The sequence below is a fragment of the Zootoca vivipara genome, chromosome 7 (assembly GCF_963506605.1).
Source record: "Zootoca vivipara chromosome 7, rZooViv1.1, whole genome shotgun sequence".
Lineage (NCBI taxonomy): Eukaryota > Metazoa > Chordata > Lepidosauria > Squamata > Lacertidae > Zootoca > Zootoca vivipara.
This window is the reverse complement of record NC_083282.1, coordinates 61,195,127-61,339,305: the sequence shown is the minus strand read 5'-3', so window position 1 is coordinate 61,339,305 and position 144,179 is coordinate 61,195,127. Positions and strand designations below refer to the sequence as shown.

At 44.3% G+C, this 144,179-nt stretch overlaps 1 protein-coding gene across 1 annotated transcript; it reads right to left on the bottom strand.

Annotated features, from left to right (window-relative positions):
* Positions 1–45,908: 45,908 nt before the first annotated feature.
* On the bottom strand, positions 45,909–142,804 carry TAFA3 (TAFA chemokine like family member 3). Its single transcript, XM_035122882.2, has 6 exons — positions 142,540–142,804; positions 112,093–112,181; positions 111,363–111,478; positions 65,503–65,652; positions 56,570–56,694; positions 45,909–47,924 (listed from the first exon to the last, which is right to left on the bottom strand). The coding sequence occupies exons 3-6, from the start codon at positions 111,475–111,477 to the stop codon at positions 47,913–47,915; spliced, it is 402 nt and encodes a 133-aa protein (XP_034978773.1). The 5' UTR covers position 111,478; positions 112,093–112,181; positions 142,540–142,804; the 3' UTR covers positions 45,909–47,912.
* Positions 142,805–144,179: the final 1,375 nt, after the last annotated feature.

Genomic DNA, 144,179 nt, shown 5'->3' with positions numbered 1-144,179 from the left:
TGCAACCTAACCTCAAGCACCCAGAGTTCACAACCATCCCAGGAGTCTCTTTGAAATGGGGTGTTGTGCTGGGTGAGATAATGGGTTCTGGCATGTGCAATGCCCAGTATTGTTTACTATGGCTATTACGAGACCAGTTATTCATTTCCTGGGGACTTTTGCAGCAAAAATGTTTATTTGCTGAGACAATGGGCTGAAGAACAATCTTCAGGCTCTTGATATAGGATGAAAGCTCTGTTTTAATTTTTCTCCCAGCTTTGACTTTGTGGGCAATGCACTGACCCTAAATATCTACTCCTCCAAATGATTATCCAATAACCCACTTCTGCCACAGATGAACACCCTACCCTCAGATGATTGCCAGCTCACAATTTAATTTCAGAGCGGTTAACATTAAAGCATTTTCATCTTCCTTTACAAGGAAGTTCATCATTTTCTAAAAAGCTAAGTTCATTTAGTCACCAGAGAGAGAAGGACAAATGTTTGACAAATATTTTCAAGATTCAGGTAGGTAGCCGTGTTGGTCTGACTCAGTCGATATAGATAGATAGATAGATAGATAGATAGATAGATAGATAGATGATAGATAGATAGATAGATAGATAGATAGATAGATAGATAGATTAGATAGATAGATAGACAGATAGTAGGTGCTACTGGACAATTTTTAAAAATATTTTCAAGTGCTTCATAAATTGAGACTATAGGTCAGGGGTCTCCAGCACAGCACCCAAGTGTGACCACCAATATCTTTATGGCATGTGCAAAACATTTCAACAAATATTCCATCAAAAATCCAGAATGTTCCTTCTGCTCAGTTCCTATTTGCAGCAGTTCAGTCTCTCCTACATGGCCCCAAAGCAGCTATTTTGTGACTAGCATACCTGGCAGCCTCTCAACATTTCAAATGTGCTCACTGGCTCCAAATGGTTGGCAATCCCTGTTGTACACTATCATACCAAATCTGTAGACTTTCGTTTTACGTGTAATCCCTGGAATGTAATCCCCATGTAAATTGGAAATATTCCAGTTTGAATCTCACACATTCTTCTGTTGTTTTCTAGTGATGATGAAGTAACTCAAAATGGAGTCCAAAATTAAATTTCAACTTATTAAACACACTACACCCAAAGTAGGCCTGAATTCTTCTCAAGTATGGGCCTGATTTGGGAGCTTGATGCTAGAGCAAAAATCTTCCCTGCTACCAAGCCCCCTGGCAGTCCTCCCTACTGCCCCTGAGCAGGGCCAGCTCTAGGTATAGTCCCGGTGGCGTGGGGCGCTGCACGACGAAGCTGCGCGGAAGCCATGTTGCGCGCTGCAAGGACGGGGGCGCCGGAGTGATCTCTGCGCCTCAGCGCCAGGGCGCCAGACCTGCTCGAGACTGCCCTGCCCCTGAGTAGCATTAGCTCATGTCCTTCTTTGTAAAACAAAACAAAAACAAGTTTCAACTCTACGGTCAGCTGTGACTGATACTTATGTTTCAGTGAGTCTTTCTGGATTTTGTTATGGTTCTGTAGGATTTATGCATCTGCAGTCCAGCATCTGTTGCTTGTACATTTACCCTGTGTTCCACCACTGTAGTTTGTGGAACAGTATCCATGTCCGTTTCTTCCTTCACAGATGGATGCAACTGGTTGGTATCAAATGGTGCAGGTCCCTATGTCTGGTACAGATTGGCAATCCAGAATCAGCTGGAGGTGTTCTTTTTAAGAGAGTGACCTTAGGGAGTCATCAGTATGGTTGCTATGTTTGCTGCTTTGCTACTACATGCCATCCCACATTACGGAGGACAGCCCTCTTATTTGAAGGCATCCTTTATTTGAAGGGCAGTCTGGTCAAAGAACCGCAAGAAGGGTGAACAGCCACCTTGAGATTGCCCAGCAACAGATAATACATTGACAGCAAAGTTAGATGGCATGTACAGAGGCGTAGGAAGGTCAGGTGGTACCCGGTGTGGACAATTTCTTGTCACCCCCCCCCCCAAACATTGATTTGTTATTATTTTGCCTGCAAAAATACGTTATTTCATATTTTCTTACAAAGGTATGTGGATTCTGGGCCTCTGATAACAAGGAGGCGACTGTGGACAGATACTTAAATCTACAGGATGGATTGTGTTTTGGCTCCACTGAATTGAAATTTCAGCCTTCACGACAAATGAAAATGGCCAAGTAAACAGTTTCGTGGAGGAGGGTCAAGATATTAACTGATATGCATAAAATTTAAGATATAGCTATATAATCCCTAGTATAGTAAGAAAAGACCTTTGGAGGAGGCTTTTTTTTATATAAAAAAAAAGCTTTTTTATGAACCGCCCTAGTAGGGCAGTAATTGTTCCTTTTTGACACCCCCCTCCAGGATGGAACCCTGCCACCACCACCCCTTCCTATGCCCCTGGGCATGTAGGTGAGATGTATAGTAATCATTTCTAAACTTGCAACTACTGTAGCCATATAAATAAGCATTTGCAAAATTCATGCAGATCTGTGTTCCCTTTATCCTCTCTAGTGGTGATCCAGTTCCCCCCTTTTTTGGCAATGTGTAAATGACCCTTGTGAGCATTTGGAAGGAGTTTAGAGACACAGCAGCTCATTTGGTGCTCAGCTCATTTGGTGCCCTGTTAAACCAATACTCTGGCAACGTGCTAGAGGGGTGGCAAGTTTTGATACAGCACCTCTTTTATAAATATTTCTGCTTGGTTTTGTACAAGGTTTTGCATGCATCTAAGTCACAATACTCTTGACCTCACTATGCAGCCAAATGTAACAACATTGTTCTATTGAAAAGCATCTCTGCTTTATTGCACTGCAACTGATGACAGCTATCTTCAAAAGCACCGTTCCCAAACCACCGCCTCCATTTCACCCCTGTGTTGTTTTGCAAAATGCATGGTATAATAATATCATCACCATCACATTACAAGCTTTCCCATCTTCCTGCCCACTTAACTGGCTGCCAATTGCAGAAGTAGGGAAACTTCCCAAAGTGATAACATGCCATCACACTTCAGACCACACTGTTTGCATTATGAAATTACCAGGGAAAAGGGGAGGAGGTGCAAGGCAGCCACACTTTTGGTGGCAGCCACACACACCATGGCCATAAGATCTGGTTTGAGGCTACATGAGTTTGAAAGGACAAGATGCATCAACTGGGATCCAGTACGATGATCAGATAGTTCTGAGTTTTCAGCGCAGCAGTCTTCAATATCCCAGGAAGCTGCTTGTTAGTTATGGCTATGAAAGAAAGTTGATGTTTCACTTTCAGCTCTGGTAATTAACCCAGTGTTCTTTTCAAACAAAATATCACAGCCTTTAATTATTTTCCTCCCTTGCTAACCGTTTGCAAATATCATCCATTACCTAAACATGACATCACTTGCCTTCCGTGAGCCACTCAAATCATATTCAGTGTCACTCGGTGACAGGCGAATGGTAAAACTGCATTATTCAAATTGCATATCAGTCACAAAAATTGAAGAGTAATTTGTCAAAGTCACAGCCAGGCTCAATAACCATTTGGCGACGACTAAGTAATTAATCAATAATGCATTCTCACCTTTTCATTTCCCTAGATTGCAGGCACTGCTGCATTGAAATAACAGAATGAGATGTTTGATGTCTGCTGGGTTGGCAGCTCACATTTGCAGGAGACTTTTAGCACTGCTTGCAACCAGGAATGGGGTGCTGTTGGAAAGCAGTCAGTAATTTTGTCTTTACTCATTACAATTCTTTATGGAGGTGTGGAGTCAGGTAGGTAGCTGTGTTGGTCTGATGCAGTTGAAATAAATTAAAAAAATTAAAAAATTGTCCAGTAGCACCTTAGAGACGAACTAAGTTTCTGGGTATAAGCTTCTTCAGAAGAAGTGTGCATGCACACGAAAGCTTATACCCAGAACAAACTTAGTTGATCTTTAAGGTGCTACTGGACAATTTTTTAATTTATTTCTTTATGGAGGTGGACATTCAATGGCTTTTATTTTTAAAGAAACATTCTATTTTATTCTGTCCAAACTAGCAAATGTATAAAGATCTCAATTCTGTCATGGTGGGGGGGGGGATTTGGTTCGCTTCATATGTTAATGCAAACCTACCTAGTTCAGATTCCCAAAACAATATGTGGATCGAAATACAGCAGTCCTTCAAAATTTACACGTTTTTGAATTGTGCAATGCTGTTCTCCAGTCACAATGTGTGTGCATAAATGCATATATTAGGGGAAAGTGTGCGTAAAAATGAAGAGATTGGTGAAAATGCATTATAGGGGCCTCTAATCACTATTAATTAGGAAAGGTTGCTTGCAAAAAATATGTGTTTGAGGCAAAATTGGACAAAAAATGTATATATTAGAACAAATGCACACTAATATGCTAATTTATTTTCATGAGCGTTTTTTATTTTATAAATTCCATTCTGATATATAAACTTAAAGATTAGAACAATGAGAAACAAAGACAACTCACAGCTTTGTCTATCTATAAATTTTAAGTTTTTAGATGCAGAATAATGCTACGGCAAAATATATGCTTGGAGCAGGCAGGTTTGGGATCTAGACTGCAACGTACAGGATTTGCAATTAATGTAGTTGGAAAATTTTCAAAATGTGAATGCTATTGTGATAAATATGATTCTCTCCTTGCAATATTGGTTCAGCCCTTGTGAACATCATATTTGTAACCTTTCTTCTAGATTTAGGAGATTCTGTGTCTAAGCTTAAACCTTGAGACCAGCCAATTTTCATTCTGTTTTGTGTAGTTTTCCCTACAAAAAGTTACCAGGTTCAGCTAGACTGGTAAAGAAAATGTGATTTATATGTGTTGTATATGCGACATAACATTGTGCCACCAGATGGGGATGTGGAGTCCCATTTTGCTCTACCTGTTTTCCCTATTTAAATTTACAACACTCTAAACTGAAACGCTTCTTTGATGTGTCAAGATCCAGTACTAATCGAAAGCTTTTTGCATGTTCTCTGTGGACAGCTGAATACTAATTATTTAAACCAGCAAAAGATAATTAAATCTAATGAATCTCGATTCTGCCCAGGTTATAGCTCTACTAAGGCATTAATCTTACTAATTACTTAATTTTACTAACACACTCTTCAGTGAGTTCAACAATGCATGTAGTAAATCTAGCACTGAGGAATGAATGTATCACAATTGATTTTGAGTTTAAAAGCCCTTCTGAACTGCAAATCTCACCATTTTATTAATCAAATTATCACTTTTAGGGCATTTGAAATAAAACTCCTCGCAGTCTCAAAGGCAAAATAGTATTTATTACCCTAGTGGGTGATTCTACTCCAGAGACATTAGAAAAGAAAATGATTGAATTGAAATTGCCATCCTAGTCACTAAAGAACTGTGTAGATAACTGGGAGAACTCTGAGGTTAAATCATAGCTTCATCAGTATATTTCTAAGCCTCCCTCTTTTTTATATACAACAAATGGTCTGGTTATTTTTTTCCCCACTTTAGTTGCGCTAGAGCTCTTCCAGACATTGATAATGTGGGAGCACTGGGGAAGCATTGCAGAACAAACTAAACCGCTAATGCACTATTTTTGTGTTAAGAGCACATTGCAGAATACAACTGGAATAAAACACCTGTCCTGAAGAGTCAGATTCTTACTAGACACTATCCCCTGTTAGATGTTCAGTGAAGGTATATGCAAGGGGAAACTGGATCACACCATGTCACCATAGCATAAGTTGCAGAATTTTCCTTTGCCAGTGGACAAAGGCTCGGGGATTTGCAGGCACCAATGACCAGTTGGTTAGCAACACTGGCAAACCATGCTTCCTTTGCCCAGAAGAAAATACTGCTACCAGTATTGACCCAATAGAAATAATTGTTCAGGTACCTTCAGTGAGCAAACACTGATGGAATCTTGTGAGAAAATTGCACAGGGTTAAAGTCTAAATAGGATAACTTCCAAATGCTAATGTCTTTCCTCAGGCATGCTTATGGTATACAGTGTACCGTGAAAGAGTGCTGAAATGGAGTCCTTATTCTGTAATTCTAAGATCAAATCCTTACTGATAGTGCCTGCTTGAAGAAGAGTTTGAAACATATTGGCATTCCATATCTCCATTAATCTTCACTCCCTAGTAACGTCTACCCTAATACGTTGCCTTAATCGGATGGAAAATTAGCACCTGAATAAAGTCCCAATGAAAGTAGGGGTTGATGATTTATTACCAAACTCAACTTTCTGTAACTTCTCTAGGTCTCTGGATTTATCAAATTCCTTATAGACAAGCAGAAAACATCCGTGCCTATTTTTGTTTGACAGTGTGCATTGGGTGAAACACACCCTCCGCCAATGATTCATGAAGGTGAAACTAAAGCTTTGTGCAAGAACATCTAGCCATCTGGATTTGGTGAAGAGAAGTACTTAGTCAAGAGAGCATCCTCCAGTGAGCTCATCCTTGCATCCTTTCCTTCGTCACTCAGAGAAACATCTGATCCACAGCCCCATAATGTCCTTTTGGGTTGGTTTTTATGAAGATGCATGTCCCTAGCAGGGCCTTCCACATGCTGCTTGGCTTGGTTCCTTCTGCTGCTCCTGAAGCAGAGTGATTTTGTACAAAGAGATTAATCTCTTAAAGAGGATAAGGGGGAATAGGCAAGTAGCTGCATATGAAGATCAGTCGTGTGAATTGCAGCATCAAGAGCAGCCATTTCCTTCTTCCCTAGGAATTTTGCAACAGTAAAACAAAAATCCATCATTCATTTATGCTAATTGGGCTCCCAGGTTGCTTGGCAGATTCTCCGTTTCTGAGGAGCGTTTGTTTTCCATTTGTCTCTGAATAAAGGTTCAGATTGATCCAACTTGTTCTGGGACTGTTGGTAGAAGTGGGATTTGCTACTTTATGCTACGAAGATGCCTTAGGCATCTTAAGAACATAAGAAGAGTGTAAGGAGTCCATTGGCCCATCTAGTCCAGCATCCTGTTCTCACAGTGGCCAACCAGATGCAGTAGCGTAGCAAGGGGGGAGGTGGGGGCAGGTCGCCCTGGGTGCCACCCTGGAGGGGGGTGACACTTGGTGCCCCCCACTGGGAAACATTTTTTTTCCTGTTGCATGAGATTTTTCAACTATTCTTATATGTTCTTTCAATGCTGATTTCATATCTGAAGTCGGTTTTGTTCTGTAAGCTCTAGGTTGTTTTTTTGCAATTCATGTTTTTCACTTTTCACCAGAGCCAGAGCCGCGTGGAGGGGGGGGGCAAAAAAAATTCCACACCGGGTACCACCTGGGCTTGCTGCGCCTCTGAACAGATGTCTATGGGAAGCCTACAAGCAGGATTTGAGCACAAGAGCACTCTCCCCTCCTGTGGTCTCCTGCAACTCCACCTCTGCAGATATTCATGCTATATGCACAACGGGGTAGGGCTTGTGTTGAACTATAGTGTCCGTTTCATACCCCCCATTCTACCAGATGCAAAGGTGGTTAGATGCCAGAGACTGGCAGGGCTCCAAAAAGTGTGTGGCAGAGGCTGCGGGGCCAGAGGCTGATCCAGTGGAAGTGAGCGATTTATGCTGTTTTGTGCTTCCTGCAAGACAGGAGCCAGGGATGGGGAAAGGAAGTCTGAGTAGTTGGAATTGGGGGAGGAGTTGCAGGACGCAGGGCAAGAATGTAGGAGAAGTTGCCAGTTGTTTGCATGTAGCCCATGCACGGGGCTGTGGGATGTGGTCCCTTATGACCACAGTTTCCAAATATATCTATGAGCCCCAAAAGGTTGATGTGTTTTATCTCATAAAGAAAGGAAATGACAGGGCACATTGCATCCAAACATGTTCCCTCTGGAAACATTGTAACATCTGCAAATGTTCACTTCAAAAATCTGCTTACCAAAAACATTAATGGGGTAGGGAAATAACTCCTGAAGGACTGTTCAGAACTACACCAAGCCAATAAAAGACTTGCTTTCCTCAGTAAGTCCAAGATTGGAAAGAAAAAATGGCACCTGTTGAGCTAACAACTTGGGAGACAGACAGACAGACCCCAGATGGGCGGGGTATGAATTGTTGTTGTTGTTGTTGTTGTTGTTGTTGTTGTAATGGAGTATATAAAAATTCCACATTTCAAACTGATCCAATACAAATTACCTCAGGTGCAGCAAGATAAAAGTACAGCAAATTGTCATTTTAACCCCTTTAAAATCATTTTTTAATGCTATATAGCAGGCACCCCCAAACTGCAGCCCTCCAGATGTTTTGGCCTACAACTCTCATGATCCCTAGCTAGCAGGACCAGTGGTCAGAGATGATGGGAATTGTAGTCCAAAACATCTGGAGGGCCGAAGTTTGGGGATGCCTGCTACCTTGTTTTGCTGAAAATAAGACGTAGCCATAAAATAAGACATAGCAGGATTTTTAAGCATTCAATGAATATAAGCCATACCCCGGAAATAAGACATAGTGATAGGCACAGCAGCAATGCCGGCGGGAGGAGGAGTAGGAAAAAAAATAAGACATCCCCTGAAAATAAGCCATAGTGTTTTTGTTTCTTTGTTTGTTTGTTTGTTGTTTTTTGAGAAAAAAATAAATATAAGACTGAGTCTTATTTTCGGAGAAACATGGTATATAGCATGTTGGGGCTTATAATGGCAGAACTTTTTTCTTTTATTGCTCTGCTTAACTAAGGGACACTTCTGTGTCCCTTAAATAAATAAATAAAAATATTTGCACTCATTACAAAATGTGCGACCCATACCATTGCCTCTGGGCCATCAAAGCTTTATGTATGCAGCAAAAATTTCTGAGCATTCAGGCCTTTTTGTACGGTAGTTAGTTATTGCCAGCATTTTCATATCCTACATTTCATTCTTGTTTTTTTTTACAGAATACTGAAATGCCATCTGACTTTGTCCCATGGTACTGAAATGTATAATAATTTTACTGATCCATATGCATACCCACTCAGCCTTGCAACTCAGGCAACTATTTCTAAAGTCACAGAATGTTGCATAGAAGTGTGCATCCATAACATTTATTATTGTTATGAATGGAAGACAATTTCAGCCCGTTTATTAACCGTAGGATGAGATTCCCAGGATATTTAAATAATTGATTGTCTTAGACATTTCACACTAATACAAATGCATCAACAAGTATTTAATTGGATCACTGCTTGATCCCAGCACTGTGCTATGCATCATGTTCCTTGTAAATCAATTTCATATTTTATTATGTATATTTTATATTTCTAAGAAAATATCCTGGCAGCTACTTATGCAAAGCATTCATGCTATGTTGTGTGACTGCTTCCTCTTCTATAACAGTGCTAATTTGTATATGTTAATTTATTCAAGGCTACTTAATCCTGTACACATTTACCTCATTGAACCTAATGTGCACTGAAGCTCAACCTAGCCAGATTTATTTTTTAAAAAGTCTTAATGCTTAAATATTAATTGTGCTATTCTATTCTATGTCATCTACTCAGACTTAAAAATTAATGTAATTTTGTCCATTTCAAAGCATTTATAGACCACTTAATATTTCAAAAAATCTTAGCAAGGTATCATCTGAAAAACAGAATATATCATTTCATTACAACAAAAACACAACCTAAAATCAGTAAAACCGCAATATAAAAACAAATAAAAGCAAATTGCTTTTCTTTTGTCAACAATGCTTATTACGGGGGTTGGCAAACATGTTTTCTCTCAAGGGCTGAATAATAATAATAATAATAATAATAATAATAATAATAATAATAATAATTAAAAGCCTCCCTAAACAGGGCTGCCTTCAGATGTCTTCTAAAAATCTGGTAGCTGTTTTCCTTTTTGACATCTGATGGGAGGGCATTCCACAGGGCAGGGGCCACCACCGAGAAGGCCCTCTGCCTGGTTCCCTGCAACTTGGCTTCTCGCAATGAGGGAACCGCCAGAAGGCCCTCGGAGCTGGACCTCAGTGTCCGGGCAGAACGATGGGGGTGGAGACGCTCCTTAGGTATACCTACCGTGCGGGTAATATTTTGGATGCCACTTGCCAATGACCCCTTTTCCCTCTCTTCCAATCATCCTCCCAACTTTTTTCCTCCTTGTCACCCACATGAAATTAGGCCAAGGTCCACATATGGGTGGTGGTGGTGACAAGTACCATTTTTTGTGTGTATAACACGCCCCCATGTATAAGATGCCCCCTACTTCTGGAGACTCCAAATTAAGAAAATGGGGGGAGATTGCCAAGATTTGTTAAACTTTTTTGGGGAGGATTGCCCAGAGTTGTTGAGATTGGGGGCGGGGGTATGCAGAAAATCACTCACACTAATAATCGCACGCTTAGTGGAAGCCAACTTGCCACGGCGACAGCCAATCCGAAGCAGCCCTTGCCACAGACGCCATTCGCCCACCCAATCGCTGCTGACAGGCTCCTGCTCGCAGCTGCAACCAATCACATGTTCCCCCTATGCACTATCCGTGTATAAGACCTCCCCCCTCCCATTTTTAATATTATGATCAAGTAAAAAAAAAGCCTTGTCTTATACACAGAAAAATATGGCAAAGTATGGTATTTTGATTTATTTTGTCAGGGCAGCAGAAATTCTACAAATGTTTAGGGGTGGAGGAAAGCAGCAGAACGACAGTCATGTTTCCAGTTAGCAAGCACTTATTAAGGTTATTTAACTTTATTCATATTCAAGCCAACTTAATAATATTATTTTCGGGCTCATCCAGACTTCCTTTCATGCTGGTTTTTTAGGCACAGGTCTGCTCTTTACAGCTCAATGCCCAAATGTGTTTTTTATTATTGTTGTCCCGACGCTTTCCTCACAAAAACTCACTCTTTACTGCTAATTTAGAGGCAACAGCAATCCACGCAAAAACCAAATTGCTGTTTCTACTCTTGTTAAAGAGTAGATTTTCCTGGGGAAGGCAGTGGGCCCAAAATAAAGTGCTCAGACAAGGAACTCTAATGCGTTTCTAGAAAGCATGGTGCAAAAGCATGGTGTGGATGAACCCTTCATTTCAGATGACACCCATGGAAACTATAAAAGTTTTATTGCATTTTACAGAGCGTGAAATTAATCTCTTGATCTGCTCTCTGGACAGCCAACCCAATGAGATGTACCTTTTTATTAAACGGGGATGTGGCCGTTCTATGACAAGTGTGGGGAGCCTGTGCCCTGCTTCCAAGATGTTGTTGGGCTCCAATTCCTGTCAACCCCAGTGAGCATGACAAATAATTAGGGATTCTGGGAGTTGTAGTCCAGCAACATCTAGGGTCACCAGTTTTCAAGCCTTCCCCAAGCCTTCCCCAAGCTGATGCTCTGCAGGTGCTCTTGGAATACAACTCCCATTATCTCTGACTGCTGGGAACTGGAATCCAACAACACCTGGAGAACACCAGGTTGGTGATGGCTGCTCTCTCTTACCTAATTTATGCTCCATGTTAAAAGAAGGAGCACTGGCTTACATAGTCTGAATGTACCTTTGATCCAGATTTCTCTCTCAAGAGTGAAACAAAAAAATCTGCAGTCTCCAGCAGCATGGGAGATGCTGTGGCTCTCTCCATAATGGCAGTCCATCACATCCATGCCTGTCTTCTCACATAAATACTGCTATCACTGTGTCTAGACAGACTAAGGAAATTGTAGACACAGAGAAGTAGGGCAGGAGTTGTGAGAAAGCAATCAATTGCAGATCCTAGAGTTTGGAGTTATTTTTTGCTAGTTTAAAGAAAGCATAGCTGGGCAGGTTATAATTATAGAGACAACACTTGGGTTGGTTTCTTTGTCTCCCCCCCTCCCGTTCCTATCTATTTATGGCTTTAAAACTGTGTCTGCATAGAAGGTTGGTCTATTAAGGCTCTCTGATTCTTTGCAAACCAAAGAAGTTGGACTGCAACCAACTTCTACAGGCTGGAAAATAATGCTTCTTAGCCTTGAGGGGGGCTCCGTGGATGCCACATAAGTCGTCAATGGACACACGAGGGCCCAGATACACCCCAATGGCAACCCATGGACAAGATTACATTTTCAGTGGTAACTTTGGCAAAAAAAAAAAAGCTCTAGAAAATTATACATACATACATACCCTGCCCATCTGACTGGTTTTCCCCAGCCACTGTGGGTGGATCACAACAGAATGTTAAAAACACGATAAAACATCAAACATTACAAAATTTCCCCAAACAGAGATGCCTTCAGATGTCTTCTAAAAGTCAGATAGTTGTTTATTTCCTTGACATCTGATGGGAGGGCGTTCCACAGGGTAGGCGCCATCACTGAGAAGGCCCTCTGCCTGGTTCCCTGTAACCTCACTTCTGTAGTGAGGGAACCACCAGGAGGCCCTTTGAGCTGGACCTCAGTGTCCGGGCTGAAAGATGGGGGTGGAGACGCTCCAGGTCAGCACCAACACTTTGAATTGTGCTCAGAAACGTACTGGGAGCCCAATGTAGGTTTTTCAGGACCGGTGTTATATGGTCTCACCAGCCACTCCCAGTCACCAGTCTAGCTGCCGCATTCTGGATTAGTTGTAATTTCTGGGTCACCTTCAAAGGTAGCCCCATGTAGAGTACAGGGGCGTAGGAAGATAGGGGCGGTGGGGGCGGCGTGCCCCAAGTGACATGGTCCCAGGGGCGCCATCGCCGCTGGCCGCCCCACCCCAAAACACGCACCCCGCCCCTGCGCACGGCGGCCCTGCCCCAAAACGCACGCCCTGCCCCAAAACACGACACTACATCACTGCGCACGATGTGCCCCGCCCCCAAAATGTGTGTCGCGCCCCGCCCTGCCTCCAGAATGCGCGCCACGTCACTGGGGGCAGCGCGCCTGCTCTCCGCCTCTGGTGGCGGAGCATGAAGCTCCGCCGCTGGTAGAGTGCATTACAGTAGTGCAAGCAGGTGATAACTAGAGCATGCACCACTCTGGTGAGACAGTCTGTGGCAGGTAGGGTCTCAGCCTGCATATCAGATGGTGCTGGTAGACAGCCGCTCTGGACACAGAACTGATCTGCGTGTTGTGTGACTCTGTTAAGGTATTGGAATGTTTAAATAATAATGGACAGCTGTGAGTCCAAAAGGACTCCCAAGATGTGCACCTGGTCACCCCATTTAGGACCAGGGAATCCTCCATACCTGCCCACCCCCTGTCCTCCCCAAACAGTACTTCTGTCTTGTCAGGATTCAACCTCAATCTGTTAGCTGCCATCCATCCTCCAACTGCCTCCAGACACTCACACAGGACAGGCACCACCTTCACTGGTTCTGATTTAAAAGAGATACTGATTAACATTCCAAGGTTTCTGGCCATTCTGACCTGAAGGAACATTTCAAATACTGCAGTCATTGACCTCTGAGTTTCATTGGTATGCACATCTTTATGTGCTAAAATCATGAAGCCAATTCCATTGCCATATGCTTTACTGTTAACATGTCTTTGGGTGGGTTCTTTGCCAGCCCACTCCTCCCCCCCCCCGGCAGACTCCACTAAGCAGTATAACTGCCTAGTGCAAAGTATATGGATCTACACCACCTGGGTGCAGCCTCCATTAATTATGTAGGATGAGATTCACATGTAATGAAAGAGGCTAAGGTTGGATGCTATAATCAAATTAAGTAATTCAGAAGAAACTGGTCCCACTTGAATAAGCGTGGAGGGCTGTTAGATTGCAAGAGAGGTCAAAATATAATGAAAAAGAAAAGGATGTTGATCATACAAAGCAGTGGTGAACTTCTGGTTGGGAAAATACTGTGGAGGGGCTGGCTTGTAAGTGTGGCATTAGTGATCCTAGTTTTGCTTAGGTCTGCTTTAGACATTACTGGAGTGGATTAGCTATCACCGAAACAAGAAACCATAGGGGCATTGCACATAGGAAGCTGTTTATGTAAAATTACACCCACTTGCATTAGGTGATTTTAGGTCAGGAAACATTTCCCTCCATTCAAAAAGTATCCATTATCTGATTACTATTTGAATCACAGCTTTATACAAATATGGCTTCCAACATTGATCTCACCCCCTGATGATAGTCCCCAAATGTCACTACAGCCTGAATTTGGAAAGATGCTCTATCTACACTGGGTTCATTTTGGTAAACAATGTTCTAAATTAGGATTCCTGGTATATTATTATTATTATTATTATTATTATTATTATTATTATTATTATTATTTGAACATTCCAATACCTTAACAGAAGGCAATGGGTGGAAGAGGCATTCCTACAACTCCTGTCACTGCTCCTGCTGTGTTGCTCAACCACCTCCTAGTCTGCCTCCTGAAATTCAATGGAGCCTGCCAGGTAAAGTGTTGGAGAAATGGGATCTGTGTTTGATAGATCACTTCTTATGTTTGTCACTGTGTACTATGGTGTCCAACCAGAACTGCCAGAAGCTGCCACATAACTGGTACGTTTTCTATAGTTAACTTGGAAGTGTTAGATGGGAACATGAAACCCAAATCTCCTAATGCTTTGTGACTTTCCCGGTGTTTGAGCTTCTTGTAGTCTGATGTGACCTCTTTGAGATTAGAAAAGTTACATGACTTCAGCCAGGGCCATCTTAAGGCCATCGGGCGCCCTGGTGCAGGGGTCCCTCGGGTGCCCCCCACACTCTTAAAAAAAGGGAAAACTCTTACCTGGCGTGCCGGGCGGCGGGAGCCTCACGGCGGCCCCCGCACCTCACAGCAGGGCTGCGCTGTGCCGGAGGCTGCCTGCCTGTCCGATGCTGCCGGATTGAGTGGGGGGGGCGCCGCTGCTCTGCACGGCCTTCCTCCCTTCTCCCAGCAGAGTGGGGTGCCTGGGCAGGCCGGGCCACGGTGGGTTCCTTCCCGCCAACAGGGCACTGTGTTTCATTGGTAGAGGTGCTGTCATGTGGCATCACCTCTACCAATGAAACGCAGCGCTGGGGTGAGGGATGACCCTGGCGCTGCAGAGTGGAACAGGGTCCTAGAGCCCCTGTTCCGCTCGCTTCCCTCCCTGCTCTCGCGGCGCGGCTGGTGGAGGGAAAAGGGAGGCCGCCGCGGAGCTCCCCCACTTGCTGGGGCGCCCCTCAGCGCCCCCTGATCGCCCAGGCGCCGTGGTGCATTGTGCCACTAGAGTCAATGGGCGAGCCGGGCCTGACTTCAGCCATAGTTTGCCCAGTTCCATACACACCTGTTTAAGATGTGAATTTAACACCAGAAGCAGCCCTAATACATTGTGAGGTATGTATTATCCTGGAGTTCTACGAAAAGGTTTCTTGAACCATTCTTGTAGCTCAAGCTGGGCACTGAGATTTTTAGCTTTGAGTTCAAGTCCATTTCCCTTGAAACAAGACACTGTGGTCCCATTTCCTAGCTAATATCTTTGGCAAAAAAAAGCAAGAGAGAGAGAGAGAGAGAGAGCACAAAGGGCAGAACAAGAGCTGGCTGCTTTCTGAGCCAATTCTATTTACTGATTGGATCAAGGATTAAAGTAGATGTTCATTTTTATAAAGTGATTTCTAACCTTGTTTTCCTGCTACTTTGAATGGGGCAAGGAAAAAAGCCATCGGTTTGTGCAAGGCACACAATTTAATTTGTACATTTCCAGCCTGTTATTAATCTCCTGATTTATAGCAGCCATTTGATTTCTGCAGCATTGTTTCGTAATAAAGGCATTATCAAGAGCCAGAAGTCACTCATCCAGTGCTCATCTGCTGTGGATTACTTCCCCATTTTGTACTTAATTAATGGGTCGTATAAATAAAGCTGAAGACTTGGGAGTCATTGTCTTCTTGGGTCTGGGGAAAAGACCAGGGCTAAGAGACAAGCAGCAAAAAAGGGGCATTTAGGGCAGAAATGAGAGAGTTCCCTGGTCTAATGGCTACAGATTCCTTTTCTGGCCTTGAGCACTGCACTTCATCTCTACGCTTCAATTTCTGTACCCCAAGGACATAATGGGAATAGCTACTCAAGTGGAATCTGAGATAGGATGCATTAAACATTCTGAGATGAGATACTGTGGAATGGCAGGCCGGAGCCCAATAATATTCTTCCATCAACTCAGGCAATGACACATGCATCCAGAGTAATTTGGATTTTCCAATCCCCGGGTGTCAGAGACACAACTAGCAACTGGAGGTTTCATAATGGTGACAATACTATGCCAAGATTACCAGGTTTTTTGTTTTGTTTTGTCATTACCAATCTGAAATGTTAAAAGGCACTTCCAGTCTGGTATTGGTGCCCAGGCTTCTTCTGAAATGCTTTAGAATACATATCCCAGCTGAGTGGCACAGGCACAGACTGACTAGGGCACACTCATATTTAGGGAAACCTTCTAATCTTAATTTATAAATAATAATACCAATAACATTACTGTTTTTTTCATCCATGAACTGCTTTCCATAAGGCACAGGGGTGTGTGTGTGTGTGTGTGTGTGTGTGTGTGTGTGTGTGTGTGTAATAGTCTTGCTTCTACACTACCCTGATAAGAATGCTGAAGGTCAACCTAAATTTATATAAAATCAAGCTACACGCTGGATTTGATCTTTGGTGCAGGTATAGATGTGATCATGTCCTCAATTGTGGAAGTGCCATGGTCTGATCACTACACTCTGAAAGCCAAGATTGACTTCTCGCCCCTCCCCCGCTTGGGTGGCGAGCCTATTTGGGCTCGCCCGCATAGGCTGATGGATCCTGACGGATTCCGTCAGGCCTTGCGGATTCCGTCAGGCCTTGCGGGACCCTGCTCTCCCTGGCGGCTCACTAGATGAGCTGGTCGAGAACTGGAATAACCGGCACTTGGCAGCCATCGATGAGATCACACCTAAGCGCCCACTGCAACCCCGTCGAAACCAAGCTTCGGAAAATGAAGCGGGACCTCAGACGGCTAGAGCGAGTATGGCGGCGTGCTCACGACGGAGCCTCAAGAACATCTTATAGGAAACTTATGAAAGCCTATGAGATGGCGGTGAAAGCTGCAAAGAAGTCTTACTTCTCAGCTTCCATTGCATCCACTAGCTCTCGCCCAGCACAACTTTTTAGAATAATTAGGTCTCTAAGAACCCTAGAGGAACAGCCAAATTTAAATACGAATTTGACCCATAGCTGTGAGGCATTTGTGAGCTTTTTTGCGGAGAAAGTCTTAATACTCCGCCGTGACCTCCCTGCCAATTTGGACACAATAACAGAACTGGAGGCCCCCCCTCGACTGTCTTCGAGTCCAGTATTGGACCAATTCGATCAGATACTCCCTGCTGATGTAGACAGATTCCTCCAAGCTGGAAGACCCACCACTTGCTCCCTTGACCCGTGCCCGTCCTGGCTGATTAGATCATCAACTTGTCCCTTGGCACAGGGACTTTCCCAGAGGAGTTGAAGGAAGCAGTGGTGCGTCCGCTCTTAAAGAAAACATTTCTAGATCCTTTAGATCTATCCAATTATCGCCCGGTTTCGAATCTTCCATACCTGGGTAAGATAATTGAGAGAGCGGTTGCCGAACAGCTTGGTAGGTTTCTGGATGAAAAATCGGCTCTAGATCCATTTCAGTCCGGCTTTCGCCCTGGTCATGGGACCGAGAAAGCTCTGGTCGCCTTAACAGATTATCTCTGTAGACAGCTGGATCGAGGTGGGTCGGGACTGCTGATTCTTTTAGATTTGTCAGCAGCCTTTGATATGGTCGATCACGAACTTTTAGACCACCGCCTTGCCGACGTGGGGATTCAGGGCACAGTCCAACAATGGCTGCGTTCCTTCATCTCAGGTCGGGGACAGAGGGTGGCGCTAGGGAGGGAGTTGTCGCCACTGCACTCCTTGGTGTGTGGAGTCCCGCAAGACGCAGTCCTTTCCCCGATGCTTTTTTAATCTTTATGCGCCCCCTTGCCCAGATTGTCTGGAGTTTTGGGCTGGGTTGTCATCGATATGCTGATGACACCCAGATCTATCTGTTGATGGACGGCCGCCCTGCCTCGGCCCCGGACACACTGACCAGGTGCTTGGAAGCACGTGGGAGCCGACTGAAGCTAAATCCTTCGAAGGCAGAGGTCCTCTGGCTGGGTCGGGATGACATGGAGTTGGGGGGGGGGCAATTCCCATCTCTTGCAGGGGCTCAATTAGTGCCAGCGCCTTCTGTCAAGAGTTTGGGTGTAACCTTCGACACCTCCCTCTCCATGGAGGCGCAGGTTGCAGCCACAGCAAAGGTGGCATTTTTCCATCTCTGCCGTATCAAGCAGTTGGTCCCATACCTCTCTCGCCCTGATCTCGCCACAGTGATCCATGTGACAGTCACTTCCAGGCTTGATTATTGTAACTCGATCTTCGCGGGGCTGCCCTTGAAGCTGACCCAGAAACTCCAGCGGTCGCAGAATGCTGCGGCGAGGCTCCTCACAGGGTCCCGGCCACGGGATCACATTCATCCAGTGCTTTACCAGCTGCACTGGCTCCCGGTGGAGTACAGGATCAGGTTTAAGGTGCTGGTTTTGACCTTTAAAGCCCTATGCGGCTTGGGACCCTCGTACCTACGGGACCGCCTCTCCTGGTATGCCCCGCGGAGGACCTTAAGGTCCACAAACAACAATATTCTGGAGATCCCGAGCTAGATTGGCCTCTACTAGGGCCAGGGCCTTTTCAGTATTGGCCCCAATGTGGTGGAATGCTCTTTCACAGGAGACCAGGGCCCTGCGGGATTTGTCATCTTTCCGCAGGGCCTGCAAGACAGAGCTGTTCCGCCTGGCCTTTGGGTTGGACTTAGTCTGACCCCTGTGTTTTCCTCCCTCATGGCTTGGATTTATGGACTACTTAAAATGAGGCTGCATTTTAAATTATTATACTGTATTTTAATCTGTATTTTAATTAATTTCTTTTTATGTTTTATTGTAATTTTATTGGTGTGAGTCGCCCTGAGCCCAGTTTTGACTGGGGAGGGCGGGGTATAAATAAAAATTTGTTATTATTATTACATAAAATGAATATAAGCCATAGAAGTGGGGTTCGCTTGCTATATACTTTCCTTTTCCCTAGTAAACGCTCATTAAGTTTGCCTTACGTTTTTTGCCTTTGCAGCAGCTGACAATGTGCAGAGTGCAGTGGGAGCCTTCCATAAGTGAACCATACTAGACTATTTTGCAGGATATTGATCAGCATGGTGAGGGCGATGATAGGTGTAGTCTCTCCTCTTCCTAGTGGGCATGCCTTCTGGCTAACGATGCTGGAGGTGCAGAACTGCCTGAGGGGGAGATAAGGGAGCGAAGAGGTGTGTGATGAAAGGCAATCCATACAAGATGCAAACTATTTTGAGCACTCTCTAACAGCTGGAGTGCCTTTGCTCTCCCTCGCAGGGGTATCGCCCATTAGCAAAAGTGCTGGAGTCGTCCCAGATTACTTTCAACCACCAGAATATTTCACAGGATGCTGAAATCATCAGTATCCAATTTGGATTTCATTTAGAGAGAGTGTGGCAGGCAAACATCAGCGGGGAAACCTTTGCTTAATGGGCATTAAAAGACAAAAGAATAGGGAGCTGTTCGGATTTCACCTGAGGCAAAATTGCTAGGATTCCCCCACCCCCACCCCCAATTCCTTTTCTCCTTCTAAGAGCAAAACATTTCTCATGTTACCTTATATTGGGGCTGGTGTGAGGTGTGAGGTGTGTGTGTGTTTGTATACAAATATACAAGGAGTGTTGTACCTTAGCCAAAGCAATAAGAGGCAGAGCCAACTAATTCTACTTTTGACCTTGTGCTTCCTGCTGAGGATGCTCCCTGGGTCCTCCCACCCTATCCAACAATCTATAAGAACTTCTCTTTATGTATATATATATTTAAAACCTACTTAGTAGGTGCAAAGATAAATGTACTTTCACGCATAGTATAGTTCAAAGTTCAAGTCAGCAATACGACTTACATATCAGTCAGGATGTCAAATTGACTGGCAACAATTGTTCAGAGAACAGGTGATTTATTTTTGCCTCCATCTAATTTAATTTTATAAATAAAGACCACTTTCACAATACCACTGATTTTCCAAGCCACTAATAAAGAAATATTTCTCCCTTTCTGCTTTACTTAAAATAATCCATACCTTTCTTGCCAGCTCCATCAGTAGCATTCCAAAGCCATCCTAAATATCTTTGCAGAAGCTTACAGAAAGCATGGCCTATCTCTCAACATCCAAAAAAACCAAAGTGCTGCACCAACAAGCACAAAAAAAAAACCCTCTGCAGTGCCACAAATCCAACTCAATGGTGTAACATTAGAAAGTGTTGATCACTTCTCCTACCTGGGCAGTTATCTTTCCACAAGGGCCGACATTGATGTCAAAATATCGCCTGAGCTCTGAGAGTGCAGCTTTCTCATGACTGAAGTGCTGAGTGTTTGAGGACCAAGACATCCACAGGGAAACCAAAATGCTTTCTTTACAAAGCTTTTGTACTACCAACCTTACTGTATGCTTGTGGAGCATGGAGCACTTATAAACACCATCTCCAACTCCTTGAAAGATTCCATCAACGGTGTCTCCCCCAAAAAATTACTCATTGCTTGGGAAAACAGGCAAACTAATGCCAGTGTACTGGAAGAAGCAAAGATCACCAAGTAATGATTTCTCAACATCAACTTCGTTGGACTGGTCATGTTATTTGGATGCCTGATTATCGTCCTCCAAAGCAACTACTCTATTCTGAACTTTAAAATGGAAAGCGTAATGCTGGTGGTCAACAAAAGAGGTTTAAAGACTCTCTCAAGGCAAATCTTTAAAAAAATGCAGTATAAACACTGACAACTGGGAAACACTAGCCTGCGAGTGCTCCAATTGGAGAACAGTCTTCACCAAAGGTGTCATGGACTCTGAAGATGCTCAAACTCAGAATGAAAGGAAGAAATGTGCTAAGAGGAAGGCATGTTTGGCAAAGCCTCACCATGATCAACTCCCACCCGGAAGCCTATGTTCCCACTGTGAAAGGACATGTGGATCCAGAATCGGCCTCCACAGTCACTTATGGACTCACTGTTAAGACCATGTTCATGGAAGACAATCTTACTTGCTACGAGTGATCGCCAAAGAAAGAAAGAAGAAGGCATTTAAAGCACATCACTTACCCCGAAGAATCCTAAGAACTGTAGTTTACCTCTCAGCTAGCTACAATTCCCAGTACACTTAACAAACTACAGTTCCCAGGATTCTCTGCAGGATATACCAGTAAAGTTATTTAAATTTATGGTATTTTACTCCAGAAACAGGGAGGAAATCAGCGTGACTGAGACATTGTTTGTCCACAGTGCAGCAGTGTGGCTAGAACATGTGAGAAAAGGCAGGAGGGTAGGAGTGTTAATTGGCATAGGGAGGATGCCAGAAGATTGTACAGTGGAATGATGCCTGCAGCAAGTTACCACCCCTTGCAATGTCTTTTATTGCACATTAAGTGTGAGCATGAATATTTCATTCACTCTGTTCCATGAGAACATCTTCACTGATGTGCACGTTAATAAAACATGAGACCATGTTTTGGCACCTCCTTGGCTGTCCCCTGAACAGGCCCCATCACAGTTTCATTAAGCAGAACAAACACTCTGGGTTCAGATCCTTATAGCATTGTTCTAATGGAGTCACATAGCATATACTTTAGCACCAAGATGTGTTCCTAGGAGCTTTTGGGTTTCTGGAATAGTAAAACAAGTATAGTCATTGATAAAGACTCAAAGCATGTACCCCCAAAAGTGAGGAGATGAGGTGTCTATTCCTGGAACCGCTGGAAAATTGTCTCCTTCCCACAGTAATGGTCAAAAACAGACTGAAGTGGGGGAAGCAAGCATTTGAAAAACCACAGGGTGATGGTGCATTAATAGACCTCTGTTGTTGTTGTTGTTGTTGTTGTTGTTGTTGTTGTTGTTAAATTTATATACCACCCTTCATCTGAAGATAACAGGGAGTTTAAAAATATAAAAACACAAACATACATACCATAACAAACAATAGCAATAACAGTCCCTCACAGTTTAAGATGCCATAGATTATTTAATTAGCCAAAGGCTAATGTTAGGTTATAAGCTACCTAAGGTTTGCTAATATGACCAGCAATATGCAAAGTTGCTATACTGTAGTTGCTAGACTGAAACAGTAAGTTTTAGATCTATAGTTAGAGGAGCCCAGTTGGCGGCAGCGGCGGAGGGAGGAGCAGCCCAATTTCAGGCTGCTTGCCCCTCCCCTCCGCTATGGCTCCAGCGGCAGAGGCATCCCTCCGCTCGAGGGACCCCGCTGCCGTCCAGTGCCTTCGCTCCAAAAGATGCACAGACATTTTCCCTTCCTTTTTAGGAGGGAAAAAGTGCGCCTTATGGAGCGAAAAATACGAAAAAAGAATAAGTCCTCTCTGCTGAGCAGTAGCAGCAGCAGCAGTCCTTATAAAACAGGCACACCCAACCTTCGGCCTTCCAGATGTTTTGGACTACAATTCCCATTATCCCTGACAACTGGTCCTGTTACCTAGGGATCATGGGAGTTGTAGGCCAAAACATCTGGCGGGCTGCAGGTTGGGGATGCCTGTTGCAAAACCTGTCAGGCTCTGCCCTAGGCCAGGTGGAGAGAGGCAGAACTTCAGGCTCTCAGCGGGGTGGTCCCAAGGTTTCTTCCTAACAAAGGCAGGTCACTGGGAAAAGCTTACACTAATGCCCCAACATATTTAAAGCTTTTTTACAGTCTCCAGTCCACAATTCATAGTAGTAGGTAGGAGAAGCATTTTGCCTGAGTATTTCAGAAACGATTGTCAGTACCATTAAATTGTTCACCTCCCCCACCACAATACAAAGCAATACCCGGTCCTTAGCTAAATCTGTACTATCTGTGATAGATACTAGTGATTTATAAAGCAGGAAAAACCCTGAAACTGGCTACACCATTTCACCTAATTTTTCCTCCCATTTCAATTTTACACCTTTCAGCATAATGCTGGGTGGTTAATTACGTTTCCATCTTATTTCTTAGATAATGTTCCTCTTGTTCATTGTTTCTTACCTGCTTGACGGGTTTTTTTCCATTTTACCTTTCATTTCACCTCCTAACACAGCTCTAAATTTAGTTGGCTGGCAATTTGAGGATATTTTATACATGATGCCTTTATTATTATGAAATAAAATGAAATCCTTGCCTTTTAATTCACTTACTAATAATTCTCTATCAAGGAATTTTAATACAAAAAATTAAAAAATCTAACCACCCTTCTCCAGAAACTAATTGAGCTACGTATAATTATAGCACCCCAGGAGATGATAATGTACCTTAATAGTGACAGTCCTGCACCTAAAAGGCCTTTAAATCTCCTGTGCCTAAAAACAGTGCTTTTTTCTGGGGGGGGGGGGCGTCACAGGGGTATGCATACCCCTAAACATTTTGTGAATCTAAGTTTGGCCTCATTGAGGGGCAGTGTTTCAATATGAGTAGGAAAATAAGAGTACAGTGGTACCTTGGTTCTCAAACTTAATCCGTTCCAGAAGTCTGTTCCAAAACCAAAGTGTTGCGTGTTCAGACCCAGAGACCTCCCCCCTAAATAAATTCACACATGACTCAAATTTTGGTTTGGTTTTTGGCAGAATTTAGGCCACAACTTTATTGATTACAGAAAGTGAGTGGTTGCATAGGCTCTGGTTCGACTAGCTCCCTGCACCCTTGCAGGTAGCACTGACCTGGATAGGCGGAAAGCCAGGAACAGGCTATGTCCGCCACCCAGATGTCCCACTGGACTCAGGCACGGGCATAATCCCCTCACAGGGTTGACCAAACCATTTGAGTCCCTGGATTCCTTTAACGGAATACCCTTCACATAGGGATGGTGAGAGCATTCTCCCATCCCTATCACCTAAACAAGTGCCTATCCGCCACACGAGTACTCACGCTTGCCACCAACCACTTACACCTGTAACCAATCCCTTAACGGTCAGCCAGAAATCATTCCCAATCACAGACAGATGAACCCTATCAAGCCTGTAAAGGGACGCATCATGGAAGGTAATGCCCGGGTGACGGCTCACCGTCCCTGCCCAAGGCCAGAACCTTCTTTGCCACTGCCCTCTGGATGCGCCTCCTGGCCCTCTTGGTGGCAGCTGGGCATCGTCTTCCTCGCCACACACGTTGCTGCAACAGCTGTGACCAGAAAATTTTGAGGAAAAGCTGCCTTCAACTCTTCCAAGTCCTCCTGATACCACCAGCCTTTGTGTCTTGGAGTGTTCAGGTCTGCAGCAGGAAGCTGCCTCTCTGTGTGATTTAGATTGTGCCAGTTTCCAAATTGCATGGATAGCCTATATATCAGGCACATCCAACTCCCAAAAGACTGCGATCTACTCATAGTATAAAAAGAGCGGCTGTGATCTACGCATTGTCATTGCCAGGAGTTGTTGAGCTGCTTTTTTTAGGGGAGACTTTTGCGGGGGTGGACTAAAGATGGATCACAAAGGCGATCACTAACTTGATATCACGATCAACCTGTTGGACATGCCTGCTATATATGATATGATATGATATGATATGATATATGATATGATATGATATGATATGATATGATATGATGATATGATATGATATGATATGATATGATATGATATGATATGATATGATATGATATATATATATATATATATATATATATATATATATATATATATATGAAGTAGACGAAGCTTGCCACTTCAGATCTTTTCCTTCCAACTCCTAGAATCATAGAATCATAGAGTTGGAAGAGACCACAAGGGCCATCCAGTCCAACCCCCTGCCAAGCAGGAAACACCATCAAAGCATTCTTGACATATGCCTGTCAAGCCTCTGCTTAAAGACCTCCAAAGAAGGAGACTCCAGCACACTCCTTGGTAGCAAATTCCACTGCCGAACAGCTCTTACTGTCAGGAAGTTCTTCCTAATGTTTAGGTGTGTGTGTGTGTGTGTGTGTGTTGAGTGAGCTATTCGGAAACTATTCTGTTTTTAATTTGGGGGAAATAGTATTATTATGCATTTTTATGAGAGATTCTTTTCTTTATGAGAAAGTAGGAAAGGGCATGGCAATGGGATAAGCCATTGGCTTCCTCTGGTCTTGAGGCAGCAGCTTCTGCTTCCTGAAAGTTTTGAAATTAGCACAAGAGCTGGCGATTTTCTGTATTTATATGTATTACCTTGGTGGCAGAGAGGAAGATGCAAGGTCAGCAGTTACTGCTGACACCAAAGGGCTGTTGCATTGCTAAAGAACCGTAGGAAGTGAAAAATGAGCATCAGAGGTGGCTGTAATGTGAACAATAAAATGGTTTTATAACACCAAAGTTGTCTCCTGAAGAAAAGATCCTTGGAATTATAAACAGGTTAACCACAGTGCATAATCAGGCAGCGGTTTGGGCCACTAAAGGAAGGCAATACTACACATGAGCTGGGACTGATATCAATAAATATTCATAATGCTAGAGTGTTCAGAACCACCAGTCAGAAACAGAAACATGGCTCCGTCAGATTACACACAGTGCAAATTCACCTGTAAAGGCAAGGATCTTGCCCTGGTTAAGCTGGCATCGAGAATAAGGAAAAGATAACAGCAACAATCCTCAATTAATGTAATAAGCATCATTTCAAAGTGTGGATTTTTTAAAAACAAATGCCTCCCGCAAAAGGGTCTCTAATGTCAAAAGCATGGCTGTAAACTAATTGCTTACAGTTGTAAGCAATTTACCTGGGAGTAAGCTTAATGGTGATTACGGTAACTCTGAGTAGATATTAATAGAATTGCAGTCCATATCACTTAAGTCAGAAAAGTATAAAAAATATTCTTGAAAATTAAAAAATTATATATGTAGATCATATTATGAGCATCAAAATTCTGTAACATTAGAAGTTTAAAAGTAGATCAATGTCATGAAAATAGGCATTCCTGCTATATGTACATTTTTAAAACACAAAAAGCCAGTACTGAGATTGTCTCTTAATCTCTCTCCCTCCCTCTCCCTCTCCCTCTCCCTCTCCCTCTCCCTCTCTCTCTCTCTCTCTGTGTGTGTGTGTGTGAGAGAGAGAGAGAGAGAGATCGTGAACATCAGAAATTAGAAAATCATAAACAGCTGTACAGTGTGAAAACGTAAAAAAAAAAAAAAGTTGACGATTATAATAGTAAGGCTAAGCCAAAACATGACATCGTTCAAACCACTGTCAGGATAACTATTCATTGTGAGTGTTGTAAGCCAAAAATGGCTTATCTTCTGAGTTACGCCAATAAAACTCAGATACAGAGGAGTTAGGAGTCCATTGTTGTTTATTGCAAAGCAATAGGTTACAGTCGAATCCTTTCACAAAACTGCAACCCTGCCCAAGGGTCCAAGCAGGGGTATTTATAACATTTTAAACAAAGGATTTCAATTTTAACCAATCATGTACATCATTACCTCATTTCATGTTTAATACACATGCGCAATAAGCATTGCTAACTAAACTTTGATTCTCACAGTGATCTGTTACATTGTGTTAGTATGTATGTTGGGAACCTGTGTTACGTGTAGCCATTTGTACCATGTATCAACTTATATCCTAGTTTATGAGCTGTATCTTTGTGATTGACGTATTAGCTGTCCTTCTGTCCCAGTGGGGGACGGCATCTTGCCAAATCATCAGAGAAGTTACTAGAGAAGTTACCATAACTTCTCTAGTAGAAGCATATTCAAGGATTTATAGGGGTTCACGTTATCACATTCATTATGGCAATAATAATAATAATAATAATAATAATAATAATAATAATAATAATTTTATTTATACCCCGCCCTTCCCAGTCAAGACCGGGCTCAGGGCAGCTAACAACAAGAATATCAAAGCAAACATAAAATAAACAATTCAATTAAAATACAGATTAAATACAATGTTAAAATTCAATTTTAAAATTAGGAATCTACAAATGGAACCTCATTTAAATATAGGATAAAACCTTAGGGGAGGGTAACACCGGGGTCAGACTGAGTCAGTCCAAAGGCCAAGTGGAATAGGTCTGTCTTGCAGGCCCTACAAAAAGATGACAACTCCCGCTGGGCCCTAGTCTCCTGAGAGAGAGCGTTCCACCAGGTCGGGGCTAGTACTGAGAAGGCCCTAGTCCTGGTCGAGGCTAGTCTAATCACCTTGTGACTCTGGATCTCCAGTATGTTATTATTTGTGGACCTTAATGTCCTCTGCGGGGCATACTGGCATAGGCGGTCCCATAGGTACAAGGGTCCTAAGCCGCATAAGGCTTTAAAGGTCAAAACCAGCACCTTAAACCTGACCCTGTACTCCACCAGGAGCCAGTGCAGCTGGTAAAGCACTGGATGAATGTGATCCCGCGGCAAAGACCCCGTAATGATTGTGTGTCGTGTCACACTTGGATTTGGCATTGTACTATCATCATGTAGTCCAAGTTGACTGACTGCATGGCAGTCTGGAATCATCTTGATTGCTGATGAGCTGGGACTGCATCAGGAAGAAATCCCTCTCAAGAAAAATGGAGCCAAAGCTACTCTATTTGCAAACATTGGTTAAGCAAGGGAAACATAGGAGGCTGCCACTGGTCCATCTATATTCAATATTCTCTACACAAACTGACAGCAACTTTTCAGGGCAAGGAGGACTCTTTTCCAGCAGTGAAGCTAGCAGGTCCTGTCCTATCTTCCCAATTCATGATTATGATCATATGAACCTCATAGAGCTAATGTATTTCCCCCCCACTTATTTGGGTTTCCAACCAAGGCAGAAATTCAGTAGGAATAAAATTTTACACACATAGGAACCTTATGTAAGAATTGGTCAGAATTAGAAAATGGGAAGGAAAAGGCCATTAGACCTTCCCTAATCAGGTTTAAAAATCAGGTTTAAAAATCAAAATTTAAAATGTAGTTTTCCGATCCCCAGAAGGCAGAAAGCAGCAGCCAGAGAAGAGATGGCTAATTCTAAGAAGCAATCCCCTCCACAACATGGTGGATAGGCTGATGTTTGCAGAGGGTTTGTTGTTTGGGCTGTACCACATATTTCTGAGTTCCTCAGGTTTTATCATGACTCTTCTAAAAGCACCTTTCTGGGGAATGTCTGACACTCAGATTAACCCACAATGTGGCAGTGGAAGGCCTGGCTAAGAAATAATGACAGGCGCCTTGCCAGTTGTCACTCGAACAGAAAAAGTCAGCACTGACCTACTGAGAAGAATTAATTAGAACTCCCAAATCCATTAGCACATCCTCAAAGGGCAGAACAGGGAGCAAGTTAAGAAGTTCAAAAGTGGGGGCATGTACGGGGAGCTTAAAAGGATTGCATAGGTTGATTTTTCAGGCACTGAGGTGGAAATGTAGCACCGAATCAGACAGACATAAAATGCCAACTGTTTCAGGACCCAGCAAGATATATATATTTAATCTTATCAGAAAAGATGACTGACTAAATGACAGTCTCTTCTCCTTCATGTGAAAGCATGAAAGAAACTTCAGCGTTAGCAGTGAACGTGCAGTATAATATGGGACACAGTGTTCTGTCTCGCAGGGAACTGCAATGTAGGTCTGCCATGTTCCCATCACAACAAAGCACCTAAATGGTTTAGTTGTATTGTTTTATCACTGATGTGTTTACCATCCTGGGCTCCTTTAGGGGAAGGGAGGTGGTGGAAATATTTGTTTTGGTCCAGATTCAACTAAATTGTTGTGCTGGCTATAGCTACCCTCTCTACCCACCCGTGCACCCCCTGTGCATCCCCCCCAGCAGCACATGGGGGAGGAGGGGAGATATTGTTCCATCAGGCAAGCAGGAATGCTTTACTGACAAAGCAATCTTCTTACCACCACTCTTAACTTCACCCTTAATAAGGAGCTATTTCTAAAGAGCTTCATCTTGCCCTATTACTGTTGTATTCCTCCCACCTGCTTTTCTTCATGCATCACCCAAAAGAGAGAGAACAGAACAACAGAGGCATACCCCACAAGTGTCCCATAAAAAACTGGGACATCCTCTTTTTTTACTGAGAGAACACGGCGGCAATTTTGGTTGCCACGATCTCGTGCAGTTTCATGGCACAATGTTTCCCCTGTGAAAAGTGCTTTTTTCAGGGCTACGATCTTGTGCAGCACCCCCAAACACACATTTTTTTGGGCCCCATGCCCCCAAAAGCACCTTTTTTGGGTGGGGAGAAACAGCAAAACAAAATTGTGCAAAGATCACAGCAACCAAAATGGCCACCACTCTCTTGCAATAAAAAATGGGAAGATGGTGTCCAGGAAGATGGTGTCTTAGGTTTTGGAGGGCATGCAGAGGGGACATAGATCCTCATAAAATCTGCATAGACCTGGTGGTCTCATGCTGGCTATAATCAAGGCATTGGTGGATGGCTACAGATTTGCCTAGAGGCAGTGCCAGGAGAACATAAACTTTCAGAGTGTGCTGCCTGCATGGGAACATAGGAAGCTGCAGCAACACAGAATCATGCTGTTAGTCCATCGAGCTCAGTACTGTGTACACTGATGATGGGGAGTGGATCCCTGGGATCTCAAGCAGGAATCACTCCCAGCCCTACCTGGGAGATGCTGAGGATGGAACATTCTGCACGCAAAGCAGATGCTCCATGCCACTCAGAATTTACTCTTTCTGATTCTAAACTGAGGAAAATGGGGATTGGGTTGCAGGGGGAAAACAGCTGGTGGGGATTTGTCTTTGAGCCAGATGCCCCTGGAAGCTGATAAGCAGGACACTGTCTGTAGTGGGTGCCTAGCAACTGGTATCTGGAAGAGATGGCAAAAGTCACCAGATATCTCCCCTGCCTTCCTTGTGCAAATGGAAGAGTAACGTAGGATTCAAGCCAATGCCTTTAGCACAACTTTTTTTTATTTGTACTATAGTCGTTTTAGGATGCCACCCCAGACAATTCAGAAAAATGACAACTAACCCAAGGGGAAGGAAAAGTCTACAAACTTTAATACCAGCCTCTTTTGTCACAACTGTCTTAGCACCACTTTGGGCACATCTGCAGAGGTATGTGCTCAGTTTTAGAAGTGACTAATCAATTGTTTTCCCAGTAGAAAAAAAGGAGCTGTTTGTTTGCATTTGAAGATAAAGGAACAAAAGCAGAAACTGTGGAAGAGGTAGCAGAGTGGAACACATGGCAGGCAGAAGCCGCCTGTGGAGGAACCCTTTGATTGCCGAAAAGGCATTCTGAGCTTATTCACTGCCTAATCTTCAAATAAATGGCTATGCTTTAGGGGCATGAAAAATCCACAAAAGAAAAACAAAAAGCTCTGTGTCTTTGCTCACCATTCTCACCTGCCTCCTTTGATGATGCAGTAAAAGTGATGAGAACTTTATAACATTTTTTTTATAACATTTACTAAGGGCAGGGAATTCTTTCCACTCTGTCATCACCCTAAACGGCCTCAGCCCAGTATACCTGAAAGAACATCTCTACCACCATCATTCAGCCCAGACACTGAGGGCCAGGACTGAGGGCCTTCTGGTGGTTCCCCCGCTGTGAGGGAACTAGGCAGAGGGCCTTCTTGGTAGTGGCGCCTGCCCTGTGGAACGCCCTCCCATCAGATGTCAAGGAAATAAACAACTATCTGACTTTTAGAAGGCAGCTGAAGGCAGCTCTGTTTAGGGAATTTTTTTATGTTTGATGTTTTATCGTATATTAAATATTCTGTTGTGAGCCATGGGATAATAATGATTTGTCCAAGTTATTCAGGTTCATATGAGAGAGGTTCAGCCCTTTTTTTCTTTTTGGCCAAAAGACAACAGACACCAACTAAATCCTTCCATTTGTGCAAGAATTTCTGTTTGTGCAACAGGAATTTCTCACATCTCCTCTCCTAGCATGTGTACTGTACCTTCTTCAAATCTGTTTCCGCAGGTTGGGGGAACCACCAGAACTGATTTATCGGGCTGGCATGGGGCGGGGGTTGAGACGTCCCATTGCACAAGAGGGAATCCTTGTGCTCATGGGAGATGTTACTTAGCATTCCTTTGAATTCAACCCTCAGACTTTAAATAATAATAAAAAAAACAAATATTTTTCATGGAAAAATCCAAACCTCAGCCAGCTAATCCTACTGATTGCTACATTAGAATCATAAAATCATAGAATCATAGAGTTGGAAGAGACCGCAAGGGCCATCCAGTCCAACCCCCTGCCAAGCAGGAAACACCATCAAAGCATTTCTGACATATGGCTGTCAAGCCTCCGCTTAAAGACCTCCAAAGAAGGAGACTCCACCACACTCCTTGGCAGCAAATTCCACTACCGAACAGCTCTTACTGTCAGGAAGTTCTTCCTAATGTTTAGGTGGAATCTTCTTTCTTGTAGCTTGAATCCATTGCTCCGTGTCCGCTTCTCTGGAGCAGCAGAAAACAACCTTTCACCCTCTTCTATATGACATCCTTTTATATATTTGAACATGGCTATCATATCACCCCTTAATCTTCTCTTCTCCAGGCTAAACATATCCAGCTTCCTAAGCCATTCCTCATAAGGCATTGTTTCCAGGCCTTTGACCATTTTGGTTGCCCTCCTCTGGACACGTTCCAGCTTGTCAGTATCCTTCTTGAACTGTGGTGCCCAGAACTGGACACAGTACTTCAGGTGAGGTCTGACCAGAGCAGAATACAGTGGTACTATTACTTCCCTTGATCTAGATGCTATACTCCTATTGATGCAGCCCAGAATTGCATTGGCTTTTTTAGCTGCTGCATCACACTGTTGACTCATGTCAAGTTTGTGGTCTACCAAGACTCCTAGATCCTTTTCACATGTACTGCTCTCAAGCCAGGTGTCACCCATCCTGTATTTGTGCCTTTCAATTTTTTTGCCCAAGTGTAGTACTTTACATTTCTCCTGTTAAAATTCATCTTGTTTGCTTTGGCCCAGTTGTCTAATCTGTTAAGGTCATTTTGAAGTGTGATCCGTCCTCTGGGGTATTAGCCACCCCTCCCAATTTGGTGTCATCTGCAAACTTGCTCAGGATGCCCTCAAGCCCATCATCCAAGTCATTGATAAAGATGTTGAATAAGACTGGGCCCAAGACAGAACCCTGTGGCACCCCACTAGTCACTTCTCTCCAGGATGAAGAGGAGCCATTGATGAGCACCCTTTGGGTTCGGTCAGTCAGCCAGTTACAAATCCACTGAATGGTAGCATTGTCTAGCCCGCATTTTTTCCAGCTTCTTTACAAGAATATCATGGGGCACCATGTCAAAGGCCTTGCTGAAATAAAGATAGGCTATATCCACAGCATTCCCTTCATCTACCAGGCTTGTAATTCTGTCAAAAAATGAGATCAGAAACCCATGCTGACTTTTAGTGATCACAGCGTTCCTTTCTAGGTGCTCACAGACCGTTTGCTTAATGATCTGCTCTGGCATCTTTCCTGGTATTGATGTCAGGCTGACTGGGCGGTAATTGTTTGGGTCCTCTCTTTTCCCCTTTTTGAAAATAGGGACAACATTTGCCCTCCTCCAGTCTGCTGGGACTTTGCCTGTTCTCCAGGAATTCTCAAAGATTACTGCCAGTGGTTCTGAAATCACCTCTGCCAGTTCTTTTAATACTCTTGGATGTAGTTCATCTGGTCCTGGAGACTTGAATACATCTAAACTAGCCAAGTATTATTGTACTACCTCCTTACTTGTTCGGGGCTGTGTTTCCCCTGCTGAACCATCTGCTCCATATTCTTCAGGTCAGGCATTGTTTTCTTTTTTGGAGAAGACTGAGGCAAAGAAGGTATTGAGGAGTTCTGCCCTTTCTCTGTCCCCTGTTCGCATTTCACCATCTTCTTCTCTAAGTGACCCCACTGTTTCCTTGTTCTTCCTTTTGCTACGGACAAACCCATAAAAGCCATTTTTGTTGCTTTTAACCTCTCTAGCAAGCCTGAGTTCATTCTGTGCTTTAGCTTTTCTGACTTTGTCTCTACAAGTGCTGGCTATTTGTTTGAATTCCTCTCTGGTGGTTTCCCCCCTTTTCCATTTTTTGTACATATCCCTTTTAAATCTTAACTCAGTTAAAAGTTCTTTAGATAGCCACCCTGGCTTCTTTAGGCACCTTTCATGTTTCTGCCTCATTGGTATTGCCTGACGTTGTGCGTATAATATCTCCCTTTTAACAGACTCCCAACCATCATGAACTCCCTTCCCTTTCAGTATTTCTGTCCCTGGGATTTCACCCAGTGTTTCCCTAAGTTTTCTGAAGTCGGCTTTCTTAAAGTCTAGAATTTGAGTCTTAGTATCCTTGGTTGCTCCTTTCCGCTGTAGTATAAACTCCAGAAGAGCATGGTCACTCCCACCTAATGATCCTGCCACTTCTAGCTCACTAACCAGGTCATCACTATTGGTTAGGATCAGATCTAGGCTGATCCTCTTGTTGCTTCTCCCAGTTTCTGGACAGTGAAGTTGTCTGCAAGGCCAGTGAGGAATCTGTTCGACCTTATGCTCTTGGCTGAGTTTGACATCCAACAAATAGTGATATGTCGTGCTTGTTTATAGCTTTCTTTATCTTGCCTCAAAATCACAATGTCTTCGGCCTCTATAATAACAGAAATGAAAACTGAAGTATTAAACCAATGGGTCCACCAATGGGTTATTCTGTTGGGATATGTAAAAGGTACAATATTCCCAGATGGCAGAGTAGTAGTGATACATATAATTATAGTTATAAATGGGAGATAAACCTAACATCTATCAATATTTGGCTTTAAAGATTATAATATATGATCAGGCCTACAAGCATAATTAGTGTTAGAGGGGGATATAGAAAACAATCAATTTATAGAGAAATGGAAAGTTTTTAATTCATTCTTGGAATAATGAAGTTTAGGATTCAGTTCATTCCTACTCCTAAACCTAACTGAGCCTGTGATCGTTTATCTGTCATTTCTTTCAGTTTTATTCAATTTATTCATCACTTTGCCTCCCACGTTTACAATATTTTTTTCATCCTTTCTGTTGAAATGAGCAGTCTGGCCATTCCGCCCCCCTTCTAGTTTATATATATCGTTTTTGTTTGTCCATGAATGAAAACAAAGAAACAAAATCGGGGGTACGGGTGAGGAAGAGAAATATTTGTCGTGGCGTGGAAAATTCAGAAATCCAGTCAATCAACCCTATTGATTGCCATGATAGTAGTCTGTCAAGGCTGTTTGTGGTTAAGAAGCATGCTGCTGTTCCCATTTGAGTACCGTTGAAGCAGTCATTCGTTGAATAAAGATTAACCCCCATCTGCTCTTGTTTTCATCGCTGAGCACACTTCGAAATTCTACACCCACTCTTGGCTGCTCCATAGCCAGCCCCAGAGAACAAACACTGAGCTACAGCAGCACATCCAGACCCTATTGGTACCAGAGGGGTTTACGGTCTACCTTCAATGCCTTCTGCTTCATAGCTACCAAGGCTGTGATGTTATGACTGATTCGTTTTGTTAGATGTAGGAAAAGCCTTTCTGGCTGGCTAGCTGTAAAAAGTTGGTTTCCTTCTGAAAAATGCAAGAGCTCTGGAATTTTTTTTAAAAAAATCTAAGGGTAGGTTAAATTTGTTAAACATTCCTTTGAAGACCAGTGAGTTCTTTTTCACCCGTATATCCTGGCCAACCATTTGTCCACACACTCACCATTTTCCTATTTGCATTTCTGGTTACAAATCAACTGTCTAAAGTACCTGGCTGCTATTCTTTAAAATGAGGAGCTGTGATTGGCTCAGTTGTTTTTAGATCTAAATCCAGAGTCAAATATATTGGGGGAGAGGGGAAAGGCCTTCTCGATCCCTAATTTTCTACTTCCACAATACAAGGGACGTTTCTGGAATGAGACACACACACAGAAAAAAAACCCAGACACAACACTTAATTAGCCTGGATCTTTGTCAGGGAAGAATATGTCGTGACAAGAAATTGTTCTTGGACAATAGAATAAAGTATGTGTGGTAGACCATCATCCAAGGGTGCAAAAAGTAAAAGATTTTATATATATCCTATATTTAAGAAAATCTTGCATACACACACTTCTTTGAGTTTGCACTCTTTTCTTTGGTGAAGTTACACATTTTCAATATTAGGCTATGATTTACTACTGATTTATCTGTTGTCTCTCAGGAGGCATGCGGTTCCTTTCTGCTTTGGCAAGAGTCAGTGGGAGGGTGGCATGGTCACCAGAGTTGGTAGCAATGGGCCAGTGAATGTGTAAATAGTGTAGTGTGACCTGACTAGTCTATAGGTACTGCTGGCTGTGGAACCCAAATGTGTTACAATGCAGGATTTGGGGAAGAAGGGACAGAGATAACGAGTGGAGAGAGGGAAGGAAGTAGAAGCTAGGAAGAAACAGCTCCTCCAGAATTATTGAGCATACATCTCAATGCGCTTGCACAAAGCTCGGACCCTCCAAGTGTCTCTATTTTCCAGGGACGTCCATGATTTAGAGAAGCCAACCCGGTTTCTGACTCAATCCCAGAATGTCCTCCTCCTCCTCCTCCTCCTCCTCCTCCTCCTTCTTCTTTGAATTTATATACCGCCCTATACCCGGAGGTCTCAGGGCGGTTCACAGAACAAAATCAAAATATAAAACCACAAAATATATAATCAAAATAAAAATGACAACCCAATAATTCCCCCCCAAAACCCCCACAATTTTAAAAGGGCATACAATGTCAATCAAATCAACCAAAGGTCTGGTTCAAAAGGAACGTCATTCTGCTTTATTCATTATCCTGCAGTGTTTCCCCAGCGTTTCGACATCACTGCAGTCTGGAGGAGCTCCTCCTTCCCCCAGACACTTGTGGTATCAAAAGTTACAGAATTTCAGCAGGAAGCTACAGGACATGCACTGCTTGGAAACAAAGCAGCATGTTTGCCCTGAATGTTTTGCAGACACAAACATTATTGAAAGTGGGGTCCCATATAACTGTTCTGATACCATCATGAGCACAAATAAGCATGAAAACACAATAAAAGGAGCATCTGGAGCGGTCATGTCTTAAGTCTTTATTGAGCACTCACTCTGATTTGTTTGCATGGAGGTTACTGTATTTGCATATATTGTTGTACACTGCCTTGATGTTTTAATATGAGTGGGTGGTATGTAAATATTGTTATGGGTAAAATAAATACTAGCATTTGCCATAATTTATTTGAGTGGTTAATCACTTGCTTATCCCACACTTTTCAGTGCATTTCCCCATCACTTTCCAAAGCTAAAAAAAAAAATCAGGCTTGTTTTTTGTTTTGTTTTTTAAGGTGTGGGTCTGTTGCGACAGAGGACTTCAATCAGAAAAGGCTTGCCTGCAACTGCTTCCCAACTGGTGCATCACTGCTGCTTATGGAAAGGAAGAAGAGGAGCAATGCAGAAGGGAGGTTCATATGGTACAAATGCACTGGCAGGCCCAAACCAGCACCCTTGCCAGTGTGTTTGCCCAGCTCATATTTCTCTACTGCCTCCCCTCTTCCCTTCTCCCTCCCGTTAAGCAACAGCAACTCCCCTGATGCGAACATAGCAGCTCTGCCCCATTCGGCAAGCCACTTCTGGCTTCAATCCACTTTAATGGTGTGTACCTAACTTTCCAGTTTGCACGTAAATCCCTCCCATCAAATACTGTCAGTCTGGAGTTGGCCAAACAACAGTAGGGATGGAAGGTAGCCTGATACCTGCTCATACAGCCAGCTTTAGCTCATTCTAATGGCCATATTTCCTCACACTTTCCCGCCATTTGGTTTGAGGACTACTCTAGATTTTCAACTCTCTGAATCAACAATGGGGCTTTCTTTGTCCTTGAATTTGTTCTTCTGAGCAGTAGCTAGTAATATGTTCGTGTCTATCAAAGCACCCGCATGTCTGCAGTCTCTGTGGTGATGTTCACTCAGAGCCCATTCCCATTCACGGAGACTTTTTAAAAACATCATTAAAAAGTTAGTACTTGAGCTAATGTTTGTTCTCTCGTTGATTCATTGTTGTTTTTTACTTTTTAGTTCAAGGCTCGTTTATTTTATGAAGGGATTAGGCACAAAGAATGAGCCAAATACAAATTCACTGGCACAAGCCTTCGTTGATGCACAGAGTTAAAAGTAAACCTCAAACTAAATGATACAAAGATGCAAAAAGACAAAGACGAGCTAGTCCTAATATTAACATCCAATCATGGCAGCTTAATTCTTTGGTTAAGCTGTTGGTTTTAAGGGAACAACAGGTGGAAGAAACAAAATAAAAAAATTCCTTCCAGCAGCACCTTAAAGACCAACTAAGTTTTTTATTTTGGTATGAGCTTTCGTGTGCATGCACCCTTCTTCAGATACAGGTGGAAGAGTTAAACTGTAAATTCCAATGCCTAGAGAGAAGAGATTTTCAGAAGTACACAATCCATGTGTGTGTGTGTTTATGCCTTGTTTTCTATACCTGCTAATTCCTTTGCTCTACCGCATCAAATAGTCTGAAAAGCAGTTAAATAAATTATTTACACTTACAAACAACTGATCAATGCAAAAGCCAGACAGAGGTCACTCCCTGGGCAAGGCTACATCTTTTCAAACTGCCAGCCTCATACAAAAAAACAACAACAACATCCCATTTCTCTGCCCATGGCCATAATCCAGCAAGGCACTTAGGGGCTCCGAGACTATAGCTCTGTGGCAGAATATATACTTTGCATGCAAAAGGTCTCAGGTTTTATCCCTGGCAACTCCAGGTAGGGCTCTAGAAGTCTCCTGTCTGAAACCCCAGAGAGTCATTGCTAGTCAATGTAGACAACACTAGATGAGCCAGTGCTCTGACTTAGAATAAGGCAGCTTCCTGTGACCATTAACATCAAATAAGTAACTTTAGAGCTAGCACTGCCACCTGTTTTGCAAGGCATAGGATTCTTTTAACAGTACAGTAGTGCCTCGCTTAACGAATGCCCTGCTTAATGAAATTTCCGCTTAACGAAAGGATTTTTCAAGCAGAGGTTGCCTCGCTAGACGAATGCGTTTTACGAAAAATTGGTCTAGCGAATTGCGGTTTCCCATAGGAATGCATTGAAATTCAATTAATGCATTCCTATGGGCAAATAAAATTCAAAAAAATTCAATGCATTCCTATGGGATTCGCTAGACGAATTTTTCGCTATAAGGAAAGACCCATGGAACGAATTAATTTCGTCTAGCGAGGCACCACTGTAATGCCATTTCAGCAGTAGAGATCTTATCATGCTAGGAAAAAGTTGTACTGACTTGCTTTCTGACTAACAAACCACAATAATGGCTTTTGCTGGGAAAAGGTACCCCTGTATGAAAAAACATATTTCCTGTTGACTGCTCACTTATCACATTTTAGAGCTGTAATGAAATTTAAGGTTCTCCCTAAAGCAGCAACAGGGAACCTGGGGCCCTCAAGGTGTTATCTAATTCCCATCATCCCTGACCATCTGATGAAAGGTGGAGTTCAACAACATCTAGAGCAGGCATGGCCAAACTTGGCCCTCCAGATGTTTTGGGACTACAACTCCCATCATCCCTATCTAACAGGACCAGTGGTCAAGGATGATGGAAATTGCAGTCCCAAAACATCTGGAGGGCCGAGTTTGCCTATGCCTGATCTAGAGGCCCACAGGTTCTCCATCCTAGCCCTAGGGATAGACAGCAGGCGTATGCTCTTGCTTCTTGAATTGCTGAGATGAAAATTGGATTTCACGATTCCCCATCTCTTGTGCCAGTGAATTTGTTTTTGGCTTTTTCTTTCCCTGGGGAAATTCTGCAATCAGATGCAATTCTGCAGTAAAATTATTTGTTCACATACAGGTTTTATTGATGCAGTTGGTTGTCCAAAGTTAGAGGCTACAAAACCAGCATGACCACCAGTCCTATTTATGATGAATAGAATGTTCAGTTTACATATGGGAAAAAGCACAGGTTCAAATCTCTCCTTAACCATGAAGCTCAATGGGTAACCTTATGCCTATTCCTTGGGGTGGTGGTGGTTCTGACCCTGGGGCCAGACTCTTTTACTTTGGGGGAAGAGGCTGTAGATTTGGAGGGATGGTTTTTCTTATGGTCAGCCCCCGTTGTACATACAAACTTGAATCACCAAAACAATTCTACTTCCCCTCCCAAGGTTGTTTCATTGCCCTTGTTGGACTCTGAGGACTCTACCGAAGAAGCTATGTACAGTTACCAACCTTTATGAATACATGAACCCCTGTTTTACCATAGGTGTTTTTTTCAGACTCCCCACATGCTAATTGTTGTATTTTTAAGCTTTGTTAATGGAGAAAATACCTTAACAACAAAAAACTATTATGAACGTAGCAGGGTGTCAACCCAACAAGTTTCAAATGCTGACCTGCACATTCACTTGGTCTCTCTCTCTGTTCCCAAATGAGCAATTATGATATTGCTGCATGGCACCCCAATTTCAAAGCAGTGTGAGATTCCAGGGGATCCAGTTGTGTACCCAGGGTTTGGTTTCCTCAGAATGAGGGACAGTGGAAACTGTGGTGTCCTTATGATATATGGTTTATTTACACATATATCTAACCTGAACCTATAGTGGAGGGACTCACAACATTAACACCCTAATAAGGTCTTGCTACTTCCATAACCACAGCCTTGCATTCCTGTAGAAAATCAGGTGTGGCTATGTCTCCCAGCTGCCCAGCTTGCAATCTACTTCTGGCTTCTAGCTCACCCACACAATCCTCAACTCTGGATTTTCAGCAGGTGCAATTTGACATGTAAGCTACAACTGCTGAAATTATTCGTTCTACAAATCTATTAAAGGTGTTGGAAGCGAAGCCCCATCAAGTTCTCTATCTGGCCACCCTGAGAAAACAGGGAAGTGACAAGCACAGGGCATGAGTTAGAAAGAAGAACCTATCGCTTGAGTTACGAAAGGCTCCTAAATTTGCAATCAGAATATTTAATTCCCTATCGTTCCCTTTACCCGAAGGAACCTTGGAACTGTAGTTTTGTAATTTATTATTTGAACTATTCTTAAACAATCTCTACATCAAGTTGAAGTTCTTTAAACTGGACTTGAACATGACAGCCCATCATTTTGATTGATTTAACAACATCTTCGCTGTCTCTTACTGCAGACCCAGGTCATCGAGCCTGAGCTCCCACAGCCGCAACCTGCCATGAACCATCATTGGCAGGACTGGCAGCGACAGCAGCAGCAATGTTCTCTGCTTATGATACTATCTTACTCTCTCGTTAATTATACTGCTTTAAATATGTGCTTTATATTTAACTTCCTTTAGTAATGTTTTCTTTTGAAATGTTTGAAGGTAATATTTTTATTTCCTGATAATTACGTTGCTTTGTCTTTCTTCAGTAATGTAATGTTTTATTCTTGATTGTTTTATTTGATGTTTAAATGTGTTGTAAACTGCTTTGAGATTTTTTCCCCTTTAAAATACAAACCAGTATGGAAATGAATTAAATAATAATAATAATCTACAATTACTGTTCAATACAGTGTTCCACACTTCCAAACCTAGAAGCAAGACAAGCTATGTATTTGAATAAATAAAAATATGCCTGCTCATGGGTGTAGCCAGGATTTTTGTTAGGGGAGGGGAAGACTTTGTTAGGGGGGCAGGACTTTTGTTGGGGGGGGCAGAACCAATGTAATTGGTCAGTTAGTTAAGTATTTCTATTGTTTTACTTGATCGGGGGGGGGGGCGTGTTGCCCCTCCGGGGGGCCCTGGCTACACCTACGTGCCTGCTTTTTCCTTCAAAATCCACCTTTTCGTCCAATGGATTTTGTCGTAGTTGAAAAATACTTCCCTCTTCTAAAGCCAGCACGAAGCTCTCAGCAATGAAACCTGAATTACATTTTGACCGCTACTTGCAAAGCAAAATGAAAAGTCAGAAGTAGGCACTCTTCGATGTCAAGGCTGCAGCACTGGGGATTTGCTCAAAAACTGGTCACATACAAAAGCATGCACTTAGCCAGGTGTTTGTGGGATTATCAAACCCAGTGAATGCACCAATCAACTACAGTGTACCTCTGGTTAAGAACTTAATTTGTAACCTGAAGCGTTTGTAACCCGAGCACTGTACAGAGACAAGGAGAAGCCTTTCGCCACAGAGCAGGTTATTCTACAGTACATGAGAATATATAGTTGAAGGTGCAAACACTACACTCAGCTGTGAAATCTATAATGAAAAATCCTCTCCAAAATGCATGATGGAACAAATCCATCTCAATGACCTTGATCTCCTAGGCAGGAAGGCTTCAATAGCAACAATAACAGCCCTGTGAAAAGGAACATGCATTTCATCAGCCCCCCCCCCTCTCAGGAATCTAGATCGCTCAACTCACACTTTATCTAAGAAACTGTTAAAATAAATATTCCACTCCACATTCAAAAAGTAAGTACCAAACCAAAAAATCACATTAATCACTCATCTACATATAAAATAAGCATCATTTATGGAAAAGATTCACTGTCTGTAACCAAGCATTCATTCTTCCCACATCATTTTTAATTTTCTCCCTAAACCAGGCTGGCAAGACTGTTCTTATTCCATTTCATTGCTCATCTGGGAAGATTGATTTAGACACCAGAGAAATGCATAGTTCAAAAGTGTAAATTAAAAGTTCAGGAAACCTTGTGACTCTGTTCATTGCCAGAAGTGTAGCTCTTCTCAGGTCTGTAATTCTTCCTACTTCTGCTAATAAAACACATCCTTGGAACTCATGTGACTTTCTTCAAAACTATATCTTTTTTTACAGCTCAGTAGTTGATAATTTAGGGGTGCAGGTGGCACTGTGGTCTAAATCATTGAGCCTCTTGGCGGTTCGAATCCCCGTGGTGGGGTGAGCTCCCATTGCTCGGTCCCAGCTCCTGCCAACCTAGCAGTTCGAAAGCACTCCCAAAAGTGCAAGTAGATAAATAGGTACTGCTCCGGCAGGAAGGTAAACTGTGTTTCTGTGCGCTGCTCTGGTTTCGCCAGAAGCGGCTTAGTCATGCTGGCCACATGACCTGGAAAAACTGTCTGCGGACAAATGCCGGCTCCCTCAGCCTGTAAAGTGAGATGAGCGCCACAACCCCAGAGTCGTCTGCGACTGGACTTAACTGTCAGGGCTCCTTTACCTTTACCTTTTTAGTTGATAATTTAGCATGCAGGAAACCCCAGTTCAATCCCTGGCACTCGGGGCTTGGGAAGATTCCTGACTAAAACCTGGGACAGCTGCTGCCAGGAGGTGCTAGCTAGGAGGGGGTGCACTGTTTATCTGGCTCAGCCATCCCCAAACTGCGGCCCTTCAGATGTTTTGGCCTACAACTCCCATGATCCCTAGCTAACAGGACCAGTGGTCGGGGAAGATGGGAATTGTAGTCCAAAACATCTAGCGGGCCGAAGTTTGAGGATGCCTGATCTGGCTTCTTCACAGTGATGCTGCTGCTACTTGACAGGAGGATGAAGGGTGAAGCAGTGGGGAGGTCAGTGTGGTGTAGGCACACCAGCAGGAGTGCTGGGTTGGCCTCTTTATGGAAGTAGCCATAAAGTTACCAGGTGTTGCTACCATAGCTGCCAAGTTATCCCTTTTTTAAGGGGTTTTCCCTTATGCTGAATAGGCTTCCTCGCGAGAAAAGGGAAAACTTGGCAGCTATGGTTGCTACACAGTGTTGCTAAAGCACACTGAGGGCCAAACGAGCCATGATGTTAAATGTGAGGTGCTCATTTTCCCCCAAAGGCAAATTGCATCAGCAGAGGGGTATAATATAATATTTGGGACAGCAGAAGACAGGGGGGAGTTTTAACTATTTTCTCTGCTGCTGTGGTCCTGAATAAAACCCCTGCCCATTTGAAGCTGATATTTGCTTTCAGGGGATCCCAATCTCTGCATTGGCACCAATCCCTATCTGCTGGTGCTTATCAGGGAAAATGCATGTTAAATGCAAAGTCATATTTAACATCCCATCTAGTTTGGTGCCAGTTGACATTTTCTGTGGATTTTGCATCTCAATCCCAGAATCTATTTCCTAGTTCAATTCTCATCAGCCAATATATGAAGGAAGCTAAGATCACTTTTCACTCTACACTTACATTAAATCTCACCTGTTGTCGCTTCATATTATGCACACTTCCTTGCTGGTAAATTGCATTGAACACAGTAGAACTTCCTAATAAATCTGCATAAGCCGAGGCTTCAGATTACTATATGAGCATTCACAGGCATGTACAATCATTGTAGCTGTCCACAATAGCTGAATTCTACATTTTTAGTTATTTAAATGACATGGTTCAACAAATGTAGAGTCTGTGTACCTGTGCCTTCAATAGCTGAGCTGTACAAATCAACAGCTGTATGCTCTTTCACACAAACAGCTTCTATCTGTGTTCAGTGTAGCATAGGAACAAGCCTCATGTGAGACTCTGATGCCTGTCTCTCTAGTCTCTGCCTTCCTTTTTTTTTCCTGCTTCCTTTGGGGTACTGTCATCAATACTCTAGTCTGCTGGTCTTAACTACATTTCCTTCTAACTAATCAGAATTCCCAGGGCAACAATTTAATCATTCCGCCACCACTAACTCCTCTACCCTCCTTACACATGTGGAAATACAGCTGCTGATGGCAAATAAAAGACTTTCTGTCTATTGCTTCCCCAGCCCAATTGCTTTAAACCAAGCATCCCCAAACTTCGGCCCTCCAGATGTTTTGGACTACAATTCCCATCTTCCCTAACCACTGGTCCTGTTAGCTAGGGATCATGGGAGTTGTAGGCCAAAACATCTGGAGGGCCGCAGTTTGGGGGTGCCTGCTTTAAACTCTTGCTTTCTCTAGAAACATTTCAAACAAAACACACCTATATGAATGGATGCATTGTAAATCCACACACTCCCTATGTGCATTTGCACATCTCAAGGCTTGGGAAAGCCCTAATTATTCGCTGCTCTGTTAACTCGGTTTAAAAGCTGCCTTAAAGATTAATGAAATTAACACACGGCTAACGCTTTTGCCAAATCTCCCAACGGCAGCAACATCTTTTGCCAACTGCTTCAGTAGGATGCTGGAATTTCCAGCACATTAAATTTGCTTTGGTTTCCCCACAATAATGAACACAGACCAGAGTCTAGAATCCAGAGGGAAGCTAGGAGTGAAATCCAGAAGAGCAAAGAGGTGAATTCATTTGTCTCACTTCAGCTATAATGATCAGATTAAGTATAACCACAGTTCACTCCTTTCTGAGCTGTTGGAGATAAACTCTTGTTATCTTGGGGCTAAACTAGACATGATGAGGAGGAAGGGCCACAACTCAGTGGGAGAGAATCTGGTTTGCATGCAGAGAGTCCTAGGTCCAATCTCCAGCATGTCAAGGTAGAGTTGGTTGAGTCTTCTTGTCTGAAATCATGGAGAGCTGCTGTCACTCAGGGCTCAGCCACACTCACCTTTTGCCCTGCACTTTCTAGGCTCAGGTCTGTGCTTTAAAGCTCTGTGTCGAAAGGCTTTTTGTTCTTGTTTTGCCCTGCTGCTTTGTCCAGGAAAACCGACTGTTTGATGCTGAAGCTACAGTCATGGCTTCCACTGTAATGCAAAGAGCAGAATCCAAGGAGCAGAGACAGAGTAACATCCTGATGTAAAACACACTGAAGGTGGAGGAAGCTCTTTGGGGGATTAGATAGTAGGCAGGGGAATCCAGGACTCCAAGAAAGTCAGTCAAATACCCATCCCAGAAAAAAATCGTCAAAATTATTAAGCTAGGCACCAAGGAGGACAGACCTTGCTGAAGAAGAATCAGATGATTTCTACAAAGAGAAGTCAGTCTCTTAAAATCTTGTGAGAATATCTGCAAATGGATAAATATGATCTGGTGGATAGTATATATTTAAGAACTCTCAAAATATATTTGATAAAGTCCCAAGAATACTTTGCATATGAGCATGGGGCCTTCTTATGGATCAGTAACTGATTGGGGGGAAAACATGCACAGTGTGTTAAAACCCACGGCAGTTTTGACAATGCTAGGAAGTAAACAGTGCCAGGAAGAGTCTCCCATGGATCAGTATAAAGGGCAATGCTATTTAAGATGCAGACGTGACCTGGAATCAGAACTGGACAACACCAAGTTATTCAGGAGACTGAAGCTCCAAACATATGGAGGAGCTTCAAAATAATAAATGAGTTAACTGAACAGCAGGTGAGGTTCAATAAATACAAAATGAGGCAAATAGAGATTCCTATGTCAAACACATTCACTAAATTACCACTGTCTTATCAAGCATATATATGAGTTGGAACCATAAGCCTGCCCTCTATGACATGAGTACAGACACTATTCCAGGCCATTACAGGGTAAGGAGGCCTGTGCACACATCCCATATGCAACTTGACCCTCTGCTTGGAGCTTGTGTTCCTTGACGCAGGGCAGGCCCAGCTCTAAGGTAAGGCTGGGTGGCGCAAGGCGCCAGGGGGCAGATATGCTTAAGATGGCCCTGACGCAGGGGAAGGTAAGAGGCCAGATGGTGATATGGCAAGAGCACATCAGCCTCCAATTCCCTGAGTGGATCAATTGCGTGACTGCATCTGTGCTAGGAAACAAGGCTGTTTTGCTGAATAACAGGGATAGAGAACCTCCAGATCTTCTTGGACTACAACTCCAATCATGCCTGATCCTGCCCATTGGTTATGGGCCAAGACTCATGGAATTCCAACAACATCTGTTAGGCCACAGGTTTCTCACCCCTGCTTAACAGAGTTAGTTCTGTCCACTGGCAAGTCACTGGCAGCGAATTGGACTGAACCTTATCCGAGTTGTTACAAACCCCTGGGGAGCCAGCAAGATTTTGACAGGCTTTTTGTACTCCAGAAAGAGTTACACCACTTTGCCAAAAAGGTAAGGCAATAGATTTAAACAGGTACACATAATGAGGTTCTTCTCTTTCCTCCATCAGAACAACCCCCCTGTTGTAAACTGCTCAATTGCTTTTTCGATTACTTGAAGATGATTTCAGAAAGCCCACAGCTCCTCCTCCCCCACCTGGCCTCAAAAGCAAGCTCATATTTAAATGAACAAATCCATTTAATCTGCAGAGATTAAAACGAACTTTAATATTTCACAGCCTGGTATTTACATCGCATCCGAAGCAGGTATAACATTGTCTGTTACAAAAAAAAAAACGTTTAGATAACAAAGTCAGCAGGTCATACAGTCACAGCATGGAGGCCTGGCCAATGCCAAGTTGGACAGGTCAAGGCAGAGTTTTGAAGGTGCAGCTGTTTGCCCATTCTCTCCGGGAGCTCCTGACATCCATCTTGGTTGAGTTGGAGTCAGGTCTTCACTTTGGGTTATACTTAGCAAGGGTAAGCAATCATTCTCAGCCTCAGCCACCACCCTCCCCCAAGTCAAATCAATGTACCTTCATGATCAAGGTAAACATAATGAGAGACAGACATGGAACATGTTTATGGATGCCAATTAGCTGGGAACGGATCTCAACATTCCAATTGGCAAGCAAGTCAACAATGACTTGTCTTTAAGAAACCCTATCCTTTCTGTTATATGCCTGTTGTTCTAATTTGCTATGAAAAATGCTAAGTAAGCTTTGAATAAGCATTTCCACTTTGGGGCTTAGATGTCCTGTGCATCCAGAAACAATGAGATAACTTCACCAAAGCTATGTCATTTCTCTCTGTCTATTGTCTTCTCCTACCCTTTTATAAAACCTTGTCAAATCCCACTGAATTAAAGTGGATCCTCTCCTCCATTCATATCAGCAGAAGCAGCAATGGCATCATAAGCTGGGAAGTTTAACTTAGTTCTCATAATATTTTCTTGTGAGGAGGTATAAGAGCAATCAATTGGTCCCTGAGAGGGATCTGCACTCATTACAGTTGCCAAGTACAAGTCTTTATTTAATACTAAATGTAACTAAGCTCTCTCGGTCCTTTGAGTAAAATTTAAGACTGTAGCAGACACAACATAGCAAAGAGAAGAACACACCTTTCCCCCCTCGCAATTTCTAATATTTGCAATAGAATTCTGACAATAACAGTAATTTATGTGACTTTGAAGGAACAGAAGAGATGAGAGTATAAGCCTGATTAATTACTGAACAGGAGAGGGAAAGACCAGGAGAGAACATTTTGGTGACTCATGAAAAAGAAAGAGAAAGCATTATGAATACTTGTTCTCATCTCTTGTGCTTCCAACAAAGTGTAATGAACGTCTGTCTGTACTGTAGATTCTTCCATCCGTCCAGGTACAGACTCTGAAGCTGGTAACTGGGTAAATGTTGGAGCAACTGCATGGTCTTTCTTGGAGTTCCTCTAGTTTCACACCACAAGATTATAATTTGGTTCCTTGGTTCCAGAACTCAAAGCCTGTCTTCTATGAAAGCGACAAAAACATGAATTGGGAAGATTTTGTAAAAACATGAATTTTATTTTGAATTGTGAACTTGACACCCACTTAACACCTTGATTCTCTTTAGTGATCGTCAGAGCCAGCCTACAGACACAGGAGAATTAAAAGGAAGGAAAATTGCTCCCCACCCCCTGTAGTTATCAACAGATTCTATGCAACTCCAATATTTAATTGAGCACTAGGGGAAGAAATACGTTCTTCTCTTTTGCAGGTATATCCATGGTATGGAAGGAGAATGTGGAGCAGTTCTTGTAACTGCATTCAAGACCCATAATTGTAGAGGTGATGGTTAAATACCTTAGAGGCTGCACTGAATCAGTGGTTGATGCAGTATTTTATTTTCAAAAACAAGGGAAATTTCCCAAGGTCTCTGCCCAGACAGGTACGTCACCCCTTTCCTGTAATCCTTGGTGCTGTTCTTCCAGGAGGGAGCAAACTGCAGCACCACTCCCTTGGCAGGTGTACACGAGGAAGAACAATAAAGTGCCCATGAAAAGTAGGCATCCTATACCACAGTTGCATCCTATCCTGTGCCAATGAGGTCCTTCTGTTTCCAGGTCTTCAGAACATAGAAGGAATATCTTGCACCTGGAGAAAAGCCACGTTGTGCCATTTCTGCAGTGCCAGCCATGTCAACACAGATGCATATCAGATGGGAGCAGATCTTCTCAAATCTACCTTGTCACCTGGGAACAAAGGAAAATGCATTATAGACAGATATCTGGTAATCTAAGGAATTATCTCTGATCCAGAACCTCCTGTGCATTCCAGTGCATACACAGAGCTCTTGCATGAATGGGCTTTCCTTGCAGGTGAAGTTGAAAAAGATGCACTGAGAGTTTGCAGGAACAGAGAGGATAAGTCAACCATTCCTATTCAGCATTCAGAAGATGTCTAACGAGATTTTGCAGACCTGTTCCTCATGAGATAACCGATCCCCCAAACGTTTTTCTTTCATTTTGTGGGGAGAAGAAAACATTCCATAGTAGTGAGCTGCACTGAAACATGTAATTTTCAGAAGTCAACAATTCTGGAAGCAAACGGAGGGGCGGGGAGGGAGGAGACAAGCCAAAATGTTTACGTAGGAAAATCATATCAAAGTTATTTAAGCAAGCATGTGGTTGCATTCTGACATGAATTTCAGTCCACGGGGGAAGGTTGTGGTACATCAGAATTATTTGATGATGATGATGATTAAATTTGTATACCATCCTTCATCCATAGATCTTAGGGCAGTTCACAGCATAAAAATACCAGATAAAACCACAAAATACATAGCCATATTAATCTGTTGCAATTTAAGAGAGCAAACTTGCCAGATCACTCCATAGGCCCATCTAGATTAGCATCCTATTCTTACAGTGGCCAAGCAGGTGCCCATAGGAAGCCCACAGGCAGGGCATGAGTGGAACCCAGGAACTGGTTTTCAGAGGCACACCACCTACAACAGTATGCAGCCATCATGACTAGCAGTCACAGACAGCCTTAACCTGTCCACCTGCTTTGAAAGCTAGTGCAAAGTGGTAGCAAAATGTTTGACTACATGCTGTCCTGAATCTTCCAACACTGGATCATTCTGGGTTTTAGTAAGAGATGCTGACAGCCTCTCTATATATTTTCTCCATTTCCCCACCTTACTTGTCTTTTTTCAAAATTAAAAAACCCCAAACATTGTAACCTATTCTCTTAGGGAGTTGCTCCATTCCCTGGATAATTTTGGTTGTCACGAGGATGTGTATAGCAGCATCTTGGCAGTCTTATTTTCAATCCCTTTGCCATCTTCGTGGCTGCCACACACAGGTTCAACATTTTCATAGAGATATTCACTCAAGAACCTAATATTTCTTTTGTGATCAATCACAGCCAATTCAGGCCCTATAAGTATGTATGTGAAGTTAAGATTCTTTGCCCCAACAGAGTACTGTGGTATCAGCATGATTGTGTGGTTGGAGAACTGGACTAGAACCAGGAAGGTCCAAGTTCAAACTCACTTTCAGTCATGAAGATCCCTGGGTGACTCTGGACCAGTTACCATCTCTCAGCCTCATTTACCTCACAGGGTTGTTGTGATGAAAAAAAGGAGGTGAGAACCATGTACAGTGCCTGCAGCTTCTTCTGAGGAAGGGCAGGAAAACAACTGAGTAAAAGGATTTTTAAAAAAGAAAAGCTAACCTTATTTATCGTCACATGAGCTTTTGTAGGCAAGTTCCTGTTTTGTTACATGCATTAAAACCTGCATTGCAGGGGGTTGGGGTCCCTTCCAACTCTACAATTCTATGAAATCAGGGATGGGGAACAAACATGACCCTCCAGACATCTTGGGTCTCTCCAAGGTCACATCCCTTGCTTAGGTCAGACCCCTCTGTGGGATGGCCCTCTGCCACGACATCGTCAAGTCCTTTTGCCTGGCTGGAATATATCCTTTGACTGTGATCATGACTCTTGCCTGCCTGGATGGAGGTGTGTGTGTGTGTGTGTGTGTGTGTGTGTGTGTGTGTGTGTGTTGGGACCTCTGGTTTCTGCGTTGCTGGAATGTAACCCACTAGACAGATGTAAGAATCACCTCTGTTGGTCCACCCACTTTTTATTCCAGTCCTGCCAGCTGTGCCACTGTCTGCTGAGAGGTAGGTTCCAGTCTATGAAAACTTGGGCCACAATAAATTTGTTAACCTTTAAAGTGCCTCAGTAGTTTTCCCAGTAGTGATGTATGGAAGTGAGAGCTGGACCATAAAGAAGGCTGATCGCCGAAGAATTGATGCTTTTGAATTATGGTGCTGGAGGAGACTCTTGAGAGTCCCATGGACTGCAAGAAGATCAAACCTATCCATTCTTAAGGAAATCAGCCCTGAGTGCTCACTGGAAGGACAGATCGTGAAGCTGAGACTCCAATGCTTTGGCCACCTCATGAGAAGAGAAGAATCCTTGGAAAAGACCCTGATGTTGGGAAAGATGGAGGGCACTAGGAGAAGGGGACGACAGAGGACAAGATGGTTGGACAGTGTTCTCGAAGCTACGAACATGAGTCTGACCAAACTGCGGGAGGCGGTGCAAGACAGGAATGCCTGGCGTGCTATGGTCCATGGGGTCACGAAGAGTCGGACACGACTAAACGACTAAACAACAACAACAAAGTGCCTCAGACTCTCAGTGGCTTATTATCTTTATGAAGGGGAATCAGTCACCAAATCCCAGAGATCAATGTAGGGATCAATAAAAAGCCAGCCCTGGAAAAATATCATTGACATTTGAAAGTGACAAGTTTAGCCCCATAACAGCATCCTACAGAATCACTCTCAGCATTGGAAAGGCACACAAATCCGTGGCGCTGTGGGTTAAACCACAGAGCCTAGGGCTTGCCGATCAGAAGGTCAGCGGTTCGAATCTCCGCGACAGGGTGAGTTCCCGTTGCTCAGTCCCTGCTCCTGCCAACCTAACATTTCAAAAGCACGTCAAAGTGCAAGTAGATAAATAGCAGGAAGGTAAACAGCATTTCTGTGCGCTGCTCTGGTTCGCCAGAAGCGGCTTAGTCATGCTGGCCACATGACCCAGAAGCGGTACGCCAGCTCCCTCAGCAAGTAAAGCGAGATGAGTGCCGCAACCCCAGAGTCGTTCACGACTGGACCAAACATTCAGGGGTCCCTTTACCTTTACTTTTAAGGCAGGATCCTCCATCCACCAAATGAACATGATCTTATAGTGGGTTTGCAAATGGGTGCAAAATAGTCTACTCCTGTGCTTGTCTGCTTGGCCTCTCCTCCATACCTTCAAGCCATGCATTTTTTCTTGCATGCATAAAGACAAAGAGGGGCAGTGAAAGACAGCCAAATCTTTCAAATCTAAAATACCTACTGTGCACCTAAGATTGAAGAGCAACAGCTAAGGCTATCTGGGGGGAGTGGGGGGGGGAATTTATTTGGGGCAGGCCAAAATGATGGAATCTGTTCAAAAATGCATTACTTAACATGTTAATTCTTTCAAGTACCTCAAGGCTTCCACTTCCAAGATTACCTTAAGTGACCTTTTTAGCAGCAGAGGTGCTAGGTATTATATTATTATTATTATTATTATTATTATTATTATTATTATTATTATTATTTAGCATTCTTTAGCATTCATCTAGCATAACTACATTTACATGACTCTGCCTGAAGAGAAAACATGAGTGTCTAAGCCTTTCAAAAGAATTTAAAGCAAGTGTCTGCATTTCACAAGAGAAATCATTAAGAGAAGCTCTGTGGAGGGGAAGGGGTAAAAGAGAAAGGTGTGCCTGGCATGCAGGCAATAATTTATATTAAGCCCAGAGCCTGCTCTTCTTTGATTCCATGTGTCCTATGTGCACGGTAAATAGTCTAAACAAATTCTTAAACAGCAGCCTGAAAATTGTGTCTTGCCTTTGAGATGCTGGGTTATTCCAATGGCCGTGGATGATTTCATAGTCTTCAGATGTACCGAGCCCTATTTACCCATTACAATGTCCTTTCTTATGGATTTCACAGTAGGACTAGCGATTTCTGTCAAGGCAGCCATCGGAGCTGTGGATGCATTTGAAATTTTGCTATTTAAATTCTATCCCTGCCCTCGTGTGCATGCCAAACAAGAGACACATTTCAGCAGGAACAATTTAGCAAATCCATTGCAAAAATGGCAGGGAGATCAAACTGAGAGCATCAGAGAGAGAGAAAGAAGCTCAATTTGTACGCAGCAGAGACCCACAGCTAAGGGGGGAAAGATATGCTTATTATTTAACTGCCCATCCAGTAATACCATAGCGGTTAGATCCCTGGCTTCAAAGTGGACAGAACAAACAGAGGCAATTCGCTTTAATGCAGAGGATTGAGATGACCAGATTGAGAAAAGCAACTCACGTTGCTCTTTGAAGGCACATAGAGATAAGGAAGGGCAAACCCTCATTCATTTCCCAGACAAAAGTCACAGGGTGCTTCCAGACAGTTGCTTACTTTGCAAGCAGGTCACTGAGATACTGCAAACTAGACATTGGCATCAGAGGGTATTTAAAAAACAACAACAACACATCAGCTATCCCCCAGAAAGGGTGAATCCAGATTAAATTAAACCTTGTGTGGATGTTGGAAGGAAAAAAGAACCCCAGCAGCCCCAAATAATCCCCCATGCTCTATGACAGGGGTACGGAGCCTGGGGCCCTTTGAATGTTGTTGGACTTCAGCTCCCAGCAGCCCCAGGAAACATTGCCAATGGTCAGGGATGATGGGAAGTGTAGTCCAACAACATCTGGAGCACCTCAGGCTCCCCATCCCTGTTCTATGGTATTCAAATGCTTAGTGCAGACAAATATTGCTTGTGTCTTTAAAGAAGTAATAAGGGAAACAGTTCTCCAGGAACTGCTGAAGGCGGCAGGAGTGTCAACAGGTTCAACTGAGCAGTGCCTTCATGACGACTGGTTTCTTCTTCCTTGTTACTGCAAATCACATTCAGCCCTAAGAGAATACATCACCTGTCCTCTTCTTCAGCCTACTCAGAACTTGCTGTTTTCCTGCCTCCCTTCAGTCTCATCAGACTACATTTTGTTCCTTCCGTCCTGCTATTTCCATGCAGCAGGCACATAAGCACCAAAGCCCTTCCTCCACACCCACCCCATGGTTGCAAGAGTATGGGCTGACCCAAGCTTTATTGTGCATACTATTTACAGTGCAGAGACATAAGAAAACATGACTGCCTAGTCTGATTCAGAACCCGGCAATGGCGCTTGTCTGCTTTTGTGCCAGCATAACAGTCTGGGAACCCCAAAATGCCGCCCCTACGTCTGGGTGCATGACCCAACGTGGCCACCAGAAGGGGCTGTGTTCCTTCTCCCGTCCTTTGGCTGGAGCGTTGTTGAGGCTCCGACACCTTGCTGTGCTGTCCTTCCTCCTCTGGCCAGCTGAGTCAGTGCCGAGTCTCTGATAGGTCTTGGAGCCCCCTCTCCATTCCGCTCCATTCCTCATTCCCTCCTCCTGACCCGCTGCTTGCGCTGTCACTAGGCAAAGTGCTGGTCAGGATGACTGGGGGAGGGTCCCTGTAGGGAGTCTCCCTGACAATTACATTGGTTGGGTTTCTGCAGTATGTCTCTGGAATGTGAAAGATGGATCAAAGCATTAGAGCTAGGGGGGGGGGAGAGAGAGAGAGAGACAATGCTACAAGAAGGAAAGTGTGTTGTTTCCTGTTAGAGGGGGGAAGCCAGAATGAGAGCCTGGCTGTGGGCCAAATGGGTTACTGCCAAGTGCTCCACATTCTGAGAGCACAAAGGGTGCCTGAATGATGTCGAATTGTAACACTGCCAGGAAAAGTGGGGAGCAAGCAAAGGGGAAACAGATAAAGAAAGGTTGGTGGTGCGAAGTTGCTGTGATTGATTACTCAGCAGCATTTTGATTCCTGAGCCAACGGAGGCTGCTCTGATACTTTCTCCCTCTCTTCTTCTTCTTTTTTAAAAAAGCTCTTCAGTGTGAACATGTTATTTGTCGAGTAAAAGATAAGGAAGGAACAACAGGCTGCTATTTTGCAGGATAATTTTATGGGGTGTTTGCGTGGAAAGGAGATGGAAGCACAAAGCAAGCAAAGCCTGAAGAATAATTATGCTGCACTGTATGAACAATGATTACAAAATTATGCAACTGATTAACCATGACATACATGTAATTACTAATGAGTTTGATAAAATATTAATTATACCTTGTTCTTCAGGGTATTCAGCAAGCCATGAAAATAATAATCATGTAGCTCTCTGTCACAGATGATTGCTCCAACTGGAGGAGCTGTGACAGGCTGGAAAGTCCTTGGCTGGAACGTGATGCAAAGCAGAGGGAAGTGGCTGCAACAAGCCGAGGCTGGCAGACGTCCTACAGGCAAACCATCCTCCGCTATTGTATTTCTTGGGATACTGGGAGGAGTTTCATCTACACACTTAACGCTCTTGCATAAGATGCTGTTGCTAAACACCCATTAGAAGGGGAGACCTCAAAACCTATTTTCATCTACCGGATCATGTTTGCTTTGACTGTGCAACTGATGACTCACTCTACTCATCCACTTCTTATTTTGTCACTCTGCTCTTGAATGCTATGCAAGATACAGGTAGGTAGCCGTGTTGGTCTGGGTCGAAGTAAAATAAAAAAATTCCTTCAGTAGCACCTTAAAGACCAACTAAGTTTTTATTTTGGTATGAGCTTTCGTGTGCATGCACACTTCTTCAGATACCTATGCAAGATATATAGGATAAATCTGGAAAGAAACTTGTTTGAATGAAGTCATCTCCAGCGGATAAAAATAAAAGGTTTTGAGTTTCTGGGGAAATGATATTTAACTTAGATGAAGTGAGAAGGTTCATTTTTAAAGAGCGCACTTCCCCCAATTCCCTCCTAAATTTTCCTTTCTACTGCTGTGTAAATTCTGATGAGAGTTGCACTTTCAAATCACTCCTAATAGCAAATAAAATCTGCCAACAAGACTGCAAAAAAATGGGGCCCCATAGAAACATGAGGGGGATATCAGTGTCTATTCAGGATTCCCCAAGGTTTGAAGAAGCACAAGATCCTCTCCATAATTCCTGGATTTAGTAAAAGTTGGAATTAATCAAGGTTTGATTAAACTGTGCCAAACACTGCTGGGTTCAGCAAACACTAACCAGCCAGTTCAGCCTGGCATAGCTAGCTGAGTGTGGGTCATTGGCGGAACAAAGCTGATGATGGCCAAGTCTTAAACCTTACAAAAGGTGGGCCATCAGGAAATTCAAAGGCCGACAGCAAGGGGAAGGGAGCTCCTCCTTCAGCTGTGTGTCAGTGGACAGAGACAAAAGGGATTGAAAAAGGTTTAGGATTTCGGTTTGGCCTGACATAAGCCGCGCGACGGGGTGAGCTCCCGTTGCTCGGTCCCAGCTCCTGCCAACCTAGCATTTCAAAAGCACATCAAAGTGCAAGTAGATAAATAGGCGGGAAGGTAAACGGCGTTTTCATGTGCTGCTCTGGTTCGCCAGAAATGGCTTTGTCATGCTGGCCACATGACCTGGAAGCTGTATGGCGGCTCCCTCAGCCAATAACCCGTGATGAGCGCTGCAACCCCAGAGTCGGTCACGACTGGACCTAATGGTCAGGGGTCCCTTTACCTTTACTAAGTGAGCAGGAAGATCAGTTTGGAGTTTGCAAGCTGCAGAGAAAGTGGGGTCAGAGCACCATGTTGACTGACAGGCAGGAAAAGGGAAAGAGAGCATGGCTTTTTGCTATTTTGGATCCAAGACTGTTGCACCTATGGAAGAAGCTTGCCTGCCACCTCTGGAATCTCACACCGCTCAAATTGGGATGGGGTGTAACAGTACTAAGGGGAAAAACTTAAAAGGGTCAATCCCCCCCCCCACCAGAACAGCACAAGAAGGACTGATCCTGCTCAGTAACCACAGAATGCTGAACATCTGTTGGGGGTGGGGGTAGAACAGAAAATCAGGGGTGGGGGTGGGGAATCGAATGGAGTATCCTGGAAGATAGCCTGACTGGCTGGAACTTCTCACTGCTGGAGCAATCCACACTACGGTTTGTTGCACATCCCACTTTTGAGTAATAAACAGAAAATTCCCCATTTTGAACAAAAATGGCTTTGCTCAGAATGTGTGTCCGAGCATTAGAAAAAGTAGTTCCGATTACATGTTTTGATTACATTTAAAATAAAAAAATGAAATATAAAGAACTAAACAACCCTGAAACTGAAGCAACAATGGCACTCTAAACTTTCTCAGAGTAGCTTCAGACATGATGGACAAGGATCTCGGGTAGGTGTATGAAGAGTATTGTGGTTCCTGTCTCCATGTAATCTAATTTGATTTTTTTTGGTCACATGAAACTATTGAGGTCTCTTAGAACACGTGTTGCAGTGTAAGCTGTGGGTCTCCACTGCCTTCCTGACATACAGCTTCTTCACTTCTCCTCTTCCCAAACCTCCTGCCATCACACTGGCCATGACCATCCTTTTTAGGCACATAGCAACTGCCTAACAAATACACAAAGAAGTCAGATATCCATTGTCACTTATCTGAAATCACTTTGAACTGAGATCTTTATGATAGGCAGTCAGGAATGGACAAGATGCATTGTGGGGCTCTTGAACCATTATATGCCCCGAACATACTATTGTTTATTTGGCCTGCCAGATATTTCGAATTAGAGTCAACTATTTGAAATTGATTCAAAGCATCACAATTGTCCTTCACAAAATCATGCACTATGTGGATCTCATAAAAAAGATCACAACAATGCCCTCCCGGGGTGTGTGTGAGAGGGGGAGCATTATTTGACTCAGCCTTCTCTCACCCATCTTGGATTAGGAATACCTTGGTGGTCTTTACTTTGTTTCCAGTACTGCAGCTCCATCCGGACAAATCTGGTAGCACTTTACACTCTTCTCCTTCTACACATGGTTGCATTTGGCACCACCACTTCTGAAGCACGATTGAGGCTAGGAGAAAACGAAAGGCATAATACTTTAAAAGCAAAGCAAAGCAATGACAGCAGACTGGACACTACAGTTATTTACTCCTCAGGAGAAAGTGAATGCAGTCAGTGAAGTGGATCATCTCTTTGTGGCAGCAAAAGGCCCCAATATAAACAGAAACTGAAAGAAAAGTTGACCATAATCTTAAATGTTATCAGGTCAGCTCCAGAGTGGACCAATATGAACACTCAAGTCAATTCCCTTTAATTCATTCATTCATGTTGCTGTTGCTGTTGCCATGATTATGGATTTTCTATACCACTTAATACTCAAAAAATTCCAAGCAGTTTACAATCGAACATAAAGCATCAAACACAAGATTGCAAAATATGAAAACAAGACATTACTAATTAAGATCAAATGCAAGCTGCACATTTAAGGCAGATTATATATATATATATATATATATATATATATATATATATATATATATATATATGGCACAGGAGCATCACAGCATCTTCACACATCCCAAGGATGGAGTGCTGGCTGCTACAATCGAACCAAGCAGCCCCAAAGCATATTTTAATAGTTGTTTCGCTACCCACTATGGGGGCCATCTGCCATGCCAACCTCCAGTGCAACACTGGAATAATCTGAAGACACAGGTCATAAGAAAAGCCCATCTCATTATCAATCCAGGGTCTGCCACAAACATGACCAAAGTCAACAGGTAAATCATTCAGGGCCAGAGAGGAAGAAATGTAATGAAAGAGCAGCAGTGTTCCGTTCAAAAGGGAGGTGTGGGGATTGAATGAGCTTGGCAGGAAGTACACACCATGACAGAATTGGTGGGGAGGGTTGTCTTGGTGAATTAGGGCTTCCCTGGCTCCTGACAGTTTCAAAGACAAAATACATGTTAATGACAAATGGGCAAGAGCAAGCAACCTTGAGAGGCTAATTGAAACAGAGATGTTGTAGCTAATGGTGCCAGGGCCCTAATTTAAAATCAGAGTGAGGTCTGCTTCTCTCAAGTTCTTTCTGACCTTGGACACTGGGCTAAAGTCAAAGGTGGCATTGTAGGAGACCAAAACTGCAGAGCCTGATTTTGCTTGGCCTGTCACCTTATTCTCAACTTAGGACACCAGAAAGGCTAAGAAAAAAAGAAATGGAAAAACTTAGAAGAAGGAAGAGACTGGCTCAGACATGCATAGGCAGTTGTGAGCCTCAGGTTCACATTCTCCACTTTCTTCTCCCAGCATAGTCACTTTAGCTTCCAGTTTTAAACTAGCCAAACCTTGCATTTCATCCCAACTGGGAGAACACTGTTTAAATTCTGGTTTGTTAACAAACCTGGATCATAAGCCATGGTTTGCTCCTGGCTTGTTTAAATCTAGCTAAGACTAGATTTGTTTCAAATATTTACACCCAGTCAAAATGTTTTGGTGGTTTCAGGAGGCCTTTGGGACAGAGGAGAACAACTTTCAGGATTGGTGTACTTAGTAAACTTACAACTACACAAGGTGATCCAAGAGCTTTTCATCCATTAAAAAAAAAAGATAAGAGGAAATAAAAGCAGCTAGGAAGCGCAGGTGCCACCATACATTTTCACAACAGGACAGGAATATCCATGGGAATGATGCATGGGAAACACATGGCCCTGCAGGTGTTCTTGGATCCCTATCTCCCATCAGCTGCAGCCAGCATGATGAATGGTCAGGGATGATGGGAGTTGGAGTCTAACATCTGCAGGGCCTTAGGTTCTCCATCCTTGCATTAACATTACATTTGAAATACAGTACTAGGTCCTGGAACTTGTCCAGAGTAAGTAGCAGGTGCAATTCGGCTAAATACTTCTGTGAATGTTGATACAATTCTAGTTCACAGCCCAAGTACACAAGACTGATTAGTTAATTAATTTTATTTAAATAATTTGTCAGCTACCATTCAGCCAAAGCTCGCTGAGCAGCTTACAGAACTGTAAGTACACAGCAAATAACAATCAAAATGAATTCACGGCAAGCAGTTAAATTATATATATTGCTGAGATGTTTTTCATTTCATAAACTTTATACACGACTTGGTTGTTAAAAAAAATAAGCTTCAAGGAGGTTTACAAAACAGATAAAACAAAATTATCAAGAAGAAATAGAACAATAATTCATTTTCAGCTGGCACTGAAAGAAAACCTGGAATGAATATTAAAATGGCACCAAGGGAGCTTTCCTGGTAAGGGATTGTAAAGGTGTGGTGCCTCAGCTGAAAAGACCCAACCCCCTGCCTTGTTTCAGATGGTGGAGAAATTGGGAGCAGGGTTTTGAGGCCAATCTAAAAATCATGCAGGAGTAGGGCTGTCCTTTGGGAGATGAAAGAACTTCCTAGTTCTGCACATTAATTCTTCAGGATGCATAGAAGAAGAGATCTCGCGCGTTCAGAGGCTGGGGGTTGCCAATCAAACAGCAGGTTTCCACTACTGGGAAAAGAGAAGGCCCGTTTCACTGAGGGGATGAAGTTTTTATTCTCTGAGCCAATTACTTTTTTCCCAAATCCAGCAATAGCCAGAGTTTGTTGTGCCAAATCCATTGGTAATTCAGAACCTCTCTTCTGTGGTGAGTGAAGGGAACTTCTCTTCCATCTACCTGCACCGCCCTGCAAGAACTGGCTGTTGATATAAATCAACTGAAAAGAGCCCTGAAGCAAAGTGAAAAGAAGACTCTCCTGACAGAGAACTCTCTGTAAATCCGAATAATTGCTTTTGTCATTTTTTTTGTTAAATGTTTACAACGGAGCTACTTGCATCACAAATTATGTTGAGTAGAACCACTATCCCAGGTTATTTGGAGGGTGATCTAACTAATTGAGGAAAGCGGTCATAGCTCTGTGAGACAAAGGGCCTGTCTTACACAGAGAAGGTCCCAAGTTCAGTATCTTGGCAACTTGATACAGGGCTAGAAAAACACATCTTTGAAACGCTTCACAGCCATATCTAGCAAGTGTCAACTATACTGAGCTAGATGGACCACTGGTCTGACTCAGTATAATACAGCTTCCTGTGTAATGGGAACATTTCAGGCCAGGTGAATAGTCCTTCTGCTATTCTGAGACAGTATGGAAGGGAGGAATGATGTCATTTAGGTCCCATATGTACAACATATTTAAAGCAGTATCATGTCACTTTAAACAGTCATGGCTTTCCCTAAAGAATCACAAGAACCAAAGTTTGTGAAGAGTGCTGAAGTGCTGTTGAAATGCCCATTCGTCTCACAGAACTACAACTTCCAGATTTCCCTGGGAAGAGGTGGTCCTGTAGCTAGGTGGGGCACCCACATTTCTAGGTGGGGCATTTATTGGACTGTGGAGGCACATATAGCACCAGTCAACCCTGCCCCCATATTCACTGGTGGAGGTTGTGAGGGCCAGGCCAGGGGAAGGGAGAGGCAATGACCTCTTCTCACACTCATCTATGCAGTGTGTGTTATTTCACATAATGGGCTATGTAAAGGCCAAGTTAACAGAAAATTTAGTAAGAACACCAGGATGACTGCCAAATGAATACCAGAAAATGCAATGCGAGCAAAAGTTTATGCTATAACTAAGAAACTATAAACAAGTATGGAGCATGTTTTCGTTATTGTTTAAAGTTTGAATTTTGTATCACGACAACTGCAATACAAAAATAATAAAACCAGGTTTAGAATCAAGCAAGAGCATATTGCAGTGCAACATTAGGGAGAGTGATGCTTGAGAATAATATGCCTAAATTTCTTGTTGAAGTCCAAGAGTCTGTCTAAGGAAATTAGATATGAAGAAGTTATGTATGTTGTTCTTTTTTGTTTTAATATTTGTATGTAGTTGTTTGTTGTATTTGTGTTTGTTTATTTTGTGTTATGATAAAATGAATAAAAATTTTTTAAAGAAAAAGAACAAAAAGAAGTCCATGAGTCTGAGTCCTTAACTTTGTAGCATACTGTATTTACTGCACAATATGCTTCCTTTTGTAAACTTATAAAAAAACCGCTTGATAAACATTTGAGAAAGCTTTTGAATGGTAAGTTCACTTTTTCAGCAATGAGAACCAATTCTCCCCTGCTCATCATAACCATAGAAGAAACAAACTTATTTCTTACTGCAAGCAAAAAAAAAATGCTTCTTTTTTTGCTGGCTGTGTAGAGAACACAATTAAAACTGAAACTGAAAAGCAGAGCAAAGTCCAAGGGGTGGAGTCTAACTGTAGCTCACAATACAAGATACTGTACAGTGGAACCTCGGTTTATGAACACCTCGGTTTATGAATTTTCGGTTTATGAACGCCGCGGACCCATCTGGAACGGATTAATTCACTTTCCATTACTTTTAATGGGAAAGTTCGCTTCAGTTTATGAACGCTTCAGTTTATGAACAGACTTCCGGAACCAATTACACCCATGTTTCAGTTTATGAACGTTTCAGTTTAAGTACTCCGCGGACCCGTCTGGAACGGATTAATCCACTTTCCATTACTTTCAATGGGAAAGTTCGCTTCCGTTTATGAACGGTTACTCCGTGGACTGTCTGGAACGGATTAATCCACTTTCCATTACTTTCAATGGGAAAGTTCGCTTCAGTTTATGAACGCTTCAGTTTATGAACAGACTTCCGGAACCAATTGTGTTCATAAACCGAGGTACCACTGTACTAATAATTGACTCTTCAGGGGTCATGTTACACTAAAGACTGTTTTTTCAAGATAGGGTGATTGTGTGATAGGATGGTTGTTATAACGAAAAATCCACCTTTAGCCAGGGAAAGTCTTGAGTGAGCAAGTTTTTTTGAGGGGGAGGGGCTGGCCATAGGTGAAGTTTGTTGCTAATCCAAGCTAGACTTCCAGGTCCTTCCTAGAATTCCTGTATTGCTGACAGCTTTCACCTAAGCAGTGGGACGCAGGTGGAGCTGTGGGTTAAACCATAGAGCCTAGGGCTTGCCAATCAGAAGGTCAGCGGTTCGAATCCCTGCAATGGGGTAAGCTCCCATTGCTCAGTCCCTACTCCTGCCAACCTAGCAGTTCGAAAGCACGTCAAAGTGCAAGTAGATAAATAGGTACCGCTCCAGCGGGACGGTAAATGGCGTTTCCATGCGCTGCTCTGGTTTGCCAGAAGCGGCTTAGTCATGCTGGCCACATGACCCGGAAGCTGTACGCCGGCTCCCTTGGCCTGTAAAGCGAGATGAGCACCGCAACCCCAGAGTCGTCTGCGACTGGACCTAATGGTCAGGGGTCCCTTTACCTTTTTCACCTAAGCAGTTAAAATGATTCTGAACATTCCCAGAAGTAATAGCTCAACCAATGGTTTGAAGGATGAGGTGACTGGGATATATTAACCATATTATATATTGTATTAGAAATCCTTTTCTGCTTTCTTAGCACTTTTAATTGCTGAGGTATGTAGAGCATCCATAAGAACTTTATGTCTGGGCTGCAACTGATGCGGGCATGATAATTTCTGTGAAATTCCAGTGGATAATTTCAGGGAAACTGCTTTGTTCACAAAATAAGAAGCACCTTTGTGAGGCTGCTTGGGGATGCAGCCTTTCATGGGAATTGCATCCTGTATTTTTTAAGTAGTTTCTTGGCATCATGTACAAATCCATTTGCACCAGCCAAGCTGCCAAGCCGATCAATAATGCACCAGCAGAGGCTTCCAGCCACTTCAGATAGATTCAGAATGACACAGCTCAATAAAATATAGATGTGGTGGGTGGGTTAGTGCTTTGCACAGGTGATTAGATGGCATGTTCTTATTCATGCTGGTAGCACTTACATTGCAAAAACAGGTTTTTCTATAAGTAAAATAAAAATAAAAATAAATCAACAATAGACCTTAGAACCTTAGAACTTACTTGGTTGCTGACTTAAAAAAGTAAAATAAAGGAAACAGAGCCCTGTAAAGTGAGCCCCTTTCAGAGTTAAACTAAGGAACATTCATAGTAAAGGTAAAGGGACCCCTGACCATTAGGTCCAGTCACGGACGACTCTGGGGTTGCAGCGCTCATCTCACTTTATTGGCCAAGGGAGCAGGTGTACAGCTTCCAGGTCATGTGGCCAGCATGACAAAGCCGCTTCTGGCGAACCAGAGCAGCGCACGGAAACACCATTTGCCTTCCCACTGGAGCGGCACCTATTTATCTACTTGCAGTTTGACGTGCTTTCGAACTGCTAGGTTGGCAGGAGCAGGGACCTTTGGAGGTCTTTAAGCAGAGGCTTGACAGCCATATGTCAAGAATGCTTTGATGGTGTTTCCTGCTTGGCAGGGGGTTGGACTGGATGGCCCTTGTGGTCTCTTCCAACTCTATGATTCTATGATTCTAATGGGAGCTCATCCCATTGTGGGGATTCGAACCGTCGACCTTCTGATCGGCAAGCCCTAGGCTCTGTGTTTTAACCCACAGTGCCACGTGTGTCCCTTCAGGAACATACAAGAGCATTAAATATTGGTTCAGAGTTGAAACTGGGCAAATCAACACACAGGTCATTTTTCTCTAAGTAGTCTTACTAAAGTCTCTGATTTATCTTTCAGAATAAGTATGGAACCTTTGTGTTGAGGGGCCAAATGCAAACTAAATAAATTGACAACAGTGCCACATTTAACCAATTAACTGAGCCACGGTTATGTTAAAAACCTTTGGAGCTACAGAATTCTGAAATACTACCCAGGGGTTCCTTCTGTGCCACATCTCCTACCTATCATATATGCTGGAGTTCCATGATCTGTATTCTCCAGCAATGTAGGCCCTGTTTTGCCAGGGAGAAAGGAAGAAGAAGAGCATTTGAAATTATAATTATATACCAATTTCCTTTATTTTTTTAAAAAAGCATTTTGGATATAAGAGTAAGGATCCATGGGACCCATGGGAGGGCAGTCTATAGCCTACTGTACTATTGACAAAAATGATGGGAAAGGTCAGTCTTGTTGACTTCTATCCCACATGGGACTCCCTTCCCTTTAGCAGCAAAAGTGTTGGTGGTCTCAGTTTTCCAGGAAGAACATGAGTCTCAGTTTTCTAGGACGAGCATGTCTGGCCAATGCCAATATCCATCACAGTCAAAAATAGAGGTGGTCCATTAGTCCAGAACTTCACAAGTACTGAATCCCAAATCAATTACCTAACAATGAATTATCCTGAGAAGTTTAAAGAATGGTTGCAAAGATATGCCTGAAAACACAAAGCTCCAAGAAGGTCCCCATTGTGCAGCCAGTGGATAGAGCCTTAGATCTGGATGAGGCAAACTGAGTTCAAAACCAAAGTTGTGCCCTCTTGACTGCTGTACCCAGACTGTGAAAATGGAACAACTAATGAATTACTTCAGCGGGACATTTTTGAGAGTGAATGAATTCCAAATCCTAGCAAACAGTAATGATGGGCCCTATGACTCTGTTCTCCTGGGACAGCATAGTCTGCCTTCAGTCTCTGCTCCTGCAATGGTGTTGTGGCTTTCATTACTAGTTCAAAAACATGAGGGGGGAATGGCAGCTTTAATAGGGAGACGCCAACTCCAGATGTGAAGAGTGAAAGAAAAAAGCCTTTGGAGATGGTGTAGTGGTTAGTGTCTCAGGCTGGGACCTGGGAGACCAGGGTTCAAATACTAAGTCACCCATGAAGCTCACTAGGTGACCTTAAGCCAGTTACTGTCTCTCAGCCTAGCCTACCACACAGGTTTGTGCATAGCTGCCAAGTTTTCCCTTTTCTCGCGAGGAAGCCTATTCAGCATAATGGAAAATCCCTGAAAAAAAGGGATAACTTGGCAGCTATGGGTTTGTGGCGAGGACAAAAGGGAAAGGGGGAGAACCATGAATGCCACATTAAGCTCCTTGAAGGGAACGTGGAATCAATAAGTTGTTGTTGTGCCCCTTTTTGCACCAAAAATGTTCACTGAAGAACATGCAGCTCAGCCCAAGACCTCAACCATTTTGATGTGTTAGGTTGCAATCCTAACAATGTGTACTCAGAAGTAAGTCCCACTGAAGTGGGTCATGATTGCTGTGCTAGCCTTAACTATCTCACTCTGCCCCCTAAGAAGAAGAATTTGGATTTTATATCCTGCTTTATCACTACCTGAAGGAGTCTCAAAGCAGCTAACATTCTCCTTTCCCTTCCTCCCCCACAACAAACACTCTGTGAGGTGAGTGGGGCTGAGAGACTTCAGAGAAGTGTGACTAGCCCAAGGTCACCCAGCAGCTGCATGTGGAGGAGCGGAGATGCGAACCCGGTTTCCCAGATTACGAGTCTACCGCTCTTAACCACTACACCACACTGGCTCTCAGTGGTGTCTGCACCCCACACAGATGTTATGGTGCTGGCACAAATTCAAAACTGGGGAAAGAAATAGGAGCGCCACTTAGGCAGTATTGCTGACTACCGTACAAAGTGATTTGAAGCTGTGTAAACCTGGATTGACATGGCTTGCTTGGTGACGATGGCTGAATTACTAACTTCTTGATCCTGAAGGTATTTATGTTTATTTGAATGTAACTTTATTCAAAGTGAATCAAGCTGTCGGGCCGGTTTCTCAAATGCACATCCATCAGCTGTCAAATGATAATAATAAATTCTACCCATTTGAAAAGTGTGTTGTGCTTTCATAAAGAACCTGTTAAGAGCACTCGGTTATTTCTGATTGCAGCTAAATATACAGCTGACTTTGCTTAAACTACACAGCCAGAAGTATACAATGTAAATCTCCCAGCTGGCACACCTAACTACAATTAAAGCTCCAGAGCTAAGGGTGGATCTCTTAATCCATTCAACAGCGATTTCCAAACGCAAATGCACACTTCACAGAGAGACCTGCTCACTTACCGTCTACACATGAAGGAGCAGCGTGCGTCGTCCCAGCCACCTGACCTGGAAAGCAGGAACATTTCACTGTTTGTGAGCGCTCTTCAATCTTGTTCTTATTGCAGCACCTGTGAGCAGCGATGACTTCGCATGTGCCAGGCTCTATGTGCACTGCAAGGAAGAAAGGCACAGCAAATTGCACAGGGATGTGGCAGTCAAAGGGGATTGTGTGTTTGTATTACAGCAACAGCAAATGGGCCATACGGTGCTGAACATATGGTGATACATTCTAGGCGAATGATCAGGCCGCAGAGTACAAAATGCCAAGCTGGACCCGTCCTGTCTGTTCAAAGATGCTACTGTATACAAGATCCAAGGAAAAGGTTGTCTTTTCTCAGCAACAAGTTAGAAGCAGTGCAGAAATCGAATCGCACCGTTCACAGATTGCCACTGGACAGCTGGAGCTCTGTTGACTCTGAAAGAACAGCTGGCACTTGCAATAATAATAATTTAAAAATCCAGGCAAGGAAAAATGTACTCAAGGGAGATAACTTGTTAGGATGTGTATAAAATTTTTAATTCTAAAGGTGGCACCCATGCCCATTGAAAGACCTCTCTGCAAAAGGTTTTGATTGTAAAGAGCTCATTTGTATAATTTGACATAATTTCTAGATTGTATCTAGCTGCATGGATCTAATGTGTTACAAACCACAAAAATGTACACACCCATTCCAGATGGGTCACATCTTGTAGATTAGAAGTGGGGAACCTGTGGCACTCTGGCTGTTGGCCAGGCTGGCTGGGACTGGATTGGACATATTCAGAGGCTACAGGCAACTTCCAAATTACTTGTGTAAATTGTTACGTTCCATGGCACCACGTTTAAGTGAAATCGCGTATATTTGAAACACCATTGAAAAAGCTTGCAAACACCCTCTTCCACCCTTGCCCTGCCCCTTTTTGTGGCCTTTTAGTGGCATTTTTGGGCCACTTCTATGTTCGGCATGATGCATGTGTGTGGTTCTATACATATCAGATGCGCCTAAAACGGTTGCTGCCTGTAGTGACTAGACATAGTGGCTACGTTATGCCTCCACTGTCAGGCAGCATGTTTCTTAATGCCAGAGAATCACAACTGTGGAAGAGTGCTGTTGCACTCGGATCCTGTTTTGGGCATCTGGATGACCACTGTGAGAACAGGATGCTTGCCTAGGTGCGCCGTTGGCCTCATCCAGCAGGCTCTTATGTTTTAATGACTTCTAGATGTTGGAATCCAACTAGTTAGGGAAGCCTGGCTGGATGAGAGGAACTAGTGCACACCATTCACTCGCCAACAAAACTAGCCCATTCTTGACATACATTCCTGTTCCTTTCATTCCAAAATCCATTTTAAGGCAACAGTTTATTAGATCAACCTACATATCAGAAAACTGTGTTCACACTTTCAATTTCTCCAAAACCTTTCAGCAGGATTGGCCAGGGAAAGCCAACACAGTGCCTTTCATATGCTGTCGGACTACAGTTCCCATCTTCCCTGGCTATTGGGTCATGCTGGCTAGGCCTGCTGGGAGTTGTAGTCCATCAGCAGCTGGAAAGTCACCACAATGAACACTCCTAGGTTAGATGGTAGGTAAAATAGGCAAGCAATGGAAAGGAAAAACCTGGCAGGTAGTGAAGCCATGGATACAGAGTGGACTATGGGAGGAGGTAGCAGACATTCAAGGAAAGCTTTGTGAGATGCTGATCAGGTGGCACCTAAGTTGCTGGGCAGAAGCAGCTAGCAGGGCAGGGTGGCACTGCAGAAACAGCCTTCCAGTAGCAACATCCGAGGAGATTCTTGAGAGTCCCATGGACTGCAAGAAGATCAAACCTATCCATTCTGAAGGAAATCAGCCCTGAGTGCTCACTGGAAGGACAGGTCCTGAAGCTGAGGCTCCAATACTTCGGCCACCTCATGAGAAGAGAAGAATCCCTGAAAAGACCCTGATGTTGGGAAAGATTGAGGGCACAAGGAGAAGGGAACGACAAAGGACAAGATGGTTGGACGGTGTTCTCGAAGCTACCAACATGAGTTTGCCCAAACTGCGGGAGGCGGTGCAAGACAGGAGTGCCTGGCGCGCTCTGGTCCATGGGGTCACGAAGAGTCGGACACGACTAAACGACTAAACAACAACAAGCAACATCACTGCCTCTTACCAGGAGCAATGGCAAGATGGGAATGCCAGATTGTCTCTGCTAGTGCACCCACCAGTGGGATGTGGAAGGATGTAGCAGACATTCAAATGAGTCTCTCATAGGTCCCATGTATGCTTCACCTAGGCCTGCTGGGAAGCAGCTACTGGCAGAGCAAGGTGGTGCTGAGGGCTGTGGCATCCGTCACTTAGCAGGAAGGGTAGGGCAGGACAACAGCCAGGTTGGGCAATGGAGATGCACTAGTGTATCCATGCCACCCTGAACTCAGTGCCACCCTGTCCTTCCACCCCTCCATCCTGGTAAGTGGCATTGATCCCTCTGCGAGGAGGCTGTTGCATGGTGCTGCTCTGCCCTTCCAGCCACTTCTGCTCATGGTAAGAAGGGAATGCAATGGCTGAAACCTTATCTTCAGGAATGGAAAATCCAGCTGTTACCCAGGCATGTCTCCAACTTTAGGCAAAAGACACAGGCTCCTTGGTAGGTGGGAAACAGGACAAAAGAAAAGCCAGTGCATTTTTGTGTTAACAAGCTGGAGGTAAATTTTAGGCGGTGTGCAAGGTTTTTTTAAAAAAAGATTAATGGAAGCTAAATCAAGTAGTTTGACCTAGCAGCTTCAGGAAATGTTCCATTGTTTAAAAATCCCTTTTTGAGATGGATGACTAAAACAGGATCCTGTGTTCCATTTAGAAGTGTATTTATTTTCCTTATAATGCATCACATCAGTGGTTCATAGATGTCATGCATGTTAACCTAAGACCCTCGGCTCAGGTCAATACGTCATTTCTGGCAGGTACCAAGAGTGCACTGAAGCTCATGATTTTGCACTTTGCCCTATTAAATTTTTTGCTGTGCAGTTCATGAATCATCCAATACATTATGTATACTTTCCCAATTCTCATCTGAATTGACTGTTCTCTCCATCTAATTGCCATTTCATTGACACATTCTTCCTTTTCTCACTAAAGTTGTCAACAAACATACCAAACGAAACAGTCTTGAGACTGACTTTGGAAACTCAACTGGGAACCCTTTCCTCAGCTCAAAGATTTGCCTTTTATTACCATCAGAGAGTCTTTCATTTGAGCAGTTACTTTTCTATCTCAAAACACAGCTATCATTCAAGGGCTATCTGTTCCCATTTAAGTAGTAATTTCTCTCACAATATGGTATCCAACATTTTGTAAAGGTGCAAAAACGTTGGATTTAACAGTATTTCACATGCCTCAGAAAGAGAGATTGCTTAGATGTAACTGCCTTTGAGTAGTCATTTCCATAAAAGGAGCTGCTATCCTTTTGGAATTTATGGCCATATCTGGAAATTCAAAAAATTGATGTAGGCCCCACCACAAAATAGCTGCTGTCGGCACCTGGCTAGTCACAAATGACAAGTAACTTGCCCAAGTGACAAAGTGCAAGGCAGAGTTTACAGCATGAGCCCTTGCAAATAAAACCACTCATTTGATCCCACAGTGGTGGGATCTTTAAAAAACAGATACATTGGGCTCATCCATACTGCTGTTTAACATGAACAGTCAGCTTCCTGTACCTCCATTGATTCTCTGTTTTCCATATGATGGTCTCCTCCAAATTACTGCCTTCCCAACTCTTCCCCCTCTCTCAGTCTGGACTTTCTTATAGTTGGGATACTCTGAAAGTGGACTTTCTTATAGTTGGGATACTCTGAAAGTGAGAGAGTATGAAAAAATCCAGATTGAGGAAAGGGGAAGAGTGGGTTGGCTGTATTTTGGAGGGCAACATCATATGGACAACAGAGAATTAACAGAAGTACAGGAAGCTTACTATCTACATTAAACAACAGGATCAGTGAGCTCAAGATCACTTGGTACCTGCCTTTGACATTCCCCCCCCCAATGTTCAAACATTATGTAAATGAATTAAGCAAACAAAGAATGACTGATTCAAATCAGTTCCTTAAATGTCCAAAGACTATTGTTCATATGAGAAAGAAAGGGGGGGAGGGAATTACTTAAGGGAGAGGCAGGGCCCTCTTAAGCATATCTGGCACCCTGGCGCCGTGGTGCGAATATCCCTCCGGTGCCCCGCCCCCACCCCGTTTCCCAGCACCCGCCGTGCGGCTGCCGCGGGTGCCACAGCACGGCACCCCCTTGCAGCCCTGCGCCCTGGCGCCCTGCGCCACCCAGCCTTGCCATAGAGCCAGCCCTGGGGAGAGGGTGGACAGAGCAGCCCATGGCTCAACTCCAATCCTCCAACTATTATTTGAGATTAGAGATTATTTAGAGATGGAGAAATCTGACAAGTTCCCAGTTTCCCAACCTTAAATTAAGTTCTCCAAATTTCCACAGCAATTTGGATTCTTTTTTAAAAAAATTAACCCTCTTGAAAATTCACCCGCATTTTAGCACTCCTTTCTTCTAATGAACACTTTTTTGTATACAGTTTTAACTATCATACGTATTTTTGGACAGATTAATGTACGCAAGCACGCACGCACACGTACACACACACACACACACACACACACACACACAATAACCCACATTTCCTCCTAAAAGTGCAAATAAAATCAAAACTGTTTCTCATGCCTACTCTGAATTGATGAAAAGTCTTTTCAGCCAGCTTCATAGTGCAATGATCAGTTGCAATTCCCTCCATAGTTTCACCACTGTTTGCGACACCACACCACAAAACCCTCAAAGGACAAGACATACCATTTTGGAAAACCATGCCTTTTAGTGACATCCATGCAATTTCATATAATTCCCTGGAGCACTCATTCAGTTAGAGCCTTTCCCAACGTTCATAATTAAACCAATCCAAGGGGTCATTGCTTATTCAGATTACACACTACATCTCATTAACCACGGAGAAAGGAGTATGGGGTTGGTTACTCTGTAACATGGTGCTTCGCTGTCTATACTTCCACTAAAGCCCATTTTCTTTTGCATACTGTAAGAAGACTCAAGCTTTCATTAAAACTGAATTATGACGGTATTTAAAAGAGTGAGTCAAATTTATGGTCAGGAATGTTATTACTAAATACTTCCAGCATAGGTAATTGTGTAATTATGATGGGCAGAAATGAAAGTGATGGTTCATTAGTAGAAAACGTCCATGAAATAATAATAAATAAAGCTAAATGGAAATGGTAGTAATGCAGAGCCTTCATTGGATCTCAGCCAAGGGCTTCCCTGGGCTTGCAGATTTCAAACTCTGGCTGACACTTGTAATGAGATATTCCTTAACCCTTGCAAGCTAATGTGGCCAACGTGGAGCCCAACAGCTTTCTGAAATACTTGTAGAACTCCTTAAACCAGAGACACGTTATGTTAGGGATGGAGAACCTGTGGCTCTCCAGATGTTGCTGGACTCCAAGCCCCAGTCACCATGGCCAGTGTTGAGGGATGAAAGAAGGTAATGAGGTCAATGCGGTCCATTGTGCCAACCTCTCTGCTGCCTAGCTCCTTTCCCTTCTAGTAAGCTGCATCAATGCCGGTGGTGGGAGGTCAGGTAAGCACTGGTGTTGTGGACCACAACCAAGCCTATCAATCTACCAATTTTTTTAAAAAATACATAGGAAGCTGCATTACGCTGAGTCAGACAACTGGTCTATCTAGCTCAGTATTGTCAACACTGGTGGGCAGTGGCCTCCAGAGTCTGAGACAGGGGCCATTTCCAGCGCTACCTAGAGTTGTCAGAGATTGAACCTGGGGCCTTCTGTTTGCAGGTTCCGTTTGCAGAGAAGGTCCCTGTTTGTCCTCAAACTCAATGAGTTCTGGGCCTTCCCCCCAAATCCGTTTGTTTACTGTGCCAGTTGGATGCTTCCTTGTAAGGCACTCTGTGTCTGCTGCTGCTTTTCAGCCTTTTATAATCTAATAAGCAGCATGTTGGGGTGCAAGGTGCAATACTGCGGGAGGGACTTTCAGTAAACTCTCAAACTTCTGAAGGGTTACACCCCCCTCCTCAAGAACACAGTCCTAAGTGTTTAAAAGAAGGAGATTGCACATGCCATCAAAGCAACCTTGACCGAAGTTGTTAATGAAGGAGATTCTGCACCATTGTGCAATAGGTACAAAGGAAATACCTTTTATAGACTTGGTAGCCCTATTCTGTATTAAAGCTAAAGCCAGACAATTGTTCAGCCTCTCATCAGCGGTGATTACGTGCGCCTTCCAACCTCTTTTCTTCCTGCACTCTCTGCTGCCCACTGGCTGATCAGTGAAGAAGATAAATGCATCCAATTTCCCCACCTCATTCCCCTGCAGACATTGGGGAAAAGCTCTTCAGAGGCTCCTTTGGAATATTTGGGGCCATTGTTCAGATGACGGACAAGTTTGGCTGAAAAGTTCTGTTTCATTCTCTCAAACTACCTCTATTTTCTGAGTCACTTTGTACTTTTTGGAAATGTCCTTCCTGCTAGTTAATTTTAACTTTTGCATGTTTGACTCTCCTTTTCCACAGCATTCTTCAGGAAGTACATCAAGGGGCCGTATTACCGGTACAACCTGATGCATCCTCAATAGTTTGAGGTTAAAAGTAGTAAACCCATTTGCCTAGTCTGACATTTATCTAGCTCTTGTGTCTAATGTGCCTTCCCCAAGTTCATGAGTTTTAGCTAGAGGGCTGTCAGCCAATCTGCTTTTGAGACAATGCAGTCTGTTGCGTTAATTAATTAATTGACTGGAATATAATTTACAAGCTATTTTTAGCACTTCCATCACCATGCATGGCACTTTACAAAGTAGCATACATAGGCAACAGGCAGGTCCTTGCCTAGAAGAGCTTGCAATCTCAAATTAGTAAAATGAGGGAAGATGAAGGCAACTAAAGGAGATGAAGGAAGATTCTAAGGATAACAAGGGGTTGGTAAAGATATTTCAAAGTGGGCGTTTATAGCACCATTGGATATTGAGAGCTTGGACCCAAGAGCCCTAGGCCTTAAGCAAATACCTATTTCACAGGTGAGGATTGCAAAGCCAGGAAATAAGTGCTCAGGGAATGGCTGTCTATTCTGCATGCTTCACTCACTGGCTGGGATGCTTCTCTTCCGTCTGCTATTCAAACACACAGATGGCTGCCTATTCCCAGTTAGGTAGCTATCATGGCTCTATGACAGCTACTAAGATCTGCATGCACACTCTTAAAGCAAAGTCTATCTAACACCCTTTAAACATGGCGAAGAGTTCCTACCCTGGATAGAGCCTCTCTGTCTATCTTGGAAGCTATTTTGCTTTCACTGGGTTCAAAATTCCCTTTCCCATCCTTGTTATTTTTTCAACTACAGCCTCTCTTCTCCATCATGCAGTTAACTGCTATTCAGAAATAATAATAAAAATGCAATCCATGCAAACAGCTAATCAGACAGAGCTTTGACTCATGGGGTTTTTCCTCTCCAATTACAGTTTTATGCTAGCATAAAAAACTTAAAGCCATGCAAGATGGTGAATCCAGTTTGTCATAATCTCTCCTGCCTTCTGCTGCTGTGTATGTCATATTCCTGTTCTGGAAGGCTCCCCACATTCTAAGTAACAGCTGTGGGGAGGGGGGAGCGAAAATGGGGTGCTCCATTTTACATGAGTGTAAAAAAGTAATAATAATAGAGAAAAAAACAAACAAACCCTGGATACAACCCATTATGACTCAGTGTTGCTGCCAAGCTATTGGTTCTGTCCAGATCTTATCAGCAATTATTTTGAGGGGCAGATAAATCCAGGTTTGTAATTAACTGTCAATTTATTTTAAGAATTCGCTCATTCTTCAAACAAAATTGTCATTTAAAACTTTTCATAATACCCACTTAAAAGGCATTTCATGAGCAATTAAGCTGTACTTTTGACATGCATTTAAAAATGAGCATTAAGAACGCTTTGAAATTAACAAGATCAAGTGAACGTTCTAAAGTGCAGTGCAATCTTTTATTAAAGATTAGAGACAAAATAAAGAGAGTTGTGCATTTGTTCTGTTGTGCCCTACAAGAAGGTTTAGCTACTCATGCCATTTCAAGAAACCGAGCAAGCTGCTTTTAAAGTGGTCAATAATTTAAGCATTTAATGAAAGGAGAGGCTTTTAGGAGTACTTAGCACATAGAAATCGGGATCATAGGGGGCAGGCTAGAAGAGACTGCTTACACCCTTTATTCCACAGCTGACTGGCAAGGTAGGACAGCTGAGTCTCCACTATCTGGTAATCCCTGCCACTAAAGCCCTGTGAACCCCTACAACCCTTCTCAGGGAAACAGAGGCACTTTGGCTCCAGTGGATCCAATTTGCCTCTTCTCCGTCGCTGGAACACTCTGTTTCTGGGCCTTCATAGGCTACCATTGGTGGATAATCTGGCTGTGGTAGATTGATGGCTTTCTGCAGAGCTTTCTGCAAGCATAGTGGGTGCTACTGGATGGATGTGTGCCCCCCCCACTGAAGCAGAGCAGCTCTCTGCTACTGGGCTCCTCCACCCCACCCTTACCACCTCCAGCTGGTAGATACGATGGTTAGGATTACTCTACAATACCCCAATTTTTTTGTGTGTTTTCTGATGCTGTTCATCGTTTCCAAATACCTGCTTCAACTAAGATCATAAGAGATCTACAAGGGTGGCATTCAACTAAGTTTGACCCATTGAAATTAATCTAACTTAGTCTTTGTCAGGAGCGAATCAGCAATAAATCACATGAAGTAGGTTAACTCTTTATTAGAATAAACCAGATCTGCTCAGGAGTGCCAGATCTAATGAGAAACTCTTCTTCAATAGGTCTTGTCCCTATGAGCCACTTCTAGAGACTGAAGGTCCCTGCCTTCTCACAGCTACCTAAGTATCCTCCTCTCCCAGGTCTTTCCCAATCAACTTGAGACTCCACCAACATGTCTGCCTTTGCTCCTCCTGTTTCATACATCTTTTGGTCCTGGGAGACAAGGGGGGATGGGAGCTTACCACAGCAGGAGGGGGAAACACCTTGGCTTCTTCAGCAGCCTGACTCATCTCTGCCTCTTGGCCTCCCTCCTCTCTTCCTTCAGCTTCATATTCTGGACTTCCCTCTGCCCCAGACTCTCCTTGCTCATTAAACCCTGCTACCTCTTCAGCTTCTGACTCCTCCCCCTCCCCGGCTTCTCCCTCTCCTCCCTCTTACCACTCGTCATTGTCCCGCCACCAATCTTCTTTCCTTGGAGGTTCCCTAGCTGGTGCCTCCCAACATTCCTTTGTGTCCAGCCAGTCCATGACAGTCATTAAATGTATGTGAGGAATGACTTCCACTTGCACAGCAGGACTCTCCCCCCCCCCTCCTCTCCCTGAGTGTACCATCCCAAAATCTGCTCCAGGGTATTGGGGGGAAAACTCAGAATTGATTGAGGGGGTCTGCAGGATAGGATAGTGGAGGAAAATCCCATTGCTCAGCGGAAGTCATTCTCGAAAAGTGCTACTTTGATTGCAACCCTACTCTGAGTAAAACCTTGTTTAATGCCATCCTGCATAGCTGCCAAGTCTCCCATTTTTCACGGGAAACCCCCCATATTTAAACCCATTTCCTGCTGTTATCCCGAATAGAGAAATTCCCATAAATCCCCCGGATTTCCTACCTGCCAGGGAGGCTCCTTCTGCGCATGTCTGGCATGTCTGGACATGCGCAGAACCGATTTCGGGTGCCGCTCTGCCCATGTTTGGGCACCGGAAACTGAGCAGCGCCAGCACCGGAAGTTGCTTCTATGCATGTCCAGACATGCGTAGAAGCGACTTTCCGTGCCGCGCCGCTGCTGATCCCGGATTTTTCTTACCGGGAGTTGGAGGGTATGCCACCCTGTTTAGGTGAACATGACCACTAAGAGGTGGATGCCATTCCTGGTCATGTGAGAGAGCACAAAAGATTTATAAAACATCCCCTGCTTTTGAGACTGCAGCAGTTTGCAGTCACTCTTTAATGCAGATTACATTAGCTTGTCTAGGAAAAGGCGTTTTGATGATGTGGAAACTCTTCCAGTCAGCCTACATGCCTCTATAATCTGCAGTTTGACAGCTGCTCAATTTAAATAAGCATCTGGGATTAGACTATTTGATGCCATTCCTCTTCCAGCGTGCTAATTATTTACTAATACAGCAGCAAGGAGCATTTGATGTTGGAGGTGGTGCCTTAGTAGCTTCTGCTGTCACCATGAATTTAAGTCACCAAGGATGTAGGTATTCAGGACTTTCCCACGTCAGAATATGGAATCACAGATCTGATTGCACCTTCATATTAAAAGTTTCATATATATATATATATATATATATATATATATATATATATATATATGCTATTTATTTTAAACATCTCTAACCTATGTTTAGAGTTAACACTGTGGTCTGAACGTAGCTTACAGCATTCATTTAAAACAAAAACATCATTAAAAATCAACATTAAAACCTAGCAAAACACAGCCATAAGACTCACATAAAATATAATAACTTCAACCCAGCTGCAGGAACAACAGCACAATCCAGTTAATAGAAGCCTGATTTTGTGGTTTACGTTATGATTATTATTCATTTTTTTCTACTGATGTTTTTGCTTCTGTTTCATTAGGTATGTAGGGTTATTGTAATGTATTGTTCTTTTATAGTTTATGTTATGCTTATACTCTCTTAAAATGTTGCAAGTCAGTTAGAAACTCCTTATGTTAGTACTTTACTAATACATTGAATAAATAACAACAGATGCCACAAAATGCAGAGATTAAAATAATAGTTTTCACCTGGTATATAAATGGCAAGAGTGGAAACAGATGACAAGATAAGGAGAAGGTGTTCCACAATGGGAAATTTGACTTTCCTCTTTAAAAAATGCTTCCAGGGAACTATTCTAGCAGATTTGCATTTTCACAGATATCTGGAAACCTTAAGGAGAAACCAGCAGACCCTTTGCTTGGAAATTAAACAAAGGGTCTGCTGGTTTCTCCTTAAGGTTTCCAGACTCAAAAGAGAGCAGGGCAATTAAAGGCACAGAATTCCTGTCCTCTATTGAGTCTGGCAACCCTAGAAAACATTGTTTTGCCTAGAAAGTGTCACTTCTAAATGTGTAATGCTGTGTAGTGTACAATATATACAAGGCAGTAGGAAGCTATTTTTAAAATCATATATACCAACTCCTCGATGTACGTTTTCCATTTTCAATAGGAGGAAAATGAAAAATCCAGTTTAAAGCACAGCATGTGCAAATAGCCTAATTCATTAACTAACAATTCAAAATGCAGTTTTGAAATGTGACCCTAACTAAAACCGCCGTGAACGGAGGTGTGTTCACTGAAGATCACAATGTTGTAACCACCTTGATGCATTCTGTTAGTTCTGGTGCTATTTCAGACCTTTCTGTGAAATGGCATCTTACATTTTAGCCACAGCTTGATAATCCACCAGGTGACTTTTTTCAGTGACAATAGGATAATTGCAGGATGGGATGGGGCAGGGTGAGGCAGGGTAGAGAATAGCCTTGTTCTGGCAGAAAGAGCTGTTTAATGTGTCTTATAGCTCAGTTAGCTAGAGCATGGTTTTGATAATGCCAAGGTTGCAGGTTCAGCTGCATATTCCTGCATTGCAGAGATGCTTCTCCAACTCTAGGATTCTATTAAATGAGGCAAGATTGAATGTATTGCCCTTGGCTGTACGTGAGGGATGAGTCCAACAGATTCCACATGAAAAACGCTTATGCCCCTGTGGAGATGGCAGTACCGAATCGGTGGTGCATGCCCTTCTGGCTTTCACTCTTGAGGAAAGAGATTATCATCCCTCTTTTATTGTCCATTCCAGGTCACCCAACCACCGCCACAGAGTCCTTTCTCTTGGCAGATCAAGATGAGCAGGTGACAGCAAAGGTGGCAAGGTTTTTAGCTGGGGCAATCAGAATAAGATCCACTATTGACTATTGATTCAACACCCTAAATTGTTGTTGTTGCTGTTGTTTAGTCATTTAGTCATGTCCAACTCTTCGTGACCCCATGGACCATAGCACGCCAGGCACTCCTGTCTTCCACTGCCTCCTGCAGTTTGGTCAAACTCATGTTTGTAGCTTCGAGAACACTGTCCAACCATCTCATCCTCTGTCGTCCCCTTCTCCTTGTGCCCTCCATCTTTCCCAACATCAGGGTCTTTTTCAGGGAGTCTTCTCTTCTCATGATGTGGCCAAAGTATTGGAGCCTCAGCTTCAGGATCTGTCCTTCCAGTGAGCACTCAAATGTATTTTACATAATTGACTTTTTATTTCTATTCTTTGTATATTGTATTGTTGTTTTATTGCTATGGCCAATGACTGATGCAAATAAAGATTCATTCATTCATTCATTCAGATAGTCAAAAGTGTTGTTTTTATATAAAAAAACACCCTAAGACAAAAAGTTCCCAATAATGTTTGCTTGCTTGCTTGCTTGCTTGCTTATTTGAAAGAATTTTATCTTACTCTTCCATCAAGAAAGGTTCCACAGAGACAAAGAGGAAGAGGATTAAAATACAGTTACCATGAATGGGAAGAAGAGGACAATTGCAAAGGCTGAAGATGGTGGTGCGAACTTGGGTATTTCTCAAATATTTTGAAACATTTCCCTATGAAATTCTGAACATAACTGATGCTTAATATTATCCATTTCTGGGAAGGGCCCTAAAGCATCAGCAGTAAAGCATCTTCTTTATACACAAACGGTCCTAGTTTTTACACACACACACACCCTGCTTGTCCAGGTAAGGCTGGGAATTGTCTCCAACCTGAAACCCTGGAGATCTGCTGGCAGTCAGAGTAGACAATACTGAGCTAGATGGAACACTGGTATAAGGCAGTTCTCTATGTTTCATTCTGTAGTGGATTTGAGCCCCATGTTGGGCAAACATTTCCTGCATTACAGAGGGTTGGATGTGATGACACTCATGGTTCTTCCCAACAATACAGTTCTATGATTGTATAATTATATGGTATTTATCTCCACACTAGTTTATTCCAAGCTGCCCCTCAATTTGTGGACCTTTGTGCATTTTCCTCTCTATTCATGTGCGTTGCTTCTTCTTCTGCACTTGAAGGATGAGAATTGTGTTTAATAATGCTAAGTGTGTGTGCAGTTGCACCCATATGCACACCAAATCATTTTATTCAATGTGATAAGAGGGAAGAGAATACTGTGGTGTCTTTGCAGGGAGATGTTCAGTAAGTGGTGTGTGTGTGTGTGTGTGTGCAAGATTAAAACTTAACCTCTCTCCTCTTCCCTCAAATGAAAATGAACTGAATGGATGGGCAAAGTGGTGAATAGGTGTTGTGTCCATATTCAGGGTTTTCTCCCCTAAATATAAAAGAAAGAAAGAAATCCTGTGAAAAGGAAGGTGGTGATTGTGAGGTCATGTGCTGATTGACTGATAATTTAAAGACAAAGGAAATAGGCTTCAAGTCAAGTGCCAAAGATGGGGGTCAATGCACTTGTTCAAACCTAAGCGAGTCTTAGGAAGCTTAGTGTTTCTTTAACAAACTGCTTACTTTCATGCTGATCAGGAATCATCAATTATGAGAAAGTGCTGACTTCATTGGCTCTTTCCTCTGTATTTCATTGGCAGGATTGCTCAGAAATTAGCTGATAAAGATATACAGAGTGCTATCCAACATTAGTCATGCTCAGAGTAGATCCACTAAAATCAATAGGTCTACTCTGGAGTGTAGTCCCAAAACAGCTGGAGGGCTGAGTTTGGGGATGCCTGCCTTAGTATAACTCGTAAGCAATATTGGTATTATTATTTATCTATTTGCATATCTATTCTCTGAGTGGCTATTCCCTAATCAGCTTCTGGAACTATATGAAGAAAGAGAACATCCATCTAAACACACACAAAAAGTTTATGGGTGAGTCTAATAGGGCACCCCTCAGATATGCAGATGACACAACCTTGATGGCAGAAAGTGAGGAGGAATTAAAGAACCTTTTAATGAGGGTGAAAGAGGAGAGCACAAAATATGGTCTGAAGCTCAACATCAAAAAAACCAAGATCATGGCCACTGGTCCCATCAACTCCTGGCAAATAGAAGGGGAAGAAATGGAGGCAGTGAGAGATTTCACTTTCTTAGGCTCCTTGATCACTACAGATGGTGACAGCAGTCAAGAAATTAAAAGACACCTGCTTCTTGGGAGAAAAGCAATGACAAACATAGACAGCATCTTAAAAAGCAGAGACATCACCTTGCTGACAATGGTCCGTATAGTTAAAGCTATGGTTTTCCCAGTAGTGATGTATGGAAGTGAGAGCTGGACCATAAAGAAGGCTGATTGCAGAAGAATTGATGCTTTTGAATTATGGTGCTGAAGGAGACTCTTGAGAGTTCCATGGACAGCAAGAAGATCAAACCTATCCATTCTTAAGGAAATCAGCCCCAAGTGCTCACTGGAAGGACAGATCCTGAAGCTGAGGCTCCAATACTTTGGCCACCTCATGAGAAGAGAAGGCTCCCTGGAAAAGACCCTGATGTTGGGAAAGATGGAGGGCACTAGGAGAAGGGGACGACAGAGGACGAGATGGTTGGACAGTGTTCTCGAAGCTACGAACATGAGTTTGACCAAACTGCAGGAGGCAGTGGAAGACAGGAGTGCCTGGCGTGCTTTGGTCCATGGGGTCACGAAGAGTCGGACATGACTAAACAACAACAACAACAACAATAGGCTACCAACTAAAACAATGAACCTTGGATGGCAATCCATGAGTTTGCATACCATAGTTCCATAAGGACAAACCACACAAGCCAGGAAAGTTTTCTTGGCCACCACACAAAGCCCATTTAGAAGACTGTGGCTCTCTCTCTCTCTCTCCTCAATTCACAAATGAGCCTGCTAAATGCTGCTTGTCTCCTTTGCATCCTTCTGTCAAGTTCTTCCAGCCTCTTCCAGCTCTCAATAAAGGATTCTGGCCAGCTTAGCTCAATTTGTTCATTAGATCTGGCAACCAGGCTAGGAAGCAAAAAAGAGCTTGAGATAATAGCAGGTGCTCATAGATGTGCAAAATGCTGAAGAGTCTCGGGTGCTCAATGAGCCAGAAAGAGCTTCAGAAATCCATGCAGGAACCACACAGCTGCCTCAGCAAAGCAACTGCCCTGCAGAATGACATTCAGAGACTTAGAAGAGGAGCTGGTTGTATGAGCAAGGTGGCTGGGTACCTAAGGCACACGGAATAAAGAAAAAAGAGCAACAACATATCCACTGAGAATAGCTCGACTGCTTTTCAGAAAACCTAGGTTTCCTCCTAGATGGATACAATGTGGTTCATATTTTTCAAATGTGACCAAATTTCCCATTTCCCATTTGGCAAAGATTATTCTGAATTCTGAGCCTATAATTTTTATTGCTTGCAATCCTTCCAAAAAATTTTATAATCCTCTGCAATTTAACAAGCATCCTCTCTGTTTTTCCATCCAACTCACACTTTTGTCTTGGGGGGTGGTGGGAATAACACCTAATGCTGTTGTTACAGCCTTATTAAATTGACACAGCTCTTTAGGTGTAATCTTTCATTAATTCTCTAACAGTTCCTAATTTCCTCTTATTTACTGATGAGTTAGATGCAGTATACAAATTTTGCTTTTAAAAAACCCAACAAATAAGTGCTAAACTGTATTTGAAGGCACATTCAATGTAAGCTACAACTGCTTATCTCTATTTCGCCTCTCACATTTCAGCCGTGTTAAGTGGGTTCCAGTGGCAAACGGAAGCGTTTAAGCTTTCCCAGACCTTTGGTTTGTAGGAGTATGAAACTCCTAATATTGTTTTCAGATATGGTGAAGGTAAAGGGACCCCTGACCATTAGGTCCAGTCGTGACCGACTCTGGGGTTGCGTGCTCATCTCGCATTATTGGCCGAGAGAGCCGGCGTATAGCTTCCAGGTCATGTGGCCAGCATGACAAAGCCGCTTCTGGCAAACCAGAGCAGCACATGGAAACACTGTTTACCTTCAGGCTGTAGCGGTTCCTATTTATCTACTTGCATTTTGACGTGCTTTCGAACTGCTAGGTTGGCAGGAGCTGGGACCAAGCAACGGGAGCTCACCTCGTCACAGGGATTCAAACCACCGACCTTCTGATCAGCAAGCCCTAGGCTCAGTGGTTTAACCCACAGCGCCACCTTGTTTTCAGTTATGGTAGGCACTGTAATTGAATGAAATAACGGATTTTCGTTAATTCTTTGTTGTGCTTTGGTATTGTATGGTTTTAATGTGTTGCATCCCACCCTGTGGCCTTTTGGTGGAAGGCAGGATACAAGCAATGAATATAAATGAAGAAAGAAATGGTTTATGAACCATGCATGAGCATCAAAGTCAGGCACGATCCCACTTGGAGCTTCATGCCAAGCTTGTATTAAGTCTGAGTTGGTTTCCTGTTACACTCAAAAGAGGGGACTCTGGCTAAAATCCATTAACAAACCAGGATAATAAACCAGCATATCAGTGGAGAAGCTTCATAAACATGGGTTATGTGTTTATGATGATGAGAAACTTCATCTCTCACCTGGCCTTTGTGTGTTATTAAAGTTCTTTTGGAGCACATTCTTTCTCTTATCATGTTTATACAACCAACACAACGGAGTCCATTTATCTTATGTTTTCCCCTAAGTACCACTCAGCATGAAGTTGAAAATGGAGAAGAGTAGGTCTCTTTTTCTTTGATGGTCTGCTGCACAAGAATAACAACCCTCTCTCCCCTTACAAATTGACAGTCTCCAGATGGGCAGAGCGTGCTTATCATTCATGTTCCACAAGCAGCTCAATCATGTTTGAGGCTCCTAAGTAAGTAGCCTGGGGTGTGTGGATGACTGCCTCAGGGGTTGCTGGGAGCAGCCACCAAGTATTTTTTGAAGGGAGCAGTGCCTGAGGACAGTGGAGCATTAGCTGATTCTCAGGAGGGAAAGTGATTGAGAGTAGCAAGTTTATACCATCTCACTTCTGCTCCTGCAATAAAAATGTTTTCGTTCACACCCATTTTCATATTTTCTACTCTTTCAGGGGTTGTCTACCGGCAAGTGACCGGCAAAAACTAGAGAGGAAAACCAAAGCCTTGGTTTACTATGTGTGTGAGGCAATGCTTAGGAAGCTCTTGGGCGGTACGCAACTAACATGCCCCACCTGCACAAGGATTTCCTCTTGTACAGCTGGACATTCCTCTCTCTCCTCCCCCTGTGCATGCTCCACACCCTCCTCAGATCTGATTCGGAGCGCTGGAGGAAATCTTTGCACTAACAGAGCATTCACTTGGTACTACAGTGGTACCTCGGGTTACGAACTTAATTCGTTCTGGAGGTCAGTTCTTAACCCAAAACCGTTCTTAACCTAAGGCGTGTTTTCACTCATGGGGCCTCCTGCTGCTGCCGTGTGATTTCCGTTCTCATCCTGGGGCAAAGTTCACAACCCAAGGTACTACTTCCGGGTAGCAAAAGATCAGACTTCCACACAATATTCAGGAGGCTGCAAACGGCCATGAATTTCAAGCAGCATCTTGGGAAAGTGGAATGAGCTGGAAACTCATCTCATTCACTCCCAAAAATTATATTGGAAGACACACACCAATTCTGCCAATCTCCCATTTCCAGGCCTGTCTGCCTCCCTAAACCCTGAACCAAGGATTCTTTCCATACTCCAGAATGCAAGACATCTAACCAACTACATCAGGCTCAGAAATGACCCCACACCACATTCCTAGCCACATGCCAGACAACCCTTCAGTTCTTTCTTTCCCATCCTCTCCAGGGTACAGTCTTTTAAGAGAGGCTGTAAGAATGTATACAAATTTGCCACGGTTAATAAAGTTACGTATCCTGCTCTATGCTTGTAGTCGGGTGTACTCATGCAGCTGCAAACACTAGGGTTTTTTTATGCTTCCTAGTGAAAGAAAGCAACTTTTTGATCATTAGCAGAGCTTTTTAGCCAAGACTCTTAGCCAGGCAAAGAACGGCAATCCTTCCCTTTCTCTTTTACTTTAAGATAGCACTGAAGAGCTTTTACATTTAGTGAAGTGACAAAGCTCCTTTGTTCTGGGGCTCTTCAAGAGGCTCTAGCAAGCTTTAATTTGGCAGTAGAGAAGGAATTAGATTTTTATCATGTTGAGGCACCCTGACAACAAAAACTTCCAAAAGAAGTCAGAAACAGAACTCTACCATTGAAAACTTTTTTTTTCAAAAGAATGCATCTATTTTGTTTCAGAATCCCACAAATTCAAGCTAATGAAAACTCCTTGGAACGGATCTTCCCGTCTCCTTGGCAGATGAATTCTGAACAGCAGGTGAAGTTTGGTGTATAGAAGGGCTTTGGTCAGTATGCAGTTAACACACAGTTTTAGGTTCCCACTGGGATGGTAAAATCTATGTCTGGCAAGTAGCTACTTCACTTTAAAGAAGACTTTGCTTTGCGAACAGATTAGCAGGACTTGACTAAATTTACCAGTATAAGAGGAAGTAGAGATAATTGGTAAGAAGAGTAGAACTTGGTAACTTAGAATACTCAGGAGAGAAAAGAAAGGACACCAGAGTAGGAGAGGAAGGGAAGTCCTTAGGTGTTTTGTGTTGTGTCCTTATTTGGTCGTGGTTTGGTTTGCATTTTTCTCCTCTTAATCTTTACTTATTGTTTTTGAAGTCTATGTAAAAACGCAAATAAAAATTGTTATAAAAAATAAAATAAAAAAGATAAATCACAAAACAACTATCATGTGCTTAGTAGATGCAGTATCTCCAACTTTACATGCTTACAGGAAAGCCCAGCTGAGAACATCATGCCGTTTTCAGGACATGCCAGCACCCAGGAAGGCTGAAAGTAAGGCTGGAGAGATGAATCGCGGAATGAAAGGAAAAAAACACAAACACATTTGGCCACCATGAAAGTAAGGTGAACACAATAAAAACGTTGCATCCCACCCAGCAGAAATACACCATAATTTCCTTTCCCCTTCGAAATCTTTTCAAATGCAATTTCTAAAATGAATGACCGTTCATGGAAATTCATGAAGAACAAATGAACCTCTAGAAATGAATGGGAGAAATAAATGAAAATCTATCCTTTCCATTGTCATAGGAAACTAACAAGAGACATTGCATTGCTGCCCATACATCCTAAGCTGTGAACCTGCTCTAGCAGTGGGAGAGCAGTCCTCTTCCAGCCGTGCTGAATGTCCAAATGTGTAGAAGTCTGTTCGGATTAAATTTCAAATGTGTTAGTCCATCCCCATAAGAAGAGTCTGCAGGATCAGGCCAGTGTTCTCACAATGGCCACCCAGATGCCTGTGGCAAACCCTCAGGGAGGCCCTGAGCACTTTCCTGTGGTTTCCAGCAACTAATATTCAGAATCATTACTGTGGTCAACTAGGGGGACAGAGCTAGTAGCCATTGATAGGCTTATCCTCCATGAATCTGTCTAATTCTCTTTTAAAGTCATCCATGTTGGTGGCCATCACTGCCTCATGTAGGAGTGAGTTCCATAGTATAATGATAATGATGTGAAACTAATCCTTCACTGACTTCTGGCACTGGTTGCTACCACGCAGGAATCTGACTAAAATGAGTTATTGTTGTATGCTTTATCCAAGCGGTAATGACACAGAACACATACAGGACTTTTTTGTTTTTGCAGGGAGAGAGAGAGAGAGAGAGAGAGAGAGAGAGAGAGAGAGAGAAATTGTTTCAGTTTTGTACAATTGCACATGTTCAACCCAATAATTTAACTGGATGCTTGTTTCTTTTAATAAAAAAGTGCAGTTGAATTTAGCTAAGTTGGTTTTCTCTTATCCTTAATCGTTCATGTAGTTCAATAAATTCAGCCACACAAAAAATCAATAATGGAAAACAAAACACACAAACAAATCAAATTGGATAGATATACATCTGTGCAGATGTCCATGGTTGTTTGAAATGGGGAAGTATACTGACCTATAACCTAGCCAACACAGCAGCAGCAGCAAAGAAAATATTCTAATACAGTGCAGAGCTTCAAAATACCAGTTTCAAAAAACCACAGAAGGGGAGAGTGCTCTTTTGCTCGGGTGCTCTTTTGCAAGCTTCCTACAGGCATCTGGTTGACTCTTGTGAAAAAACAATGCTGGACTAGAAGATGGGTCATTGGTCTAATCCAGCAGGCTCTTCTTATCATATAAAAAAATGTAGGCATTGCGCATGCAGAGGTCACAGCCTTTCTACATTACTGCTGAACCGTAAGGCAACAAATTTGGCCAAAACGTTCCATGCCCATCAGGGAGGGATCAGGCATTTTAAAATTTCCAAAAACCACATCTTTCACACCTAAAATAATGATTAAACACAAAAAGTGGCGCCCAAATTAGACGTCACCACCAGAAGCTCTGAAAACTCCAGCAGCATCCAATAGAAAGGCAGATCGCACGCTGCTGCCTCCAAAGCTGCGCTGCCAGATAACATCACAGCAACCAACTGAAAACAGTCCTTTGCAGCAACAAGGCCCAGCTTTTTCAATAGGCTGCAGGGAAAACTAGTAGGCCACACCATTCAGTAGGCCGCAGGCAAAAACAAACAGAATATGGGCCTTTCACAGGGTGGGGGAATCACAGGGATGAGGCACAACAATGGGAGAGGGGGGAAACACATAGCCATGGGGGGGAGGTAGGACCCTGAGTCAGCCAAAGCAGTCGGGGGTGGGGACATTTTCAGGAACACAAGTTGGTGGGGGAGTCTTATTTTTGAAACTTACAGTAGGGGAGTCAGGGTTGGGACAGGGCAGGTGAGGGGACTCTGAAGGGAGACTCTGAAGGTCAATTTAACATACAAAGGTCCATTTAACACAAAACCCCACAGCAATGCATGGCTGGGCCAGCTAGTGTTCTTATATAATGACAGCTGTGTAGCCCCGCCCTTGTATCAAAGTTGGCGCAAAGGGGTGGAGTGGGGTGATAACGACCTGGTCCATTGGGTCAAAAGGGTTCCACACTCCTGATTTTGGATAAACAACTTGTTAACTAAGTCCAGGATGAACCAATGACTCTCCTAGCCATGCAGGGAGGCCCAAAGGGATGAGTGTAGATGCTGGGAAATTTGGCAGGAACCCAAAAGTGGCTGAAATAGTTAGAGCTATAAACCTTGACATTTCCCATTCCCACATTGCACCATTATAGAACTAAATTCATAGAGCTTTGGTAAAGCTCTCCACTTAAAGCATTTAAAGCATCCCACAAATAACACAACATGTCAGCCATGATACTTTACAATTCTATGATTCTTCCCCAATGAATGAAATGTGGAGGGATAGGCCAAAGTCTTCCATAAGTTAAGATGGAAGACCTAAGTAGTAGCTTTCCTAGCAGCACCTGCTGCAAATCTGAAGGTCTGAAAATAGTAGCTGACAGGAACAAAAAATAAACTGTCAGTCATAACAACTTAAGGTTAAGATTAGCTGAACTGTGCATTTCCTCACTTTTTAGAGCTTAAGCTGAAGAGGGCTTTTAACCTCAAACAGCTTAGTGTAAGTGAATCTGAAGTTTCTCTTGAAAGTTTCTGCATATGGTGACTTAACTTTTGATGAAGATGGCACAGAAAAGCTCCATTTCCAGACATCTTATCTCCCCCCCCCCTGCTTAATAAGGGAGGCAGAGGTGTATGAAATGACTCGATAATGAAAGGTTAGAGTGACACTCAAAAGTAAAGAGTGTATGATAAAACTTATAAGATATCGTAACACAGATCAAACAAAGAGTTGTCAATATGAACAGGTAGACGTTATACATTAGGAGAGTAACTGTGAACAATGAGATAGAAAGCCATTCCTATAGTTTAATTAACTGTGGCTAATTAAAGTGAAAATGAAGGCTTCTTGTGGCTTTGTAGGAGAGGGGGTGCATGAATCCAAGAATTACTGTGGCTTGTTCACGTTGAACTAAACCGTGGTTTAGCAAACCACACGTGGTGTGAGATATCTCAATTCTCAAGCTATCTTCAACTTCCAGCAAGAGCCCTTATTTTCTTTTCCTTGACCCAAGTAAATTACTGTCCCTATTTTTGCTTTTTGGGGGGAGGCCTTCTTAAAATGTTAATGCATGCTGTTCGATATATGATTCTTAGGGTCAGCTCCCTCCCCATCCCTTAAAGCGGAGGGAAGCACTGCTCTAATCCCCAATACACCACCTGGGTCCACCTGCCAAGATAAGTTGGAGATATATTAGTGGTGGGGGCGGGGAAAAACCTCTGTCTAAGTAGCACTGCAGGGGCAGGATACCTTGCCCAAGGGCCCCTCAAACTTGTTGCCAGGCCTGGGGATTGAGATGAAGTGAATGGTAGCAATTTAGGATCATTATATTTAGTATAAATGAGTACAGTAATACATTGGATCTTGAACGTCTTGGCTGCAAAACAAATCGGCTCCTGAACGATCAAAACTCAGAAGTGAGTGCTCCAGTTTTCAAAGAATTTTCAGAAGCCAAACATCTGGTGCGGCTTCCGATTGGCACCAGGACGCTCCTGCAGCCAATCAGAAGCCGCATTTGGGTTTCCGAACATTTTGGAAGTCAGAGTTAATAGTTATTTGTTACTTGGTGTGTTGAGTTCATCAACCTTTGCAATAACTGTTATTGACTACAAAATGACAAATATCTGTACTGCTGAATGCATTTTTATTATTCTGTACCTAAATATTACCCTTGAAAATAAATATAAATATACAAAAAAATTGCATAAAGTCTCTGTCTGGGGATAAAGACAATTCTAGTCTACATCCATTTATCCCAAGGCACTTTAGAAACATGGAAGAGAAACCAATTTGCAGGGTTGGGAGCTGAAACTAACTGTGTCTAACATGAGAAGGGATGTTGCTAACCCCAACATGTTTTCTCTGTAGTAACATTTTGCTGGGAGAGTTTCACAGGGAAAATGGCTGTTTACAATAATTATTGTTATGATTTGAACTCATTCTTTTCAATTATTAAGATTTATTTTAAAAGCTCCACGAACACATGGCTGTTATTAAATTACTAAGAAGTTCAATGAACAACTTGTAAAGAAAGAAAAACAATGTTGCAAATCAAATTTCAATACACAATGAGATGAGAATTTCCGATTTACAATTCCTAATTTTGTAGGAATTTCTGCTATTTTTCAGTGTATCATAGCAGACAGGTAAGATGATATCTGAATCTCAGGATGAAATGAATATCTTCCCATCTGATTCTTTTCACTTATTTAGCATGCATGTGAAGAAACAAACTTTGAGGAAAATTTATACCGGTGGTGGGAAGCATGTATCCTTTAGAGCAGTGTTTCTCAACCAGTGTGCCTCCAGATGTTTTGGGACTACAACTCCCATCATTCCTGACCACTGGTCTTGCTAGCTAGGGATGATGGGAGTTGTAGTCCCAAAACATCTGGAGGCACACTGGTTGAGGAACACTGCTTTAGAGAGAGAAAAGAAGCAAAGAATTAACTATGGTTCTTGAAACTAAAGGAAATTACTGCTGCTCTGGAGGGAGGGAGGGAGGGAGGGAGGGAGGGAGGGAGGGAGGGAGGGAGGGAGGGAGAGAGAGAGAGAGAGAGAGAGAGAGAGAGAGAGAGAGAGAGAGAGAGAGAGAGAGAGAAGGCAGCACATTTTTTAAAGGTCTATATGGGTAACAATGTGGAAAACAATAAGCCTCTTTCCATATTGTACTTTTTTTGGTAAGTCTGCAAAGGATCCATCATCAGTGACAACACAGGCAATAGCCAGTAGGTGCTCATCTCCATCACAGTAATGCTTGTACTTCACGGTGGGGGATTTCTGAAGATTGCAGGAACCTTCTCATTCTGCTAAACTAAGTGGTCATAAACAAATATCTTGCGTTAGTTAATGCCTTGGTCTAAGACTGAAACAGGGGAGAGAATTTCTTAGAAAGCGAGAGGCATTTGAAATTTAAGCCGTCTGTCATCACTGCCAGCTTCCCAACATCTCTTCCTGCAGCAAATTGGGCTTGTTCCAGGCTACCTTCTCTGAAAGATACATAGACCATGCTTCATCTGTAGCTGTAATAACAAACGGAGAACAGGCTGTGCAGAGCACAGAATCGATAGGCAGTGTAAACAGGTGACACAGAGAGAAGATTGGGCCATAAAGAATAGGTATGAAACTGCTCTGATTCCCTATGCTGGAGTGGGTGCTGCCAGGGCACGCTATTTATCCTGCTGCCAGATCATTCTTCTGTGGCTAATTGCATTTTCCCACCTGCTAATGAGCTCCAGATCTCCGGCAAGGAGCCATAAAAAACCAAGGAGCCCCAAGCCACACCAGGATAAAAATAAAAGAAAAAAAGTGGGTCAGCAGTGGCATAAGAAAATTAGGCACCTGGCATGACAGTGGAGCAGAGGCCGCCTTTTCCCAGGGAAGGGAAGTTAAGCAGTCAGCAAAATTTATTCCTAGAGAGCTAGCATGCTAATTTTGGGCAGCTCGAGACCACGTTTACTCCAGCTCCTGCAGACAGAACAACATGGATCCATAAAATCAGGAACACTTTATTTCCCTGTGCAAACTTTATTGCACAGATAGTCTGCTGTAGTTTTGCAAGGAACATTACGAAAAGTACACATAACCAGCGTAAAGAGGGGTTTTGATTCACAACGGAAGATAAGCTGTTACACAGCACTATGACAATTTAAAGAATTATTTGGCAGATAGATGAGTAGAATATGATAAAAGTAGAAGCTTAACTTAAACAAAATCATGTGCTGGTTTTCAGCTGCTCTTTGTGTTATCTGCTAGTTGTATAATTAATGGGTGGTATTTGACAAAGTCATGCTCAGACCAGACCCACTGACATCAGCTCCTTAGAAATGCCAGCTCTACTTCAGCATAATAAGATGACTTGGGCTGCATACGCACAATGTTTTATTCTGCAATCACTGGTGGCCAAGTACTTTTTTCCTACATAATCCACACACAATCTAGATCTATTGCATATTTCTTACCCCTGAAATGAGCTTTTTGGGAAACTGGTTTCATTCAAAAAATAAAAGCTCATTGCAGACTGAGTATGCACTACTCTTCAGTGTGTCCATTTGAAAAAAGCTGTTGGGGCCCCCAGCAATGGAGACAGTGTATCCACACTTGCCCAGTGATGTTGTGGGTGGGTGATACCAAGATTGCAATCACCACTCTTTTCTTCATTCACCTGGGGCACATGGAGGGAGGAAAATGGGGGAGGAATAACCTAATCAAAGGGTTTTCAAATACATTTTGATGGGGGGAGGGATCTGAGTCAAGAAGTGCCTTGCAAAATCCAGAGAAGTGTGAAATCTGAAGGATAAGCTACATCCTGATCTGTATATTAGTAGTCCAAGAGACTCTCAAGGAACCAACACACACTTCACCTTAAGGACAGATTATGCCCCCAAATGCATAATACCTAGACTAATACAAGTGACGCTTGAGGTTTGGGAGATTGCTAGTTTTTGGAAGTGTTTTGAGGATGGAAGAGTGATGTGAAGCTGAAATGCGAACCGAAAGACCCAATGAGAGAATCCATAAAAGCAAAAGTTCCTGGTCCCCCCACATCCACTTTCATTTGTGTATACCACCCAATGTGATGACACCCTGCTTATTAAGTAGACTTTTGGAGAGGAAGAGTTATCTGTTAACTATTGCTTTGTGGATACCTGGAATTCCAAGCTTCTCTGTCATCCTCAATTTAGTGTCACCCATGGATATTATATTTTTGAGGAACCATTCTGCAACATCATGGAGTTTCTGCAGTTACCTGGGCACCTAATTCTCCAGTACAGTTCCAAATGGTTGTGTTAACTAAGAGAGAGTGGAGATCTGCCAACAGTTTATCTTTAACCACGGCTTCTTCTAGGAGACAAGAGTACTCAATAACTACTTTTAATTGGAAGAACTTTAGGGGGTTTGTTAAAACAAGTAAAATAGGTACTGCTGGACCGCCAGATTGGCTGTTTCCTTTGAAAGGAACATACTGTGATTTGTAAAAGGGATATATTCAGCTTAAATCTGTAGCCTATGATGCCAGAATTGAAAAACATAGTGTAATGGAACCTCATACCATGACAATGGGTACAATTAACAAGCAAATTGATCCTCTAATTTGGAATGCCATGACTTTAAATTATATAGAATATCCAGTTGTGGGATCCCATGTGCTTAAATTGAATCAGCCTCAAGAGATTATTATTTTGCAGCCTCAACATTCTATAATCCTGGCCCAACTGCACTGGCTGCGAATTCTCCAGGCACAATTATGGTAAAAGTGCTTGTTTTGACCTATAAAGCCTTAAACAGCTCAGGACTGCAATTCCTCAAGAATGTCTCTGACCAGACCCTGCAACTATAATCTAAGGGCCTTCTTTGTGTACCAAGAAAAGTTCAAAGGATGGCAACACAGAACGGGCCTTTTCTGTACCTTTGCTACATATCTTTAAAAGGTAAAGGGACCCCTGACCATTAGGTCCAGTCATGACCAACTCTGGGGTTGCGGCGCTCATCTCACTTTACTGGCCGAGGGAGCCGGCGTACAGCTTCTGGGTCATGTGGCCAGCATGACTAAGCCGCTTCTGGGCGAACCAGAGCAGCACACAGAAATGATGTTTACTTTCCCACTGTGGCGGTACTTGCACTTTGACATGCTTTCGAACTGCTAGGTTGGCAGGAGCAGGGACCGAGCAACGGGAGCTCACCCCGTCGCGGGGATTCGAACCACCGACCTTCTGATCGGCAAGCCCTAGGCTCAGTGGTTTAACCCACAGCGCCACCCACGTCCCTACTACATATCTTTAGGCACCCGGAAAAAGCATTCCTCTTCTCCCAGGCCTTTGGCTAATTAAACAATCTAGGGCTTCTTAAACTGTGGTGGGGGGGTATTGTTTTCGTTTGTTATAATGGTATGTGTTTTTATGTTTTTTATATTGTAAACTGCCCTGCAAACTTTGGATGAAGGGCAGTACAATGGTACCTCTGGTTAAGAACTTAATTCGTTCCGGAGGTCCGTTCTTAACCTGAAACCATTCTTAGCCTGAGGTACCACTTTAGCTAATGGGGCCTCCCACTGCCACCATGCCGCCACCATGCAATTTCTGTTCTCATCCTGAAGCAAAGTTCTTAACCTGAGATACTATTTCTGGGTTAGCAGAGTCTGTAACCTGAAGCGTTTGTAACCGGAAGCATTTGTAACCTGAGGTACCACTGTAGAAAGTTAATAAATAAATAAATAAGATAAATAAGAGATGCAGATCAAGTGGTTCATATTTGCAAAAAAAAAAAAAAACCAAATTCTTGAAACATCCCTAGTCAGGAGGAGTATATTCATGGTCACACATTGGGGCATAGGTGGTAATGGTCAGATGACAGTGGGATTGAGTTATCTTGTTAGTGGCAGCTAACGTTCTACAAAACTCCAGTGATCTGCATGCGGCTTTCATTTCATATTATGCATCTGTGCAAAGAGAGGATCCTGCTCTAGAGAGCATGTATAATGAGAGTAATAGTTTTTTTCTTCTCCTGCAACTGCCCCCCTTTCCGTTTCTTGCTGAGCTGGAAGAAACCTCCTATCAGTTCTATCTGAGAAGGCAAATCAGAGTGTTTAATGCTGAGCAGCAGGAAACCCTTTGAGAGCCTGGGACAATTTCCTGCATTGTATGTGTGAGGGACAGGGGATATCGCGAAGTCCCTCCCCTCCTGAGTTCAAGCCAATCCCCGAGCACAGGGGAAAGCAGAGAGAGTTCCGATTCCAGTGGGGAAGCAGGAAGTCGTGTCCGAGGCTCAGGCAAGGTAGAGGAGCCAGGGTCCCAGGTGGGACAGGAAGGGGCGAATAAGGGCGGGAGACCCATCCCCCCAACTCCGGAATTACGCAGAAAGAGGAGGGGAAAGAGGATGGGTCTGCCAAAGCTTTTGTGTTGGAGAAAGACGCGCCAAAAGCCATTCGGAGGTTCTGAAACCGACTGACCACATCACTCCATGTAAATAGCAATGACTTTAGCACTGTAAATACGCACCAATAAAAGAATAAAATGCAGAGCTGCGTAGCGTCGTTACTCTGAAGTAGCCCACTCCGGCCACTGTGACAGCAACCTCCGAATGGCTTTTTTGGGCTACTTTGGAGTTGCCGGGATGAGCGTGTCAGAGGCGGAGAGATGGCGGCAGATCGCGGAGCAAGCCCAGCAAGAACTGCAGCAGCTGTCGCTGCAGGCGCAGGGGGAATTGAAGGCAGCTAAAGAAGAGACTAAGAAGGTCCAGGACGACCGGCTACAACTTGCGGAACAGGTGAGAGCGCTACAGGAAAGAGAGCAGGAATTAAGGGCGGTGGCGGTAGACCTCCAAAACAAGCTGGATGCAGAGAAAAACAAGGCGGGAGGGGCACCCCAAGTCCAAGTGCTGCCAGGAAGGAGAGCCGGGACCCTAGTAAGCAAGTTCAATGGAGACCCGAGGGAATATCAGGGCTTTGAGACTGAGATTGTGTATGCTCTTGAGCTGCACCACGATGAGTCCCCTGATGATGAGCACAGGGTAGCGTTTATTGTGGAGCACCTTACCGGGGCAGCCAGGGAGTGGCTAAGACCGTTAATCGCAACAAAGAATCCTTGCATGAAGAATGTCAAACTATTTCTAGAAGGTTTGAAAACGATGTATTCGTCCGATAGTCATATGGACCAGACTAAGGAGGAACTTCATAATTTACGCCAAGGAAATATGACAGTTCGCGCGTATTGGGCAAAATTCACCATGCTGGTGCACAGATTGGGGTGGGAACTAGAGTCACCCCCAATGCAAGCGGCGTTCTACTTGGGGTTGCATGAGGAGGTGAAGGATGAGCTCTCGAGGGGTCCAAAGCCCAGTAATATGGATCAGCTGAGCAAAGCGGCTCTGGCGGTGGGGGTGAGACAGGAATCCCGGTGGAGCGACAAGCAAGCAACGCGCGCAAAGCGGGCTTGGTTCCCACGGTCGCAGGAGAAGCCACTCCCCCAACAACCCTTTCAAGCCACGCCTGGGGCCAGTCAGGACCAGGAACCCATGCAGATTGATAGCGCGCGCGCACGGGCTTTTCAAACCCCAGCGGCGCCAAGACGCAAGGAGGAAAGGGGTGGGAATTGCTTTCTCTGCAACTCCCCCCAGCATCTCGTCAGAGACTGCCCACATCGCAGGGAGTGGCAAGGAAAGGCGGGAACGGTTGTGCCCTCCCCCACTGACGCAGCACCACAGCAGGGAAACGGGAAAGCCTGGCTGCAGGAGACAAGGGGCAGCAGCCAGGCACAGTCAGCAGACAACAGCCCCAGCCCACCCACCCGCACAGAGAGGAGCAGAGCCAGCCCACCCCTCCCAGAGCAGGAGTGGTTCTAGAAGTGACGCTCACGCTCCCAAATGGCTATCCCCTGACGGTCCTCGCCCTAATTGACAGTGGGGCGTCAGCGAACTTCTTCTCGAGAAACTTTGCAGAAGAGCACCAGATCCAGCTTCTGCAGCTGGATTTTCCTCTGCACGTGGCAACCATTGACGGCAGAGAGCTGCTGGGAGGGGCCATCACTCATCAAACCCCCCCCCCATGAGAATGACGGTGGGAAGGCACTCAGAGACACTGGCATTCAACGTCACCACCATCTCAGACCCCCCCATCGTCTTGGGCATGAGCTGGCTGGCGCGCCACGACCCCTCCATCAGTTGGCACCAAAGATGCATCACTTTTGGATCGGACTTTTGCCTGGAACATTGCATGCAGCACCAACCAGGGGAGGGGCCTCCGATAGCCACGGTGGCCACCATGCACGTCAAAGGGGGTGAGGCGATACCCAAGCCGTACTGGGACTTGCAGGAGGTCTTCAGCGAAGCGGAGTCCGACCACCTACCCCCACACAGGCCTTTTGACTGCCAGATCAACCTGGTGCCGGGGGCAACTATACCCCCAGCCAAGCTGTACGCCATGTCAGACCAGGAACTGGAGGATCTGCGCGCTTTCATCGACAAGAACCTCAAGCGGGGGTTCATCAGAGAAAGCAAGGCAGCAGGGGGCAGCCCGGTCTTCTGGGTGGACAAGAAAGACACGCAACAGCGCCGTCTTGTGGTGGATTTTAGGCGGCTGAATTCAGTGACAGAGCCAGTGGCTTTCCCCATGCCCAGAGTGGATGATCTCCTGACAGCGGCACGCAGGGGCAAGATTTTCACCAAGCTAGACCTGAGGGGGGCGTACAACTTGATCAGGATCCGGGAAGGCGATGAATGGAAAACCACGATGTTCACGCCTCTGGGCTCTTTTGAATATCTGGTGATGCCCTTCGGGTTGCAAGGGGGCTCAGCATGCTTCCAGGCCTTCATGCACCACGTCCTAGGGTCCCTCCTCTTCAGGAAATGCTTGGTTTTCCTGGATGACATCCTTATCTATTCCAATGACCCAGTGCAGCATGTGAAAGATGTCAGGGAGGTGTTGCAGCGCCTGAAGGACAACCACCTGTATGTGAAGCTGGAAAAGTGCAAGTTTCACACCAAGGAGGTGGACTTCCTGGGCTACAAGCTGTCAGACAAGGGGCTGGCGATGGACAAGGACAAGGTGCAGGCCATCCTGGACTGGCACAGCCCCAGGACCCGCAAAGATGCCCAACGCCTACTAGGCTTCGCCAACTTCTACAGGAAGTTCATCAAGAACTTCTCTCGCGTTACGGCTCCCATCACTGACTGCCTGAGAGGCAAGCAGAAGTTCAGGTGGACACCAGAGGCGCAAGCAGCGTTTGAAACCCTCAAGAGGGCGTTCGCCTCAGACCAGAACCTGTTCCACGTGGTTCAGGACGCGCCCCTACGCGTGGAGACAGATGCTTCTGATAAAGCTGTGGGCGCCATTTTGTTGCAACTGGACGCCAACAGAGAGTGGAGACCCTGTGCCTTCTTCTCCAGGAAGTTGACCCAGCCAGAGCGAAACTACACGGTGTTTGATCGGGAACTTCTTGCGATCCACGCTGCGTTCCAGCACTGGAGACACTTCCTGGTGGGCGCCAAGCACCCCATCCAGGTGTGCACAGACCACAAGAACCTGGAGTTCTGGAGAACTGCCAGGGTGCTCAACCAGCGGCAGATACGGTGGGCAGAGTTCTTCTCGAACTTCAACTTCTCCATACACTACATCCCGGGAGAGCAGAATGTCAGGGCGGATGCCCTCTCCCGCAAGCCAGAGTACATGGAGGAGGAGGCGCCACCGGCACCCAGGCACATTTTCCCCCCGTCAGCATGGTCCTGCGGAGCAGCAGTGGTGAGCGAGGCAGAACTCACAGCACTGACGGCAGCGGATGACTTTGCTAACCGCATCTTCAGAGAACTGAGAGGGGGGGGGAGCAGGCAAAAGACTTTGCAGAACGCAGGGGGCTGCTTTTCTACAAGGGTGCACTGTACCTGCCCACCACCCAGCTTCGACGTACGGTCCTCAAGCAGATGCACGACAACCCAACGGCGGGTCATTTTGGGAGGGACAAAACCACTCACCTAGTCATGAGACACTTCTGGTGGCCAGGGGTGAGGGAAGATGTTCGAGACTATGTACGGGGCTGTGACACCTGCCAGCGGGCAAAGGTGGTCAGAGCGCCACCAGCAGGTTTGCTGGAGCCATTAGCCACGCCACACAGGCCATGGGAAGTGGTGTCCATGGACTTCATCACAGATCTGCCTTCTTCCAGGGGCAAGACCGCAGTGTTGGTGGTGGTGGACCTCATGTCCAAAATGTGCCACTTTATACCGTGTGCCAGGGCGGTCTCTGCAGAAGAGACAGCCAAACTGTTTGTGGATCACGTATTCAGACTGCATGGATTACCGTTAAGGGTTATTTCGGATCGTGGCCGCCAATTTGTTTCCAGGTTCTGGCGGCGGCTCATGAACCTCCTGCAGGTGGAGGTCAGCTTGTCGACGGCTAGACACCCGCAGACCAATGGACAGGCGGAGAGGGTCAACGCCATTCTGCAGCAGTACCTGAGATGCTACGTCAGCCAGCGGCAAACGGACTGGGTGGATCGCCTGCCACTGGCAGAATTTGCCTACAACAATGCGGTGCACGTCTCCACAGGGGTGTCGCCCTTTAAGGCCAATTACGGGCGCGACCTCAGATCTTTCCCAGAGAGGGAGGGGGAGGAGGAGGAGGAGGGCCCACAGGCTGAGGATTGGGCAGAGGAACTGGAGACGGTGCACCAGCAGCTCAGAGAACACTTGGAGAAAGCCAAGGAAGCGTACAAGAAGGGGGCAGATCGCCACAGGCGACCGGGGGAGGTCATTAGGGTGGGGGACAAAGTTTGGTTGTCCTCGGAGGGCCTTCCCATCAGAGGGAGGTGCAAAAAGCTGGCGCCCAGAAGGTTGGGCCCCTTCACGGTCACGCAACAGGTCAACCCGGTGGCATACAGGCTGGCACTGCCAGAGGACATGAGGGTACACCCAGTGTTTCATAGATCGCTGCTGTCGCCGTACAGGGAAAGCAGCAGGCTCAGAGGCAGCGAACAACCCCCTGAGGGAGGGGGGGAGAGGGAAGGCAGGGAGCAACTCAATGAGGCCACGGCCATCCTGGATTCAAGGAGGGGGGTGGGGGGACTGGAGTACCTCATGGCATGGGAGGATGCTCCACCGTCCCAGAATGAATGGGTCCCAGCCACTCAGATACAGGAGGAATTCCTGGTAGAAGAATTTCACGCCCTCTTTCCCCATAGACCCAAGCCCTGGCACATGGAAAGGGAGGGGGAGGGGGAGGAAGCACGGGAGAGCAGTTCACCATGGCGCTGGGAAGCGGAGTTTGAGGAACCAGAGGATGAGGTATGGGTGTCACCGAGATCCACCCAGTCAGAGGAAGGAGCAGATTGGCAGAACATTTTTACCCCCACCAGCTCTGACGCCACGGACTTTTTGGGATTCCCGTCCTCCCAGGCGGAAGGGGGGGGCTCGCAGGACTGGGGGGAGGTGTTCACACCAACGGGCTCGGACAGCACTGAGTTCTTAGGCTTCCAGTCGTCACCGACACCTGGGGGGGACCTGGGGAGGGGTGAAGGAGAGCTTGGGAGGGGGGTGGATGTGAGGGACAGGGGATATCGCGAAGTCCCTCCCCTCCTGAGTTCAAGCCAATCCCCGAGCACAGGGGAAAGCAGAGAGAGTTCCGATTCCAGTGGGGAAGCAGGAAGTCGTGTCCGAGGCTCAGGCAAGGTAGAGGAGCCAGGGTCCCAGGTGGGACAGGAAGGGGCGAATAAGGGGGGGGGAGACCCATCCCCCCAACTCCGGAATTACGCAGAAAGAGGAGGGGAAAGAGGATGGGTCTGCCAAAGCTTTTGTGTTGGAGAAAGACGCGCCAAAAGCCATTCGGAGGTTCTGAAACCGACTGACCACATCACTCCGTGTAAATAGCAATGACTTTAGCACTGTAAATACGCAGCACCAATAAAAGAATAAAATGCAGAGCTGCGTAGCGTCGTTACTCTGAAGTAACCCACTCCGGCCACTGTGACAGCATGCAATGCTTTTCATTCCAGTTTAGCTGTTATTTTCCCTCCAGAACTTGGGGGGGGGCACATTATATTGCAGGAGCATGTAAGCATTGTAAAAACACAGAGCTTTTGAAGCCTGTACTGTATGTACAAAATAAAATTAAAACCATGCCCGATTCTGAATGACCTTTAACTGAGCAGCCCAACACGTTCTCTGTGTCATTACTTGGAATGACAAAGTCTTCCTCCAGAGATCTGCAATTGCTCCTCAGATCACTTGTCACACAAATACACAGAGACAGAAACAGCAGTATCCACAAATTGTTTTAAGAAATGCACAGACAATTACTGTGTTGCCAGACTTAACTCACACTGGGGAATTCTGTCTCACATGTGTGATACGTAGTCTTCAGCTCTGCATACATTAGTGGTTAATCTTAGTGGTTAATCTGGATCCAGTGTGTTCCCACTTCTGCCCTGAACACATGATGTTAGCCAGGATCCACAGGCACCTACAGGCCTGTGGTTTTTCTTTGAAAAAACCACCCCCCTGTGTTTTCAATGTGGCTTCCCACAAGCCAGCCTCACTCTGACTTGAAAAAAAGTTTTACTTATTCAATGCTTGATGAATCTCAGGCGTGAACAATGGAAACATTTGCTGCGGGTGGCCCAAAATATCTGGTGTCTCTAGTGGGTGTGAAATACCACTTCTGCCTTCGACATACAGTGTGGGATAATTTCACTTCCAGAACACTACTCATAGAATCATAGAATTGTAGATTTGGAAGGGATCCTGCAAATCATCTCAGTCCAACCCACTCAATGCAATAATTTCAACATGCAGTCTCCCATCCTATCTAATATCTATCTGAAACCATACTGGACACTGCCTAGATTTGCAACTGTGCTGGCAGTTTTATTGCTGTCTTTCTTGGTTTTTTTAAAAAAGGCAGAACAGCCTTTCCTTCTCTCTCCAACCCCTGCCCATGCCCACCCACAACTGCAAGCCTGATCAAGGTGGGAGCAACTTGTTCACTTCTATCTGCTGCTTTAAACAGGATCAGTAGCCTGCTTCCACCCCTAGTCCCAGAAGAGAAGGGCTAGTAATGGAAGCAAGGCTGAGCATCAGGATGAATTACATGTTCATTCCTCATGAATATCATAAGCAGCCAAAGCAAGAACCCTCTGCTTGCTCAGTCTTGCTTCAGCCTCATTGTTCCATCTAGTTCAGTATTGCCGACATCAGGACTGGGAGCAGCTCTGCAAGGTGTCAGACAGGGGAGATGCGAGAGACTGAACATGGGACCTTCTTGCATGCAAAGCTGATGCTCTGTCACTGGTCCTTCTTGAGAGAAGGGGGAAGATTGTCTGCCATGATGGGAATAACATCAATAAAACTACTTTGCCCACTGAAATTAGGCTGCTGAAATAAATAAATAGGAGTGGACTTTTGAGTCCAATAATTATGAGCTCAGTTCAGTTCTGCTACTGAAAACAACTCCCTTGACTCATAATATGCTCAAAGGGACCCTCTTCTTCAAAATATGTCTCTTTTCCATCTGGCTCTGCTTGGTAAATCTTGGGTTTCTTGTTAAAATACACTCACATCTAAAACTTGCAACTCTAGTATTATTACTTTTTTTTAAAAAAAATGGCTGGTACCCCTTGGAATCCTAGTAAGATATGAGTTAGATTCACCAAGCATGAAGTTTGTCTCCCCCCCCCCCAAGGCTGGCACTTCCACAGGGTGATCCGACTGCCTCCCCCTCCCTGCTGTTGTGCCAACGCCACTGGCACCACAGCACCTTTGCAGTCGCTGCTAACACTGCACTATCATGGCTTGCACTGCATTGTGGCAGCAGAAGAGGCACAGCTGCAAGTGAGGTGCAGTTGTGGTGGTGGGGCTAGCGGCAGTGCAGGCACGACAGTGGAGGCAGCGAAGTGGGCTGGATTCTGCCTACCGCAGCAAAACAGGCCCAGGCCACCCTGGGGCCCTGCTCTAGATCAATCAATAGGCTGCTTTTTAGGGCTATGGAACTGTTGCAGCCAAAACTCAGATCCTAAGCCAAATCAGTCCAATTCATGTCAACCTGAAATTCAGCCGGAGGAGGTTGAGGCAGCCCTGAATTGCACCAGGGCGGGATCAGATCCACCTGGAGCAAGCCAGGATGGTCAAAAACATAGCTGCCAAGTTTCCCCTTTTCTCGCAAGGAAGCCTATTCAGCATAATGGAAAATCCCTTAAAAAAAGGGATAACTTGGCAGCTATGGTCAAAAGGTGATGAGGAAATGGGGTAATGAAGGAAACATAAGATGCCTGTGTCTCCTCCCCTCTCCACTCCCAGCCACATGCTTAATTGTGGCTTAAACCCCTAAATAAACATTGTGCAAGCCCCCTTTATTTGATTCAGGGCTTGGATACAGGTTGGGACAGCACTGGATCGTCCCGAGTCAGATTGGGACCACCTCAAAATTCAGGTCCCAAACTGAATGGGGGCTGTGCAGAGCCCTACTATTTTCGCCATGATTTATGCATTCTAGAGTAGAATCAGTGCTTTTCAGTGTATGTTTGGAGGGGCCCCCCATCTTCCTTTTAGCACTACCACCACACTGCTAATGATTCTAAGCTTTTCAGGCTACTGACCTGAGATGTCGTAAACGTCTGCTCCTTAGCTCTCTGACAGCCAAACATCAAATCAGATAATGAATTCTACCATAGAAAGATCCCACGCTCATTTCCATCTCAGTTAGAGGCCAAGTGAGAAATCTGTATTCCGTGCTCGGCACAGCACATCGCTACTACTAATATTCAATGAATAATTAAAGTTTTTAAACTCACTTCTGCCTTTCACACATGTATTATTAAATGGCTACTAGAGAGAACTAGACCTGTTTTTACTGCTCATTACTACTAACACCTTAACTGAGCACAGAGGGGGGGAAACAGATTTTTATCATCTTGTCACATCAACTGCAGAGCATATTGCAAAAATAATCTGCATGAGGATGATACATGCACTCAGCTTTTATTCCACGGTTTATACCAAGTATGCACATGAAGGTCTGCCATCGGGCTGGCAAAATGGTTGTCCTGCAGTTGTAGCTAAACCATATAAATGTATGCACATCATCCTGGGTGAGGACTGTACGCATAAATTCCATCTTATCTCACATATAGATGCTGAAAACTCTCTTCCAATCACAGCGTTCCAGTAATCCAGTATGACCACGGGCAATATAAACATATTTTAAATATATAAATAAATGTGGACTGGTTGAATTGGGTGGCCACACAGTACAAAGATTCTCTGAAACGGTTTCAAACCCATCAGCTTCTATTCCAGGAGAAGGGTTTCTTTCTAGACTTACAGGTTCCAACCAGAGTGATCTCTCTGCTCTTTGCCATCATCCGTAGAGGAAAGCTACCCATACCCCTCTAGAAAATTCTGTGGTAGAGGTCCTGAAACTGACAGACTCTTGCACAGATCCAGACCCTCAAAGGGAGAACTGTACTGTCCCCTGCCAGAGGTAGAAATGACACTTTACTCACAGAAATTACTCAAAGCTACTTATGAACCCAACAGAAATACTAAAACCTATTACAATCAACATAATCAACGGTTCCCAGCTTAAACATACTACTAGAGGCTATGTAGAGCCACTGTACCAAATGTACATAGCAAAAGGACAATAGTTTTGTTGACTCCAAGTAAAACTGCTAGTGAAGTTCACCAACTTAGATACTGACCTCATTGCTCAAAGGAGAGGTGAACATTACAAGATTCAGGGGCTTATAATTGTCATTTCAAAAGGAGAGGTTGGATAGCCATCTGTCATCTATAAACTGGTTGAGATTCCTGCATTGCAGGGGGTTAGATTAGATGACCCTGGGGTCCTTTTCAACTTTGCAATTCTATGATTCTATGAGAGGCCCCCAAATTATTATCTGTGTCAGATTAAAATCCAACCCGAAGAAGAATTTCCAGTGTACTCGCCTACCATTTCCAATGCCTCCAAACACTTCTCCCTCCCACAACATTTACCCAGCTGTGGCGGCAGCCAAACAATATCCAGCATTAACTTTCCTCTCCTTTCCATCAGGCTGTTAGTGCACGAGGAAAAGGGGGCTACTTAACACATGTAACTTTCCCCATCTCCACAGCAATTCCAAATTTGATATTCAAAGCTATGGCTCTGAAAGTCAGCTATTATGTCCCCCTCCTTGAAAAATAAATAAAAAATAACATTACTTATTTTCCAGTCCAATCCAATGTGAGCTAAGAGAGGGAGACACCCTCACTAATTCTATGGCATTTAAACAGAATAGATTTCTTTACTTAGGAATCTGGAAACGAGAGGACTATTTAGGGCTTCTTAGGGCTACTTAGGGTGTCTAATCGCCACCTTCCTGTTTAGCATGTGCTTGTTCAAGAACAATCATTTTTTTCTGAAATCGGTTTTCTGAAACTGGATCCAATCAGTCAGGCCCAAGCAGCTCACAATGAGAAGGCACCACAGAGCTGCTTTCAACAAGCAGCTGCATTTAAATAGCTGCATACATCAAACAATGCAATTAAGGTATTTCCACATGAAATAGGGGTGGCATTAGGCTCAGCAAGGCAATGAATTTCCCGCCAAAGTTGCCTAAATGGATGCAGTCAAGCAGCTTTGGCTTGCGATCATTAGTCCTCATCATAATACCATTCTTACTTTAATAAAAATCTGTCACTGTCAATGAGGAGTGGGGAGTGTGTAGATCTTTAACAGGTGCCAAGCTATTTACCAGCAGGAGCAGAAAATCTCAGGCCCAGGGCCAAATGCAGCCCTCCCAGCTTATTAACCTGGTGCTCGGAACTCTCCTCCCTCTCCCCATCCCCTTTCTCCAAGCCACACCCCTCCCTGGCCCTGCACTGCAGCCTGCTTGGGTGTTTTTGCCTGTCTTGGACTCAGTTGTTGCTTTATTCCAAAAATCACTACAATGCCCAAACATAGATCAGGCTACAGGTAACACCAGGCTTCCTCAAACATGGCCTTCCAGATGTTTTTGGCCTACAACTCCCATAATCTCTAGCTAGCAGGGCCAGTGGTCAGGGATGATGGGAACCGTAGTCTCAAAACATCTGGAGAGCTGAATTTGAGGAAGCCTGGGTTACATGGTTCAGACGTTCATAGCAGAGCTCTAAGGAACAAGCTAAAGGTTAAGGGACCCCTGACCATTAGGTCCAGTCGTGACCGACTCTGGGGTTGCGACACTCATCTCGGGTTATTGGCCGAGGGAGCCGGAGTACAGCTTCCAGGTCATGTGGCCAGCATGACAAAGCCACTTCTGGCGAACCAGAGCAGCACACGGAAACACCATTTACCTTCCCGCTGGAGTGATAACTATTTATCTACTTGCACTTTGACGTGCTTTCAAACTGCTAGGTTGGCAGGAGCTGGGACCAAGCAACAGGAGTTCACCCCGTCACAGGGATTCGAACCGCTGACCTTCTGATCGGAAAGCCCTAGGCTCAGTGGTTTAACCCACAGTGCCACCCGCGTCCCAAGGAACAAGCTAGATGCATGCTAAGATTTGGTCCCAACATTTGATGTGTAAATGAGCTTCCCTTTGGAAGAGCAGTCGTCCGTGTAGTGGTTGTCCAAAGCCACAAGACTGGGCAAGCAAGCAGGCAGTCCTGCAAATAGGTTGGATCTACTTGCATGGTTTCAGCCTCACAACATCCTTTGAGAAGGAGTCAGGATAGCCAGCTCACTATCCAATTTAGCTTCAGGAAGCGCAATTACATCAGGAGGATCTACCATGACATTTGGGGCATCTGATGACACTGAGTTGTGACTGTCTCCAGGCAACTCACCAAGCCTCTCCCTAGCATCCAGACCTGCAGCTCCCAAACCACAGGGCCCTTCCCCTAGAATAGATCGAAGCTCTGCATTCCCAGTCCTCCTCCCGCTTCTGGAAAGCCCTCAATGGGACTCATGAAAAGGGTTTGCCTTCTGAATTGGGTGCCAAATTAATTTTTAATTCTGATTTTATTTTATTTATTAGATTTATATACTGCCATTCATCATAAGATGTCAGGGTGGTTCACAGAATTTTGAAGCTAGATCTGGACAGGGTAGCAAAAGATCGGATCCATTACTTACTAGGATCACTTCTCCTTCAGAGTTCCCCATTAGAGCTAATCCCTCCAATATTTGGCGCATCCTTTGAAGTTAAGACACCTAGTATCCCGATGATACAAGGCAGAAACAAAGCTCAGCATCATGCCCAAATCGCGGATCATGGCTTTGCTCAAAATACGAACAAGCTGCAATCAATAAGCCAAAAAACAAAAACAAAAACAAACCCTTAAAGCAAAGCAAACCTTTTTTCTGATATGGTTTGTTTCCTTCTAGCAGGGGCAGGGAGCATCAGGGAGCAAGTCACACAGTAAGCTATGTCTTATGACTTGCTGTGACATGCAAATATGATGAATATCTAAACACTGCAAGCCTTTGCTATCCACAAAATGCCAGCTTCCCCTATGCAAAATCTTCCCCAAACTGGGGCTATCTTCATTTACAGCAGCTGTTCTCCTTCCTCGGAATCCCCTGATGGATCATGCCCATCAGATCACTTGCAGAAACTGCAAATATTGTAGGCAAGTTCTGCATTCTCTCCAAATACGATATTATTATTATTACTACGTTTATCTTCATATGTACCTGGCTGCAGGTGAGCAAGATGATTAAGGGGCTGAATGCTCATTGATTGTTTGGAATAGTCACACTAGGAGATATAGGTTAGTTGTGAGCGGTGATGTTAGGGATTATAGGATTAGAATTGTTTTTTCTATAGCGAGGAATGGCAGATGTGGAACAGGGGTCTACGTAAGGTCATACATTAGCAAATGCAGCTGCAGTTTAACTCTTCTGCATCTTCCCTCATATACTTGATGCACACATTTACATCGCTAAAATTAAATTGAAAAACATCAATGTGTGGCCCAAATATGTTCCACAGATTGTAAAATCAGCAGCTTGTGGATGCAGAAAGGATTTTGAATAGAATCTACAGACTGAGAAGGGCGAAAGCAATTTTCTGTGCTCAAATGTAAACCTGAATGCAGTGCATTATCATCATTGGTTTATTATGTACCACATTTTCCATAGAGGTAGTACAGAAAACTTGATAAATAAATACATAGATACACACATAAATAAATAAATAATCACCACACATGGGAGTATTTCTGTAAGTAATTCATACGTATGGACTCATTAATATAGCCCTAAGTGGGGTGGAGCAAAACCAGGAGTATTGCAACTTTTAGGAGAAATGAAAGATGGAGCAAGCTTGTTTTCTCCTGCTCCAGAAGGCAGGAACCGAACCAATGGATTCAAGCTACAAAAAGGAGAGTCCGAATCAACATCAGAAAGAACTTTCTGACAGTATGAGCTGTTCGACAGTGGATGGGGACTCCCACAAGAGGCGGTGGGCTCTCCTTCCTTGGAGGTTTTGAAGCAGAGGTTGGATGGTCATCTGTCGCGGATGCTTTAGTTGAGATTCCTGCATTGCAGGGGGTAGGACTAGATCAGGCATCCCCAAACGTCAGCCCTCCAGATGTTTTGGACTACAACTCCCATCATCCCTGACCACTGGTCCTGCTAGCTAGGGATTATGGGAGTTGTAGGCCAAAACATCTGGAGGGCCGCAGTTTGGGGATGCCTGGACTAGATGATGCTAAGGATTCCCTTCCAACTCAACAATTCTATGATCATGGAAATAATCCGTGTGCCTTTCACAGAGCTCGCTATGTGCACATGACCCTCCCACTTTATTATCCATAGAAGAAAGTTTAGAAAACAGTTCCTATGCCAAAGCACAGGGAAGGATCACCAAGCTTGATTGCCTTAATACCAGACCATAATGAGCAGAAACCAAGGACAGAAACACAAACTTTAGAGCAGGCATCCCCAAACTTCGGCCCTCCAGATGTTTTGGACTACAATTCCCATCATCCCTCACCACTGGTCCTGTTAGCTAGGGATCATGGGAGTTGTAGGCCAAAACATCTGAAGGGCCACAGTTTGGGGATGCCTGCTTTAGAGGCATTACTGCGGTGTGAGATGCAAGTATGCCACAGACGTGCATGGAACTGAGATCCAAATCAGGAGATTAATTTGCCCAAGTTCTATCAGCTCTCCCCATCAAAAAACAGAAGTTCTCTTTTAAATGATGTGGGAAATACCTTGCATATGAATATGACAGAACTGTGGTGTTGTTGTTTTTTACAAATTGGATGGCTACAATGCAGGCATATCTCTAAGACTGGAGCATCATTTGCCTTTATTCCCCACAGACAGGTGTTTATTATGCATCTCTCTTTCTCTAAATTCCAACCACACTTCGAGACACATGCTAGACAGCAGAAATGGGATTTAGGCACCTGTGGTAAACTAAAGAGGCTCCCCCAAGCCTGTGAATAGGAAGAGCACCAGAGCAGCCACTCACTTTTAATTGCTCCCTGTGGCATGGAGCAATTAGGGAAGCAAGTCTCAGGCAGAAATCCTTTGAAGTCCTCATATCCTGAACTCCAACTGCCTGCAGCTCCATAGCCCTCAGTTCAGATACAACAGAAAACAGTGGGGCAGGTTTTTGGCATGCATGACACATTAATGCCGTTCTGTACTAACTATGTTCATGACTGCCCACTTCTGAAAAATCTAAATTCTACATTGCCATGTTTAGATGACTCTGTGTGTAGCAGAAGCTCATCCTCCACCCAACAGCATACTTGGGAATGACCCATGCTCACAATGACAGAAGCAAGTAGGTCAGGTATAGATCCATATTCCTAGATGCACACCAAGAGCAAAAGCACACACATTGTACCGCTGCTTTTTAAGGCTGAGTACGTTTCAAGATTTTATTCTTGCTGTTCTTTGTATACAGGTCCCAGTCTGAAAGAACATCAAGCTGACCCCTTTGCCTTATTTGGCATGATTGCATAGCAGCTCCTATAAAACATGCCTGAATTGCCAATAAAAATGGTAAAGGGATCCCTGACAGTTAAGTCCAGTCGCAGACGACTCTGGGGTTGCAGCGCTCATCTCACTTTACAGGCCGAGGGAGCTGGTGTTTGTCCACAGACCGTTTTTCCAGTTCATGTGGCCAGTATGACTAAGCCACTTCCAGCGCAACAGAACACCGAAACCAGAGCAGCGCACAGAAACGCCGTTTACCTTCCTGCCAGAGCAGTATCCATTTATCTACTTGCACTTTTTGGCGTGCTTTCGAACTGCTAGGTTGGCAGGAGCTGGGACAGAACAACAGGAGCTCACCCCGTCATAGGGATTCGAACCACCGACCTTCTGATTGGCAAGCCCAGGAGGCTCAGTGGTTTAGACCACAGTGCCACCCGCGTCCCACGAATTGTCAATGCCACTCATTTTAAAGCCTCCAGGAAAAACTCTCTCTCCCCCTCTTTATTAAAACATGTTTATTCAAAAGTTACAATACTGCTTCGTCTACTGCCATAATATCACAGAATGATCACTCCAATCCTCAGTCCCTCGTCACTGTCATGTTGGCTCACCAAATACTCTCAATAGGAACCCAAATACGTACCAGTCTGGTTTACTCCATGGATACCTCTGTGATGATGGTGGCATTAAAATATCCTGTCCTTTTTCAATAAAAGAGAAATAAGGAGACCAAATCGTGCCAAAGGTATCTTTCTTGGAGATGCCCTTGATTAGTTGCCAATGGTATGTGAGGCAATGCTCCAGGTGTTATTAAACCAAGCCTTTATTGGCATATTAGAGGCTTTCTTCCATCGTTGGGCAATAACTAGCTTAGCTGCTGTGAACAGGAAGGAAATTAATTCTTTAGATTTAAGGGTAGAATTTGGGGCCAAATCTAGCGATAGTAAGGCAAGGCAAGGAGAGATAGATTGTTTAGTGATTTGGGGGGGGGGGGTCTGACTCAAAGCTGTTCGCAGTTTTAAGCATTAGAACTGTACCTTGAAAGAGACAGAAAAATAAACTTTTAACTAGTACGGTTTGTGGAAGTGTCAGATACCAAAGCTCATCACATTCTCCATCAGATGAAGTTTCAAGGAATAAAGCCATAATATGACTTCTAATCTTAACCAAGCTTGGCTACAGCAAAGACATACATACAGTGGTAATCTCTCCAAGTCAGGCTGCAGGCTGAAATAAGTTGGAACGGGTAGAAAGCACTCTTGACAAGAACTGCCACCTGCGTATCCAGCACCAGGCCAGAAATGCAACAGAAATTCCAGGCTGCAAAACTGAGTCAACAGCCGAGGAAAATACCAGCGATGACCAAATGGCTACCCACGATAATAAAATTTGTGGGATTTGCAACTTGAGCCAGCTCTATGACTAACACAAATAAAGAATTAACCCAACTAAAGAACACTTCCAGTTCCTTAGAATTAAAACCTAAGAATCAGTTTTAAAACCCAAAATCGAAAATACAAGAATCATTGGAACATTCGTCTATTTCTGAGGTTTATTTACTACTTGTTCTGGCAAAAAGGCATGTCGCTACAGTATTCCCACTGGACACAATAAACAGGTCAAAATGTAAATGTCATAAGGCTAAGCTTCGGCTGAAAGCCCTAAGCTTGGGGGGTGGGGGACAGGCAATAGTTTTATACCTTAGTGAGCAGACGTTCTCTATAGTTTGTTACTGCCCAGTTGACACATCTGAGTGAACCATAGTTAATGGTACACCACAAGAGCAGAGGTCACTCCTGCTTTGCTCCTTGCCTAGCACAAGCAATAAAACACAATACTTGGAGTATCCTGACATCTGAACCAGGAATAGTGGTTTATTTTGCTCAAACTCTTAACTCTCAAGATCACACCTTGGCTACACAGCATGGTTTGTTTGGAGCAACCCTGGTTTGAACATAAAGCTAAGCCAGAGGTCATATTTATTGCTCCCACCAACAGCAAGGGAGAAGCAAAGCAGGAATCACCTGCACATCCATGATAAGTCCTTAGCTGAATCAGATTTTGCTGAGTTTTGCATTCCATTTAAAACACAATAATAGCATAAGAGCCCTGCTAGACCATGCCAAAGACTCATCTCATCCACCAGCCTGTTTTCACAGCCGCCAACCAGATACTGATTGCAGCAAAGTGAGTGCACTTCTTGCAGGGAGAAGACCCTTCTCTGTACATGGAACATTGGGCTCTGTCGCAGAGATGTCCACTGGGGAGTTTCATTTGCTTGATGTCATTTTCAGATGCTATATCAGGTACAATAAGCACAAATGGGAGAGTGTCTGCAGCATTCCAGCAAGTTCTACCCAGCCACCCCATGCACATTCATTGTAGTTTCTGAAAACACTACTATGAGAACAATTGCAGACACAGACGACTCTGTTCATGCATTTGGAAACCCCCCCAAAAAAACAGGACTACCAAATGAGCAGAGGAAAGCTGCCCATGTTGTACAGTCACATATGTGGGAGTCATTTCAAAAATTACAATGATTGTCTGTCATTCAGGGGCTAAGCCTGCTGCTGCAATGCTACTCGCCATTCTCCACAATGCACATTATCATAAGGTGTGAAAGGGGCTTGAGTCTGTCTCAGAAAGGAGGTTTATGTTGAGGAAAAACTCTGAAAGGGTTCTGAAGTTTGTGCACCTTTTTTTCCTATGTGAACCTATGTGGTGTTTCTTCCACCTTCTCAAATCCTTAAAACAGCCTTTTGCAGAGAGGAGGAAGGGATGAGGGTCTGAGCTTCATATTTACTGAGTTCAGTTAAGTGGCTGGCTTCCCCCTCCCTCTGTGCCCAGTGTCAAATATCTGCTGGCTTTATGCAGTGGTTAAGAGCTTTGAGAGAGCATGCTCTGAGAAGGAATTCTAAAATAATGGTGGCATTCTGCCTCTAGAGTACATCTGAGTACACCTCTCACACCTGGAATTTTGGACACACTTGAAATTCTGAGAAAGTACCAAGGGCACCAGTCACAAAATGGATGCTGTGTGGGTATATAGGAGAAGCCAAACCAGTGTAGACAGCAACTGAACTGGAAGAGAAAACAATCTCTCCTGCACTGTAGATTTCTGAGGAGTATTTATGGAGACTTCTTGCAGGTGCTATAGAAGGTACTGCTGGACACACCGGTGACTCCTGCTCTAAACCTCTCAACATAAAAAACTGAACCTTCTTCAGAAGTCCAGTTGGTAGCATCTTGCAAGTCCTCAGAAGGTCTGGAGATGCAAGAAGTCTAATCCTGCAAGCACTTTTTTAGTCAAAGCGCTGCAATAAGAAACAAGGGCAGATTCAAGAGAGATTGTTTGGCCTACCTGAATGGCTTCTGTGGTGTGATGAGGCCAGAGTCAGCCTTCCCCATAGCGTTATAAGGCAGAGAGAGAGCACCAATACCCCTTTGCTCAAGCTTCGGATGTCCCTCTCACTCATTCTGCCAAAGAAAAAGAAATTGCATTAAGATCCACATGTCTACAGGTCAAAAAAATCCCAGCATCTCAGACTAGATCAAGTTGCTGTTTCTGGAACAAACAAGTTTTCTTTTAACATATTTCAGCATTTCAAAACTAAGCGAGTGGAGCGTAGGGATCCTGATAAACCAGGATTTACTTTCAAGCAAATGTAAATTAAAGTCCCGGAAGAACTTTCCCTCTGAAAGTGAGAAGGTCAGGCCAACACACACAGGGAGAGGCATGTCCAGAGATGCTGGGGGCAGGGCATGTATCCAGGCCTGAACATAGCCATGCCCTCACATAGCTATAGCACCTAACGACTATGTTTGTATTTTCTCTTTTCACAAGTAGTTGTACAAACATAGTCCAAATAACTTCGGAGCAATATGAGCTTCTTTTTGGTGCCAAAATAAGTTGGTCCAAAATTCAGCCCAGGAAAAGGGAATTGGTGGCATAAAGGAAGATCTGTGTGTTCCAAATAGATTCCTGCCACTTAAAAAAAAACACCCACCATTTTGCCAAGATTCGTTCAGCCTTTTAACAACAGGCTTTCTTGTGAAATAATAGAAATAAGTATTTGAATAATGGTACTTACCTCCTACTGGGGCTTCACAGCTATTGTCTGTGCATTGGCCAATCTCATATAGACTCGGTATTTGCAAAGAAGGGCAAACATCAGGGCATCTAAAAAAATGAAACAAACAAACAGCTACTTAAATTTACAGTGGACAGAGTCTACTTGAAAGCACCAGTGAAACGTACTGCCCCAGACAAAACTCTAGAATAACACATACAGTAGCTTGTAAACAGAGGCTAACCCTCTTTGCAGAAACAGTGGGTTAATAATAATAATAATAATAATAATAATAATAATAATAATAATAATAATAATATTAACGGTCCTTCTCCTGCCCCCCTCATATTTCAGCTAACATCATGGGTGCCTATTTTACAGAGGACAGTCCTCTCTTTGAAGGGTTGAATAGAACACCTGAACAGAAATCTGGGAAGGTAGGAAAGTGATAAAAGAGCACACGGTCGCTGCTGAAGGAAAGCAAAGACCTGTCTAGTCCAGCATTCTGTCCTCCTTAGCTGCAAGACTGTCAGGTATTATTCTTCCCTTCTTCCCTTGAGGACAGTGGTGGCAGCTGCTTTTGCCAGGGTAGTGCACTCATAGGATAAATGGGACATTTGGACTGTGTCACGTTCTATGAGGCAGACTGGGGTGAGGAGGATGCACCAGGCGGCTTCCTGCTAGGAACTTTTTCCAGTTCTTTCTGGACCCTACAAAATGACTGGCCGAGAGCAGCAGCTAAAGGGCAATAGGTGAAAGGGGCGTGTCCATTCATGTAACTGCAGCTGGAATACAGTGGTACCTCGGTTTATGAACACAATTGGTTCCGGAAGTGTGTTCATAAACTGAAGCGTTCATAAACTGAAGCAAACTTTCCCATTGAAAGTAATGGAAAGTGGATTAATCCGTTCCAGACGGGTCCGCGGAGTACTCAACCTGAAGCGTACTTAACCCGAAGCATGGGTGTAATTGGTTCCGGAAGTCTGTTCATAAACTGAAGCGTTCATAAACTGAAGCAAACTTTCCCATTGAAAGTAATGGAAAGTGGATTAATCCGTTCCAGACGGGTCCGCGGAGTACTCAACCTGAAGCGTACTTAACCCGAAGCATGGGTGTAATGGGATCCGGAAGTCTGTTCATAAACTGAAGCGTTCATAAACTGAAGCGAACTTTCCCATTGGAAGTAATGGAAAGTTAATTAATCTGTTCCAGATGGGTCCGCGGCATTCGTAAACCGAAAATTCATAAACCGAGGTGTTCATAAACCGAGGTTCCACTATATAGGGATCACAGTCAAACTGCCCTATACCTTGGATGTGAGAAATGTTGTTAAAAATGGGCACTTGCGGAAGTGATTTTTCCCAAAATGGGTTGAGCTTATTCTAAAGTGCATTTCTAGTTCTTCTTGCATTTTTTCCCTTTCTTTTTTTGCCTGCTGTCCAGAGCGCCAGATCCTACAGCAAGTCAACAGCTGCCATCCATCCTCCAACCACATCCAGACACTCACACAGGACCTTCACTGCCTTCACTGGTTCAAATTTAAAAGAGAGGTAGAGCTGGGTATCATCAGCATACTGATGAACACACAGCCCAAACCCCCTGATCTCTCCCAGTAGCTTTATATAGATGTTAAAAAGCATGGGAGGGGAGAAAGGAACCCTGAAGCACCCCACAAGTGAGAGCCCAGGGGTCTGATCACTCATCCCCCAAGACCATTTTCTGGATATGGCCCAGGAGGAAGGAGCGGAACCACTGTATAGCAATGGTCCCAGCTCCCAGCCCCCCGAAACAGTCCAGGAGGATTTCATGGTCAATGGTATCAAAGGCCACTGAGAGATCCAGCAGAACTAGAAAACAGCTTTCACCTTTGCCCCTAGACCACCAGAGATCACCTACCAGTGCGACCAATGCAGTTTCAGTCCCATGAATGAGGATGTAGAAATGTTAAGGGACAGCAAGCAGTCACAGAGCATAGAGTATTCTTGCCTGTGCAGCCTCCATTTACCAGGGATGGGGGGGGGGGGACGACGACATTTCACAGCCTTGTATATCACCTGCTGCGATTTAACGGAGTCCAGAGTGAACAACCACAGAAGCTGTAAAACTTTAGTGCCCAATCAGAATTTATTAACAGGGAGCTGGAGAGCGAGTGTATGTTGTTTGTGGTGATGGAGAGCCCTTGCTGGGCACAGGGCCAGCTCACAACTGTTCCTTGTCAAAACATAACACTGGATCTCTAATGATTTATCTGTAAGCATTTTAATCTGTCGTTCTATGACAGCAATTCTTAAACTCTTGTTTTATTGTGGCCCACTATTCTAGTTTGCTTGTTCTTCAGGAATCACAGTACAGTATTTGCTATGAGGCTGCCTGAAAGGCTTCTTGGATGAGAACTGATCTCCTTCCAAACTCTGAAATAGCGAATGTACAGAAGGGGGAGCATAGTTTGTGTATGTACCATGTTATTGAGTTGTATTTGTTAATTAAGGCCAGTAGTGGGGGGGGGGGCTGATCCATTACGGTCTTGATGGATGCACCATCCCCTCAATAGAGATGCTGGAGGATTCTGACAAAAATAGCAAAGGTAAGTGGCAAGACCGCAGGTTGTATGTTCACCTGTGGTCAGGAACGGAACTCAATCCAGCCAATATAATCTGCATTCATTTGCATTGCTGCTTTTGTTTTAAATATGCAAATAATACATAATTAATTACTTTGAATACATTGTTTTTGACATTTCCTTTATATTGAAATGAATGCAAGTTATACATATAGTTTCATAAGTTGCACAACTTATGTTAACTAGCGGACTATGAGATGGCTAACACAGTATTTGGCAGAAACTGAACTGCAGCAGAACAGAAACAGTGTGGATTATGATGAATACAAGTTGGATTGGAACTTGCTGCCTTCTTATATCCCTACCCCCCAGCGTCTGCTGTCTTATAGCTATGCTATTACAGTGGAACCTCGGTTTACGAACGCAATCCGTTCCACGGAGGCGTTCGTAAACGGAGGCATGCGCTCCCTGAAGGCACGCTTTTGCGCGTGTGCGAAGCGCCAATAGCGATCTGCGCATCTGACTCCGCAGAACCCGGGTGTAAACACTTCCAGGTCCGCAGCGTTCGTAAACGGAGGCGTTCATAAACAGAGGTAGTTGTAAACCGAGGTTCCACTGTATGGTGATGCCATGGACTGGCTGGATGCAGAGGAGTGGTGGGAGGCACCAGCCAGGGAACCCCCATGGGAACTCCCTAGGGAAGGAAGGCCCAGAACCAGGGAAGTGGTGGTGGGACAATGATGAGTGGTCAGAGGGGGAAGGAGCAGGCTGTGAGGAGGAGAGGTCAGCAACAGGTAGCAGGGTTTGGTGAGCAAGAAGAGTCTGTGACAAAATGCAGTTCAGAGTCTGAGGCTGAAGCAGAGGCTGGAATGGAGGGGGTCAAGAGCTTGCTGAAGAATCCTGGGAGCCTCCCTCTCCTGCTGTGACCAACTCCCCTTCCCATTTGGTCTCCAAGAATACATAGAGAAATGAAAAGAAGGTAGTATGAGACTGTGTGGGTTAAACCCAGAAGAGGAGGAGTCTTAGAGAAGGGTGCTTGCAACTGCTTCATCAGGGCAGGACCTCCTAAGAGTAGTTGCTGAGACCACTAGGCTGGTGCTCTGTGGTTTGTTTTCTGGAATAAAGACTGGCCTCGGGTGATTTGTTTTTTTGTTGCTGACCTACTCCTGATTTAAGCCTTGACAGATGGGCACTCAGTTGTACAAGTACCATCACAAACCCTTCCAAATTTTTTCCATTCTCAGATAATTTTTTGTAGGGTCTCATAACATGCAAATCATGTTATGGCATGGGAATCACTTACACAGACATTTCATAGACTAATGTTCAATTCAAACAGCCTTCTTCGCATAAGTTTATTTTTCTAGTCAGACAATGGTGAGATCCACTTGCAAAGTGGTAGAATAAAAAGGTCCTGCATGAATTTCCAAACTACTGTAATAAGGAAAATGTTGACTCACAGCCATTTGGGATCCTTTTAGTGACCCAATTTTATATGATTCTAGCTACAAGCCTATTCAGAACTCACAAGGGGAGCCTAGAATAGAAAAAGCTCCTTGCTGCAGAAATTTAGCCCCCAACACATAGAGGGCTATGAGAATTGCAACAGAAGGAAAGGAACCAGGAAGCAGGGCCTCACACTCCTCTCTCACGCAATGGTAATCACATGAGGGGGAATGTTGGAGAGAGGGAACAGCAGAATCCAGCATGGAACCAGGTGTACACAAGATGACTTCTAAATGTGTCCTTGTGGTTTTCGTGTACTTTTTCAATGGTAATCCTATGACCAACACAGATACATTGTCCACTCAACCACAAAAAAAGTTAATGGAGCACCTACTGAGACCCAACTTTTTCACATAAATTCTGACCTTGATTTGGTACGTCAGAAAATAGCCCACCTCAGTCCGAGGCACTTCATAGGCTGCCCAGCTCAACTCAGGGTCTTTCTGAACTATTTGTTGTTCCCACTTCCTTTCAGTTCCATTTTCAATTAAACAACAGGCAGCAAGCCTGTTGCCTCCCAGTACCCTGAAGTGGACTCATAGTGGGCCTAGCCAGCCAGGAATCTCATCCCCTTACAGGCAACAGCAGCACAGAGCACAGCCAACCCCACTAAGCAAGAGGAGGCAGGCAGCAAGCAAGGAGGCAGCTGCCAGCTCCATCCACCAATGCTCTGTCCAAGCTGGGGCACTTCCCTGTGTCTGCAACCCCAAGAGGAGCAAAGCAGGTGATGGGAGGTGGTAGCCAGGCAAACTGCTCCTTGGAGCATCCTGTGCTGAGCATGCCACGCTGGAGAAAGCATGATGAGCAGGAGTGGGTGGTAGGGCAACCCAGGGGAACTATCAGATGGCATCTTACCTAGGGCCTCTTTAAACCTGGCAGCATTCCTCTCCACAAACAGTTTTAAGCCACCCCACCTAGGATGAAATTAAGCATCACAATAGTGAATTGCCCTGTAAGATATTTTTATTCTCCGGAGAGTGCATTTGAACTTCACCTGCTCCTCTTCTTCATGAAATGTATGAAAACAGCATTGCCTACGATGTGATCAAACCTCCATTGTTTGCATTAGATATCACAGCCACTGGAAGTAATTTAAAGGAATGTTGGGGTGTTTTCCCCCCAAACTCACTGATGCAAATCTGCACTGCTGATTTGCTTGTTCTTCTTGGCAAACTCTGGCTTTTTTTTATTTTCTTTTTTTGCAAAGGAATAGAAATGTGCCTTGCTCCCAAAGACACATTTGACCTCTGCTATTTGCTAATTTAATATTACTTCATCTACTGGTCAGGATTTGTTATTTTGATTATTCTATATGTCTTGATCCTGAAATAGTTCTGGGGTGCTTGCATGAATTTTAACCACTTTAAGGAGGGTGTTAAACTTGATCGAGCTAAGCCAGAGTTCTGACTTAATGAAGAAGAGTCTTATTCTGCCTAATTCTGATTTGACCTGGAAAAGGGGAGGAGCTCTATTTAATGGAGCACTAACAATGAACACCTGAACCAAGCAGAGGTTCACAGTCAGACTCTTAATGTAGATACACATATATGCACTCTCTGCCCCATAAAGTATACAAGCCATTGACTCAAAAATGAGAAGTGTGCAAAAGAGTACTATACTAGTTTCCAGCTGGGGAAAAGAAGGAGCCACACAGAGTATAGGTGTACATACTAGAAATCCCATGGCAAAGACTAAAACCTCCTGACCTAATGTTACCAGGTTCAGGTGGAAATTTATAGTCTCAGGCATGATATTTATATAAATGTTTTATTTGAAAACTTGTAGCCCTAACTCACTGTCCTTTCAACAGTGCTGCTCACAGCAACTGGGAGTTCCAGACTAAAAAACGTGCCCTCAACTCTTAAGTTCTGGCAGAATCATCCTGCACATGGCTTTGGTGCTTTGCCGTGCACAGTTTCCCTTTTGCATGCATTGAAATCATTTAACACTGGCAAAAGGGCAATCAAGCAGAGCGCTTTCTGCTCTGTACCTATCATTATACATGCCCTTCCCACATTCCTAGCACTGCAACTAGCATGATTGGCTGATTGCATGCGGTACTAATGTGCTTGAAATTAAGAGAGATTGCAAGGCTGTGGCCATTAGGGCTCTGACTGATTGAAAGTCACACACAAAGATCAAGTGCAGAATCTTAGACAAAAGAAAGACGTGGGGGTGGTGAGGGAGCAAGGGAAGCCCATTGCTAAGGTCCTTGCACTTTCAAGTGGGTACATCTTGGCACCAGTGGGTCAGGAAAAAGCTCTTCACAGGAAGGGTATTTTATTAAATGGATTGTTTGCAATCAGCAGCCCTGTCTCCAAGGTCCTTTCGAAAGTGGCATCCACAGAAAGTGGAGAACCTTATGGTGGCGACATTGCAGCTTTGGAAAGCTCTCCATGCAGGGTAGCTTGCCAGAGGCTCACTTTGGTGCCTGGAATGCAGGCTTTCATTGTATTTATTTGTCCAGGCATTGAATGAGTAACTTTAATGCACTCCTGTTTTTAACGCTTGTTCTGTTTTACAGCTGCTGCTTCCATTTTAGCCTTTGTATTTATAATGTTGCATTGTTTTTTATTGCAGTTTTAATCTAGTGTTTGAAATCTTTGACCATTTTAATAACATACCATATATAATAAAATACAGTACTTGTGAATGGTACTCTTCTGTGCAAGTGTTTTTAAAGGTCCAGGACCCCTCCCCTCCCTTTATTTTGTTATAAGTCTCTCCTCCAATGTGATCGCCTCCAGATGTTTCAGACCACAATTCACAGCAGCCCCAACCAATATAAGCTGATGGGAGTTGTATTCCATCTGGAGCCCAACACACTAGAGCTACAGAAACTAGATGCAGCAAGCTGCCCTTTTTCTAAATGGTAGATGTTTATAACACACATACACATACATACAATATATTTCATAATGCAATGCATCATAATTAAACGTTCCTATAGGATGCATTAAAAATATATATCTTAGTTTATGTGAACAGTACTGTATGTGAGTTTATATAAATGTCCACCCAAAAAAAAATGCAGAAGAAAATTAAGGAATACAAAATGCTCCATTATAGCTCTTAAAACTTTTTTTAAAACTAGGCTTATTTTCACATGCCCGGACTGCTCACACCCTGCTGTGTGGTATATGTCTGTTGAAACAACAACAAGAGGGGCTAATCTGGTCATGCATCAAAGTGGTGAAGCAGCTGTTTAGAAAGTGCATGAAAACTGTTATTACACAACAGCTTCTACACATATCAACACAAAAAGAGCAGCTGTACAATCTGGACCCTCTGAGAACCTGTGGGCTCTGAACATGGAGTGGTGTGTCCCATAATCTCCAGTTAAGCCTCACAGACAGATACGGGAGTGTCAGTAGGGGACGACAGGGCTAGGTTCTGTGGAGACATACTATACGGGACCCTCGTTGTCAACAGCACCCCCCACAAATGGAAAAGACCTCCATATGGAGGCCTCCAATCACACTACTGTCTGATAACACAGTGCAAAGAGACCAAGAGCAAATGGCAACTGGATATGGACACTCTGTGACCTTCGGATGAACTGAAAGATTGCATCCGATTGCTCAGAAATGCCCCTTGCAAATGTATCACGAGAACCGTGCTGCTCAGGTTACAAACGCTACAGATCTAAAGCTCAAATGCCAGCATTGTGTGAAAGGGCTAAACGAAGGAAAGATAAATGAACACACACATGCACTTGGTCAGTCCCTCTCCCTTTGCAGTGAAACTTCTGTTTAGTTTAAACAAAATAAATAAAAATTCCTTCCAGTAGCACCTTAGAGACCAACTAAGTTTGTCGTTGGTATGAGCTTTCGTGTGCATGCACACTTCTTCAGATACACTGAAACAGAAGTCACCAGACCCTTATATATAGTGAGAGGGTGGGGAGGGGTATTACTCAGAAGGGTGGTGGGAATGGGTGATTGGCTGATAGGTGTGGTAAATTTGTTGACCACTGTTAACGACTGCAATTGGTCTTACAGGAAAAAGCAAGGAGTGAGATGGCTAAAGATAGCTTTCTCATGTATAATGAGGTAAGAATCCAATGTCTTTATTCAGACCAGGTCTCTCCATGGTTTTAAGTTTAGTTTGAAAGTCTCTCAAAATCACCTGGTATTTGCACTGAAAAATATGCATCTCCTAAGTAGATTGTAGTACTGTATAACACACCATTATATGATTCAGCCTAAGAAAGACAGAGCCCTATCCATATGGAGAAACTGCCATACTATGTGTTGCTCACAGAAGGAGCAAGAGAAGATCTCCATCAATTTGCTTCCTTCCAAAAGTAAGCCCACACCATCAAGTCCTCCCCCTGCTGTGGTGACTTACAGTGTGTGTGGTGGATTGGACAGCCCTAAATGGTTTAAGGTTGAGAAAAGAGCCAAATCATCCCTTGCTTTAAGAAGAAAAAACACATACTGAAGAAATGGCTACGATGACCAAAGGATGCAGTCTCATGCCGAGACTTTGCAACCAGCAGAGCCTTTTCGAACTCACTGTACATTAAAGGTAAAGGGACCACTGACCATTAAGTCCAGTAGTGACCGACTCTGGGGTTGCGGCGCTCATCTCGCGACATTGGCCGAGGGAGCTGGCATACAGCTTCCAGGTTATGTGGCCAGCATGACAAAGCTGCTTCTGGCGAACCAGAGCAGTGCATTGGAAACGCTGTTTACCTTCCCGACAGAGCTGTACCTATTTATCTACTTGCACTTTGACATGCTTTAGAACTTCTAGGTGGGCAGGAGCTGGGACCGAGCAATGGGAGCTCATCCCGTCGTGGGGATTCGAACCGCCGACCTTCTGATTGCCAAGCCCTAGGCTCTGTGGTTTAACCCACAGCGCCACCCGCGTCCCCCACTCTACATTACATGACAGCAAACCTTACTACCAGACTAACACTCCTTGGAGGGCCTTGGCCAGCATCCCAGTGGGGGCAACTATATTGTGTGGGTTTGTATTCATGGAAAAGCCTGATGTCCAAAACAGTTAACAACCAACCGGAGGGACATGGGTGGCACTATGGTCTAAACCAGTGTTTCTCAACCAGTGTGCCTCCAGATGTTTTGGGACTACAACTCCCATCATTCCTGACCACTGGTCTTGCTAGCTAGGGATGATGGGAGTTGTAGTCCCAAAACATCTGGAGGCACACTGGTTGAGAAACACTGGTCTAAACCACTGAGCTTCTTGGGCTTGCTGAGTGGAAGGTTGGCAGTTCAAATCCCCATGACGGGGTGAACTCCTGTTGCTTTGTCCCAGCTCTTGCCAATCTAGCGGATCAAAAGCACACCAGTGCGAGTAGATAAATAGGTACCGCTGTAGCGGGAAGGTAAACATGCACCCTGGCACTCGTCATGGTATCCCGTTGCACCGGAAGCGGTTTAGTCATGCTGGCCACATGGCCCAGAAAGCTGTCAGCAGACAAACGCCGGCTCCCTCGGTCTGAAAGTGAGATGAGTGCCGCACCCCATAGTTGCCTTTGACTGAACTTAACCGTCCAGGGGTCCTTTACCTTACCTTTTTACTTGTGCATAGAGGGCAAGTAAAGTGAATGGGGCTGTGGGGCCATGTGTTTGGCCCAAACCCCACATTCATTCATTCTCCTCTTATTCTTCCACTGCTGGGTTGAGCCCAATATCTACATCTATCTATATAGATATATCTAGATCTTCTCCGTACGTGGGGGCTTCCCATGGAGTTGAAACTCTTGAGTGCTCAGGGTTCTAAATCATGTGAGGATCCTCCACACAGTGAATAGGATAGAACAGAGATGTGGCCCTGCAGCCTTTCTTGCCACCCTAACACATCAGCATTGTGTTGTCTCGGCAGCCCAGGACCACCATACATACTGCCCAGGCTTGTGCCCCAGGGAGATTCTGGTGATGCTACAACTTGGGTGCTGCTAACACAGTGGTTTGGCTTCCCCCTCGGAGGCACACTCCATTGTCTCTCAAGACAGATGAATACTAACAACCAACCTGAACATGCGTTTGTCAGAATCTTATAACGCGTTTTTTTCTGTAAGTGATGAGTGTAGATTCCAAACTTGGGAAGTTCGGAATAACCAACTTTTGAAGTCTGAACAGCCTCAATTCAATAACAAATTGACCCTGGGTTCTTCTGAATTCAGACCTGGAGGATTGGGCTGGAGAGGTTTCTGGGTCCTGTTGTGCTCCCGATGTCATAGGGAGCACAATGCAGTTTTGAATTCAGAAGTAGGGTCAAGAAATAATGAAGGGGTTTCGTTTACTTTCTCGGGGCAAGGGAAATCACTCATTTTGCCAAGGCCAATTCTGAACTGTGTGGTGGGTAGGTCACCCATCATTAATCTGTGTGCGCTTGCATTACCACATTTGTGGGTGCATCATAAATATGTGATGTGCGGAGAAGGCTCCAAGGAAAAGCCAGGAAAAAAGGAGGGAGGGTGAAACTGCATTAACTAATGCAGGTTAATTGATCCTCTGGCCAAAAAAAAAACACACACATACACAGAGTGCCGATGAGATCTCGGTTACACAAAGGCTGCTTTGCATTGGATTGTCAGTGTAAAGAGGCTTAGAGCAAGTGTCAGTGTAATTTACACCCCTTTATGCCTGCAGAGAGATGAAATGAGATCGGGGTGACACAGACCCTTAAGCAAAAAGTGCATCCTGTCCCAAAGGGATCTCTATTTAGCCTGTAAGGTCTCGATAGTTTCCCCACACTGCACCCCCAGGCACTCTCACCACTGGAGGGTTCATTATCCTTTCCAGCATCCAGGCATTGCTACAGAGCACCCTAACTTAATAAATGATTCAAGCAGAGCTAAGTGATGGTGTGGGTAATTTGCAGTGGTAAATGTAATGTACACTGTGAGCCACACTGAACAGACCTTGCTTGCTTCCCAGATCATGATTTTATTACAGTACTGTGGAAGCATGGGAATATACACCATGCCCAGCAAATATGAATGAATGAGGCATACACACTAGCATAGTTGTCAAGTCCTCCCTTTTTTTAAGGGAAAGTCCCTTATGCTGAATAGGCTTCCTCACAAGAAAAGGGAAAACTTGACAGCTATGCACTAGGTGACTCTGGAAAGTAGGTATCAAAGAAAAGGCAACTCAGACTCTGGAATCTGGGGGATCCCAATGAACGTCAACCACACCACACTGCTTATTTCCTCCGAATCACCCAAATACTGTTTTTTTACCTGCCCCAAGGTCATCTCAAATAAGATTGCCCTGAGGTTCACCAGGGGAAAGAAGATCCCCAGTGAGGGATAACAAGTGCTATTTTTAAAAAGCAGTCAAGCTTGGAGAATGGCACTGAGAGTTATTTCTAGGGCAGACAGAGGGACATGGGAATGCTCCAATGGCTCAGATGGCAACAAGCCATATGCCTCAGATAAGACAACACAAGCCCAGGCTTCTCAAGAAAGGCTGGGCAAGAAATGAGGTTCAGTCTGCATTTAAAGGCAAACCTACAGAAGTCACACTTTTTGAAACAACAGGCAAACTGAAACACAGCCACTCTTTGAAAGTCACGCTTTCCCGAATTTTGCAGTGCAGCTCTCCAGCCAAGGAAGGTATACAAAAATGCTGCACAGTAAAGTGTGCATTAGTGAAAATAACATAAGAAAATGCATTATACCGTATTTCTTGCTCCATAAGATGCACTGTTTACCTCCTTAAAAGTAAGAGGAAATGTCTGTGCGTCTTATGGAGCGAATGCATGGTCCCTGGAGCCGGATTGCCCAGGGGCGAAAAGCAGATTGTGCTTGGGGGGGGGGTAGCTAAAGGCTAAGAAGAGGGAAAGAGGGAGTTGAAGGAACCTGCTCAGCAGCTGATTTCAAGAGATAGGGGAGGGAGATAAGAGAAGCTAGCTCCCTTCCAGGCCTCTCCCCCTTGCCCCGGCCTCCATTGTTGAATGTTCTGCAGATGGAGGCTGCAGCGACATGTGACTGGCTGATTAAATTATCTGTCTGGAAACTGTAGAAATGGCTCCCTTTCCTTTCCTAAAGAAAACGCAGAACTGTGAGCTGAACCCCATAAAACAGGATTTTTTCCCTTTGCAAGGTAAGCTCAGCAACTTTGAGCTGATCCTCAGAAATGGAGCTTTCCCCCTTTGCAAAAAAGCTGCAGAACTGTGAGCCGATACCCCCCAAAACGGGGCTTTTCCCATTTGCAAAAGAAGCTGCACAACTTTGAGCTGATGCTCAAAAAAAGGAGCTTTCCCCCTTTGAAAAAAAGCCGCACAACTGTGAGCTGATCCCCCCAAAACGGGGCTTTTCCCATTTGCAAAAGAAGCTGCAAGAAGCTGCACAACTCTGAGCTGATCCCCCCAAAAACAGGGCTTTCCCCCTTTCCTCCTCTAAAAATTAGGTGCGTCTTTTGGTCAGGTGCGTCTTATGGAGTGAAAAATGCAGTATTTGAGGAAATTGCTTGGGGGAACTGTATATTAGGCTAAACTGCATTAAAAAAAATGTTTATTTGGAGAAATCCGTGCTGGTGAAGGGCAGGTAATGAAGGTAACAACAAGAACGCCAAACCAGGGATTGTGGTGTGTTCCTTCCCCCCACCCCAAAGCAAAGTCAGTGACATCAGCAGAGTCACAATAATCAACTAGCTATGGTTTACCATGATGTGAAAACTAGGTGATTGCCTGATTCTGCTGGCATCTCTCATTGTGTCCCCCTCAGGTTTAAAAAAACCAATAATCTGGTAAAGATTTGCATACATTCCCTAGGTCCTTGTGCCTCCACCTACTGGGACTTCTTTAGTGTCATCTGATGGCTAGCCCTATCCTGAGTACATCAAAACTTTCATATGCACTACATTCCATGACCTGTCGGGGAGTAAAGGCAGGAAGAGCCTGTTTAAGGATGGAGGGTGACAACTCTTCAAATCCTTACAAAAAGAAAAACAGCTAGATGTCCAATCCATGTTATGCAAAATATCAGAGGGAAGGATGATGGCGAAGGTTGAGATGTGGAATTCTTTGTGGACTTTTTCCTATTTCTTTTTAGAGGCTGAACACTCTGTTCTGCACTAAGCCTTTTTAAGCACATACAGAAGGAGAGAAAACTGGCAGATAAAAGAAGTATTACCCCTTAATTCCATGAAGTTGTTTTAGGTGTTTTTTTTAAAATAAAATAAATAGATCTCCATCATCAGTCTCATTGGGGGCTGTGGGCTCTCTTTACCATTCACCAAAAGCATAATTCTCCCATATTTCTATAGAAAATGCTGAAAGTGGCAAAAACAAACTGGAAATCCCAAGCACAATTACTTGCAGGAACCCCTTACCCATGTGTGCCCACTTGGCTGCTTCAATCTGTGGAACTGGAACTGTTACAGGTGCCACATGACATTCGTTCTGCACTTGTAAGAAACTGCTTAGCGTGGCAACATTTACACTTTGGAACTCCCTGCCTATTGACACCAGGCAGGTGCCTTCGCTGTACTCTTTTCACCACCTGCTAAAAGCATTTTAGTTTAGGCACGCCTATCCAGACAGGTAGACATTACATGCTTATTTATTTTTAGCTTTTTTGATATTTATCACCTTTTGAAGATTTTTAGATACCCTCTTTAACTATTTTTATTTTTATTTCATTTTTAAAATGCGTTCTTTTATATTTTTGTCAACTGCTTAAGGGGTTCTTACCATCAAGCAGTGTAGATAGCTTGTTAAATAAGAGAAACATAAATAAAAATGTGAAGTTCATAAGATTTTCTCCTTTAAAAATATAAATAAACAAGCAATCATAAATTTAACATGCCAACAAAGAATATAACTCACCCACGTAGCAAGGTAAAAACTATGACCAGTGAGTAATGGGAAATTTGACTACAGAAGCACTGTAAGCTGCCCAGAGTTGCTGGGGAAAACCTAGCCAAATGGGCAGAAAATAATAATGATAATGATAATTCTGAAATAGCAACTTTCCCCTCCACTGGAAAGCCTTAAAAAAAGGAGACAGTTTCTGGGGCATAGCCACTAACAAGGTCTGCCCCACTTTTAGGGGGAAGACTGGGGGGGGGGAGAAACAGGGCCTCTGGCGGCTGTCTAAACACTCAAGTGATTAAAGAACACTTTTAACATGGTTCTGAAAAGGTCAAACATGCAATAAACCTCACAGTTTTCTACTGTAGCAAGGCCAGTTCCCACCCACCCCAATACCATAGTGTTCATAAAAGATATTATACTCTTAGACCGATTAGGCCTGCCCATCTTTAGCAGCCAAGAGGCATTATGGCAGCAAACAAAACTCACAGAACCAATTTCCGTTCCCTACTACGAAGTACCCCATTTCCACTGAAAGGTTAAGATTCATATTCTCTCGGCATTTATTTTTATTCATAAAAACACATTAGCTCCATCTCTGGAAAACACCCGAAGCAATGTACAGCAAAGCAAAAGGGGAGGAGATGCATCTGTTTAACACAATGCATTCTTTAAAAAAACAAACAAAAACAAACCAGTGACTGTTTAAGCGAAGCAGCAGCAATAAAATCTCCATTTAAAATCAACTTAAGCTATTTAACAGCATTATTCGGAAAAACCTTCCTGAATTCCTCTCCAGCCCAGCTTTAAACTCACTTGCTGGCGAAAAGAGTGCAAGGATGGACCTGGACAATCTTCTCAGTGCAGTTAAGCCCCGGGAAGAAGACAACCACAACTGTGAAGGCCTCATTCTGCGTGCCAACATGTGTAGAATTACTCCCTCCCCATATCTATTGGACTGACAAAGAATTTGATGGCTTTCAAATTCTTAGAGAAACATACAGGGTTTTTGTTTTTTGTTTTTTTGCCCAGGCATGTGACAATGTCCTTTCAGGAGATTAGGACAGTAGCCATTGCTGGTTTGTTTTGGCTTTAGCAAAAATGTTTTTGTTGAAAAACAATGTATCATAAAGTAAATTGTGAGCTGCTTTGCAGAATATAGTTGAAGGGGGAGATATAGTATAGGAGAGAGGGAGGGAGAGTATGTATACTGTACATTAGCGGCTTGAAATGCAGCTTTATTGCTTCCACGTATGCCCTGCTACTTTTCAGGTTACAATTCCACACTGCTGTACACATCACAGAAGGGGTAGGGATGTCTTCCCATGATGTACATTACTTGATTTGTTTCTCCACCTCTGCAACCCCATCAGACTCTAACCCGGGGAGCCGTCCTATGCACATGGCCTGTCCTCTCCATGTGTGCAATGGCTGTCTCAGCTGTACACACCTCAGCTTCCACTGCAAAGTGAGTATGTGGCTAAAGTTTTCCAGTTGGATGGAAACTGGTTCAAGGGGAAACGTATCCAACAGGGGTATTTCTCAAGAAACCACAGGATAGATCTGGATTGAGGCTAACATGTTCTCGGTTTCAAACGCCAGCAGTGGGAGAGCGAGGAAACAGTACTGTATACTCAGCTTCAGATGCAAAGCACAGCTAACCAGACCCACAACAGACCATCGGTCCATCTACCTCAGTACAGTGGTCACCTCGGTTTAAGAACAGCCCTGTTCACGAACTATTCGGTTTACGAAGTCCGCAAAACTGGAAGTAGTGTCCCAGTTTGCGAACTTTACCTCGGTCTAAGAATGGAATCCAAACAGTGGAAGGGCACTGGCGGCGGGAGGTCTCATTAGGGAAAGCGCGCCTCAGTTTAAGAAAGGTTTTGGTTTAAGAACAGACTTCCGGAACGGATTAGGTTCATAAACAGAGGTACCACTGTACAGTGGTACCTCGGGTTGTGAACTTAATTCATTTCAGAGGTCTGTTCTTAACCCGAAACCGTTCTTAACCTGAGGCACGCTTTCGCTAATAGGGCCTCCCGCCGCCGCCGCACTGCCGGCACACAATTTCTGTTCTCATCCTGGGGCAAAGTTTCTAATCTGAGGTACTACTTCCAGGTTAGCGGAGTTTGTAACCCAAAGCATTTGTAACCCGAGGTGTTTGTAACCTGAGGTACCACTGTATTGTCTATGCTGACTGGCAGCAGCTTTCCGGGGTTTCAGGCAGGTTTTCCTTGCCCTACTTGGAAGATGCCAGCCGTTGAATTTGGGGCCTCCTGCATGCAAAGAACATGCTCTACAACAGAGCTATAGCCCATCCCCAAGTTTTGTTTTCTCCACATATGCATTAAAAACCTATATTTATCTCAAACAGCTCTTTCCCCAATGCAATAAAGATTCTGTACTTTAGAGAATTTCCTCATGTTAAGAAGACCTCATATTAAATTCTATTGGCTCCATATTTCTGTAGTTTAGTTGCATATGATAACACAATGAAGCAAGTCACACACACACACACACACACACACACACACACACCAAAAATCCAAAAGAGAAAACTAACTCCTCTTGCATGATGTATTTAACTGATGATAAAGGGATCTGATTTTTATTTTTTAAAAAACCTTTATATTCTTTTTTGCATTCCTTACTCCAGCGTGGCATGTTCCATATCATCCCAGCCTCTGGGGATTCCTGGTCTTCTTTTTACAATGTACAGAGACTGCAATCTTTGCAGGAGGTTCAAATGGCAAGCTAAAAAGAATCATAGCTTGAATGCTTATCGCAAGAGCTTCCCCTCAGATAACCCATTTTCAAGAGCATCTCTGAAACTGGGGAGCAACCCATGCTAGGTTCACCTATAGATGTGCATGTGGGGTTCTAGGGATGAGGCGGGGGGATGGTTTGAGGCAAACAGGCACCATGAAAGAGTTCTGGGTTTTTTGTTTTTAAAGAGAGACTTGGTTTGAGCCATAGAAGGGAGGCAGCTGAGCCAGGGAGATTCCTGGGTGGAAGCAGCAGGGAAAGACCGCTGCTCAGGAAGTGCTCGTTACATTTCAAAGCAGAGCCTGTGCTTCTTTCTCTACAGGCAACAACCAATTTACACACACTCAATTGTCATGCGACCGCACACATTGTACCAGAACTGAAAGTGACTGGCAAAAACAGCCCTAAGAGAGTCCAGAAAAGGCAGAAAATGTGTGAAAACAGTACTTAGCAATCCCGGGAGCCTTTGTACCAACTATTGAGGCCTGTGGAGAGTTGGAGTTTGGGCAAGGAGGTTTGGATGGAGCAATTGTAGTAGAGTTTGGCATCTAGTATGTGCTGCTGGTCTTTTTCAAGGGTTTCTCAAGGGTTTCCAGAAGTTTAGAGGGTGTCTGCAGGCTTTTCCAATGGTGTTTTCAAATGTACACAATTTCACGGAAATGTGCGGTGCCTCGAAATGTAACCCCCACATAAATTGGGAGTTACCTGGCTGTAAAGAATCAACTGTGACACTGGAGAGTAGCAAGACTTGAGCCAGGCTGGGGACAAAGCTGCCCAAGGCTGGAGACAGTCTGGAATAGCAAACTAGAGCCACTACACTGCTTTTTTGTACCAACCATTTGCAATTCTGCGGGGGCTTTGGGCCCTGATCATCAAAGTCCAAAGAAAGCTGCAGCCAAGCCACTTGAAATCCCCACGCAGCTTTTCCTCCAGGCTTGATTGAATCACCAGGACTCAGCTCCCAAATAGAATTTCAATGCCAGATTTAATCCCCAGTGCATGTGAAATAGGATATTAACACATTTGCATTGGTTAGCTTGGTTAGCTGCCCTTAAATAATAATCCTTCCAGCTGCTTATTCATCAAAGAACAATCCTGATGTTACGGGGAGCTGAGGATGGCATACATGGAGGTTACTGCTACTTTATCCTCACTGCCTAACCTGGCTAGCCCAATCAGTGTTATGGCACAGCTCACATTTGAACCCGGGTCTTCTTGATCCAAGTCTGACACTCCTGCCACCATGGTCCCTCACACCTTTCCAGTCAACCACTGTTAAGCCCCATTACCCCAGTTCTGAATTCAGATAACTCAACTGAAGTCATGACCCACACTTGGCCCCAAGCATGCATTGGAAGAGTCAGAAACTGTTGTGTCGGGTTTCCCCCCCTTCAACCCACAGCAAGGGTATTAAGGTAAACAAATGAAACCCAACACATCATTTTGCCATGCCCTGATGATTGTTGGCTTTAACTGACAAAGAGGCAGGGCTTTTCACTGGTGACACCAGTGTTGTAGAATGCTCTCCCTACCGAAATATAAAAGGCCCACTGATATTTACATTCTGTCAGTTCTTGAAGACACACCACCTGTTAGCATTCCCCTGATCTCCTGACTTGAAACTCCTGCTTTAATGGTTGTTTAAATGGTTTCTGATTGTTGTGCTGTTTGAATGGAATTGTTTCATTTTACATTTTAATTGCAGGTGCTTATTTTAATGTTTTAATGAAACTGTCTTATTATGCATTTTAATTATGTGTGTTTCTGTAATTGGTTTTACACTTGTAAACCATTTAGAAACCACCTTGGCAATTAGGCAGTGTATAAATGAAATAATAATACTCCACTTTATCCTGACAAGAACCCTGTCAGGTGTCCCAATAGTGATTGGCTCAAAGACACAGTGGATTTTGTGGATCCATGGGAACTTCAACCAATGCCTCCCCAGATACTCTTACCACTCTTACCTTACTCTCCAAACACACACACACGAGATTTGGCTGTACAAGGACCTACAAAGACCAACTTTGAAAAAGATCTATAAAATAAATATGCATGCATATTCCAGGAGTATCTGAATCCCAGAAATCTGACAATGATTGTGGAAGGTAAAAAGCAATAAAGTTGATATACACTGGTATCTAACTTGCATATGATATGACAGTGGGATTCCTGTCAGATTACCTTTTTCCCCCTTCATGTTCTATTTCCTTTGATCAGTCTCTCCCCCACCCCCAAGTATCACCGAATCATTGATGGAAAAAATAGAAATAGAAAAGATTTAGAAAAAGAGAATTAGAACAAGAGGAACTCACAGAACAAGGGTTTCTTTCTCTCTCCCCACCACACTCCTGCTCTCTCTGAGAAAGAAAGGTAATGAACAAAAGATGTCCCGGCAGGGAAAAGACTTTATTGAAAAGTCAGTTCTGGGGAGGCAGAGAATTCATTATTTGCTTTCTTTGACCTGTGGGTGGCTGGGAAGGAATTGACCCTCTCACTAGGGAGCCCCTCGCAAGCCATTTACTCCATATGCATCTCCAATCTCTCCTGTGACAAACAGGCCTGGGTGAAATATATATAGGTATCTAAGCCTGTCTGTGTAACAATCTATTTCACACATAAACACCATTGTGAAAAGGGTGGAGAAGTCCTTGTGCATTCCATGATCAGCACAACCGAGATGCAATTAGGATAGAGAGAGTAATGAGGAAGTGGCCAGACTACTTTCAGGCATCCCAGTTGTTTTCTTTTTCACGAAGCACCACCTCCTGACCTCTGCGAGCAATTTTATCCACCAAGGCAGGGGAACGAAGTGTCACAAGAGCCTCTTCTCCATAGCACTATTTCTGCAGGATTAAACATATTGTCAGCTGCACTTACCAACCTGCCATCAGATGCCTGTCTCTGTCAAGGTCGTCCACAGTTCAGCATTATAAGAGGGATGTTACAGCTGATTTATCAGCTTCCCATCAGAGCTCCTGGATGCCTGCAAGCCACAGGAAGAAGACACTGTACTCCGAGTGAAAGGGGCTCTCTACAACCGAACAACAGCATCCCTGCTTGAGAGGGATGGTGAGAGTAGCAAGGAATGGGTATCAAAAATTGATAGCAAGTTCAGGTATTTTTTGGGGGGGGGGGAGAGATCCATCCTCTAAAACTTGGGTGGACAGAAGGTAGATTAAGATCTACTAGTATATCTCTGAGTGAGTAGCAGCAGATCAGATGCCAATTGTCTAACAATAGCAACAACTAAAAAGTTTACCCCCAAAATTAGGTGGCTGAAAAGGACATTAAAAAAAGAAATGGAGTAGATTTCCATGAAAGGGACTTCTGGGCTTGGTTCTGGAACTGACTGCAAAATTTCTGAGCTGAGCATGTGCTCAGAAGCAGCCTGTTCTCTATTTCTTAGCCCACCCCTGTTTTGCACTAAGCTCTGGTTGGTAAAACTCAGGGGTCTGGTTAAAAAGAAAAAGCAGATTCTTTAAACCTGGTGTCCACCCATCCCTTCTCTGAGAGGAAGAGCAAGATGATGGTACTAGCACTCAAGCATAGAAACAGTCACTAGCTCGAAGAAGAAGAAGAAGAAGAAGAAGAAGAAGAAGAAGAAGAAGAAGAAGAAGAAGAAGAGTGCTCAACCTCATAAGTGAATATTGTTCCCTATATCTCCATGAAAAGAAAATGGTATGGTTCTTTAAAGTCTGCCTACCCTTGCTGAATCTCTTCCTCTACCTCTGGATTAGCCACCTATCCCACCCACAATAGGCCTGAATTAGCATTAGGGCCAGTATAATTGTAAAAGTACTGGGAAGGGGAAACAATAATTTGGAAATACCCTCACAGTTTGACATGGTAAATGCAAAAGCAGTAACAATGCATCAGACCAACTAGGGATAGGCATAGCCAAACTTGGCCCTCCAGCTGTTTTGGGACTACAACTCCCATCATTCCTAGCTAACAGGACCAGTGGTCAGGAATGATGGGAACTGTAGTCCCAAAACAGCTGGAGGGCCAAGTTTGGCTATGCCTGAGCTAGGGGCAGTCCTGCTTCTACAATAGGACTTGAAGTCAGGCAGCTGTCCACAGCCAGTGGTGCTGAAGGCAGAACAGAGCCACATCCTCTTGCACACTGCAGTGTCCTGCCTACATACCAAGTTGGCCAAGGAGAAAAGAGACTGAGAGCATCTGGAAGAGAAACACCTGGCACAGGTTTAAATGGGATGGGCAAAGGCTCTTCTCTTGCCCTGTATAGCAGGTTGGGGAAAATAGTGCCACTCTAACTCACTTTTCCCTTCTTACAGTTCCAAAACAAAAGACATGAATATGCCATTTATTGTTGCTGAGCAGCAGAAGGGGCACAGAAACTATATGTTCTTATAGCATGGCATATGCTATCAGATGGAAGAGAAGTAGACCTGCCTAGATGCACAGAGTGTTGATTTCTTCTCTTCCCCTCATACCAGAACGTAGCCAGAAAATTATATATATGGCACACTTTTCAAAGCATCTCTAGCAAAGAACCTGCCTCCTTATTCTGCACCCCAAGAGGTACAACAGCAGACAGTTCATAAGGGACTCCCAACCTTTCCCTGCTTGGGTGCCTCATCCATCTGCTGAAGGTCAGTCAATAACAGCCAGATGTTCGCAGATCCTCCAGGCAATTGAAATGTGAGCCTCTGTCCTTGATCAAGTCAGAGAAATGCTTATCACATGAATGAATTACTTGAGCAGCAGCATCTGCATATAGAATAGCCAATTCAGTTCTCTCACAGGGATAGCCAGGTTGCAGAGAGCAGAGCAACGAGGAAACTTACGCCACATGCTGTCCTGCACCCTGAAAGCTTGAGCCAAAGCATCTTACCATCATCAGCCACAACTATTGGACCCTCCACTCTTAATCTCAACCCCCTTCCTTCCAAATACATGGAAAATAATATATGCTAAAGACACTTCCCATTCTGAGTGAATGTTGAACCTCATTACCTAGCATGGTGACCAGACTCAGGGATTTTAAATTCATCTAGTACAGCCATGTGGCAGGAGCAAGAGATTCTTTCTTAAAGGAAGACCTCTTGCTCCAGCCACAAGACTGTGCAAGGTGTGTTTAAAATGAGTTAATCAATGGGCAGTACTTAAAAGGAGGAGGAGCAGGAGGAGGAGGAGGAGCCTCATCACCACCTTCCTGTAATGAAGGGCCAGGCAGACCTTCAATTGAAATCAACTGATAGATCAGAAGGGGGTTTCAACTTGACTGCAACAGTCTTGGTTCCGTTTTCACATTTGCTGACCAGAGCACCTGTTTGAGGCAAGAGAAGAGCAGGAGAAATGCAAGATAAGCCCTGGAAGCTTGCACAGTGGCCCTAGGCTAATCTCAAGCTCAGTGGAAATAACCTCCTCCCAACCTTCCTTATCCTACTGCTAACTGCATGTTTGTGTGCCTTGTGTCCTCTTGGCTTTACTTGCCACTGGCTTTGAGCATTTTATTTTCTTGTTATTCTTCATTAACATAAAATCAAATATACACAAGCAAAATATAATCTAAGTTACAAAACGCAAGAGCAGCACAAAGGTTGTAATTTCCAAATAAATACAGAGCAGATAACGTAGAAAAAGAAAAGCAGCAGAACACATTATAAAAGCCAGTTTTCACTAATTAGTTTGGCAAGGGAGTTTTGGATATCTGAATTTGACACAAATATATTTTAATTTTTTTACTATTATCTTTTATAGGCTTTTAGCTGTCTGAGTTTTATTTGTGTTTGTTTTGATTTTTGTGAGCTGCCTTGAGTCCCGGTTTGTCCCAGTTCTGGGAGAAAGGCGGGATATAAACACACATGACTATTATTATACATTACATTGAATAGTTTTCCAAAGACAGTCCTCTGGGTCCCAGACATACAGAGGGAATATTGGCTCACATTTCTGCACACATTTCCCATGTGAGCTGGGCCCCATAAAACAGTGACAAAAAGATAAGATCCTGTTCTTTCTGTTGGGAGGCTTGGAGAAGCATATTTAGGACTCCCAAGATCCATCCATCCTGGTACTGATCTGTTCCACAACAGATTCAAAGGCAACTCCCACCACTTGGAGTTGTGGACATAGGAAACAGCCATGCAAAGACCTGTGGTAGAGGTACATTGGAAGATACAGCCCTGTTATTAATGATACTGCTGCACTCCATTTGCATTCCTTGTTTCTGTGGGGATGTCATCTTTTGAGTTATGGCACCGCGGGCTCTAACAGATGCCTCAAGTTATGCAGAATCTATTTGTCAGTGTCCACAGGTAAGCCAGGATCTGCGGCCTGAGACGCGTTTCTTGAGCTACACAGAAAAAGTGGCCTATCAGCGAACCATTTGTGTCTTCAGACAATATCAACATTACACCTTTGGCCCCTGTGTTACAGATTCCCTTTTTAAGAAATATATAAAAGGAAGGAAAAACCTCCTCCCTCCTTCCCCCACACAACTGTGCATAATGCTTCTCACGATCGCTGCTGGGGGAACTTTCACTCCCTACAAACCAGATAGGAATAGATGCCTTGCCCAAAGCAAAACAGGAAGGAGAAGTGACAGGCCCACTCCCTCCCTCTTCTCTCCACCCCCTAAATCTTCAAAGCCCCAAGCCTGCATGACCACTGCCAAAAAGCTCTATTGTAATCAGCAAATGAGGCAAGCCAGGCATGGAGCCTTGACTTGCAAGCCAGACAATGTGTTTTGTGACAATGCCAGTTAAGATACTACGGGCTCCTGTCAGCTCCCGTTGCCAAAAGGGGCTCTGACAGGAATATTAAAGACAGAGAGGCACAATGCCTCCTAGGGTTCACTATCCCTCACAGCTTCCCAACTTACTTTTATGATTTTCATGTGTTCATCCCCCAAGCATTTAACACCCCAGGGGTGCTGCTAGTGAGGCTGTCAGACACTGATGAGATTATATTATCAAGATAAAAGAGAAGCCGCATCTAGTGCCCCCGTTCCAGCAAAGGTTAATAATTACTAAGCGATAGAGCACACTTTTTAAAAAAATAATAATAATAAAATTCCATTTTCCAGCCTTGGTCCACTCAGCCCCTATTGTGCCACCATCATTAAAGCATTTTATTTAATTTTTCAATGCAGTCCTTTTTTGCAAAAGAGCCACAGTCTCGAATTGCAAGAAATAAATTGCTACAGTGAGTTAGCAGGGGCTAATCACCCAGAGTCAAGGAAAATTATGATCTCAGCACTAAAGTGTTGATTTCATTTCTAAAAGGTTATATGGTCCAGAGTGAACATTAAAAACAAGCCATCCCTCCTCCACTGATGGAAAAAAGCTGCTGTAAAACACACACCCTCCACTTACCACCAGACTGCATAGGACTCTGCTTGATGGACAGACAGTACGTGATGCAAATGAGGGGCTGTCTATCACACTGAATTATGCTCAGGGTTTAGGGAAGTACAGTTGTATGTGCTGCAAACAAGCCTATGCAAACAGCTTCACTAGGCCACACAAATGGTCTCTGCAACCAGGTATCACATCTTATGCTGTTCATCTTATGTTGTTCAAGTCACCTTATGTGTGTGTTTACGTAGCCAAAACTGCACCACCCACACACAAGAGAAAGGTTCCAGCAGACTCAAAGTAACCCTTTGGGTGTGTTAGTGGGAGATAGTTAAGGGGAGACCCTCAAAACAGCCTCATAAGAACTCAGCGGCGCAGAATATTGAGAGAGTGAGGCCCATCTGCATTACACATTTAAAGCTATTTAAACATTCATGGCTTCCACCAAATAATCCTAGGGACTATAGTTTGTTAAGGGTGCTGAGAGTTGTTAGGAGACCCCCAGTCCCCTCACAGAGCCACAATTCTTCCCAGGGAATTCTGTGAAATGTAGCTCTGCGAAGGGAATCGGGATCATCTAACAACTCTCAAATTCTGTGGTCTACATAATCCAAGCTACATCTCCAAGTATGGTTTCTGTCATTTCTGGCACCTTGCAGAAATGGACTCCAGATGAACAACTGGAAGGACTTCTACATAAATGGATGAGTGGCATATAACGGGCTTTAACACTACTCCACAAAACATGATGCCAGCATTAGATTTATACCAAACCTAGCAGTAACATTTAGGGGAAAACCTTCTCTAATGGAACCTACAAATTATGAATCACTGACTATGACTCCAAGGTAATTAGGCCAAGGCTAGTTATATCATTATTTGGACAAAAGGAAAAAAAAAAGTGCCAGTTTTGCACCATTATCCACTTTGGTACATCATGTTTTCCTCATTGTGCTTTCTTAATTTATTCTATTTAATGGTGCACTTTCCCATCAATGGCCCTCAAAACTGCCAACAATAAGACACCAACTAACATGTTTTTGAACAAAAACCATCATAGAATGCCTTTCAACAAATTGCCTTAAAATTAGGGGCCACATTTCCTTGTAGGTGACTTTTTGTGGCACTAATACAAGGGATGGAAGGGTCCATACATGAAAATGGCCACAGCAATGGGTGTAATCCTTGCTTTTGTACGGTTGGTTACATCTCAGCCATGCAAAAGGCAGAGGTCTTACATAGACACCTCTCCTTCCTCCTTTCAGGCAAGCAAGAGATATTAATACAGTTCAGGGGACGTATTTCAGCCCAGCAAAAGTACATGTGGGTGGGGCATCTGAGAGGGGGTGGGGCCTGGAGATAGAACTGAGGGCCTAAACAGAGAAGTCTGGGGTGTGGCATTTGAGGTTTCCAACCCCTGCTCTCACACTTAGGGTGGACATCACTCTATTACAAAAGTTCCATCTGCACAAAGACATCACCTTGCCTGACGGAGCAATCCCCCCTCCCCTGCCCACTGTTCTGTGGGTTCTTCTGACACCCTGAGAGCCCACTTCAGGGTCTCCATGGGGGGGGGGAGGAGAGGGAGGAAATCCTCTAGTCCCGGCATGGGCAAACACACCCTCCAGATGTTTTGGAACTACAACTCCCATCATCCATAGCTAACAGGACCAGTGGTTAGGGATGATGGGAATTGTAGTCCCAAAACATCTGGAGGGCCGAGTTTGCCCATGCCTGCTCTAGTCAGTAAGAGGTTTACAGTAATCTCTCAAGCCACTCCAGCAGCTGAAACTATACAGAACCCATGTGGCAGGTGTGGCAGCCCTAATCTGAACCATTTGTTACTCTAGGGATACCTCCAACACACCATTATTTCCTTAATGTCTACACTCAGGACAAAGCAGATTTTCCACACAGCTGTCTACATGCAAGGTTGCTCATATATTTAAAATATGAGCTTTCCTATACTGGTTATCCAGCTGATGACCACTTGGACCCACAGCTGAATCCTAAACCTCAGTGCCATTCTGTGGCAGCAAGTTCCACAAAATACAGGTATCTGTGGAGAACTTGGGAGTCTCTTGTAATGCCGCTGGAAAGATCCAGCCTAGAAAGCAGAGCCTCAGAAAACACCACATGCTTCAGGGCCATTCTGCAAGGAATATTCCATAATAAAAACAAGAGCAGGGCAGGCTTACAGAAATTAGACCATCACATCTCCCAGCACATGCTATGCTTTTGTTTCATCGTCCCTCTCCACAGTTTCCTTTGCCATCAGCATCTGTCCACAATAGCCTCATGGCATCCTTAGCCAGGGGAGAGCCAGAGATTTGAGCCTAAGGACTGAGACCACTTCCCACTCATGGAATACTGAAAATACTGACAGCAGCACTAGAAACCCAATGTCAGTTTCCAGCTCCCCTACCCTTAAAAATCAAGCCATGTTAGGGAAATTTGTGTTAGTAAGTTGTCATGTCTTAAAATAGTTACAGACAAGTGGGACTGTAGCAAAATATTGCAGTATGGAGTGCTCACTCATTTTGTTCTGTTTTCAGCTTAACAAACACAGTGCCCAAAGCCCTTCCAGTCCTCAGGATTGGAAACTATCCTACTCATTGCTATGTTCACAGTCACTCCATCTCCATCTTTCTAGCCCACATTCCAATAGTACTATATAGGAATGTATAGAAAACAACCACAGAAAAATATAGGCTTATACAGTACCCAGTTGCAGCAGCAAGCAACTGTCCTGTCAAGGCAAAGATTTTCACTTGGGTCACAATACTTTCTCCCCTCTTCCCTCCACCTGCCCCCTACATCTGTTCAGGGAGTTCTCCGAAATCTCCAGAGCAGATTTTTTGGGGGGTACAGGGCACACAGGGGGAGGAGACGGGGGGATCCCACTGCGCAAGCAGAAATCTGTGCACTGATGAGATGAAGGAATTGGATACCACCTACAGAAGCACACTCTGGGGGTAAAAGCAGGAGGATCAGGCACCTTAGACAGTATTGTCACTATGAAAAATAATCAGTTTCTCAATTTCAGATTTGCCCTGTACAGTACACTACAAAATTCAGTGAGCTCCTGGTTCTCAATCCTATCCTCCTTAAGCTGAAGGTGATTCCATTTTTTTAAAAAAAACCTTGAGCAGAGGATGCTAACAAATCACCACCACCATTTTCTCTCTTTCATCTTACAGATCCATTGCTACCATCACTATGTGATAAAGGAGCTTGAGAGTGTTATGGTTCAACCACCAGCTAAGCCATTTTGGGCCAAGCACTTCTCTTTGGAATCTGGCCATGACGTTGCCCTCAGTCAATTTTGTGATGGTTCAGTCTTTGGCAGCTGAATATATTTATCATCTGGTTGTGGGCAGCTGGTGACCTCATAGCATCCTGGTTTCAGCATGCCTGAGACCATGTATAATTTTAAACAGTTGTAAAGAAGATATTTGCTCTGATTTGTGTAACAGATTAGTGGCCAAGAGAAGGAGACAACTCAAGATTTCTGAATTTGTAGATACTGTACTCTGATGGTCACAACAAGCCACTCATTCCAGTAAGACTACCTAATGTGAGACAGCCAAGATTTTGAGTAAGATGGCATCAGTGCTCAGCTGCTACCTGCAAGGCCAAAGAGGTGAATTTACAGCAGTCTTCCAAACATCATATTTTCTCCAGGAAAAAGTAGTATCAATGTCTCCACCCCATTATGTCATCCTCCTACCAAGGAAAGGTGTCAACATTATTTATTTACTGGGGAAGGAAATGTGGAGATCAACATGGGCTCATCTGCTATTGCCCATGAATTTAAAAAATAAATAAATCTAAAACATGTTCTGCATTTATACAGATACAAGTGCACACAGAATTGGACTCACAATTTCTGAAATCACACAGAAGAGATTTGTGGCCCTTAAGCACAGATCAGGGTATCCTCACTGCAGCCACAAGCTGCTGTCAATTCTGAGCAGCAGCGAACTTTTGACATGCCCTAGAGCACCTGCCACTTGTACCAATTGCTTTGCTAAGCCAGGTGTTCTCATGCATCTACGAAATTAGGCAGGGAAAAGAGAGGGGATGCAATTGAAATGCTGCAGGGAAATTGTGCTGGCTGAGGCTAACTGGGCACATAGTCTTGGCCAGTATGGCCCTCTTGAGGTCCTCTTGACCAGCATTTTCTGCTAGTCAAGAGAAGAGGTTGCCAGACAATGGACAGTGTTTAAAGCTGCAAGGAGGACTGCTCCCATACAGCTTAAATGATTGGTGGAAGGAGGGAGGGAGAAAGGATTGAAGGAGAAAGTAAGTCTTGGAAAAGACACTGCTTTAAGGAGACATTCTCTGCATCCAACTTTCTTCCACCATTAGAATTATTAGTAGTACCAGTATGCATCTCCAAATATACATCCCAGTGCAGATTGTCTATTGCTTTCAAAGGAATGTGAATTTGGATGATGCACATCAGAACTCACATTCCATGGAAAGCAATGTGGTGTGAGACCACCATCATTCTACTAAGACCGCACACAAGCCACTGCATTTTCATGAGTTGGTCTAGGTTATCATCATCATCATCTTACTTATGTCCTGCTCTTCCTTGAGAAAGCTCAGAGTGGCTTTCCATGAGGCTCATGGGGGTCTTCCACCCAAGCATGGGTGGTCCAGCACCTCCTAAGTTCACCTGTACTGTAGGATTAGATGCTCCCAGACCCAAAACAGGCCTACATGTAAACAGGTGACTTTAAGTGTATAAAAGGATAAAGGGGGAAAGCATTTCTAGAAAGTAACAAGATGCCTTGAGTGTAATTTAAGAAACAAAATTATTTTGGTTTCTGCTTCCATTCCAAGGCCAGCCCAAGACATTTTGCCACCTGGGCAGATCAAAAGTGAAACACTCCACACAATTCAAGCTGTGTCGACACCTGAGGCAGAAAATCCAGCATGTGCTGCTTCTTCCCCTCCCTGGAACTACAAATGCAACAACAAACCCAATTACGAATCTGCTACCCTTCCACAACACCCACAATCAGCTGCCTGAGGCAGGCGCCTCCCTCTGCCTAATAGTAGGGTTGGCCCTGCAGCAGCATCCAGTGAAGTAGTTGTCTTAACCTGCAGGATGGATGGCCCTGAGAGAAAGTAGCAGCAGGGGAAATGGAGAGGCCCCAGCTAGGGGTGCCCTCCATGCTTCTCTGACACCTACTGTGACATCACAGTTATCTTTAAAGTGATGCAAAAAATGCCACTCTGCTGAAGAAGTTACCTTGATTCAACCCCCACCCCACCCCAAAAAATTAACACGAAATCAGGGGTGAGGCAGGGCAACTCCCCTTGTAGGTAAACATGTCTCCTCTGTACCTTGAGGGGACCCAGGAGGTGCTCTCCATTCTGTGGTTAATGTCAACAGCCTCCATCCTACCCTTCCTGAGCTTGTCCATTGTCTCTGTGAGCCAGCTAGGGAGCTCCATCGCAGAGGGTGAGGCTGCAAGGGGAATGCAAGTCAGCAACGGAATCTGGGACTGGGAGTACCCAAGTGGGCGCAGGAATGTTCTTTCCTGTGTTCTATGCGGGCCCTCTGCGGAGAGCAAGGTGCTGATTTTGCTTGCTAAGGACCAAAACTGAACAAATCCCCCTGCAAGCATTGTTGGGGATGGTATGAAGACCTCCAAAGCTTCGCTGCCTTTTGCAGATACCCCGCCCGTACTGTGCTTTCCTATTCTACCCATGGAAGACTGCTGAATTAACAGTAGGGCTGACCGAGGAGTATTAGGAGCAATTGCTGTTGTTAGATTTCCTGGATTTCTTGTTAGTGGCCGCTGCCATTTAGTTTTGCACTCGGAGTTTTGCTTTCCACCGTGTTCGGAAAGCTTTAAATCATTCTCTCTCTCTCCCTCCCTGACACACACACAAACACACACACACCCCTCTCAAGAACACCAGTTGTCTTCAAACGTGCGCACTGCCAAAGCCCAGCCAAAATGGAGTGCACGTCAGACCTGCCCAGACGGCATCGGAGCCGCCGCGAACTCCGCGAGGAAGCCCTCGATTCCGTTGCCAAGAGCCCGATCGCGGTCCCTTACAAGCAGAGCCTGGCTTAGCAGACCCCGTTTCATTCTTCTGACTGCTGGCGCTCCAGTTTCCCTTGAAGCAAGAGCGAAGGGACCACCATCCCAGATCCGATTTCGACAACGCGCTTGGCGCTGAGAATGCTGAAGTTCAGTTCCCAAACTAGCTCGCCCGTCGCTCCAACCCCGAGAGCGCGCGACGCAGGCACCCTGACCGGCCTGCTGGCTGAAACCACCGCGTCCCCGGTGAGCCGGCCAGGCACAAGCAGGCGCGACGGAGCGGCGCAGCTCTCGCCGTCCAGCCGGCTGCAGGACCACCGCAAAGCCCCCAAACTTGCGCGAGAGGAGCCGAGAGGCGGCTCGCTGCCCCGTCGAGCCCGCGGGAAAACTTGGCGCGCTCGTCCCCCTCCGAGGCGGCCGCGCCGAGCCATCCCAGACGTGCTTCTCTTACCGGTGGGCGGCGCGTCCTGGCGGCGGGCCCCCTCGGCTCTGGCGCCCCTCTCGCTCTGCCCAGCTTGCTGCGCCCCGGGCGGACTGTCGGGATCCGTCCGTCGCGGCCGCGAGTCAGCAGCGGTGCCTTGTGCCCGCGCCTCCTCGGCTCTGGCGCCCGGGGCCGCCTGGCATCGCCTCGGCCAGTCTCTCCGGCGGGGCTGCCCGGCGTCTCCCTGCTGCCGCTCGGCACGCGCGCGCAGCCTTTGCAGGAGGCTCCGCTCGCCACGGCATCCGGCTGCCTTTGCTCCGCGCGCTGCCAGCCTGAGCCTCAGCCTTCTCCGGGGGCTGCTGGGCAAGCAGAGGCGGGCGCACGGAAGGACCGCAGCGACCCCTACAGGCCCGCGCTTCTTCCGTTTTTTGGAAGGGAAGGAGCGTCTTAGGCTCCAGGGATCTAGGGAGGTCTCCTTACTAGATTCCTCCCTTCCGTCTGGGCGTAGGAGCTGCGCTGCGCTTCTTCCTGCGGCAGGTAAGAGTCGTTGCACCTTCATCAGCGGCGGTGTGGCAGGCAGAAATTCAACAGGTGGAGCTTTTTCCCTGGCATGTTGGTGCAGACGTAAGGAAAGCGTGACTGTCTGCCTGGCGCGAGGCTGTTCGAGAGCAAAAGTGGCGAGCCTGCGTTGTCCCTTCGCTTCCAAGGCTACAAGGAAGGAGATGCATTTCCTTCCTTGCCTTCGGGTGAGGAGCTGCATTTGGGGGGTCGCTGGAGGTTGATCAAATTTGCGCTCCCATCAGCGCTTAATTGGGGTTGGGGTTCAGCACCGGACAGTATCGGGGTGGGTGCATATTGTGCCAAATTAAAAGGAGAACAAAGGCAAAGCGCTGAATTTCAAAGTATAAAATGCATTTAGTGGAAGACTTTGGGAGAGAGGAATCACTAATTGGCTCAGTATGTCAGTGAGAGCCAGACTGGCAGAAAAAATAGGAGACACTGGGCTAGGAGTGTTTACTCAGAAGTAAGTTCAACTGAAATAAATGGGACTTACATCTCTGGTTAGTGCACTTAGACTTGCAGCATCATTCTCCAAAGGACTTCTTGGCATAGTGCAAAGCCTACTAAGTCACTGGTTCACATTTTGCTTCTGCATTGAACACATTAAATGGCATTAGGAGCTCTCTGTTTCCCACCTCCCACCCTCAATGTTGGAGTATCAAACTGGCCTACCTTGCAGGGTTATTGTAAAGAGTCCAAGATGACATGTGAAATATTTTCTATGCTCACAATTTTGATATGAATACGAAATAAGAATATAATGGACTGGGGTGCCTTTCCACCCACTGATGACCACTCTCCCTGCTTTCTGCAGAGGTCACTGTGTGAAGAGCCTCCCTCCCTGTGTCCTTTCTTGCTCCTCCTCCTGACAGCCTTCTGCTGCCTGAAGAAAATATAAAGGGCCTGGTTCTGTCTCCTTCCAGCCCCAGCTGTTCAGTGCCATTCTGACCAATGCAGCTGCTTGGAACTCAGGAAGGGGATTCCTGTTGCAGTTGCAATGAGTGGGGGGGGGGGTCAATGCAGGCAGGGTGCTGCTGTAGAGTGGCTGGCAGTCCATTGTGACCTGATGCAGACATACAGTATCTACAGCAAGGTCTACTCTAGCTGAT

Coding starts and splice junctions, on each gene's coding strand:
- TAFA3 (XM_035122882.2), bottom strand. CDS start 111,477: ATGAGTGAGAGGGACATCCGAAGCTTGAGCAAAGGGGTATTGGTGCTC. Junction 65,653..111,362: donor ACACCACAGAAGCCATTCAG/GTAGGCCAAACA, acceptor TCTTCCTTGCAG/TGCACATAGAGCCTGGCACA. Junction 56,695..65,502: donor TGCTCCTTCATGTGTAGACG/GTAAGTGAGCAG, acceptor GTTTTCTCCTAG/CCTCAATCGTGCTTCAGAAG.